The 132,274-nt window shown below is 45.8% G+C and overlaps 4 protein-coding genes across 6 annotated transcripts; 2 read left to right on the forward strand and 2 right to left on the reverse strand.

The window, feature by feature from the left end:
• Positions 1-17,449: 17,449 nt before the first annotated feature.
• GNPDA1 (glucosamine-6-phosphate deaminase 1) lies at positions 17,450-28,466 on the forward strand. Its single transcript, XM_082836267.1, has 7 exons — positions 17,450-17,485; positions 18,346-18,475; positions 21,465-21,566; positions 22,737-22,919; positions 23,961-24,145; positions 25,957-26,131; positions 27,047-28,466. Exons 2-7 carry the CDS (start codon positions 18,352-18,354, stop codon positions 27,145-27,147), a joined length of 870 nt encoding a protein of 289 aa, XP_082692393.1. The 5' UTR covers positions 17,450-17,485; positions 18,346-18,351; the 3' UTR covers positions 27,148-28,466.
• A 9,158-nt stretch (positions 28,467-37,624) lies between these two features.
• On the reverse strand, positions 37,625-64,719 carry RNF14 (ring finger protein 14). Of its 3 annotated transcripts, none has more exons than XM_082836963.1 (8): positions 64,613-64,719; positions 60,682-60,851; positions 59,470-59,621; positions 55,556-56,083; positions 54,384-54,612; positions 42,719-42,891; positions 41,620-41,750; positions 37,625-39,671 (listed from the first exon to the last, which is right to left on the reverse strand). In XM_082836963.1, exons 2-8 carry the CDS (start codon positions 60,833-60,835, stop codon positions 39,614-39,616), a joined length of 1,425 nt encoding a protein of 474 aa, XP_082693089.1. In that variant the 5' UTR covers positions 60,836-60,851; positions 64,613-64,719; the 3' UTR covers positions 37,625-39,613. The 3 variants fall into 3 exon arrangements, with proteins under 3 accessions (XP_082693089.1, XP_082693090.1, XP_082693091.1); XM_082836964.1 differs by lacking the exon at positions 64,613-64,719 and adding an exon at positions 64,282-64,534; XM_082836965.1 differs by lacking the exons at positions 59,470-59,621; positions 64,613-64,719 and having other exon boundaries at positions 60,682-60,788.
• A 10,246-nt stretch (positions 64,720-74,965) lies between these two features.
• Positions 74,966-87,546, forward strand: PCDH12 (protocadherin 12; the record flags this gene model as incomplete). Its single annotated transcript, XM_082834872.1, has 4 exons — positions 74,966-77,845; positions 81,254-81,351; positions 83,279-83,430; positions 86,772-87,546. 4 exons carry the CDS (start codon positions 74,966-74,968, stop codon positions 87,239-87,241), a joined length of 3,600 nt encoding a protein of 1,199 aa, XP_082690998.1. The 3' UTR covers positions 87,242-87,546.
• Positions 87,547-92,802: 5,256 nt separating this feature from the next.
• DELE1 (DAP3 binding cell death enhancer 1) lies at positions 92,803-106,207 on the reverse strand. The gene is made up of 13 exons (XM_082835998.1): positions 106,097-106,207; positions 105,274-105,388; positions 105,055-105,172; positions 102,872-103,019; positions 101,756-101,917; positions 101,425-101,513; positions 101,226-101,322; positions 98,227-98,369; positions 97,241-97,399; positions 97,055-97,147; positions 94,779-94,938; positions 93,789-94,028; positions 92,803-92,898 (listed from the first exon to the last, which is right to left on the reverse strand). Exons 1-12 carry the CDS (start codon positions 106,125-106,127, stop codon positions 93,790-93,792), a joined length of 1,554 nt encoding a protein of 517 aa, XP_082692124.1. The 5' UTR covers positions 106,128-106,207; the 3' UTR covers positions 92,803-92,898; position 93,789.
• Between the last annotated feature and the right edge of the window lie 26,067 nt (positions 106,208-132,274).

Raw genomic sequence — 132,274 nt, forward strand, 5'->3', positions numbered from 1 at the left:
ATACACAGAGGCTGTATTTACAGATGGCTGCAAGTCAGTCAAGCAGTATAGCCTTCTGTTTTAGCACTTGAGTTCTAGACAGCCTCAGGTTCCAGTCCTGGCTCTGACCTTCATTAACTGTGTGACCTTAGCAAGAAGGATATCCAGACCTCAGTGTGCTCATCTGAGAAATAAGGCAGCACGTACCTCACAGGACTGTTCATCTGATTAAAGGAGATGATACATGCAAAGCTCTTAGCACAGTCCCCGGCATGTGGTAGAACAGCTTATGAGTGTTTCTAATGGTTGTTATTATCATTGTTGCTGCCAGAGTAGAGTTAGAGTCCCCCATCCTAAAGCAGGGCAAGAGTTGGGTCTAAAGCCACTTCTGACTTCACACACTCCCACCAAGATACAGAGGAAATCCAGGGGATGCTTTCAGGCTAGTGCAGTTGCCGAGGTGGTACCAGAGCCAGAAACAACCTGCCACCAGCATTCATGCTGGATAACTCCTCCTGCACACACAGTATGTCCTAGAAACTGCAGAGATCTGTAAGACAGATGGGAGGCCACTCTAAGAATTAAATGAGGTAGTAGAGAGCCTAGCGCACAGCAGATATTCCATCATTATTAGGCATTGTTATTATCTATCATTTTGTAAGATATCTGCTAGAGTGTCTCTAAAAACATGACTTCATTAATAATAATTCACATGAATTGAGTACTACTCCAAGAGCCATCTCTTGGGTCTGCATGCTCAATGCCTTCACCTTTTCCTGATGACAGCATCTCATTTACCTCTGGGGACCTTCCTCCCTCCATCACAGTCCTCTATTCCTGACAGTCAGTAATAAATCGTTCCAGCCTAACCAGCCAGAGGTGACCAAGAACAAGCCTGTGGTCTGCTGGAATCAGATTTCTTGGCTCCAAGCAGTGAGGTGGGGCACTCCGGAGGACCCACAGAAGGATGGCAGCTCTTTTGTAAGTTTTGGGTTCCAGCTCAAGGATTCCAAGGAGGGTCAAAGGGAAGTGGGAATCAGTTCTGGACTGGTTGCTGTTTTGGACTCAGGATTGAGAAAAGCAGAGATTAACTAGGGATGGAGTGCTGTCATGAGGTGAGGCCACAGAGCAGTTGGTTATCTGCAGTAAGAGATGAGAATAGCAAACCAGGCTTTTGCTTTTGTCTTTTGTCAAAAGTCAGAAAGCAGCAGTCACCCAAAGAGAGGTCCTTGTGGCATTTCACAGCTGCTGCCTGACTGTGGGAGAAACACAAAGCTGTGGCTTTGCAGCTGGCTTTATCTCCTCTGTCCTCCCAGCCGGCTTTTTTTCTTTTTCAGTCCAAGCTGATTTTCAGCGCCAACTGTGACTTTGTACAAAGACACCCTTCCTCAAGACACTTGACTGTCATTTGCTAGAAAATTGTCCTAATGAGAATTCAATCCTCTGACGACTGTGACATGAAGGAACCCCCTGGAGTGTGCAAAGCCCAAACTGCAGTGATAGGCAGAACCCTGCCACATCAGCAGAGGTTGGAGCTGGGTCATCCAAGACAGAGCCCCAGGGGAGGCCGAGCTACAAGCCTCTGGTGCTGAGATGCCCATCACTTCCTGGCCTCTTTCCAGCCTCCCAGAGGACTGATTGTTTAGCTATTCTTTCCATTCTGGGAGCTATCCCAATCTTTATCCAGTAATCCTTGTTAAACCAAGCCACTGAGTTTCTATTGCTTGCCACTCCAGAATCCTAAATGACCTATCTCTGTAAGCCCTGTGTTGGCTGCTGGGGATAGAGGAATAAGATGCAGGCCCACCTGGATGTGCTCACTGACTACTTGTGACTAAAGGGAGTGATTATTCTCATGACAAAAAGATTCTTCCTTTTGTAAAACAATTCACTCCTGGGTCCTCCCTTCCTCCTCCCACCCCTCATTTTGTAAACTTCACGATGGCTTACTCTATCCCCAGTGCCAGACCTGCAACAAGCCCTCAGCGGATTCATTGAATGAATGAATGAATGGATGCTGTGATCATCTCCATTTCTGCTGATAACTTATTAGCAGATGCTTTCGATAAGTGGTAGAGCAGAGATTCAAAACCAGGTCAGCTTGTGGCTTCCCTGCACTACACCACACTGTGTTTCTCTTATTCACCTGAAAAATGAGCTCTCCTTTTCTTGGATAGGAGAAAGCCAAGGTACCAAGGAGAGATTCTAATATCAAAACATCACATTCTGACTTGGCAGATCCTCTAAAAGTTAAACAGAATTCCCACATGACCCAGCAATCCATTCCTAGGTATACACCCAAAAAACTGAGAACAGGTACTCAAACAAGCACACACACACAAGTGTTCACAGCTGTACTACAGCCACAAGGTGGAAACAGCCCCAAAGCCCATCAATGAATGGATGGATAAACAAATTGTGGCAGATGCACACAATGGAACGTTATTCAGCCATAACAAGAAACGAAGCACTGATGCATGTTATAATGTAGAAAAACCTCAAACACACATGCTATGGGAAAGAAGCCACACACAAAAGGTCACATATAGTATGATTCGATTTATATGAAATATCCAGAATACATAAATCCACAGAGACGGAACACATATTTGGTGGTTATCAGAGGTTGGGGGGAGGGGGAAATGGAGAGAAACTGCTTAACGGGTAGAGGGTTTCCTTTTGGGGTGATGAAAATGTTTTGGAACTAAATAGAGGTGACGATTATAAAACACTGTGAGTGCACTAAATGACACTGAATTGTTCACTTTAACATGGTTAATTTTATGTTAGGTGAATTTCACCTCAAATTTTTTTTTTTTTTTTGCTGCACTATATGGCATGCGGGATCTCAGTTCCCCGACCAGGGATTGAACCCATGCCCCCTACAGTGGAAGCGTGGAGTCTTAACCACTGGATGGCCAGGGAAGTCCCTCACCTCAATTTTTAAAAAACCACATTCCAGGAGCTGTGCTGGCACTCAGGAACACCAAATGTTTCCCATGGCACTTATGCTTAATGCTGTTAATTGGTTTTTAGGTTGTGCCAGAGAAGCCCTCTTTTGGAGACAGTATGGTCAAATGGCTGGAGTACAGACAGCCTTGGTTCAAACCCCAGATCAACTACATATGTGACCTTGGGTGAATTTCTAAACCTCTGGTTACCAGTTTTCTCATCAGTGAAACTGGAATAAGGGTATCTACCTCATAGGGTTGTTTTAAGGACTAAGTGAGAGTATAATGCATGCAAAGCACTTGGAACAGTCCCTAGGACACGATAAATGCTCATTTAATATTAGCTGCTATAATTATGATGATGATCCCCTATAGTGGGTTCACTGTTTCCAACTCCTCCATTTTCAAAAGTTTTTGTCATACTCTCTCTGTTATACATTTTATGCTGCAGAGATCTGTTTCTGCCAGGAAAGGAGCTGTTCTCCTCAAAGCAGACTGACTCCCCAATGAGGAGACCTCCAGCGATGAAATTCCAAGGATGTTCGGAGGGACCCTTCCTGGTTTTTATCTCCATCAGCAGTGGAGAGCTCCCAGGAAGTGAACTCGACACAGGATCATTACAGCGATCCCTGTTCCCTTTGGCTGCCTGTGCAATTTAGTGCACTTATTGTGAGCTCTGTTTCTTGGTCATTTGCTACGTGGGATGGCATTGTTCCCCTCCCAGCCCCAGGCTAGTTCCTGTGCTCTGTGGTGTGGAGACTTGGAGATGTGGGAAACATCCCACACAGCTGGTTAGCCAGCCTCAGAGGTCCACCCTTGTGCAGATGGGTCACTAGGCTCAAAAAACATCCTGTCCACACCCTTAGCCTATCAAACCTGTGCCTCTCACCCATGCCCAGGTCACACATTTGATTTTTTAAAAATCATTGTTTTAAAAATAATTAAGTGTTCCATTTGCAAAAGGATATGCCCTGAAAAGGAAGCCTCTTCTGCTCCCTGCCCTTCAGCCTCCCAGCCTTTCAGTTCCCCTTCCCCAAGATCATCATGACTGTTTCTTGAATATCCTTCCACAGACAGTCGACACATATAGGAACATATATTTTATTCCTCTCTCCATGACCCCCACACATATTCTAGCACAAATGATACCATACATGGAATTTGCATCTTGTTTTTTTTAAATTAACTATCTATCATGGTAGTATTCATATTAGTTCACAGAACTCCATCTCATTTTTAATGGATGCACTGTATTCCATTTTACAGGTACCCAAAGCTTTATCCAACCAGTTCCCAACTGACGGACATTTAGGTTGTTTCCAGTATTTGCCTTTAACAAGCAGGCTACAATGAATGCCCTTCTGGAAGGAAATGAGAATTCAATTTCCTTCTGTTGAGGTGAGGCTTCCTTCTCTTCCCTTAGCACTTTGCTCATAGAATTGCCTGTACATACAGGACATGTCCTATATTTTGTCCTGCGTCCTGTATTGACTGTCAGGACACCATGAATGTCTTGCATTCAGCTTTTTTCAATAAATTACTAAAATGCGTCAGAGCTATTTTTCCTCCACAGTAACTGGTGCTTAAATCACTTAAATGGCAACACCAGCTGAAAAGCGTATCTCCACAAATAAAAATTCAACCTCTTATGATCTCCTGCAGGTTTAGCTGAGGGAAATAAAAGGGGAGACTGAGAATCAAAGGTACTTATTTTCATATTCAGGAAAGGAGAACACTGTTCTTTGGCCAAAGTCCCAAGCTGTGACCAGTAACTGCGATGATGAGAAATCACTTACGATTTTTGTTCTGAAAATCAGCCAATCAGCGATACTCTCACTTCAGTAACTATGCTTCTGGATGTGAACAAATCCACCACCAAGCCTCTGAAAGCCAGCCAGTCAGTGACAGTCCCCACGCTCCTAGACGACAGCCAATCAGCAAGCGTCTCACTCCCAGGACCGTGCTCGAAAGCCAGCCAGTCAAAGACAACCTTGCTCCAGGGAGCAGCTGAAAGTCCTTACATCCTTAAAGCCTTTCTCTTCTGAAAGTCCACCAGCCCCTGCGCCCAGGCTTCCCAAAACCTTCCATAAAATCAGCTCTGGCTTTGCTGGGGAGACTTTGCCTTAAAAGTGCAGTCTCACTTTCAGGCAAACAGGAAGTTCACCTTTTTTTTTTTTTTTTAATCAGATGTTAAACTCAATTTATGTTAGCTTGCAGTTGTGCAGCCCTTTCAAACTGGGTCAAGTTGGACCCAGTTTATAGTAAGTCAAGAGTTTGAACCTGTAAATGACAAATGCACTCTCACAGCTGTGAGATTATCAAATTCAATCTCTTTGATTCTTGAAGTGGTTTCTATTACTTTTTTTTAAACCTTCCTGCAATATTTTTTTTTTTTTATTGAGGTGTAACAGACATAACACTGTATTAGTTTCAGGTGAACAAAATATTTGATATTTGTAAATATTGCAAAATGATCACCACAATAAGCCTAGGTTTCTATTACTTTTTTTAAACCTTCCTGCAATTTTTTTTATTGAGGTGTAACAGACACAACACTGTATTAGTTTCAGGTGAACAAAATATTTGATATTTGTAAATATTGCAAAATGATCACCACAATAAGCCTAGGTTTCTATTACTTTTTTTAAACCTTCCTGCAATTTTTTTTATTGAGGTGTAACAGACACAACACTGTATTAGTTTCAGGTGAACAAAATATTTGATATTTGTAAATATTGCAAAATGATCACCACAATAAGCCTAGTTAACATGTCACCATACAGTTACAAAAATATTTTTTTTTGTGATGAGGACTTTTCAGATCTACTCCCTTAGCAGCTTTAAAATCTGCAGTAAAGTTGAACTGTAGTCACCATTACATTATCTGCAGTAAAGTTGAACTGTAGTCACCATTACATTATACCATTACATTACAGTCACATTACATCCCCATGATTTATTTACTTTATTGCTGGAAGCTTGTACCTTTTGGTCCTTTTCACCAATTTCTCCCACTCCTCACCCCCTCACCTGTGGCAACCACCAGTCTGTTTTCTGTATCTGTGAGCTTGGTTTTTTGATGTTGTTTTAAATTTCACATATAAGTGTAATCACAGGCTATTCTGTCTTTGTCTTATTTTGCTTAGCATAATGCCCTCGAGGCCCATCCATTTTGTTGCCAATGGCAAGATCTCATTCTTTTTGATGGCTGAATAGTATTCCATTGTGTAATATATACTGCATCTTCTTTTTAAAAAAATATTTATTTATTTATTTTCTTACTTGGCTGCACCTCATCTTAGTTGTGGTAGGCGGACTCCTTAGTTGTGGCATGCAAACTCTTAGTTGTGGCATGCATGTGGGATCTAGTTCCCTGATCAGGGATCGAACTGGGGCCCCCTGCATTGGGAACATGGGGTCCTATCCACTGTGCCACCAGGGAAGTCCCTATACTGCATCTTCTTTATCTATTCATCCATTGATGGACACATGGGTTGTTTCCATATCTTGGCTGTTGTAAGTAATGCTGCAGTGAACACAGCATTGCATATATCTTTTTAAAAAAATTTTTTTATTTGGCTGCTCCAGGTCTTAGTTGCTGCACGTGGGATCTTCGTTGTGGCATGTGGGAATCTTTTAGTTGCAGCATGTGAACTCTTAGTTGCAGCATGCATGTGGGATCTAGTTCCCTGACCAGGGATCGAACCCGGGGCCCCTGCTTTGGGAGCTCAGAGTCCTAGCCACTGGACCACCAGGGAAGTCCTAACATATATCTTTACGAATTAGTGTTTTCATTTTCTTCAGATAAATACCTAGGAGTGGAATTGCTGGATCGTACGGTAGTTCTGTTTTTAATTTTTTAGGAACTTCCATACTGTTTTCCATAGTGGCTGCACCAATTTACATTCCCACCAACAGTGCACGAGGGTTCCCTTTTCTCCACATTCTCGCCCACACTTGTTATTTGTTGTCTTTTTGGTAATAGCCATCCTGACCAGTATGAGATGATACCTCATTGTGGTTTTGATTTGCATTTCCTCATGATTAGTGATGTCGAGTATCTTTTCATGTACCTATTGGCCATCTGTATATCTTCCTTGGAAAATGTCTATTCAGATCCTCTACCTATTTTTAATTGGGATTGTTTGTTTGTTTGTTGCTATTCAGTTGTATGAGTTCCTTATATATTTTGGATATTAACACTTTATCAGAAATCTATTTTTCTGTATATATGAACCCCCAAATATAAAAGAGCAAGCATAACTTGTGCTGAACTTTCTGAGCAGTGAACATTTATTAAACAAGACAGAAATCCCTTTTGAAAGTTTCTGCAGTATGCAGTTGTTCATTTAATAAAAGATGAAAAATCAGACATAAGCCAGCATATATTAACAACTAACCATAAGAGATGTATGATTTCCTTAACTAACACTAAGGAAAGTGATAAACAATTTTTTTTTTAGGAAAAATTCAGATTAAGCAGATAATACAATCACAGCAGAAATGTAATGGACTTCCACACCAGTATATCATCATCAGTCTTTCAGCTCAAGTAAGTGTTTGGATGTACTACCACCAGAAGTGTTTTCAGGTTCCAAAATTGCAAACGAATTTTCAAATGCTAGGATGAAATCTGCTGCCATAATAATATAATAGTTCCATTTATCACTACAGAGATTATCAAAGATCTAAATGTCTCACCCTTTTATGGCATTGCCAAAATGCAAATAATCACAGTGCAGAAACAAATTTTCCTTTGTGCAATATTTTTCTTGTGAAAAAGGCTTGCATATAAGGCTATTGCAAGTAGAATGCCTTTCAGATGAGACTTCAGAAACAGTAAAAATTTTTGCAGACAGTCTCTTATTGAGTTAAGAGTTAATCACACACACACACACACACACACACACACACACACACACGAAAACCAAAAACAAAGGGACACGGGAAAGTTTTGGTGATGGATAAATCTATCACCTTGATTATGGTGATTGTTCCCCAGGGAATGCATATGCCCATACTCATCAAATTATACACATTAAATATATGTAGTATTTTGTATATATTTTAAAAAGTTAGTAGTGCAAATCAAAACCACAATGAGGGACTTCCCTGGTGGTCCAGTGGTTAAGAATCCACCTTCCAATGCAGGGGACACAGGTTCAATCCCTGATCAGGGAACTAAGATCCCACAAGCCATGGGGCAACTAAGCCCGTGCGCCACAACTACTGAGCCCGCACACTCTGGAGCCTGCACTGCAACTGGAGAGAAGACCACACGCCACAACAAAGAGCCCGAGTGCCGCTACGAAAGATCCCGTGTGCCGCAACTAAGACCCAACACAGCCAAATAAATTAATTAATTAAACCTCCCCCACCACAATGAGATATCACTTCACACCTGTCAGAATGGCTATTACCAAAAAGACAACAAATAACAAGTGGTGGTGAGAATGTGGAGAAAAGGGAACCCTTGTGCACTGTTGGTGGGAATGTAAATTGGTGCAGCCACTATGGAAAATAGTGGCTCAAAAAATTAAAAACAGAACTACCATATGATCCAGCAATTCCACTCCTAGGTAGTTATCTGAAGAAAAGAAAAATACTAATTCAAAAAGATGTACCCCGGGCTTCCCTGGTGGTGCAGTGGTTAAGAATCCACCTGCCAATGCAGGGGACACGGGTTCGAGGACTGGTCCGGGAAGATCCCACATGCCGTGGAGCAACTAAGTCCGTGCACCACAACTACTGAGCCTGCACGCCTAGAGCCCATGCTCCACAACAAGAGAAGCCACCGCAGTGAGAAGCCCGTGCACCGCAACGAAGAGTGGCCCCCGCTCGCTGCAACTAGAGAAAGCCCGCACACAGCAACGAAGACCCAACACAGCCAAAACAAAAACAAAAATAAATAAATAATAAAAAATAAGATGCACCCCTATGTTCATTGCAGCATTATTTCCAAGATATGAAGGAACCTAAGTGCCCACTGATAGATGAATGGATAAAGAAGATGTGGTACATATAATGGAATATTATTCAGCCGTAAGGAAAGAATGAAATCTTGCCATTGGTGACAACATGGATGGACCTGGAGGGCATTATGCTAAGTCAGATGGACAGAGACAAATACTGTATGATTTCACTTATATGTGGAATCTAAAAGCAAAACAAATGAACAAACATAACAAAACAAACACCGAGAACAACAGGTAGTTGCCAGAGGGGAGAGGAGTGTGGGAATGAAAGAAATAGGCGAGGGAGATTAAGAGGTATAAACTTCCAGTTACAAAATAAGAGTCATGGGTATGAAATGTATAGTGTGAGGAATATAGTCAATAATAATGTAATATTTTTATATGGTGGCAGACGGTAACTAGATTTATTGTGGTGATCATTTCGTAACGTATAGAAATATCGAATCACTATGTTGTATACCAGGAGCTAACACAGTGCTGTAGGTCAATTATACTTCAAAACCAAACAAACTCAACATATACACACTACTATGTATAAAATAGATAATCAACAAGGACCTACTGTATAGCACAGGGAACTCTACTCAATATTCTGTAATAACCTACATGGGAAAAGAATCTGAAAAAGAATAAATATATGTAGGGACTTCCCTGGCAGGCCAGTGGTTAAGACCCACACTTCTACTGCAGGGGTGTGGGTTCGGTCCCTAGTCAGGGAACTAAGATCCCACATGCAGTGCAGCCAAAAAATAAATAAATAGAATAAAAATTAAATTAAAAAAATTTTTTTAAATACAAAATATCTTCCCTCCTAAAAAAAAAAAGAAATTACATGTGCATCACAACCAATTCTAAGGTCATTGCTAATATCCTAATATGGTAAAAACATTTTTATCATGAAGCTGTGATTCACCAAAATATATATTTGTATTGAGACCACAGAAACAATTTTATCTTGAATGCTGGGTATTTTAACTAAATTTATAATTGTGTTTACATTAATTTTGGATGTTTTACCTTTGGCAGAATGAACTTCTTAAAGCTTTATTTTGATTCCATGAATTGGTTGAATAAAAATCAAATCCCCATTGGAGTTAACTGATATACTTAAAACACTGGATGACATTGATATCAAACTGGCATTATTTAGCTGTTTGTAAGGTTGTTCTTTTGCCCATGGAGCCCACACATTAACAGTTATCACTTCTCTTTGGATATGTACAAGGAAACTTGGAATAAAAAATGAACAAGATTAAAACAAACTCACAGAAAAAGAGATGAGATTTGCAGTTACCAGAGGCAGGGGGTGGAGGGAGGGGGAGTTGGCTGAAGGTGGTCAAGAGGTACAAACTTCCTTTTAAAAGATAAATAAGTACTAGGGATGTAGTGTACAACATGATTAATATAATTAACACTGCTGTACGTTATGAATGAAAGATGTTGAGTAAATCCTAAGAGTGCTTATCATAGGTAAAAACATTTTTTTCTTTTATTTTGTATCTATGAGATGAAGGATGTTCACTAAACTTATTGTGGTAATCATTTCATGATGAATGTAAGTCAGATCATTATGCTGTACACCTTAAACTTATACAGTGCTGTATGCCAATTATATCTTAATCAAACTGGAAGGAAAAATCTTTCCCAAATAAGTGCACCAAATACACATTTTGGCTGAATAACAATGTTTATATCAGTATTTGACCAAAGTCAAGGTCAAAACGCAATACTACAATCACAGAATGAACTTCTTGGATATCAGAATAAAGTCGAAATTTTATTTTCAAAATAAAGAGTTAATGAGAAATTTTTACTATTTTTGTTGGAGATAATACAAATATAACTTTTGGTGGATGTTTCCATAAAGGTACAAACAACGTTTATTCAAAGTTGAAGCAAAGCATGAATAATTCTATGGAAGGCGTTGGTGGTCCTGCCTGTGCTCTGCATAATGTGCTCAAGAGTACCTGATGTTGGGACTTCCCTGGTGGGCCAATGGTTAAGACTCTGTGCTCCTAATGCAGGGAGCCTGGGTTTGATCCCTGGTCAGGGAACTAGATCCCGCATGCCGCAACAAAGATCCTGCAGTCCGCAACGAAAATCCCGCGTGCTGCAAATAAGACCCGGTGCAGTCAAATAAATAAATAAATAATGTATTTATTTATTAAAAAAAAAAAAAAGAGTACCTGATGTCTTTTCTTTTGAGATTGAAGTAACTGTCATGCAATGTTCTCCTACTTCAGCATTTACACTATTCTAACTAAGCGATTTAAAGTTTTTTGTGATTTTTTTTTTGGCATTCAGTATTCTTTACTTCTCCACATTCAAAAACCACCGGCTCTCTAACAACTGCAGTTGAGAGAATCCTCCATTTATTTGAAGCACTAACATTATGCTTCAATTCTGAAGAAAAGGACCCCAAAATTCTTGTTGGCTTTTTAAATAATGCACTGAATGAAGTTTGTTCCTAGTTTTCAGTATCAATTTAGCGATAGGATTATGCAAACTGAAAGAAGAACCAACAGTGTTGCTGCAGTACTCCATTGCTTAAAGGAACTTGTTGAATGTGTTAAAGAAGAATTGATGGAAAATGTATCCCTTTTATTACCAAAGCTGTTTTTAAAAGGGACAACATTATGTAAGCAGGAAAATAAATTTCAGCCCAAAGTGGATAATTATTGCAGCACTTGTTATGATTATTTTTTAAATTGATTTCATCCATTGACAAATTCAATTCTTTTACATGGATGTTACTAAATAGGCGTTTAGTGTGGAAACAGGTGGAATCATCAGGTGCAGTGTTGAAGAAAAAAAGAATAAACACTGACGACAATGCTCCTTTTTGTTTGTGCACATTTTAAAAAGTTGTTGATCAAAAGGTACAATGTAATCCTGAAGAGTGGAAAAGCAAGTTATGCTGTGAAAGACTTTATTATGGGCTTCAACCAATGAAATCTGAAGAGTAATTCTCAGAGTTGTTAACTTTATGACAAGTTGTTAACTTTATGACCAGCCAGTTCGATATACTGGCTCATAATGCTAACGCTGAGCACGATTTCTCATTAGTGAATTTTCAACGGCCAAGAACACAGGAAGTTACACGTGACCACTAAAGAAATCGTATCAAAATGTAAATGAAACACAGACTGTAACTTTGAGGAATTTTATAAGCAAATCCTGCAAAACAAAGATTAAGAGCTTCAGTAGTTGTGGCACGCAGGCTCTTTAGTGGCTCGCGGGCTCTAGGGCACAGGCTCAGTAGTTGTGGCGCATGGGCTTAGTTGCTCTGCGGCATGTGGGATCTTCTTGGACCAGGGATCGAATCCATGTCCCCTACACTGGCAGGCAGATTCTTAACCACTGCACCACCAGGTAATTCCCCAAAATTTGTTTTTAGAATAAGTATGTCATGCGATATTTTTCTTTTATCTCAAAGTACATATGCACAGGCAAGTAGCCATAATTCAAATTTAACTGGATATCCTGTGTTTTTGTTTCTTAACTCTGGAAACAGTACTCCCCCAGCCTCAGTCCATTCCTGCCTCTGATCATCCCTGTCTGTAATGCCACCCTCCTCCTCTCCAGCGACCAAACCCTGATTCTCTTTCAAGGACCATCTCAAAACCCTAGTAATAATAATGATCCCTTAGTGACAGCTAACTCAGTGCCAGGCACTGTTCTAAGTGCCTTACATGTATTAAATCATTTATTCCTCCCCTGAGGTAACTACTCTTAGCAATAATAGTCCATACAATAAGGTAGGTGTTATTTTTCCTATTTCATGGACGAAGCAATTAGTCAGAGAGAAATTGACTTCCCAGAAGTTAACCAATCGGTAAGTGGTAGAGCTGGAATTCAAAGCCAGTGTGGCTCTGGCATCCATTCCTGGACATGCCACCCAAGTCTGTCCGGCTCTGACCGATGTGGCTCTCTTGGGGCCGTGACCTGCTTCCCCATTTAACATTTGAACAACACAATCATGCACTTTATTACATTGTCTTCCCCTTGTGAAGGAGCCTGAAATTACTAAATTTGTTCATATTTCCCCATTTAAAAGGAATTCTGCAATAGCCAAGAGGTAGAAGCAACCTTAGTATCCATGGACAGATGAATGGATAAAATAATATAGTATGTACGTATGTATGTGTGTGTTGTATCTATGTATGTATGTGAGAACACTGTGCTAACTGAAGTAAGTCAGTTGCAAAAGTCAAATACCACATGATTCCACATATATGAGGGAACTAGAGTAATCGAATTCATAGAGACAGAAAGTAGAACAGTGGCTGCAGGGACTCGGGGCAGGAGGAAATGGGGAAGTTGTTGTCTAATGGGTTTAGAGTTTCAGTTTGCCAAGAGGAAAGAGTCGTGGAGATTGGTTGTACAACATGAATGTACTTAACACTATTGAGCTGGATGCTTAAAAATGGTGAAGATGGTAAACTTTGTATGTTTTTACCATAATTAAAATTTTTTAAAAGAAAGAAGGAATTTCACCTTTGCCTTCTCAGCCTCTCCCCTCTCTTCTGCTCTCTAGGAAGCCAGTTTTGGGCAGTATCATGTCTAGGTTTTTGCAATGAGAGAGAGGAAAAGAGAGACACCTGGGAAGCCAAACCCAGGTGTCTGCATCAAAAAAGAGAAATTTACTGTGAGGAAAAGAATGGAGGTAAGTTGAAGGATGGGCAAGGTAGTCACCTACTTTGGCTGGTTATGTGGGATGGGGTGTTGGGGCAGAGATTTTTTTAGTTAGGAGTTTAGAATGAGCAGTGGAAAAGGTTTCCTGGTAACAGTAAAAAGAATGAGGCAAGGAGAATTTTAAGAGGTGCTCCGAGTTCTGATTTGGATTGTCTTTAACATTCTTCTAGAGACATTACCAACAATTGTGTTTTGGGTTGCCGGACTGTTTCTTTGAATATAACTCTGGTGAAAGGATAGAAATAATAATATGAGATTAAACTATGTGAAATTGCCAATATTTAGTTTTTTGACCCAGAAAAATGACAATTTTTGTATGATTCAATCTAATAAGTGATATTTATGGCGCAGCTGCCACGTGTCAGGCATAGTTTCAAATGCTTTCCACATGACAAGGTTATTTTAATGCTCAAAACAACCCCAGGAAGTAGCTACCATTACTCTCCCTATTTTACAGTTGAGGAAACTGAGGCACAGAGATTAAGAAAGTACCCCAGCTAATAAGTGGTTGATCTAGCATCTGAACCCAATGGGCTCCAGAGCCAATGCTCTGAAACATGTGGGGCTTTGGCTTTTATGTGCAAGGTAGTGAGCTAGGTGGTATGGGAAATGCAAAGATCAGTGAGAAACAGCTACAGGGAATGAAGGTAAGACATGGCCTCAGATAATTAGAAAACAGCAAGTAACAGGAAGACAGGCTCAGCAGAAGCCTTGGCAGGGGACTCCACAAACATGGCGGAGGGCAGCACAACGTGGGAATGTGTGGTCTGAGGAATGGAGTCTCTGGTGGGTCAGATGACACACCTCCATGCACAGGGGAGAGAAACAGGGGTTGAATCCCCTACTTAACACCTACCCCACCTATGGAATTTTCCTGAGTGTGTTATCTATTGCAGCATAACAAATGACTTTATAATTTAGCAGCTTAAAACAACAAATGTTTATTATCTCACAGCTTCTGGGGGTCAGGAATTCAGGACTGACTTAGCTGAGTGATTCTGGGTCAGGGTCTCTCATGAGATTTCACTCAATATACTGATCAGAGTGGCACACTTGTTGCAAGTGACAAACCTATACATTATAATCACCCAAAGTCCATAGTTTACATCAGAGTTCACTCTTGTACATTCCAGGGTTCAGACAAAAGTATAACCACATGTATCCACCATTACAGTGTCACACAGGATAGTTTCACTACCCTATAACATCTGTGCTCTACCTATTCATCCCACCCTCCCTGCTAACTCCTGGCAACCATCTTTTTATTGTCTCCATAGTTTTGCCTTTTCCAGAATGTCATAGGGTTGGAATATTACAATATGTAGCCTTTTCAGTAACACACATTTATGTTTCCTCCAGGTGTTTTCATGGCTTGACAGCGCATTTCTTTTTAGCCCTTATTGTAATTATTGCTTTCAGCCATTAAGTTTTGGGGTAATCTGTTATGCAGCAATAGATAACTCAATATTCTCCCAGAGTTTCCCCTAACTAGCCTCAGGGAAGAAAAGATATTATTTTTATACTCCCTCATTCATTCACCCAACTTAAACCCAACAGAGTATATTTGGCTTTGGACATGGCTAGATCTAGGCAGCTCAAATGATGTCACAGGGCTTTGTATCTCTTTTCTATTGTTTCTACTTTCCTCACTGGCAGCTCTAAGCTTTCCTGGATTTCACAGCTCAAAATTCCTGTAGAAGAAAGGTATCTCCCCACAATACCAACATAAACCCCAAGGAAGACCTGAGTCATCTGCTGTAACAGTGAGTCATGTTTTTAATCTCAAGACACAGAAAACTCTACCAGCAGTGGCTTAAATAAATACCACACAGATATTTGTTATTTCCTTAGAGGAAGTCCAGAAGTAGAGGTCTAGCACTTGTCAAACATCAAGGACTTAAGTTCCTTCTATCCTCCACTCTACCTTCATGCTTATTGCCTCATAGTTATAATATGGCTTCCCCAGCTCCAGGCATCACATCTGCCTTCACCACAGGAAGGAAGGAAAAGGAACAGAGACTGCATAGATGAACTCACAAGCAAAAAACCTGGGGTGGGGAGGGACTCACAGTTCTTTTAGTTAGCCAACTTTAGTTCCAAAACAAGAGGATGGAAGGGTGGGTATGGGTAACAGTTTAAACCCAGGCATGGAGTGGGAGGAGCCTGAGGAGGGCAGAAGGTTAGGGTAGAGAGTATTTCAGGGTTAGAGAGAGAGAGCTGTAAGGAGGGTAGGAGGAAATAAGGGGTATTGGTAACATGGCTAGCCATGCTATGATATGCTAACACAGTCAGCCATCAGTTTCCCCAGGAAATTGGTTCCAGGACTCCCACAAATACCAAAATCCATGCATGCTCAAATCTCTTACATAAAATGACACAGTATTTGCATATAATCTACATACATCTTCCCATATACTTTAAATCACCTCTAGACTACTTATAACACCTAATGCTATGTAAACATAATACAACGTAAATGCTAATACAACGTAAATGCTATGTAAACAGTTGCCAGGCACAGAGCAAATTCAAGTTTTGCTTTTTGAGAACTTTCAGGAATTATTTTTTGAATATTTTCCATCTGAGGTTGGTTGAATCTGTGCATTTGGAACCACAGATATGGAGGGCCCACGGTTTTCATTTAATGCTTACAACAGCTACATGAGGTCACTATTACGTAATTTCCACTCAATTCCCAAGTTCCAGATAAGAAAATGAAGAGCTGGAGAAGCTGAGTCATTGGCTTGAGTCACTCATTCAAGAAATGGATATTGGCAAGACCAGAATTTAAACCCAGGCCTTCCTGATTAGTCCGCATGCAAAATCAAGAGCCTCCAGGCTTAACAGACACCTGCATTGGTTCCCTACAGAAAGGGTAACTCTGGGGAAACAGACCCAATTAGGTCCCATGAAGTCACTTCCTGTACCATCTGAGGGCAAGTGCTGCAGACCTGGAGGTATCATCTGAAGTGTTTGGAGATTGGGATGGGAACCTCACTGTGAAACATCTGCAATCCTCAGGCTAAGATGAGATTTCAAACTTAATTTTAAAAAACAAAAGACACCTACACCAACACTGAGGCCAAAGAACAAGTCCCTCTAACTGTGTTAGCTCCACCGCCCGGGCTCATCAGGGCCTCACCATTAGAAGCCCACTCTCTCAAGCTGCTCCGGAGTCGCAGCGAGGCCCAAGGAAGAGGCGAACCAAGTCACGGGAACTGCAGGATGTGGTCGCCCAGCTGACTGTGGACCACACGTGTGGTGTGTTCTCATTTCTGTAAAATACAATGTAAGGATATTCACGAAAAATCACTGAGGATGTAGTCTAACCTGTTAGCAATGATTACCTTAGGGTGGGAAGTAGAGGAGACCAGGAACCTACATTTTTCTCTAGTTCATACTGCTGCAAAGATGGATTTTTTTTTTAAGGTAGAAAAAATCCAATTATATTTAAAACAAAAAAGCAGCAATAACTAGGTAAATAAATGATATCTAAAAAAATAAACTGAAGGCAGAGCCAAGCCCAGCCCTAGAGGAAGCGAGTCTGCTCTTCCTCCCGCGCCCCACCCCCAGCACTGAAAACCCTGCCTCAGCCCCCGGCCTTGGGGACTGCATCCCTGGGAGCGACCTGGGACCCCCCAAGTCTCCCTCCTCCACCAAACCAGTCTCCAAGCCCCGCCCCCCACGGCTTTTCCGGGGCCTATACAGCCCCTGTGCTAAGAAAATGGGAGCCCCTGGCCCGCCGGGCAGAGCCCTCCCTGGAGCCGCAGCCCCTAGAAGTCAGCCCCGCGGGCAGAGCGCGGCACCGCGTGACCTGCAGCCACATGACCCACGCGGGGCGGGGCCGCCAGCGCAGTCGCTGCATCAGCCGCGGGAAGCGTCCGCGTAAGTGGGGAGCGGGGTCCGCGGGGACCCTCCTCGCGGGCGGGGGTCCGGGCGCTAACCAGCCTCCGGCAACCTGGGGCCGGGACCCCCAGCGATCCGTTCGGGTCCCTCCCCGGGAGGGGCGATGGGATCGCCATTGGGGTGGGGGAAAAACTCCTGTACCCCACGGACCGCGGATCCGGCCACCTCAGCCTTGGCCTTCCCACTCTGATTTGACCGCAGTGCGGCGGGGAGGACTAAACGCCCTCCTTCCAGAGCGATTACCTTTGCCGCGTGTTCTTTGGGGGAAACAGGATCTGCAAAGCAAGGCAGGCCGCTGGGAGCGCCCCTCTCTGGTACTGAAAGAACACACCTCTCCAGGCCTCCACCTGCTCTAGTGAGCCAAGATGATCCCATGACCTCTCTATTTATTGAGGAAGAGTTCAACAGTAGAGTATCTAGCCAGGTGGCGGTTGTCGAGGGGTGGGGAAGGGGGGCCTGGGTCGAGCTGCAAGAGGATAGCCAACATGTTTTATTGAATACTATGTGGTTTACATGCATCTTCTCATTTCACATTCACCATCATGAAATTTGTCAGGTAGGTGCTGTTGTCCCCATTTTCCCCTAAGAGAAAACAAGCTCAAAGAACTTGGGTCCTTAACCAAGGTCCTGCAGTTGATCAATGGAGGAACCGAAATTGGAACCCAGGTCTGTCCCACAGCAGCGCCTCCCGGTGGGTAGTGGAGGCACTTGGCCCAGCCTGTCAATGCTCTGTGAACTTCCCCTTCTGGGCTCAGACAGCATGGAGAGAAGGGCTTCTCCCCTCCACCCCTTTCTCCTCACCCCTTACCACTGATTCCTTTTGTCACCTACCCCTGCAGGACAAGATGAAGCTCATCATCCTGGACCACTATTCTCAGGCCAGTGAGTGGGCAGCCAAATACATCAGGAACCGCATCATCCAGTTTAACCCAGGGCCAGACAAGTACTTCACCCTGGGGCTCCCTACTGGTGCGTTGTGGGATGGGGAGGGTGGGCGAGGGCATTATGGGCTTATAAGGGGCCAGGTAGGTAGGCCCATTCAGCCAAGGGACTGCAAGGAGGGCTCTGAGGTACTGGCCCTATGAGTGAACGACTCCCCTGACCCCAGACATACGAAAGGGAGGACCCAGCTTCCTCCGGGCTGGTTTGTTGCTGCCTGCCCCTGAAGAGTCCTGGAGTAGAAGGGATCTTGGTTAGGCAGGAAAAACTTTGATTTTTAGGCTATATCCTAAGCCAGCCCTGTCAGTCAAGTCTCCTTAACAGAATTAAGTCCTAATACCTTAAGGCATACGTTTTATGTAATGAATTAATTTCTCTTCTCTGCATCTAGAGTGCTACTAACTAAGCGCCATCCTTGGGAGAATTGAGAAGATAGTCACTCAACGCATTTTCTGTAAGGCTTAGTTAAACACAGGACCTAAGTGAAAAACAGTCCTAGTTTCTTTGGGGGAAAAAATCAGAATGTTGCCTTTATGGGAGGATATTTTAAACTCAGTTTTTCAAGGCAAATGTTCTGATTATTTCTTTCAGAAGTGGGGTGGATTTGCCTCAGTGACCAATCCACTATTGCAGGAGTCTTCAAGCTTTTTCTGTATACGGCCAAATAATAAATATTTTACACTTCACTGGCCATACACTTTCTGTTGCAGCTACTTAACTCTGCCCTTGTAGCTCAAAAGGAGCCATAGACAATCCAGAAATGAGCATGGATGTCCGCCAGCACTGACATTTGAGTTTATATAATTTTCATATATCATAATATTCTTTTGGTTTTTAAAAATTTTTAAAGTGTAAAAACTACTCTTAATGTATGAGATCTACAAAAACAGGCAGCAGGCCAGATCTGGCCTGTGGGCTGACGTTTTCCGACCTCTGCTCTAGCGGTTTGTGGGAACAGTATATTCAGGTAGGTATCTTGTGAAACCACCAGCATCTCAGGCTGTGTCGGGGCTGTGCTAACATCCTGTTTTCTAACTGTGGAGCCACCCTGGGTCAGAGTCTGGGCTTCTGCTGAAACCCCTCCCCATTTCCCCATCATCTGCAAAATTAGATCCAAGCCCCTCAGAGTGGTGTTCAGGGTCCTCCAAGACCTGGCCCCTTCCTGACTATCACACTTGAACCAGCACAGCATTTCCATATGGGTTCCTTGGAACATTCCTACTGTTAGTTGAAGCACCCTCAGGGTTCTGGGTGGAAGCCACAGAAGCCGACTCTGGCTAACTTAAGCAGAAAAGGAATTTATTGGCTAGATAGTGGAAGCTCACAGAATTGATGGGAAGGCTACAAGTTTGGAAAATGGACATGATGAAGCTCAGGGGGAGGACAGGGAAGCTCTGTGGCTCAGCCATGGCTAAGACCATGTCACAGGGATAGGCTGATTATTTTGTGTGGATGGGGCTGCCACTGTCATTCATTCAGCAGATACTTATTGAATACCTGCTGTATGCCAAGCTGTTCTAGGTGCCAGGGATACAGCAGTGAATAAAAAGAACACAAATTCCTGCCTTCCTAAAGCTTGAATTATGGTGGGAGAGACAGGTAATAAACAAGTGAATTAGCAAAATATAGAGTATGTTAGATGGTGATAAGAGGGAAGGAGAAAAATGAAGCAGGGAAAGGGGCTAGAGAGTGTTTAGGCAGAGGTGGGAGTTACAGTGTTGGATATGGGGGCAGGGAAGTTCTCTCTGAGAAAGTGACATTTGAGTAAAGGCCTAAAGAGGTGAGTTAGCTATGCAGATACCTGAAGGAGAGCATTGCTGGCAAAGGGAACAAACACCATGTGCAAAGGCCCTGAGGTAGAATTGCTTGAAGCAGGATTCCTAGCTGGGGAGAGAATTAGCCAGGGGCCAGGTTATATAGAGCCTTTGTTAGGACTGATTATAACTCAGAGTGAAATGAAAAGCCATTAGTGGGTTATGAAAACAATGATCTGATTTGGGTGGGGCTTTTTTCTTTCCATCTTTTTATTTTTAAAAGTTTCATGCATTCAGAAAAGCTGAAAGAATAGTACAGTACCATCTACCTAGATTCACCAATTGTTAACCTTTTGCCACATTTGCTTTCATCTCTTGTGGCTCATGTTCTGTCTGTACACACACACATACACGCACACATTTCTTATAAGCCACTGGAAAGCAAGGTCCAGAGATCCTGACACTTTACATCTAAATCCTTTAGTACATATCTCCTCAGAATAAGGACATTCTTATATAACCACAATACTATTATAATACCTACGAAAATTAAAAATCATTTCATAATATCATCTAATATATAGACTATATTAAATTTTTTCCCCTAATTGTCCACATTTATTTTTTAGAGTTTTTAAAAAAAATTAATCCCAGTGTCCAGTCAGGCTTCATGCATATTTAGTTTCTTAATCGACAGCAGTCCTCTTGCCTTTTTACGGGTTTTATGACTGACTTTTTAATGAGACTCAGCTCGGGTTTGCTGCTCCGAGGGGAAGTCTTCCCCAAACCCACAGGCTAGCCTGTACCACAGCCGACATTACTGCTTCATGACCCCACTCCTAAACAGTGAGCTCTTCCAGGGTGGCTGCTGTGTCTCTCACTTCTCTGCATCCCCATCACGTACCTCTCACGTACTGGTTGCTCAGGGAATGTCATGTCAGTAATTAAGTCTGACATTCAGTGAGGTGCTAATCACAGTCATTTCAATCATCAGTGTGCTGAATGCTAGGGATTCAGCCATGAACAAGACAAGACACAGCCCTTTCCCTCCTGGAGCTTACAGTCTAGGGGGGAAATAGGCATTAAACCAGCACCTAACGGATGGCAGTTGGGATTGAGCATTGGGCAGGACTTCAGATCTGATTTGTTTCTGTCAGGTCTGACAGGTTCTCCTGGTGGAGCATCCCTGATTCATTCCCGGGCACCCTCTGGGCTTCCAGGAGCTGGGGGCTGAAGGGGGTTCATGGCTGTGGCCTCTCTTGCAGGGAGCACCCCACTTGGCTGCTACAAGAAGCTGATTGAATACTACAAGAATGGAGACCTGTCCTTCAAATATGTGAAGACTTTCAACATGGACGAGTATGTGGGTGAGTCTTGGGAGAATCGTACTCCTCCCCTCACAGGATCGGCCCAGGAGAGGACGGGGGAGGTCTCAGGGAACCAGTGGCATTTGGGGGTAGGCTCAATTGGTGATACTGTATCTTCCAGGCCTTGGTTCACTCAGCTATGACATGAGGCTAATAAAGCTGACCTCATGGGCTGAAAGCATTAAGTGATATAACAGGTGTGGAAGCTTCTTGATCAGAGCAAGCACTTAATGAATTCCAGCATATCTCCTCCCCTGCCTCCTCCCCAACTCCATGCCATTTCTTTCTGGAACAAATGGCTGCAAAGGGGATCTGGGGTCCCATGGCTGGGGTGTGTGCCCCCCCTCACACCAGTGTCTGTGTCTGGACTTTCTCTCTACTGTTCATCTTCCAGTCCCCTTCCTGCCAAGTATACTGGGAAGGGAGCTGAGACGTGTCCTTTCCACCGATGAAAAGTGGCATCTTGGGCTTCTGTCACCCTCTCCACCTCCACCATCATTTTGTAATGGTTTTAATTGTGGTAAACTACACGTAACATAGAATTTACATTTTAACCATTTTTCTGTGTACAGTTCAGTGTTAAGTAGATTCACACTGTTGTGCAACCAATCTCCAGAACCCTTTTCATCTTGCAAAACTGAAACTATCCATTAAAAATCAACTGCCCATTTCTGCGCTCCTCAGGCCCCTGAAACATGCACTTTAAACACTGTTTTTCTTCTTAACTGAAAAAAATCTTTTTTTGGAAGCTCTGAGATAATTCTCTCCAACCACTTGGTGTTCCACTTGGGGTTCAGGCTGAGCAGGGTGTAATGGGGGGGTGAATGGTGAGGTGGGAGGCACAGGGTAAGGGGTGTTCCTGCTTCCTTTCCTGATGGGCCCAGCCCTCCCCCGCAGAGGCTAGCCCACCTCCAGAGGTCCAGACTGATCCTGGCCTCCAGCCATTCTCTTGTGAAAAGGAGATCAGAATGAGGGCCCAGGCCCATGGTCATGGGCACAAGGACACCAGCTCAGCTTACTCCGAGTGGCTGGGGGTGAGAGGGCTACTGCCCAAGGCTCCCCGATGGGCTCTTCCCTGAAAGTGTCTCTGGGGTCTGGGAGTATCCTGCCATCCTTGGGAGGGTGCCCTTGCTCAGCCTGGCATGACTGAGTGCAGCCATGGCCCCACAGGCCTTCGTCGAGACCACCCAGAGAGCTACCATTCCTTCATGTGGAACAACTTCTTCAAGCACATTGACATCCACCCAGAAAACACCCACATTCTGGATGGGAATGCAGCTGACCTGCAGGCTGAGTGTGATGCCTTTGAGGAGAAGATCAAGGCTGCGGGTGGGATTGAGCTGTTTGTCGGAGGTGAGCTCGACACCGCAGCAGATGTCCAGGGCAAACCCAGGGTGGCTGGAACATATGAGAAGGGGACAAGACCCATGCCTATCTGCAAACAGCTCCCTCTCTCTGCACCAGTGACAGTGGGGTCACTCATTAGCCTGAGGCAGCAGGGAAGGCACAGAGTGGGAGCCCTGGTGCCCTGCCCTGCCTCTGCCGCTCAGAAACTTTGTGATCTGGGGCATCTCCTCTTTCTGCAATTTGATGCCCTGTCTGTAAATTGATGTATTTGGATTTGGACTCCAAGATTCTCTCTATTCCTCAGACAAGGTTTTATGGATCAGTCATGGGACTTAGTTAAACATAATCACAGACTCCTGTAGTTCCAGAAGATTCCACCATCAGCCCCTGCATGCTAAAAATAGCAATTGAACCCCAGAGAAGTTTTGTGACTTGCCCAGGGTCAGCCAGCCAGAGCAGTGGAGAGAGGGTGGGGACCTAGGGTATCCTGCTCTCAGGTTTATGCCTGTCCCTGCCCTGAGTTGCCCTCTTACACTTCCATCTGTCAAGGCCTCTGGAGTCCCCCATGGGGGGGTGGGGGTGGGAGGCTGAAGTTGAACAGTCTTTGACTGCTCCAGATTTAACCCTTCTTTACTTCGAGGTGGGGAGGAAATGGCTAGGAGTGCTCATGTTCTGAGATCTTATAAACTTGGCAGCCCCTTTCCAGGCCCTGTGTATGTCTTCTTTGGTGTGACTCCATCCCAGCAGGGATAGAGAAGTGGCAGGAGAGAGAGAAGTTACACTTGGATGATCTGGGGGGCAGAAGCTTTGGGGATTGCTCCCTACTTAGCTTTCTGAGGGTGGCAGCAAGTTAACAATGTCTGTGTGTGCCTCAGCTAGAAACGAGAGGGGAAGATCATATGCTTAAAGTGTACCTTTAAATGAATGAGGTGAGAGACATGGTTTTCAAGGATTTTTTTCAGACCCCAGGTGGGGAAGGAGAGATTGTCCGTTCTTGAAATCTTGGATCCCTGGGACTGACAGGGCTGCCCTGTCTCTTCTGGGCAGGCATTGGCCCTGACGGACACATCGCCTTCAACGAGCCGGGATCCAGTCTGGTGTCCAGGACCCGTGTGAAGACACTGGCCATGGACACCATCCTGGCCAATGCTAGGTTCTTTGATGGAGATCTCGCCAAGGTGCCCACCATGGCCCTGACGGTGGGTGTGGGCACTGTCATGGATGCTAGAGAGGTAAGGGCACAAGGGGGGCTGGACTTGGCTTTTTGCTGTTAATTTCAACTATACAGGTACCACCTGAATCCATTTTATTAAAAATGAAGACATTGTAAATAAGGCTAAAATCCCAACTGACCCTATCACTGCCGTCCTTCCTTCTCTGGAAGTAACCATTCTTCCCAGTGTGAGGTGAAACCTTTTCAGCACTGACTGCCCAGGAGGCCACAGGCTCCTGGTCTCTGCCTACCCAGCACCACTAATATCAGAATATGAATTTGTACCTGTCCAGGTACTGAGAGGGGCCCTCTGGTTCCCTGCAGTTGGTGGAGGCCACTGCTTGAAGGGAGCTCCCCCTGCAGCCGCAGGATGCTTGTGGTTATAGCCCTGTGCTCAGGGATTCATAAATGTGGAGAAGTGTGATTGAAATAGTGTCTTGAACTGAATTGAGTCTTTCTATAGAAATTTGGGTATCATTTGAATTTTTTGTAGTTCCAATTTCCTTACTTTCATTAGAAGCATTTTCTCTTCCTTTCTGATATATTCAGCGGGAAGCAGCTACAGACATTTTAGCTTTAGGTTTCTTTGCCCAAGTCTGTAAACAAACATGTAAATCATTGAAAAAGTTTCCCTGTCTAAAGTGATTTTTTGTGAAATGAGCGATGGCAGCAGGTTTCTGTTGGGTAACCTTGAATCAGTACCTAGGGAGGTCATTCTGCTGGTTTTGGCCTTGCAGCTTATAAACACTACAGTTTGAGGGCTCTTCCTGTGGTGTGCAGAAAGGACCTGGGGATGGAAATCTGGAAATTCTTTTTTTTGAAAGGAGTTCTGGGGTCCTGAACAAAGAGTCACATTCTTTCTATGCCTCTGTTTTCTCATTTCAAGAAAGGAACAGTAACTCCTGCTCACAACTCCATGGCAGAAGTGCATTACAATGAAAGGATATCTGGAATGCTGAGTTCTTCATAATCACTTTCTGGCACTTAACATTCTTTTTTTTTTTTAATTAAAAATTTATTTTATTTAATTTATTTATTTTTGGCTGTGCCTCACGGCTTGCGGGATCTTAGTACCCTGACCAGGGATTGAACCCGGGCCCTCGGCAGTGAAAGCAAGGAGTCCTAACCACTAGACTGCCAGGGAATTCCCACACTTAACATTCTCGATATTTTAAGTGTTGAGGGGAGTCTGTGCCTGTTTTACTTAAACAAAAAGCATTACTCCAAGTCACATGAGCAGGTCTAATACTCTGAACTGAAAGTGACCAGATTAAGGGGCAGCTTTATTGGGATTCAACCTTAGCAGCCACACAGATAACTCTCACCATTGCTTCCAAGGCCTCCCTGGAGGCGCAAATCAGGACCCGTCTTTTTCCAGTTTGCCACTGTGGAAACTCACCCAACCTAGCGGCCCCGGGACCCAGTGTCAGAACCGTTGGGATAAGGCGTGGGCCTCTGTATGTACGGCACATCTGCTCGCAGGGCACTTTCACGGTCATCATCAAAGGTGCCAGGAGGCACTATCGTGTGGTGGTCAAGAGCAGGGACTCTGGGTTAGAAATGACCTGGGGCAAGTTACTGAAACCCCCATCACAGAGTCCACTCCCTTATCCTAGAATGTAGGGATAACAATGCTCCCCATCTCAGGCTACTTGTGCTCTATCGAGCACACAGAGCGTGGAGCAGCGTGCCACGTGCTAACGACTTACAATGACACATAACAACAACAGTCCTTACGATTGTCCTGGGTGGCCACTAGGATTCAGGCGTCTAGACTCCCCGTTCCGCTGCTCCTTCTCCTCCATCACAGGCTTGTTTTCTGATCCCCAGGTGATGATCCTCATCACGGGTGCTCACAAGGCGTTTGCTCTATACAAGGCCATCGAGGAGGGAGTGAACCACATGTGGACCGTGTCTGCCTTCCAGCAGCATCCCCGCACGGTGTTTGTGTGCGACGAGGATGCCACCCTGGAGTTGAAAGTGAAGACCGTCAAGTATTTCAAAGGTGAGGGTGGGGTGGGTCAGGGAGTAGGTTGCCAAGTTCAGGTCTGCCATGGGTGAGGAGTGGATCTAGCTTGCATGCTCTGGCCAGTTTGACAACTATGATTTTAATAAAATCAAACCCTCCTCTCAGAATACAGTTTTCTCTTCCATCCATGAGTATTTAAGGGTCCATTTCTAGAGACCTGTTTGCTCTGAGGAGGAGGAAAGAGAATGAAATGAAAGTGGTAGTTCAACGGCAGCTTGGTAATCTCCTTGCAGCGATATCGAGCCTCAGGTTTTTTATCTTTCCAGATCTTGTACAGGGCTTTTCCTTGTAGTCAAGGCACTGAACTGTCATGCACATCTTTTTTTCTTCTACTAAAGCGGACACTCACTGCTTTAAATAAACTTATGGGAAAATCCTCATTTACTGAGCAGGCAAATTAGGAATTTGTTCTTTGATGAAAAGTTTTTTTTTGTTTTTTGTTTTTTTTTTTTGCGGTACGCGGGCCTCTCACTGTTGTGGCCTCTCCCGTTGCGGAGCACAGGCTCCGGACGCACAGGCTCAGGGGCCATGGCTCACGGGCCCAGCCACTCCATGGTATGTGGGATCCTCCCGGACCAGGGCACAAACCCGTGTCCCCTGCATTGGCAAGCGGACTCTCAACCACTGCGCCACCAGGGAAGCCCAAGATTAACCTTATAATGGCCAACTCTCCTAGAGACTGAATTTATTATAGTCCCATGGATTCTAGCATTCATTAGGAATAACAAATTCTTTTCCTATTCTTAGGGTGTTTATCGTTTGGGCCCACAGACGAAAGATGATGAGTATCAGTTCTAGGACAAAATTTGAGAGGTCCTGGATGTTACTGTTGATAATCATGGAACTCTGCCTCTACCTGCATTAATGACTTTTGTTTTTAATTTTTTGTAGGTTTAATGCTTGTTCATAACAAGTTGGTGGATCCCTTGTACAGTATCAAAGAGAAAGAAACAGAGAAAAGCCAGTCTTCTAAGAAACCATACAGTGATTAGCCTGTGCTAATCCTAGTGTCAAGTACCTCATTGGGACAGGCAGGTCTTTCTGGAAATTGTCTTTAGGAGGACAGAATTGTATTTCTTTAATCTAGTACGGTTACTCCAGATAAGTGGGTGAACTTATTATTCTTGGCTATGCAGCGTGGAGTCTAGTCATGGAGTTTAGCTACTTGGTTGTAACTTACTGTTAATCAGAAAAAAAAAAAAATCACTCCATAATTTTGATGTTGGCCCGACTAGGGGTTTTTAACTTTTTGCTCTGTCTCTGACACTGTTCACGTGTACAATACACTCCTGCTAGTAAGTTCTATCATTATGTGCACTGATTCTCAATTGGGAGGGAGTTAGGGGCTTATGTATATGGGACAAAACCTCTTTGGAGAGTCCTGAGAGCCCCTCTTGAGCAGGCCTGCCCCTTATTTGGGAATCACTGTTTTAGATTAAGGAACAAACACTCTCAATGTCTAGAATCAGTATAAGGAAGCGGTCCCTCTGGTCAGTAACAAGTGCCATGGGAAGGAAACTATCCCTTACTTTCTTTCCCCAGTTTTTACTGCTCTTTCAGTTGGCCTTTCTGTGAACTCAGAGGACTCCTTGAGGGAGGATTTGGGTGGGTAGGACTAAGAAGAAGGCTTTTGCTGATAAACTCAGAGCCTCAAGGGGCCCAGCCACGTCAAACTCCCCTCCATCAGGGACCTTCCAGCACCAGGAGGAAGGCGGAAACGCTTTTCCCACCAGAGCCCTGTGTTTTGTTCCAAGGTCTCACTGTGGCACCTCTCATACGTGCTCTTTCATAAGTCCACAGGGCCAGCAGATACTGTCAAGTTCAGCATTGTGTTCAGTCAAGGTGATGGAGCCAGGGCAAGCAGCTTAGTTGAGTTAGAAACAACACACGAGTGACATGTTCTACATCCCTAAGAGCTGAGTGCCAAGAAACATACCAACTGTTTCTAAAGTTGCCTAATGTCCTTTCCCCACTGAAAATACCCTGCCCTTCTAACCCTCCCAGGTTCGTGTGGCATGGTCTGATGTTCCCAGAACATCAGGAAATACAGTGCTTTTGCTCCTTTATCCTTCACCCCTTGTTCATAAGCTGTCCACTGCTCTGCTTTCTTTTACTCCTCTGCCTTGATGGTTTGGATGCTGCCTCCTCCTCCCTATCTCTGTGCCCATTTGAAGCTGCTGCTGCCTCTATTTCTGGGAAAGACCTTTCGGAGCCTGGCTCAGGCCTCTCTTTAAGTGCTGTGTTTGGTACCAGCATTTCACCTTTAGCTTTTATACGTGATTGTGCTGTCATTCTGTCTTAAGCTAATGGATCAATGGACTTGTTTACAATATATTCTATTAAATCCAGTATTTTCAAGTAAGATGTGTTGTTTGTGGACTTCCACCCCCAAAGGTCAGAAGCTGGTTTGGGTTGATATTTATGTATTTTGAGAATAGCTAGCGAGCAAAGCTTCATACTCACTCCTCACAGCAGCTTGGCAGGAAGTCACAATCATAGCAACTGTTGATCTTCTTCAATCACCCGAGGGGAAAATAATCAAAATATTTCATAAAAATGAAGTGCCTGTGTGAAAAAATGGTAGGAATGAACAGACGAGCAATAAAGTATCCGATTCTGGCTCTACTTGGCATCCAAATGAAGATATGACTGTTAACTAGAATAAGGCAGATTTGTGACCAGGAGGGATGTATCAACTGCAAGGTATGGAAGACAGGTTTAAGGTTTTTTTTTTAGTTAAAAAAGTCAATATAATGGAACATCTTGGGTCAACGTAACCAACTGAGGTATAAGTAGTTGAAAGAAGGGTTTACTTTTTTAAGAACTGTATTAAGATAACTTACATTCCCATAGAATTCACCTGTTTTAAATATACATTCAATGATTTTTATTAAGTTTATGGAGTTGTACAATTCCTCACCACAGTCCCTCTCTATCATCCCCAAAGCTCCCTACTCCTACCCCAGCCCAGGTGACCACTCATCTACTTTGTCCCTATAGATTTACCTTTGCTGGACATTTCATATATAAATGGAATCATACAGCAGACATCTTTTGGATCTTCTTTGGCTTCTTTCACTGAGCATAATGTTTTTGAGGCTTACCCATATGACATGTAGCAAGCATCCATTCCTTCTTATTGCTGAAGAATATTCCATTGTATGGATATACCACATTTTGTTTATCCGGTAAAGAAGGGATTACATTTTAAGTACATATGTTAATAGGAAAAAAATCATATTAGAACGAAATGAGAAAGGATTTAGTGATGACAGCTAAGCTGGAGATGTCTGTATGAACTCAGGACCTTAAAAAGATCTGTCATGGGAAAAGAATCTTAAAAAGAGTGGATATATGTATATAACGGATTCACTTCACTGTACAGCAGAAAGTAACAACATTAAATCACCTATACGCCAATAAAAATTAGAATAATAATAATGATTAAAAAAAAAAAAGATCTGTCTTTCCCAGGCCAGTTTCCCTGGTGGCCCAACAGCCGTGTGGTCCTGCTACAACCAGCTCTTATGCAGATCAAGTGGGATGTATACTCCTGGGCCAGACTGGGCCTCTGATACCACTCAGGCCTTCTTGGAGAGGAGAAATTATATGTTTTGGGGGCAGGGATCACAGTGGGCCTGGAATATCTTGTTCCCAGAAAACAAGGATGCTTTCAAAAATGTCCGAGGCAGTACTGAGAGGACAAAGCAGCCTGTTTAATGAGACTCCTATTGGCCAGGTTGTGACAGTTTGATCAATAAAGAAATATTAACTACAGCTAAATGAAAGAAGACATACAGATGGCCAAAAAGCACATGTAAAGATGCTCACCACCACTAATTATCAGAGAAATGCAAATCAAAACTACAATATCACCTCACACCAGTCAGAATGGTCATCATCAAAAAGTCTACGAACAGGACTTCCCTGGTGGCGCAGTGGTTAAGAATCTGCCTGCCAATGCAGGGGGCACGGGTTCGAGCTCTGGTCTGGGAAGATCCCACATGCCGTGGAGCAACTAAGCCCGTGCACCGCAACTACTGAGCCTGAGGTCTAGAGCCTGTGAGCCACAACTACTGAGCCCACAAGCCACAACTACTGAAGCCCGCGACCCTAGAGGCCGTGCTCCGCAACAAGAGAAGCCACCGCAATGAGAAGCCCGCACACCACACGAAGAGTAGCCCCTTCTCACTGCAACTAGAGAAAGCCCACGCACAGCAACAAAGACCCAACGCAGCCAAAAATAAATAAAACTAATTTTTTAAAAAAAGTACAAACAATAAATGCTGGAGATGGTGTGGAGAAAAGAGAACCCTCCTACACTGTTGGTGGGAATGTCAATTGGTACAACCACTATAAAGAACAGTATGGAGGTTCCTTAAACTAAAAATAGAACTACCATATGATCCAGCAGTCCCACTCCTGGGCATAATATCTGGAGAAAACCATAATTCGAAAAGATACATGCTCCCCAGTGTTCATTGCAGCACTATTTACAATGGCCAAGACATGGAAGCAACCTAAATGTCCATCGACAGGAATGGATAAAGAAGATGTGTTACATATATACAGTGGAATATTACTCAGCCATAAAAGAAGAACAAAATAATGCCATTTTGCAGCAACATGGATGGACCTAGAGATTATCATACCAAGTGAAGTAAGTCAGACAGAGAAAGACAAATACCAAGATATCACTCATATGTGGAATCTAATTTTTTAAAATGATATAAATGAACTTATTTACAAAACAGAAACAGACTCACAGATTTCAAAACCAAACATTATTATCAAAGGAGAAATGTTGGGGGGAGGGATAAATTAGGAGCTTGGGATTAACATACACACAGTACTATATATAAAATAGATAACTAACAAGGACCTACTACATAGCACAGGGAACTCTACTCAATATTCTATAATAACCTATATGGGAAAAGCATCTGAAGAAGAACGAATATATGTATATGTATTGATAAAACTGAATCACTTCGCTACACACCTGAAACTAACACAACATTGTAAATAAATCAACTATACTCCAACAAAATTTTAAAAAAATAAATAAATACAGCTAAGTGGAACAAATTGAATCTATCTGTAAAATCCCAAGTGTGACACTCAAAAAGGAAATGGTAACATTAAGTATACATGGAGTTGTATTTCAGGAAGGGTGGATGGAATGTGCTTAAATTTTCATTACATTTAATAAAAACAAGCAGCATGTTGACATAAATGGGTGTCACCTCTCCTATTAAATACGTCTGTTTATAAAGAACAGATGGATACAAGAGTCTAGCCCACTATCTACCCGTCCCTATCTATGGCTTACTCCCTTCCTTCCTCAGGTCTTTGCTCAAATGTAATTTATCAGAGAGATCTTCCCTGACCCTCCAATATAAAGTAGCAATACTGATTCTCTATCCCTCTCTGGGATAGTTTCTGATGCCCCCTTCCTGGGAACTAAAATCCCTACTGTGATGAGATGCTAGTGAAGCATGCATAAGTTTCCAGTAAGACATATTGTGATAAAATCCTGGGTTATGAAATAATGGGTAAAGAAAACAACATAGTAATTTGGATCTCAAGGGTGCCCTTAACACCAACTATTTTCCCCTAGTCCATTCGGTCTACTTAGAGAGACCTAATTCATCATGTCTCAAGACTCTAATCCCTTTTCCTCCAGTTCTTCTCTGAGCTGATGACCTTGAAAATAGAAGCAATCGGAAAGAACTTCCACAAGTTCCCACCATCACATACACCCGCCTGCCAGCCCTGCCCTCATTGTTTGCCCTTTTCTTGTCACCCTCTGTGCACTAGATCCCATCTTCTCTTGCCTCCTTGAGGGCATTGCTCCAGCAAGACTCTCCTCTCGCACCTACAGCATCAAACTCCTTCTTTCCTGGATCACCCCTACCAGAATACAAAGCAAGCTTTAAAAACAAAACTCTTTACCCTGTTTGTCCCCTCCTGTAATAGCTTCATTCTCTGATACCCTTTTCAATAAGCAAAATTTCTGGAATTACCTATACTCCGGCTCCAATCTCTCTCCCCTAGTTCTCTCTTTATTCTGGTATTCCCATTATGCACGTTACACACCTTTTGCAATTCTCACAGTTCTTAGATATTCTGTACCTATTTTTCTTTCATTCCTTTTTCTCTTTAAATTTCAGTTTGGGACATTTCAAGATATTGACATATCTTCAAGTGCAAGATTCTTTTCTCAGCTGTGTTCAGTCTACTGATGAGCCCATCAAAAGCATTCATTTCTGTTACAATGTTTTTATTTCTAGCATTTCTTTCAATTCTTAGAGTTTCTTTTGCTTACTCATCTGTTCTTGCATGTTGTCCACTTTTTCTGAGACCTTATCATATTAATCTGGGTTATTTTAAATTCCCATTATGATAACTCGAAAATCTCTGCCACGTCTGAGTTTGGTTCTGATGCTTGCCTTATCTCCTCAGATTATTTTTTTCTGCCTCTTAGCATCCTTGTAATTTTTTATTGAAAGTCGGACACGAGGTACTGGGTAATAGAAACTGAGATAAATGGGCCATTAATGTGAGGTTTTATGTTTATCTGGCTAGCAGCTAGGCTGTGTTTTAATGTCTCCTGTAGGTGTCAGATGCTTCAATTTTCTTCAGTGTCTTTTGTTTTTGTCTCCCCTGTTGTCTTTGGGTTTCCCTAGAAACTCCTTAAAATAGAGGCTGTGTCTTGCAACTCTTTCAAGAGCTGTAATCCACTGTTATAACACTGGAGCCCTGTAGATGATATAGTACTAGGGAGAAGCATTCTATAATCTTATGGTTAAATCTGCTTTATTTTACTGGGCTAGAATCTCTGGGCTGAGACCTACAGAAGTTCCTTAGCCTTTTTTTCCTCCCCACTTACGTGAGCAAGGAAGGCTAGAGAGGGCTCACACCATCCAAATGCCCTTCCCCTAGATCACAGAAGACTCCAGCAAAGTAATTTTCCTTGAGGGCAGGCTTCTGCCGTGGAAGCAAAGCTCTGAGTGTATTTCCAAATGGTTACTCCTCCCACCCCACCCCCACCTCCCGGGGCCGCCCGTTCCCCCAACAAGAGGGAATTCCTCTGCCATCTTCACAGTGGGAACATGATCCAGCTCCTGGAGGTAAAACCCACAGCAGCGTGGGGGCCCCCTAAGGAAAACTCCCAGGAGTTGTCTTGTTCCTGTTTTAAGTTGTAATAATTTGATACTTGTTACAAATTGCTCCCCAGAGTTTTAAACTCTCAAATGAATCCACACTCAGCGCCCTAGCAATTCACTTAAATCCTAATTATTGCCTCAAGCAACTTCGACTTTGGGTGAGCTGATCTGTATTTTCTGCATTTTCCTGTCTTTCTAGTTTTTGTGGAAGTTTGCCCTGTGACCTCAGTTCTCTGATGGATCGAAGAAAAGCTGATTTTCAGTTTGTTCAGCTTTTTTTATTGTGAAGATACCCCATTCTTTCTCAAACACACTCCAGATTTTCACCTCCCCTCCAGTGAAACAGCACTCGTCAAGGCCACCAATGACCTCTACACTGATTGCCAAGTCAGTGCTCAGAGCTCATATTATTTGATCCATTTGCAGTACCTGACAAAGCCGACCCCTCCTTCCTTCAAATTTGACATGGCTTCCAGGACATCACACTGTGCTGGTTTTCTTACCTTACTGGCCACTCTCAGTCTCCTTTGCTGGTTCCTCCTCATCACCCTGAATTCTTAGCATTTGCAGTGTCCCAGGGCTCAGTCTTTGGACCTCTTCTCTCTTAAAACTCACTCTCTTGGTACTTTCATCCAGTCTCATGGCTTTAAATACAATCTATACATTGACTCCCATATTTATATCTCCAGCCCGAATCTCTCCCTTGAACCCTGGACTAGAATATCCAACTGCCTACCGAACATCTCCACTGAAATAACTATCAGACATCTCAAACTCATCTGTCCATGACTCAACTCCTGATCTTCACCGGCAAACCTCTGCTACCTATAGGTTTCTCCATCTCAACTATTCAAAAAGACCTAGAAATCAACTCTGATGCCTCACCTTCTCACATTGTATATCCAATCTATCAGCAAATCCTATTAGTTTTACCTTCAAGGAAGTACAGAATCTGAACATTTGTCAAGACTCCAAGTGCTGGTACACTTGTCCAAGCCATCTGTACTTCTCACCTGAGTCACTGCAGTAGTCTCCTAATTGGTCTGTTTCTGTCCCTGCTCACCCTGCTCCCCTGAAACGTTAAGTCAGACCTTATCACACTTTGCTCAAAGTCCTCCAAAGGCTCCCATCGCAGAGTAGAAGCCAAAGTTCACCCAAGGCCCTATGCAGTATGTAGCACCACCCACTCCCATCCCACCTCTTAAAATTCTCCCTTCCTCAGCCTGCTTAAGTCCTTACTGGCTACCACACGGTGCCTGGAGCCCTCTAACATGCTCCTATCCCAAGGGCCTTTGCCCCTGCTGTTCCCTCTGCCTCGACTCTCTTCTCACAGGTGTCCACAAGGTTCACTCCCACACTGCCAAGCCTTTGTTCAAGTGCTATGTTGATGAACTCCTCTCCACTCTTTAAGATTCCAACATCACTCTGCTTCCCCTAACACCTTATTCCTTCTCCCAACTTCTCTCTGTGGTGCTTATTTTCTGATAAACCATATGATTTGCTTAGCGTCTGTCTCCTTCCACCAGAATTTAAGTTCTACAAGGGCAGGGAGATTTATACCTGCTTTAATCACTGTTACATTCTCAGCACCTAGAAAAATAGTAAGGCCCATTGTGAGGTGTTCAATAAATATTCGTTAAATGAGTAAATGAATACTAGGAAACACAGTAGGTTACAAGAAGTGGAACGGGATCGAAAATAAGATACACAATCACCTTTTAAGTTTATATGCATTTAGGTTATATTAATATTAGTTTAGTTTGTTGATTCAATGAAAAAAATAAAAAAGAGCCAAGGAAAAGCAATAACTGTGCTGACTTTATACTTACCAACTGTGGCATCAGAATCTCACTAAATTTTCAATGTGCACAATATTCTCCAAAGCAACCCTGGCTCTGAGAAATACAGGACTACCTGGAGTGGTAAATCTTTGGGCTGCCTGAATAATTGTGCAAAGAACAGACTATAGGTGCTGAAAGTTGACAGTACCATAAACAGCTTTCTGACCACAAACTCTCAACCTGGCCTGCAGGCCGATGTTTTTTTTTAATGAGCCAAAGTTCAGGGAACAGACTATTTGGCTACTCTTACCAGTATGAGAGGGCACCACAGTGTTACAATTCCTTGTCTTACTTAGCAGCTTCAGCTATAACTTAATTTCTTTACTTCAGTGGTTGCAGGCAAGTGCTACTATCAGCAGTGACACTTTAATGTCATGTCACAATTGGATGCCAACTATGGTTCAAATAGTTTTAAGTGGCCTTACAGTTTTTGGTAATACTGCTATTCCTGCCTTGCTTGTCTAATTTGATGCTATTCTACCTACCAAGGTGTGTAACAGACTATAATGACACACAATGAGGAAAATTAAAATCCCAGAAATAAACCTGCTTCTATAACAAAGTACACTCCTGTCATAACCAGTTATTGCATTTATAACGTGGGAACTGTTGCCACCTGCTGGTGGTGCTTATGATAAAATTAATACTTGGTGGGCTCTCCAAAATTCCAGTCAAAATTTTAAAATTCCCTTCTAAAGCAGGCAACCACATGAATGCCTTTATGATTATCATATTTGATTAACTCCAATTTTTTTCTCTGAACAAAAAAGCAGTAAGTATAATAATGAAATTCTAATGTAAACGAGAACCCTCTACTACTAAAAAATGACTTTGCTGACAATGCTATAGGTCTGGGAGTACGGCTGCCAAGTGTTTTCTCCCTTACCCATCTCCTCAACAGGAAGGGATGTAGCCACTAGATGCTCACTTGTTGGATTCAGTATTTAGCTGAGGTGGCAGGCTAATCCTCTCACACTAGTGCAGAGCCTCCGTGAGTCCAGATGACCCACAAGTCTGATCAACTTGTCCAGTGTTTAATGATTTCCTCATGAAGCTGAGCAGAAAAATGACCATAACAGGCACACAGCCTAAAACTCCAGAGACAGCCAGTGTTCTCAAAAAAACCTGATTCAAAGCTACAAAAAGACCTCAATCAAAAAAGAATTTCAGGGACTTCCCTGGTGGCACAGTGGTTAAGAATCCAACTGCCAATGCAGGGGACACGGGTTTGAGCCCTGGTGCAGGAAGATCTCACATGCCGCATAACAGCTAAGCCCGTGCGCCACAACTACTAAGCCTGCACTCTAGAGCCCACAAGTCACAAGTACTGAGCCTACGCGCCACAACTACCGAAGCCCGCGTGCCTAGAGCCTGTGCTCTGCAACAAGAGAAGTCACTGCAATGAGAAGCCCACAAACCGCAACGAAGAGTAGCCCCCGCTCGCCACAACTAGAGAAAGCCCACGTGCAGCAATGAAGACCCAACGCAGCCAAAAATAAATAAATAAATAACTTAAAAAAAATTCAAAGGAAATTAACAGCAATTCATAGAATGAAATTTCAAATTTCCAAAAATTATACTCATTAGTAATTAATGTGTGCAAAAAATTTAATTGTGTGCCATTTTGCCCTATCAGATTGGCAAAAATAAGTTAATTTTAAAATAAAACAATAATTTTAAATGCTGGGGGGAAAAAAAGGCCTTCATGAAATGAAGCTAGATACACAAAACTCTTCGTTCTCTCATATACTTTCTTGATAATACCAACATTCCACAAACCTATTTATTTCACAGGTCATATAAGAGGTTACCTCAATCTTCCATTTTACTCAGAGACAGAAGTACTCTACCCAAAACTATACCATCTTAAAATTAGCTCGTAACTCATACCTCAAAAATAAGCCCTATTGTCTTTGTGAAAATTAAGGGGTGAAGATTTTGTACCTAAGGAAGAAACACTCAGTTGAACAAACAAATCTTTAAGACTAACGACCTGTTGTGTTATTTATTTATTTATTTTATTTATTTATTTTTGGCTGCGTTGGGTCTTCGTTGCTGCGCGCAATCTTTCTCTAGTTACGGCGAGCGGGGGGCTACTCTTCATTGCGGTGCGCGGGCTTCCCATTGAGGTGGCTTCTCTTGTTGCAGAGCATGGACTCTAGGTGCACAGGCTTCAGTAGTTGTGGTGAGTGGGCTCAGTAGTTGTGGCTCGCGGGCTCTAGGCTGCAGGCTCAGTAGTTGTGGCTCATGGGCTTAGTTGCTCCGTGGCATGTGGGATCTTCCCGGACCAAGGCTCAAACCCATGTCCCCTGCATTGGCAGGCGGATTCTTAACCACTGTGCCACCAGCGAAGCCCACGTGTTTTTTAAAATCATGGAGAAAAACCATGCCATTTGTTTCACGAAACTAAGGCTTCTTTCCTACTTCCAATACATCATCAACATGATGTACAACAGCCTAAAATAAAATAATCTCTAGCAACGTCAACTAGCCCATGAACTAATAAAGAGCTTCTGAGTGGCTAGTAGTGAAAGATGAACTGAACTCCTATCCAGTCACTGAAAAGAAGCACTCTTCTCAAGTACGTACTGTATAATTAGTTGTTTTAATTTCCATTTCTTATCTTCAACTTATTCTTTAAGTTAACTTTCGTTCTTATATTAAATGTGCTGAATCGAAGTCCATGTAGTTCAAACAAAATATGGGTTCTAAAATCTAAGTTCAGTCACAAGCGGAGGCGCTATACTATGACTTTCTTCTGCTCATTTTAAGAATATGTGTTATATACCATATCGTTTTTAAATGTGAACAGTTGCCTTGGTGACAGAACACAGAGCAGCAACTCTGCTTTAATTATAAGACAATTTTTAAATAATTTTTATTTTTAAGATTAAGCATCCTCATTGACAATCCAGAAACAGTCCGTGCTCTTTGGATACACACACTTAAAATGGTTAAAAGTGATTCACCAATTTTCAATGACAAGGTATGAAAAAAGAACATGTTCACAGCTGCAGAAGAATTCCTCTGTCCTTTTTTTCCAAAAATCTTATTTTGCTACCAAGCCACTCACCAAACCACAAGGAAAGACAATTTTTCAAAAAGCCAGCAAAACCCAGAAACAAGGATCTAGGTATCAAGCCAAAATTATCCCCTGAAACAGCGCTGTTGCCAAAAAAAAAAAAAAAAAAGGATAGGAAGACAAATTTCCATAGCTCATTAGAGAAGCCCTTTAAAAAGAATTCAGAAAGTTAGGACTGGAACTATGGTGGTACAGTGTTCAAAACGCAGATAATTAAAGTTCAGCTTGTGGGCTTCCCTGGTGGCGCAGTGGTTGAGAGTCCGCCTGTCGATGCAGGGGACACGGGTTTGCGCCCCGGTCTGGGAAGATCCCACATGCCGCGGAGCGGCTGGGCCCGTGAGCCATGGCTCCTGAGCCTGCGCTTCCAGAGCCTGTGCTCCGCAACGGGAGAGGCCACAACAGTCAGAGGACCGTGTATCGCAAAAAAAAAAAAAAGTTCAGCTTGTTCGTCTTGGGAACGTATTAGGCTTTCTCCTATCCCAGCAGAGGAAACAGAAATATGAGCTGCTGGAGCTAATATTAAAATTGTCCTTACCAATGAAAAGCAGGGCAAGAGTCAACAGAAAGAATGCTGAACAGAAGACAAGTTGTTCTGAATCTAGGCTCTACGGCCTAGAAGAAACTGGAAAGTTGAATAGGGCTGAAATTCTTCTGAGCCAGTATCAATAAATTCTAGACTTGGCTCAAAACCAGTGGACTATAGACCACTAATAAATATATCAGGTGACCCACAGTGTTTGTGGTATCAAAAAATATTTTTAAAATTATCTATACATTTCTATTCTGAAAATCAGATCAAAATGACACTGGGCCAGCCAATCAGTTATAGAGTAAAGGGCTTCCTCCAAAGAAAATTTAGCAGTAATTCAGGTTGGAAAGAATGTAACATGAAGTAAATAACATCAGGCTCTCGGTACAATTTTAATAAGGCTTCTACCCACCCCAGTTGTAAGCAGTACTACTGAGGGAGCTCCCACAGAATGTCTTAGAGGGATGTTTCTCAGAGATAAAAAGGACTATAAGCTTAACTCTTGACCCCTCTCTCCTTACCTAAAGCTTGGAGAAGAAAATAAATATTTAATTTTTAACTACTCAAAGCTTTGGGCACATTGTAATACTAGTATTTTCTAGTTTTCATTTTCGGAACCTTTGGCTTAATATTTCCTCAATCATGTTGCAATGAAAAATGTCTGAATGTGCCTTAATCAGTAGTACCACATGAAAATATCAAACTTGTTCTTCCATATCTTCTACACAGGAAGAGGGAATCAATGGTACCCTAAATATCCTGCGAAGTTACTCTGTATACTTGACAAAAGATTAGGGCAAACCATTCCACTTCCATATCTTGAGCAGCAGAAGTTAACTAGTCTTCAAACTCATCTTCCCAAATAACTCCATTAACATCCACAGCATGGAACAACCTGGAAGCATAAAATAAGGTACATTTTAATACACCTGATAGAAACTGAATATAATTTCTTTCCTTTTCTCAAATATACTTTCTGTACTCTTCTGATAATATCTTTTCCTCTCCTTTAATCATTCCACTGGCGAGGACTGAAATATGGGTCCCTTAAAGTTTATAGGAACAGGCCTTTTAAGGATCCAGACAACTCTCTAGGACCAAGCATAAACAATAATGGGAGATGGGTATCACAAAACTGATACTAAATGTGTACAATATGTGGAATAAGCCAAGACTGGAAAATTCAGGTAGTCTAGAAGCTGAACTCATTAAAAACACTATAACTTTATTACACGCTAATCACTCCATCCTCTCCATCTTCACTGTCCTTGCACTCTCCATCTATAGAATATTTTTCAGTTGCCAATTTCTTTTCCTCCCCTTATGTTACTTAAAATTTATGCAATTTTCAACACTATATTTCCAATGGTTCATGGGAAGAGCCTGTTTCTTCAACTTATCTTATAGTTTCATAACACCAATGATTGATTGTAGGTATTCCACAAATGTCTATTAACAAAGATTATCAGCTGATGCTGAAATTGGAGCTGGTGGAGAACAAGATATTCACATTGTGCCAAGGAATCACCCCACAGATCACTTACTAATAACAAAAAGAGAAACCTTACCTTTACAGTGGAACAAATGATAGAACTGAGCATCATACTAACAGTGAGACAGCCTGACTTTATGGATCTGATGTGGTACAACATGAAGTACATCACCCCTTATTAAGTATTCTTGTCAAAAATGTTACTCTAAATCTAGTCAAACTCCAGTCTAGAGCTAACTTCCACTTTACAGGAAATAGAGAGGATAGAGAAACAAACTCAAAGGTACCATGGAGAAACAAAACTCCAGAAGGTAAGAAGTTATACAGGACGACAGCCTGGACTCCTCAAAAAGTCAATGCTCCCCTCAACATAAACAAACAAACAAAAAGAAGGTGGGCAAAACTTTTCTCCATAAAGAAACGAAAGAGACAGAACCAAATAAAGTGACTGAACTTGATTAGATCCTGGTATAATAAAACAGCTTCAAGAGATATTTTTAGGGATAGTTGATAAGTCTTAAATATTTTATTATATGATAGTATACCATTGTTGTTAAATTTTTTGCAGTATTGTCGTTATATAGAAGACTTTTCTTATCTTAGGAAAGACATGTGAAAGCATGTAGAGGGACTTCCCTGGTGGCACAGTGGTTAAGAATCCACCTGCCGATGCAGGGGACACAGGTTTGAGCCTTGGTCCAGGAAGATCCCACATGCCGCGGAGCAACTAAGTCTGTGTGCCACATCTACTGGGCCTGAGCTCTAGAGCCCGTGAGCCACAACTACTGAGCCCACGCGCCACAACTACTGAAGCATATGTGCCTAGAGCCTGTACTCCGCAACAAGAGAAGCCACCGCAATGAGAAGCCCGCGCACTGCAACCAAGAGTAGTCCCCGCTCACTGCAACTACAGAAAGCCTGCGCGCAGAAATGAAGACCCAACGCAGCCAAAGATAAATAAATTAATTAATTAAAGAAAAAAAAGCATATAGACATGAAGCATCATATTTCCAACTTAGGGTCAAGTAGTTCAGCAATAAATTTAGAAAACAAATATGGCAAAATATTACCAATTGTTCATTTTGGTGGAAGGTATCCTATTAATCATAGTCCTATCTTTTCTGTATGTTTGAAAATTTTCACTAAAAAAGTTGAGGAGGATAATAAATAAAAGAAAATCCCCAGATAGTGTATTTTCATCATAAAACTCATTTTCAAGAAAATTCATACATGGGGGAAAATATATGAGAATTCTCTAAATAAGCAAAGTACTGAAGTAAAACTTTCTGGGCTTATGGTCCGCAAACCAAGTACCCAAAACTGCTGAGACTAGGAGTCTGTGTGTACGTACCGGTTAAAACATGGGGAAACAGGATCAGTGAAATGTTTATAAGGGTTTGCTCTGGAGAGAGAACCCATGCAAATCCAGCAGAAATACTGCATACAGCTGGTACATGTCATCTTGTTACATCCATCTAATTTCTGGTGGGAAAGACAGAGAAAAATATCAAGGCTACAAAAGCAAAAGAGAAATGCACATGACAAAATGATTTGGTACAACATTCTCCTTGTCTTCTCCCTTTTCTAATGCAGGGTGGAGATATACAGGTAACACACAATGATAACTATGAATGCCTAACTCGTTTGCATTACACGTAAAATACAGAAAACACTTAGCAGGTGTTCCTACAATTAGATACTTAGCAAAACCTCTTCTGATAAACAGTAAATACAAACCAAACATGTATAAGTGAAACACATAGTTAGATTAATATTAAAATGTTTGGATTTAATATGTGGGATTTAAACTTTTTACGTAAATCTAAGTAAACATTTGGTACCAAGTCCCCCATTCTATAAGAGCTGAGGCATGTCAGAAGTGGTTAAATAGAAGGCCAGTTTCCTTAATGGAGTAACTGGGGCATCACCACAACGGCCAGCTCAGATATGATGGACTGGAACAACAGAATCAAATGCAAAGACATATTTCAATTTTGAAACATATTAAGATTTTGTCAAGAAGCAGTAGATGTATCTATCTATCTTGACTCAGATGTCTCCATTTCATAAGCAGGCACTTGTAAAACAGCTATTAAATTCCAGGGTATATAGTTCGGAGGAGAAGTCAGGCTTGATTCTTTTTTAGTCAGGTAGATGAGTTAAGAGTTGACTGTAGCTCGAGTATGGCCTCTTTATAACCCACTCAATTTTGAGGTGGATATAATGTGAGAACAACTGTCACCGTATGAAAGCACTTTGAAATGGGAAGCCTACATACATTTTAGGTCAATAACAATATTTAGTAGTAAATTTACATCTTCCAAGTTAGGAAAGTTTAATAAATACCAAAATGTGTTTTCTTAATTAGGCACAAAATTAAAAGGCTTCTTGAGGAAATCGTAACATGCTTGCAATTAGGTTTGCCTCCATGTCTGTCCCCAAACCTTTACCTCAATGGGAGTCCCACAACATGGGCAGCTCTTTGAGTTCTTTTCTAGCCACTCCTTACTTTCCATCTCTTCCAGTGCCTTCTGAATCACCCTCTTACCATACCTCTGTTCCAAAAACCTTTTATTGGCCTCATCTGCTTGCAGGTACTCATTTCGTAAGTCCATTAATTTCTCTAGAAAGTGAAATGGAAAATTAACTTTTATGCAACTTGTAATGCTGACTAAAAACCATTAAAATTGGTCATAACCTTTGACTACTCAATAATGCTATTCCTGGGATTTCATCATAAGGAATTAATCCAAAGTAAAGTTACATATAAAAATGGCAAACGAATTAAATGTCCAAGGGAATAATTATGTGTGGAGCCACTTAAGATATAATATTTAGTTATTAAAACTTATAATTAGGATGGCTACAACTCAGTTAAAATACTCATTATGGAATTCAGAAAAAAGCGTATTTAGGTTGTAACTAGGTAAAAATTACACATGCATGAAAGACAAAGAACAGACAGGAATCCTCCAAGTAGAAAAGCTGGACTTGTTAAAGGTGACAGAATAACAGCTTATCTTTTTCCTTTGCTTTTAACTTATTAATGTTGATATTTTTGTGCAACTAGTACAACTAGTAGTACAGTTTAAGACTGACTTATCTAAATGACACAAAGGTTGAAACAGATGCTGATTTTCTACTATATCAGCATCATTCACCATTTGATAACAACAGGCCTACCAAATTAAACAAGAGCACCAGGGCAAAGACCAGCTATTCAATTCTGTATATAAAAAGAAGCCAGTGGGGCTTCCCTGGTGGCGCAGTGGTTGAGAGTCCGCCTGCCGATGCAGGAGACATGGGTTCGTGCCCCGGTCCGGGAAGATCCCACGTGCCGCAGAGCGGCTGGGCTTGTGAGCCATGGCCGCTGACCCTGCGCGTCCGGAGCCTGTGCTCCGCAACGGGAGAGGCCACAGCAGGGAGAGGCCCGCATACCGCAAAAAAAAAAAAAAAAAAAAAAAAAAAAGAAGCCAGTGAATAAAGTTTACCACCCACAGGAAACGAAAAGTCCCTCCTGTCAACTTTTCCCCTTAATACTCTTCAGTCTGGTTTCTACTGCTTTATCACTTAACTCAGATGGAATGGGCAGCCATTCCCAAAGGCTTTAGTTGTAGACAAGGCTTTTGCTCACAATTCTATTACCTTAATTTTTCAACACAATTAATTAAAGACCTCTCTCAACAATGTTCTAGCTATGTTATTAATTTACTTTCCTCACATTATTTAGAGGTGGACATCTTCCCTCTAAATGCAGTGGACATCTTCAGGGGCAGAATTCTATCTGCACTTTTGCTTCACTTGTGAATCCTTTCTCTGTGTTGTTCATTCCCATGACTCCATCACTTCTACTTAGATGTAGCAGACATGTATTTTTTTATCCTGTCACTTTTATCTCCTCTACTAATTCAAAACGTTTTTGTGTTCCTAGACATCTTAAGGACAAAGGTTACTGCTCTAATGTTCTCAAAATAATAAAATGATTAGTATATCATATATTTTGTATGGTAATATCAAATATATAGATATAGAGACTGAGAAAGAGATTCCTAATTTTGCTGAAGCCCCCAAGCCTATCTTTGATTTCTTCCCCAAACACTGTGAAACACCCGAAATGTACTTCAGCCTCTCAATGATAAGGATACAGAAGTCTAAAGTAAAGGCTAACATTATATTCTGGTGAGTTCTCCATCCAATCTGCCTATAACCACTACAAAACTCTGCAACAGGCAACTGGAGGTACTGTATTTACTCATTCTCCGCTCAGAGTCCCTTCTTAGAGATAATGACACTGCTAACAATTAATAACTATAGAAATACTGGCATTACTAGTTACCATTTTGTGGTTTAAGACTTAAATATAAGACATAACACCATAAAACCTCTAGAAGAGAACACAGGCAAAACATTTCCTGACCAAGGCAATAGAAATAAAAGCAAAAATAAACAAATGTGACCTAATCTAACTTACAAGCTTCTGTACAGCAAAGGAAACCGTAAACAAAATGAAAAGACAACCTATAGGCTGGGAGAAAACATTTGCAAATGATGTAACCGACAAGGTCTAAATTTCCAAAATATACAAACAGCTCATACAACTCAACAAAAAACAAACAAACAAGTCAATGGAAAAATGGGCAAAACAACTAAATAGACATTTCTTCAAAGAAGACATCCAGATAACCGAAAGACATATAAAAAGAGGCTCATCACTGCTAACTATTAGAGAAATGCAAATCAAAACTACGATGAGGTACCACCTCACACCAGTCAGAATGGCCATCCCTAAAAAGTCTACAGGGGAGGACTTCCCTGGTGGCACAGTGGTTAAGAATCCGCCTGCCGGGGACTTCCGGGAAGATGGCGGAAGAGTAAGACGCGGAGATCACCTTCCTCTCCACAGATACACCAGAAATACATCTACGCGTGGAACAACTCCTACGGAGCACCTACTGAACGCTGGCAGAAGACCTCAGACCTCCCAAAAGGCAAGGAACCCCCCACGTACCTGGTTAGGGCAAAAGAAAAAACTAAACAGAGACAAAAGGATAGGGACGGGTCCTGCACCAGCGGGAGAGAGCTGTGAAGGAGGAAAGGTGTCCACACACTAGGAAGCCCCTTCGCGGGTGGAGACTTCGGGAGGCGGACTGGGGGAGCTTGGGAGCCGCGGAGGAGAGCACAGCAACAGGGGTGTGGAGGGCAAAGCGGACAGATTCCAGCGCAGAGGATCGGGCCGACCGGCACTCACCAGCCGAGAGGCTTGTCTGCTCGCCCGCCGGGGCGGGCGGGACTGGGAGCTGAGGCTCCAGCTTTTGTCGGAGCGCCGGGAGAGGACTGAGGTTGGCGGCGTGAACACAGCCTGCGGGGCGTTGGTGCGCCGCGGCTGGCCGGGAGAGAGTCCGGGGAGGGGTCTGGACCTAACGAAGAGGCAAGCGACTTTTACGTCCCTCTTTGTTTCCTGGTGCACGAGGAGGGGGGATTGGGAACGCTGCTTGGGAGAGCTCCGGAGACAGGCGCGAGCCGCGGCTAAGAGTGCGGAGCCCAGGGACGGACATGGGACGCTGGGGCCGCTGCTCCCGCCGCCAGGAGGCCTGTGTGCGAGCACAGGTCACTAGCCACGCGCCCTTCCGGGGAGCCTGTGCGGCCCGCCACTGCCAGGGTCCCGGGATCCAGGGACGGCTCCCCCGGGAGAGCGCACGGCGCGCCTCAGGCTGCAGCGTCACGCCGGCCTCTGCCGCTGCAGGCCCGCCCCGCACTCCGTGACCCTCCCTACCCCCCCCCCCCCCCCCCCGGCCTGGGTGAGCCAGAGCCTCCGAATCAGCGGCTCCTTTAACCCTGTCCTGTCTGAGCAAAGAACAGACGCCCTCCGGCGACCTACACGCACAGGCGGGGCCAAATCCAAAGCTGAGCCCCTGGGAACTGTGAGAACAAAGAAGAGAAAGGGAAATCTCTCCCAGCAGCCTCAGAAGCAGCGGATTAAAGCTCCACAATCAACTTGATATACCCTGCATCTGTGGAATACCTGAATAGACAAGAAATCATCCCAAATTAAGGAGCCCTGTGGATGAAAGGCTCTTGGTGCTGCAGCCAGGAGTCAGTGCTGTGCCTCTGAGGTGGGAGAGCCAACTTCAGGACACCGGTCCACAAGAGGCCTCCCAGCTGCACATAATATCAAACAGCAAAAATCTCCGAGAGATCTCCATCTCAACGCCAGCACCCAGCTTCACTCAACACTAGCAAGCTACAGTGCTGGACATCCTATGCCAAACAACTAGCAAGACAGGAACACAACCCCACCCATTAGCAGAGAGGCTGCCCAAAATCATAATAAGTCTACAGACGCCCCAAAACACACCACCAGACGTGGACCTGCCCACCAGAAAGACAAGATCCAGCCTCATCCACCAGAACACAGGCACTAGTACCCTCCACCAGGAAGCCTACACAACCCACTGAACCAACCTTAGCCACTGGGGACAGACACAAAAAACAACAGGAACTACGAACCTTCAGCCTGCAAAAAAGGAGACCCCAAACACAGTAAGATAAGCAAAATGAAAAGACAGAAAAACACACAGCAGATGAAGGAGCAAGATAAAAACCCAGCAGACCTAACAAATGAAGAGGAAATAGGCAGTCTACCTGAAAAAGAATTCAGAATAATGATAGTAAGGTTGATCCGAAATCTTGGAGATAGAATGGACAATAGAATGGACAAACTGCAAGAATCAGTTAACAAGGACCTAGAAGAACTAAAGATGAAACAAGCAACGATGAACAACACAATAAATGAAATTAAAAGTACTCTAGATGGGATCAATAGCAGAATAACTGAGGCAGAAGAACGGATAAGTGACCTGGAAGATAAAATAGTGGAAATAACTACTGCAGAGCAGAATAAAGAAAAAAGAATGAAAAGAACTGAGGACAGTCTCAGAGACCTCTGGGACAACATTAAACGCACCAACATTCGAATTATAGGGGTTCCAGAAGAAGAAGAGAAAAAGAAAGGGACTGAGAAAATATTTGAAGAGATTATAGTTGAAAACTTCCCTAATATGGGAAAGGAAATAGTTAATCAAGTCCAGGAAGCACAGAGAGTCCCATACAGGATAAATCCAAGGAGAAATACGCCAAGACACATATTAATCAAACTGTCAAAAATTAAATACAAAGAAAACATATTAAAAGCAGCAAGGGAAAAACAACAAATAACACACAAGGGAATCCCCATAAGGTTAACAGCTGATCTTTCAGCAGAAACTCTGCAAGCCAGAAGGGAGTGGCAGGACATATTGAAAGTGTTGAAGGAGAAAAACCTGCAACCAAGATTACTCTACCCAGCAAGGATCTCATTCAGATTTGATGGAGAAATTAAAACCTTTACAGACAAGCAAAAGCTGAGAGAGTTCAGCACCACCAAACCAGCTCTACAACAACTGCTAAAGGAACTTCTCTAGTCAAGAAACACAAAAGAAGGAAAGGACCTACAATAACGAACCCAAGACAATTAAGAAAATGGGAATAGGAACACACATATCGATAATTACCTTAAATGTAAATGGACTAAATACTCCCACCAAAAGACACAGATTGGCTGAATGGATACAAAAACAAGACCCATATATTTGCTGTCTACAAGAGACCCACTTCAGACCTAGAGACACATACAGACTGAAAGTAAGGGGATGGAAAAAGGTATTTCATGCAAATGGAAACCAAAAGAAAGCTGGAGTAGCAATTCTCATATCAGACAAAATAGACTTTAAAACAAAGACTATTAGAAGAGACAAAGAAGGACACTACATAATGATCAAGGGATCGATCCAAGAGGAAGATATAACAATTGTAAATATTTATGCACCCAACATAGGTGCACCTCAATACATAAGGCAAATACTGACAACCATAAAAGGGGAAATCGACAGTAACACATTCATAGTAGGGGACTTTAACACCCCACTTTCACCAATGGACAGATCATCCAAAATGAAAATAAATAAGGAAACACAAGCTTTAAATGATACATTAAACAAGATGGACTTAATTGATATTTATAGGACATTCCATCCAAAAACAACAGAATACACATTTTTCTCAAGTGCTCATGGAACATTCTCCAGGATATATCATATCTTGGGTCACAAATCAAGCCTTGGTAAATTTAAGAAAATTGAAATTGTATCAAGTATCTTTTCTGACCACAACGCCATGAGACTAGATATCAATTACAGGAAAAGATCTGTAAAAAATACAAACACATGGAGGCTAAACAATACACTACTTAATAATGAAGTGATCACTGAAGAAATCAAAGAGGAAATCAAAAAATACCTAGAAACAAATGACAATGGAGACACAACGACCCAAAACCTGTGGGATGCAGCAAAAGCAGTTCTAAGGGGGAAGTTTATAGCAATACAAGCCCACCTTAAGAAGCAGGAAACATCTCGAATAAACAACCTAACCTTGCACCTCAAGCAATTAGAGAAAGAAGAACAAAAAAACCCCAAAGCTAGCAGAAGGAAAGAAATCATAAAAATCAGATCAGAAATAAATGAAAAAGAAATGAAGGAAACAATAGCAAAGATCAATAAAACTAAAAGCTGGTTCTTTGAGAAGATAAACAAAATAGATAAACCACTAGCCAGACTCATCAAGAAAAAAAGGGAGAAGACTCAAATCAATAGAATTAGAAATGAAAAAGGAGAGGTAACAACTGACACTGCAGAAATAAAAGAGATCATGAGAGATTACTACAAGCAACTCTATGCCAATAAAATGGACAATCTGGAAGAAATGGACAAATTCTTAGAAATGCACAACCTGCCAAGACTGAATCAGGAAGAAATAGAAAATATGAACAGACCAATCACAAGCACTGAAATTGAAAATGTGATTAAAAATCTTCCAACAAAGAAAAGCCCAGGACCAGATGGCTTCACAGGCGAATTCTATCAAACATTTAGAGAAGAGCTAACACCTATCCTTCTCAAACTCTTCCAAAATATAGCAGAGGGAGGAACACTCCCAAACTCCTTCTACGAGGCCACCATCACCTTGATACCAAAACCAGACAAGGATGTCACAAAGAAAGAAAACTACAGGCCAATATCACTGATGAACATAGATGCAAAAATCCTCAACAAAATACTAGCAAACAGAATCCAGCAGCACATTAAAAGGATCATACACCATGATCAAGTGGGGTTTATTCCAGGAATGCAAGGATTCTTCAATATACGCAAATCTATCAATGTGATAAACCATATTAACAAACTGAAGGAGAAAAACCATATGATCATCTCAATAGATGCAGAGAAAGCTTTTGACAAAATTCAACACCCATTTATGATAAAAACCCTGCAGAAAGTAGGCATAGAGGGAACTTTCCTCAACATAATAAAGGCCATATATGACAAGCCCACAGCAAACATCATCCTCAATGGTGAAAAACTGAAAGCATTTCCACTAAGATCAGGAACAAGACAAGGTTGCCCACTCTCACCACTCTTATTCAACATAGTTTTGGAAGTTTTAGCCACAGCAATCAGAGAAGAAAAGGAAATAAAAGGAATCCAAATCAGAAAAGAAGAAGTAAAGCTGTCACTGTTTGCAGATGACATGATCCTATACATAGAGAACCCTAAAGATGCTACCAGAAAACTACTAGAGCTAATCCATGAATTTGGTAAAGTGGCAGGATACAAAATTAATGCACAGAAATCTCTGGCATTCCTATATACTAATGATGAAAAATCTGAAAGTGAAATCAAGAAAACACTCCCATTCACCATTGCAACAAAAAGAATAAAATATCTAGGAATAAACCTACCTAAGGAGACAAAAGATCTGTATGCAGAAAATTATAAGACACTGATGAAAGAAATTAAAGATGATACAAATAGATGGAGAGATATACCATGTTCTTGGATTGGAAGAATCAACATTGTGAAAATGACCCTACTACCCAAAGCAATCTATAGATTCAATGCAATCCCTATCAAACTACCACTGGCATTTTTCACAGAACTAGAACAAAAAATTTTGCAATTTGTATGGAAACACAAAAGACCCCGAATAGCCAAAGCAATCTTGAGAACGAAAGAAGGAACTGGAGGAATCAGGCTCCCTGACTTCAGACTATACTACAAAGCTACAGTTATCAAGACGGTATGGTACTGGCACAAAAACAGAAAGATAGATCAATGGAACAGGATAGAAAGCCCAGAGATAAACCCATGCACATATGGTCACCTTATCTTTGACAAAGGAGGCAGAAATGTACAGTGGAGAAAGGACAGCCTATTCAATAAGTGGTGCTGGGAAAACTGGACAGCTACATGTAAAAGTATGAGATTAGATCACTCCCTAACACCATACACAAAAATAAGCTCAAAATGGATTAAAGACCTAAATGTAAGGCCAGAAACTATCAAACTCTTAGAGGAAAACATAGGCAGAACACTCTATGACATAAATCACAGCAAGGTCCTTTTTGACCCACCTCCTAGAGAAATGGAAATAAAAACAAAAGTAAACAAATGGGACCTAATGAAACTTAAAAGCTTTTGCGCAGCAAAGGAAACCATAAACAAGACCAAAAGACAACCCTCAGAATGGGAGAAAATATTTGCAAATGAAGCAACAGACAAAAGATTAATCTCCAAAATTTATAAGCAGCTCATGCAGCTTAATAACAAAAAAACAAACAACCCAATCCAAAAATGGGCAGAAGACCTAAATAGACATTTCTCCAAAGAAGATATACAGAGTGCCAACAAACACATGAAAGAATGCTCAATATCACTAATCATTAGAGAAATGCAAATCAAAACTACAATGAGATATCATCTCACACCAGTCAGAATGGCCATCATCAAAAAATCTAGAAACAATAAATGCTGGAGAGGGTGTGGAGAAAAGGGAACCCTCTTACACTGTTGGTGGGAATGCAAATTGATACAGCCACTGTGGAGAACAGTATGGAGGTTCCTTAAAAAGCTACAAATAGAACTACCATATGACCCAGCAATCCCACTACTGGGCATATACCCTGAGAAAACCATAATTCAAAAAGAGTCATGTACCAAAATGTTCATTGCAGCTCTATTTACAATAGCCCAGAGATGGAAACAACCTAAGTGTCCATCATCGGATGAATGGATAAAGAAGATGTGCCACATGTATACAATGGAATATTACTCAGCCATAAAAAGAGACGAAATTGACCTATTTGTAATGAGGTGGATAGACCTAGAGTCTGTCATACAGAGTGAAGTAAGTCAGAAAGAGAGAGACAAATACCGTATGCTAACACATATATATGGAATTTAAAAAAAAAAAATGACATGAAAAACCTAGGGGTGAAACAGGAATAAAGACACAGACTTACTAGAGAATGGACTTGAGGCTATGGGGAGGGGGAAGGGTAAACGGTGACAAAGCGATAAAGAGGCATGGACATATATACACTACCAAACGTAAGGTAGATAGCTAGTGGGAAGCAGCCGCATAGCACAGGGAGATCAGCTCGGTGCTTTGTGACCGCCTGGAGGGGTGGGATAGGGAGGGTGGGAGGGAGGGAGACGCAAGCGGGAAGAGATATGGGAATATATGTATATATATAACTGATTCATTTTGTTGTGAAGCTGAAACTAACATACCATTGTAAAGCAATTATACTCCAATAAAGATGTTAAAAAAAAAAAAAAAAAGAATCCGCCTGCCAATGCAGGGGACACGGGTTCAAGCCCTGGTCTGGGAAGATCCCACATGACGCAGAGCAACTAAGCCCACGTGCCACAACTACTGAGCCTTCACTCTAGAGCCCGCAAGCCACAACTACTGAAGCCCGCGCACCCTAGAGCCCGTGCTCTGCAGCAAGAGAAGCCACCGCAATGAGAAGCCCGTGTACTGCGACAAAGAGTAGCCCCCGCTCGCCACAACTAGAGAAAGTCCACGTGCAGCAACAAAGACCCAACACAGCCAAAAATAAATAATAAATAAATAAATTTATAAAAATAAATAAATAAATAAAAATAAAAACTAAACTTTAAAAGAAAAAAAGAGTCTACAGGGGAGTTCCCTGGCAGTCCAGTGGTTAAGGTTCCATGCTCCCAATGCAGGGGGCACGGGATCAATCCCTGGCCAGGGAACCAAGATCCCACATGCCACACATCAAGGCCAAAAAACCCCCAACAAAATAACAAACAAGTCTACAAATAACAAATGCTGGAGGGGGTGTGGAGAAAAGGGAACCTTCCTACATTGTTGGTGGGAATGTAAATTGGTGTAGCCACTATGGAAAACTGTATGGAGGTTCCTCAAAAAACTAAAAATAGAACTACCATATGACCCAGCAATCCCACTACTGGGCATATACCCAGAGAAAGCCATAATTCAAAAAGACACATGCACCCCAATGTTCATTGCAGCACTATTTACAATAGCCAAGACATGGAAACAACCTAAATGTCCATCGCCAGAGAAATGGATAAAGAAGATGTGGTATGTATATAGATACAACAGAATATTACTCAGCCATAAAAAAGAATGAAATAAGGCCATTTGCAGCAACATGGATGGACTTAGAGATTATCATACTAAGTGAACTAAGTCATAAAGAGAAATACCATATAATATCACTTACATGTGGAATCTAAAATATGACACAAATGAACCTATCTACAAAACAAAAACAGACTCACAGACATACAAAACAGACTTGTGGTTGCCAAGGGGGAGGGGGCCTTGGGGAGAGATGGATTGGGAGATTGGGGTTACCAGATGCAAACTATTATATTTATATAGAATGGATAAATGACAAGGTCCTACTGTATAGCACAGGGAACTATATTCAATATCCTGTGATAAACCATAATGGAAAAGAATATAAAAAAGAATGTATACATATGTATAACTTAATCACTTTGCTGTGCAGCAGAAATTAACACATTTTAAATCAACTATATTTCAATAATTTAAATAAATAAATAAATACACAAACTAAACAAAAAATAGTTACCATTTTGTATTTTCCATACATTAGCCCATTCTCAAACTATGGTTAAGTACCAGTTTTTTTCCCTAACTCTGTCAAGGACCAGTACTTTTGAAAAATATAATCAAATGAATTTTTAGAAAAATGAGGGTAAAAAGACAAAAAATATAAGCCTAAATTTTTATTAGATTTGACTGCCATAAAATTTAGTCAGTGAATAGCGATAGCAAAATCATTATTAAAGTTTCAAACACTGACTCTCAATTTCTGTATTTACCTTGTCACAGACCAGTATAACAACTTTAAGTAGCACTACAATAGGTCATTTCAAACTTACAATAACCTTATGAAGTAGCTATTATCATCAGCCCTTTTAGTTTGAGAAAGACTAAGTCACCAAAGTCTAGTCAAATTGATGTCCAGGGCCCGATTCCTCAAACCTTAATCTAGATCAGAAATGGTTAACAGGTTTTACCTCCTGTGACTACCTCAATAGAGGGTGGCCTTCTGAAGCACTGTGTTGAGGAAGATTCTGAGGCCTCCCTGGGCTCACTGAGAAAAGCACTTGATGACTGTTCAAACATGTGTACAGTGGAAACAAGAGTGATGGCTTAGGTGCTCTGCATCTGCCGACCAGGATCCACATTATTCCATATTCATAGACAGAAACTACCCTGTCATTCCTGCCCTGGAATGCTCCCCCTGATATCTGTGTGGCTTGTTTCCTTACTTCCTTCAAGTCTTTACTCAAACCACTTTGCCAGCGAGGCCTCCCCTGGTTTTTCTAAATAAAATCCAAAGCCCCTTCCCCTTCAAAACACTTCATAGCCTGTCCCTGCTTAATTTTTTTTTCCCTCTTCAGCATTTACCACCATCGAATATTCTTATTTATTTTGTTTGCCTATCTCCCCCATTAGAATGTAAGTTCCATGAGGGCATTTGGTCACTGCTGTATCCCCAGAACCTAGGACAGTAACTGACTCAAAAGTATGTGTTGAACAAACACAATTCTTCCAAACTGAAGAATTGAAGTGATGTCTCTTTTTATTTCCGGTGAGTGGGGGGAGGCGGGTGGAGCGCTGGGAGACTGAGTTCACACAGTTACAACCTACCTGCAGTCACCTTACATGGAGAAACCCCATGGTAGGTCAATCTGCATAAAGTACAGAAGGCAAAATTGCAGCTGGAACAGATGCCCATTGTGCAGCCAGGCTCCTGCATCACAGGCAGCTGGCAGGATGGGCGGGGGCAGTACACCACATCTGCCATCAGGTCCAAGGTAGACTGGAGGAGAAGGCGGTCATAACGGGCAAATAACTCTGCTTCCACTAGCTCTTTGACCTGGAGGGAAATATAAAACATCATAGGTTTGATGATTTCCCAACCAGTTCTGATCCTGAGGAGATCCTTAGGAAGCTAGTGTAAACCAGAGGCACATAAACTAAAACTCTACCTTCAAAATCAAACCAAGTTATGGGAAGTCTACATCTTGACTGAGATGGTGGTTACATGGGTCTACACATGTGTAAAAACTAAGCAGACAGGGGGAAGGGTGAGCTGTGACAGGGCGAGAGAGAGTCATGGACATATACACACTAACAACGTAAGGTAGATAGCTAGTGGGAAGCAGCCGCATGGCACAGGGATATCAGCTCGGTGCTTTGTGACCTCCTGGAGGGGTGGGATAGGGAGGGTGGGAGGGAGGGAGACGCAAGAGGGAAGAGATATGGGAACATATGTATATGTATAACTGATTCACTTTGGTATAAAGTAGAAACTAACACACCATTGTAAAGCAATTATACCCCAATAAAGATGTTAAAAAAAAAAAAAAACTAAGCAGACAGTACACTTTAAATGAGTACATTTATGCCTTAATGGAGTTGACTGGAAAAAAAAAGAAACCAAGCAGGCTGTCTTTAAAAGTCTGTAAAACATTTGGTTAACTATTCTAAGAGATAACCCCTCCAGATCCCAACGTCACATAAAGACAGGGTCGTACTTCCCCCACCTAGCAGATATACAGAGTAAATCACCAGAATTACTTTACTTTTTTAACTGCTCATCCCTGCGGAGGACCACACATTCCAAAGCCAGCAAAGGAAGCATTTACATTTGCTTAAACTAAGATCACGGCATTCTTGATGGATACAATGAAACGACTTGTGGGCTGGCTCCCAGGCCTCAGACCGCCCTGAGGAGCCCTGTCAAGAAGCTCCTGAGGAAATGTCTCCCTTTGTGAGAGAGAATTAGGGGGCAGCTGTCAGCAGAGTAAAAGAGTTACCTGACCAGGAGTGGCCACTGAAGGGCACTTGGGTTCTGGGCAGTTGAGGCACTGAACTTGGCCATCTCTGATCTGGATTTCAAAGTAGTCCTTGAGACAGGCTTTGCAGTACACATGCCTGCACTCCAAGAAGTACATGCACTCACTACCCAGCTTCTCACAGAAGCAGATATTGCACAGGAACAATTTACTATTAAAGCATTTTATCTGTTGAGCCTGATCGAAGTCCAAGATTTCCTGGATCAGACTGGACAACGATTCCACATCCTGCACGGCTCTCTCGTCCACAACTTCCGCTTGGTCTACATCAGATCCAGCAGCTCCTCCAAAATCTAGCTCTGTGTTGGAAGAAGCTTGAGCCATCCTCCTCTGAACTTTTTTCTGAGAACCCATCTTGAGTTCAAAAGGAGAGACAATATTCAGATACGCTAAGGTCTCTTCTTTAAGAAACTGCATCCAGGCAAACAGGACCACGCTGCCGCGGTGTTCTTCCCACAGGTTGTCTAAGTGCTTGCAGAGAGCAGACAGCTAGGGGAAAACACATGAGGATGCTGGTAAGTTTGGAAAGATGACGATGCTGTCAACTCCTGATTTCCCTTGAAATCTTTTTAGGTCAGGGTTTTCTACCTCCTAACATGATTTTTCACTTCTGTGATAAACTGTGCTGCACAACAGCATCAGTGTTCTTATCGAAGCACTTCTTAAACTATTCAGCAACACGAGCCACAGTAGAACACAAGGTCAGAAGCTAAAAGAAGTATCATTAAAACAAGAGAAACAGCAAGACTCTACCAAATGCAGAACTAGGTTTACATACAAGCCACTGCAATGGGGGACATTTTCTGTTCTTTATTTTTCTTCACGTTAGTATTGCTACCTCGTGTAGGAGAAGAGATCTAGTTCTAAAATGAACTATTTCTATTCCTTGGAGTCCTAGCCCTGTAGGTACCCTACAATAATGATTAGGAAAAGAACAGTTTAAAAATACCATCCAAACCTTAAAATTAATTCTTTCAGTCGTATCAAGAAGCCACCTCGTGTGAAAGAATCACTAACAGACTCTAACCTCAGAGTCCTTGGTATTCAGATTTACAAGCTGATTTTAACTAAGCAATCTGGGCTTACACCAGATCCTGGCTAATAGAGGGAGGCAGGCTGAATTGAATTGAATCCAGACATGATTATAAGCCCTTAACATGGTTTGGCTGCCATAGGCAAAGCTCACATTTCCTAACCTAAGCAACCAAAGTTTAAACTATTTTGACTTTTCCTCCTGAAAACTGGTCTGTTCATGGGCTTCCCTGATGGCGCAATGGTTGAGTCTGCCTGCCGATGCAGGGGACACAGGTTCATGCCCCGGTCTGGGAAGATCCCACATGCCGCGGAGCGGCTAGGCCTGTGAGCCATGGCCGCTGAGCCTGCGTGTCCGGAGCCTGTGCTCTGCAATGGGAGAGGCCACAACAGTGAGAGGCCCACGTACCGCAAAACAAAAAAAACCCAAAAAGCTGGTCTGTTCAATTTGAAAGGCAAATATAATTAGATTTTCCATTAGAAATGTAAAATATTTTAAAGTAGAGCTCAGGAATCATAAGCAGCTTTTCTTTTTAAGGTAAACATCAAAAAATAAGCCTTCCAGGGCTTCCCTGGTGGCGCAGTGGTTGAGAGTCCGTCTGCCGATGCAGGGGACACGGGTTCGTGCCCCGGTCTGGGAAGATCCCACATGCCGCGGAGCGGCTAGGCCCGTGAGCCATGGCCGCTGAGCCTGTGCGTCCGGAGCCTGTACTCCACAACGGGAAAGGCCACAACAGTGAGAGGCCCGCGTACCGCAAAAAAAAAAAAAATAAGCCTTCCAGATGTAAATAAATTCTGTAAATTTGAATACCAAGTGAAAAAGGACCACATTCTCTCTTCCTTACGCTGCGTAGTGCTATTCACTAAACCCTATACAGGCACAAAATTAAACACTTACTGACTACTTCAAGATTGGACAACTAATGCTTTTATACATTTGCATGAATATGCTTATATGATCAACCAGAAACCTGATGAAATCTTTAAAACGTAATAAATACTAAAAGGGAAGCCTTGTTCGTGAGTATTGTTTGAGCTACCAAGTCCAGTGGAGAAGCCATTCTCCTCCATCCTCTTTTCTTCTCTAGTCCCTTCTCAAAAGAGGCATCTGGGATGTACATAAATGTGAGGAATAAGGGAGGAAGAAAGAGAAGAGCATGAGAGAGACTGTGTATATATATTGGAAGAGGAATAATGGAAAATACTAGAAAACTAAACCCACTTCTACCTACCAACCAAATTCAGTGAGGGACAGGTCCATGAATCAACTTCACTATCAACAGGTGAAATTCATGATGCCAAGGAATCAGGGCCCAGTAACAAACAAGAATTGAAGGAAGGACAAAAATTTGATAGAGAACCCTACTGTAATTTTAGCTGTGTAACATAAAATAATGAATAACCCTCTTCTCCCCACACCCTAAAAGCCAGCATTAAGTAGATGCTATTTGGCTGGAATCTGAAACTGTATATGTGCAAACATGCATGGACATAAAGTATCAAGAGCTCTCTAGAGAAATGGGACTATAAATATCTAGATAATTCAGTCAACTCTCAGTGATCTAAATGTCAAACGTCTTTGATATTCTTGGGCAAATCATCCACTGTCTTGCATGTGTTGCCTCTGACACAGATATTAAAATGTAAGGTAAAATTCCTTTTTATTCTACATGTATTATTCTTTCTTAAAGTTTAATTTTGTTTTTAAACTGTAAATTCAATTTTACAAAAGCACTCTCATCTAAAGATTAGACTGGTGATGAGCAGGGGTGGGAATGAAAATTACATGATCAAAAAGGAAAAACTGACAGCTGTTGCTTGAGGTCAAGTAACTCTGACAGCTTTTGTCTTAATACATCAGCCTATCAATCTTCATCATGACTTCTAGAACAGTAACTGCTACTGATCCATTATCTACCCCAGAATACATTATATTAGCTTCAAGCCATATTTATGTCTCAATCAAGAGGTGAGGTTGTTACTAGAAAAAGATATACAACCCAGAGGAAATGAAGATCATAATATAAGATCTCAAGCCTTAATGAGATATCTACAGGAATCATACACATTTCTATTCGTGTGCATTCACACCTATGTGAGAGTAGTCAACAACTCTGTTATTAATATACAGACTTTTAAAAATAAAAGCACTCTTACGTTTTCTTAGGAAATATTTATTATAACTACATTAGCTCAATTTTAGTCCTCCTAACTACAATTAAATCTTTCATTTAAGGAATGGATAAGAAACTAAAAAAAAAATAAAAAGCAATACCAGGGCTTCCCTGGTGGCGCAGTGGTTGAGAGTCCGCCTGCCAATGCAGGGGACACGGGTTCATGCCCCGGTCCGGGAAGATCCCACATGCTGCGGAGCGGCTGGGCCCGTGAGCCATGGCTGCTGAGCCTGCGCGTCCGGAGCCTGTGCTCCACAACGGGAGAGGCCACAACAGTGAGAGCCCCGCGTACAGCAAAAAAAACCCCAAAAAACAAAAAAAAGCAATACCAACATCTAAGGAAAATGAGGAGGACCTTATAGTATCCATTACAATACAGATTAAATAGGAAAATAACAAGACAAAGAGAGAAACAATTTACTTGATTAAAAATTACTCCTACTGCAATTCAAAATGATTAATCGTTCTAAATACACCATTCTTTTCTAAAACACCAAACATTTTCAATTTATTAACATTACAATTCATGAAGGCAAGGGAAAAAAAATTACAAAATCAAACCCATTTGTTCTTCATGCACTGAATTCAAGATCATCAAGGTAGTGTTCAATTAAAGATGATTTTTAAGTTTCTAAAGATGGATAGGAGAAATTAAGTTTCGGGTCTAACCTGAGTTGGTGACAGCCATTTGCCACTAAGTGTGAATGAAGGTGGGGCGGAGGATGGATAATCTGGTGGCAGTTCAAAGTTCAGCACAAGTGGAGGCAGAAAGCAAATGGTGTATTCAAAGCCACTATTCTGGAGACACTCATTTGAATTGCCTGAACCAAAAACAAAGATTAGAAAGGATCAGTTGGTCAACACTTGAGTGTCCGTTACTGCTGAGCAGTGCTCAAGAAAAACGTAATGCTTTGGTTGAGGGGATAAAAACCCTCCCCCAAAGCACCTTCTATTCCCTAATGTTACTTCGTAGCCGCCACCTTAAAAAAAAAAATCTTGTAAGCCCTTAAAAAAATCTACTAAGCATCATGAAATTTAAAATGAAGATACACAACTTATTCTTGTATACACTTTTGAGTATAATTCCTAACACTAATGACAAGTAATAACACAATGTTTTCTTTTGTTGTTGTTTTACAGTAGATGATTAAAGACACAATCTAGAGAAAAGGACGTTTATTTCTATCAAAGAGCCATGACCTACTTAGACCAGCATGTGCCAACTACCCATGAATCATAGTTGGGAGAATTTGTGCCAGTACAAGGATCTCTTGAGGGCAAGACACAACACACAACACTCTCACAATCAAAGTTTCATTTTTCAGTTATCACACTTAATTTGTTTACTCAAAGCCTTTATAGTAGAAACATTTTAAGAAAGTGTTCACAGATGACATCTGGTACATTGGTATCAAAAGTACCAGTTTTCAACTTTTTTCTGAAGCAGAAGGTCACAGAGTAGCAGCAAGTGTCATGTGTTTATGGTGGTTGAAAAGATTCTGGAAACCAAATAGTATTAACAACCGCCATGGTACTTTAAGTCTTTCCAAGTGTTTTCACATATATTATTTCATTTTCTCTTTTATTATCCCTATTTAACAGCCAATGACTCATGGCTAATGAACTGCTAGTTAAGACGATTAGGATGCATGAAATATGCAGGATAATATCCTAATTCAGTGATCAAAAAGGCAGAATCAAATTGAAAATTGTTCACCCCCAGCTCAATTTTCAATTAAAAGAGAAACAGGCATTAAATCTGTAATACTACCATATATCACTAATGCCTATAAATACAAGATGATAAATAATTTAGGGTACACTAAGAAACTGAGAATAACCTTTATTTAGAAAAATCTGTTTAAGAGAATATTAACTAACCGCTCACAAATATCTTGAAATTTTGTGGTAAGTCCAAATAGATCCTGGTTTCTCCACCTTGGACAGACTCTGCTTTTCTAAATTCATCTCCATCATAAATACTCGCCAGGGCCAGCAATTCATCCTCCTGAGCTTCTCGGTCTTCTGACGACATTTAATTTTCTGAGGAGCTGAAGACAATCATTCAAGTCAGTTAAGAACAGAAAAGGCACAGAGTTTGGAAGAGTCTAGCGGCACTGTCCACGGCCCCCCCCCCCGCACACCCCCCAAAAAGAAAGTTCCTCAAAAACAACTGCAAAGAATTAATCAATATTCTCACTTTTCTGTCAAACTAAAAATGACAGGCATATCTAATATTCCAGTAGCTCTGCAACAGTAACAGCCTTTTCCAAAAAGGAGAGTTGTGGTTCTTTTCATTGCTGACTTTATCAGTTAGGTATGATTTAAGAAAAAAAGCACAATCAAAAAAATCACAAATTAGTTTGACTTGCCCACTGAACTTCGGAAAATGCCTTGCTCATAAAAGTAGTCAAAGTATACTTGATATGCTTAAAAATAAATGAATTTTTTAAATCCACAGCAATCTCTAGGACAGGTTTTCTCAACCTCCGCGCTACTGACATTTTGGAACAAACAATTGTTGTAGGAGGTTATCCCGTGCATTAGAGGATGTATATCAGCATCCCTGGCTTCAACCTACTAGATACCAATAGCATCCCTTTCCCTCAAGAGTTGTGACAGTCACAAATATCGCCAGACACAGCCAAATATCCCCCCCTTGCACAGGGAAGGCGGAAGAAAATTGCTCCCAGTTGAGACCACCCTACTCTAGAGAATGTTACAGGGACAGATACTATGTAAGACAGATAACTGAGGAAGTAGCAAAATAACATTAAAATTTTGAAACAATAATGAATTTTGTCAAATCAATTGTAACATTTATCATTTTTTAAGGTAACACCAACAGTGAAAATATGCTACAATTAAACTGTACAATGCTTTTTAATCACAGCAACTGAAAGATGCACCACACTATCAGATAATTTAAATGTGCAAAAAACATGTAGTGAGAATCTACGAAAATTACTTTAATAAAACCACCACCAAAAATTACCATTCTATCAATTAAAATACTGGACTATAACTGCATTTGCAAATATGCTCCCTCTTGGATGAAATATTTTTCTAAACTGAAATGCACAGAATTGAAAAGTTAGGACATGGTTTTTCACATTATAAAAGGTGATACTACAAAACTTAGACAAATTCATTTAAAATGATTCCATTTTCAAAAAGTACGTTTTTCCAGCAGATGATAACAGTTCTGCTTGAGCTGTGTCTCTAAGACACAGTGACATATTCTATTCGAGGTCAGTTAGTACCTGTTAATAACAACCAGAAGAATAGGATATTAGCATTGCAGTCCGTATTTCAGCTCAGTTTGGAACTCACGCAAATCTCATTTATTCTCCAGATGATGGAGATGAGACTGCTGAAGCTGGATAAGAGGCCAAGATGTGGAACTCATACTAGGTATACTACAGAAATCCTGCCAATTGCAGAAAAAAAAATACAAAAGATGGTGTTAGGACCCTCTCTAAATTTAAATTCTGAATTTCCGTTACCATCACTTAAATCAAACACATCCTAACACACAGTCAATCCTAATCTACAGCTGCATATTACTCTCCTAGGTCAGCCTAACTGAGGCACGTGGTTGAACGGACATGTGCATGTCCCCAGTAATAAGAGCGCCCTTCTTATCTGACTGCCTTCAGCCCCAGGAGGAGCTGAGGAGAAACACCGAGGTCATATGAGAGGACAGTACAGCATGCTCCCATAACAAACGACTTCCTGCGGTTTTCTTGATTTTGTTTTTCCTTTCCTCTTCTGCTTCCTCTATTCCTTCACTTCCTATCCCCCTCCAGTTTGTCCTCTTGCCTGCTAATGAATTAATCCTTCCAGGGACACTCAACATTAGGTTAATTTAAGCAAGACAGCAGGATATTTAAAAACAAAACAATAAAAGCGCGCACGCACGCACGCACGCACACACACACACACTTTTAAGTCCTATTCTAAATGCTTTACCAGGCTTCTTAACTGGGAATGAAGTAGAAGGGGAGAGTGGTCCATAGATGGGTTTTAGAGAACCCTATGAACATCCTAATATTATATGCAAAAAATAGGATATAAAACCATAATTTTAAAACCAAATTCTCAGATGTGTGACTCCCAAATAAGCTAAGAATGAAATTCAGGATTAATTTACATTTACTGAGTAGTATTACTATGTACTATACCGTCTTTTCACATTACTTAATTGTAAACAATTTTACCAGGTGTAGTACATGGTGATAATGTAATTAAGCTTTTTGTTTCTTCCTGTTCAAACATTATAAATGGGGTGAGATGAATTTATAGTTTCTGGTTTTAGATTAGTGTTCTCTACCTTGTCTGCATGGTAGAATCACCTGAGAAGCTACTTTTAAAATCCCAATACCCAGGCGATACCCCAGAGCAATTCAATCAGGCATCAGTAGCTATCCAAGCTCTCCACGTGATTCTAATGAGCAGCCAGGCTTAAGCTCTACTCCAAGCTGTTTGAAATCGGCAGCTCCTCATGACCTACCCCACCAGACCCCAGCTTCTGAAGCTGCCACTGGGTCCCAGTCCCTTAATTCAGATCGCTGACCTAGATTTCCTTCTGATTCTATCCATTCAGCTTTCAAGACCCATATCCAAAGCCCCTATTCCACGTAAAAATTTCCAATTAGATATCATGTCTTTCTTTAAAAATCCAGCAAACTCTTCTACTGTAACTTTCCTATGATATTGTCACAACCCACCTTGCATTACAGTTCTTCCTCTGAACTTGCACTTCCTCTCCTACCAGACCGCATTAGCTCCTTAAGGTTGAGGATCAAGTCTTTCGCATCTGCGTATATTGTTCTCAGCATCTAGCAGTGCCTTACATTAGACACTGGAAAAAGTGAGAACTGAACTGGGGTGAGATGCAGTGTGCTCTTGTGGGGGACTAGAATCAAGGTTCAGTGACAGCGTTGCCACATCCCACTAGGAGCAGGTTGGGTCGGTCGTCACAATAACCGTAAGAACAGTCACTTAGGGAGCTCTTACCGTGTGTCAGGCATTGTGCTAAGCCCTTTAAATGCATTAGCTCGTTACATTCCCACAGCCCCATGGAGCAAGTCCTGGCCCTACTTCCATTATACAGAGAAAAATGACATTTTAAGTCCTTGCTGGCCCAAAGTCACACAGCTAATACATAACTAAACCTGGATTCGGACCACCCTGTTTCCTCAGCCGTAACACGGGAAGGAGAATAAACCCCGGTGCCACGACACAAGAGAGAATTCAAGTTTAATATTACTTTTGGCAAACCGGAAACCGCTGCATCAGTGAGGGAAGGCCCCTCCTCCTCCGGGTTTCCCTTGGGCCTGGGAAAATCCTACTCATACTCCCAGGCCACACCGTGCGGGCTCCAGCGCTGGGGTCTGCCCTGGCTCCGGGCTCAGCACGCCGCTGCCGGTGTCTCCACCGCTCACCGCGGGGTGTGGAGTCCTTGTTTGTGAGACTCACCTACAACCTGGGGGCAGGCCCGAGCCCTGCTACCTGCCCCGGCGCTTGGACACGGAGGGCGCTGCACGGGTGTGGGCCGGCCCGGGGCGTCCCAAAGGAGCAGGGCCTGGTCCTTCCCCTTCCTCCTCTAAGCGCACCGTGGGTCTTAGCCGGGCCGGGCTGTGGGCGCCCAGTCCCGGGTCTGGGGAGCTGAAGCCCGCTGAGCAGTCCCGGCCCGGCCGCCCTTCTCTGCCTCGCGCGCCCGGAGCGCAGTCCCCACCGTACCTTCCGGCTGCCCCGCCGTGCCGGGCCCGACAGTTCCGCCCTCCACCCTAGCTCCGGATCCCCTCACCTCCACTCGCCGGCTCCGCCTGGAGACGCCCGGCTCAACCAGCGTACCGCCTCTTCAGTCTTCGGAGCTGTCAGCTGAGCGGCGCGGATCTGGCTGGGAGTCCCCCGCGTGAGAAGGGCTCTGCGCAGCCGCCTTGACCGCCCCGGCCCCTCGGCCGCCCCCCGCAGGTCAAAGGCGGCGCTGCAGGAGCGACCATCGTCACCCGTACCGCAGCCCTGCACACTTAAAAAGCATGCCTCTGGAGAAGCTGACACAAATGTAGATTCTGGGGCCCCCTACCCAGGGGGGTCCTTTCAGTACTTCTGTGACAGTGTCCGGAAATTAGAATTTTTACCAATCTCTACAGGTGATCATGAGGCAGCGATCTACCGGGGGCAGACGTTCCTATAACAATCCCAGACCTGCTCCCCCAGATAGACTACGCAATCCTCTTCTCCCTCCTCGGATCCCGGCCTCAGAAATGCTGCCCATCTTTCTGGCACCTCCACTATGAAGGCATTCACTCATTGTTCATAACAGTAATAACTACCATGTTTATTAAGCATAGGATGCTTCAGGCCCTGTGCTACGTGCTTTATGTAAATTTTCTCTTTATCTTCACTATAACCTTATGATTTCGGTACCATCTGTTATTCCCACTTTACGAGTGAGAAAACTGAAACTTAGGTTCAAGAATTTACCAAAGGGCACACGATTATTAACAGGCTGAGTGGGAGTTAAAATTACATGTCCCCTACCTCATGCCATATGCAAAAATTAACTCAAAATGGATCAAACACTTAAATGTAAAAGGTAAAACTAAAAAACTCTTAAAAGAAAATGTTGGAATAAATCACGAACTTGGATTATGCAGTAGGTTCTTAGATATGAAAAAAAGCACAAGAAACGAAAGAAAAAGTAGATAAAATGGGTTCATCAAAATTAAAAACTTTTTTGGCTTCCCTGGTGGCGCAGTGGTTGAGAATCTGCCTGCCAATGCAGGGGACAAGGGTTCGAGCCCTGGACTGGGAAGATCCCACATGCCACGGGGCAACTGGGCCCGTGAGCCACAACTACTGAGCCTGCGTGTCTGGAGCCTGTGCTCCGCAACAAGAAAGGCCACGACAGTGAGAGGCCCGCACACCGCAATGAAGAGTGGCCCCCGCTCGCCGCAACTAGAGAAAGCCCTCGCACAGAAATGAAGACCCAACACAGCTAAAAATATTAATTAATTAATTAATTATTTTTTAAAATGAACAGTTTAAAAAGAAATTAAAAAGTTTTGTGCTTCAAAGGACATTATCAAGAAAGTGAAAAGACAACCCACAGAATAGGAGAACATATCTGAAAATCATATATCTGATAAAGGTTTAATAACCAGAACATATAAAGAACTCCTACAACTTGACAATAGAAAGACCAATAACTCAATTTAAAAATGGACAAAGGATCTGAATAGACATTTCTCGAAAGAAGATATACAAGTGGTCAGCAAGCATGTGAAAAATACTCAACATCATTAGTCACCAGGGAAATCAAAACCCTAATGAGAAGCTACTTCATGCTCACTAGGACTGCTATAATAAAAAGAAAAAAAAGAAAAAAAACAAGCCCATAGATACAGAGAACCATTTGGTGGTTGCCAGAGGTAGGGGGTGGGCAAATTGGGTGAAGATACAGCTTCCAATTATAAAATAAATAGGTCATTGGGATGTTATGTGCACCATGGTGACTATAGTACATAATACTGTATCGTACACAGTATTTGAAAGCTGCGAAGAGAATAAATCTTAAAAGTTTTCCTCACAAGAAAAAAATCTGTATGTATGGTGACGGATGTTAACTAGACTTATTGTGGAAATCATTTCTCAATACATACACATATTGAATCACTGTGATATACCTGAAACTAACATAACGTTTTATGTAAATTACACCTCAATAACAATTTTTAAAAAGAAGACAGATAATAACAAGTGTTGGTGGGAATGTGGAGAAATTGGAACCCTCATATGTTGCTTTTGGGAATGTAAAATGGTGTAGCCACTCTGGAAGACAGAGGGTCTGCATTTTCATTTTGTGCTGGGCTTCACAAATTACGATGCTGGTCCTGCACCCAGGAGAAAGGAAAAGCCAAGTGGGAAAAAAAATCGGGCACTGGAAGGGCTTACCTGACTGCCACAGAAGAGACATTTTTGAAATGCAAATAATCAGCCCTAATTTTCTGTACTGTAAATCTTGACCATTACAGAACAGAAACCTAACTACCCCTGTAATGGACACCAAAACCAGAAATATACTCCTTAAAAACGTAAAGGAAGGAAGAAGACTCTCTGAAGCCATTCACTAATATCACTGTTCATGTTTAGCCAAAGGAAATAAAACCAAGAGAGAAATGCATGGCAACCGTACCGCAGAGTGCTTGGAGGTGAGACCACAAACACAGACAGAGACCTCCCAGATGCAAAAAGTGAGGGAGCCGAAGAACCAGGTCGGGAAATTCTCACAAAGTCGGAGTAGGAGGTGAATTGTGACATCACATCATGACTTCATGTCAGAGGTCACAGGATGGAGGGAATAGAAGGGAGGATTTCAAAGCAGTGTTAATAATTTGGATGAATGTTTAAAGTGGACTAAGCATTCAGAGTCCAGTTTGGAGGTCAGGATTGGATAAAGAGAGTTTTCTACTTAATTTTCTTTTTAGACTCCATAAAAATAACATTTTTGTATCTTTGGTTTTATGTGACTGGCGTTATGTCGTTTGGTTTTAAATTGAGCTATCCGCACGTGCCCAGCCCTTCACTGTGCTAAGCATTTTACACGCATTGTCCCATTTAAACACCCAGGACCCCATGACCAAGGTAATTTTATCTCCCCATTTCACAAATCAGGAACTTGAGGCACTAAGGGGTGAAGTGATTTTACCGGTGTCATTCAGTGGTGACATATAGTATCAGGACCAATTCTGCATCAGTCTGACCCTCTCTTAGAGCCTGTGAAAGAACTAGGGTTTGTTGAAACAGAAATACAGAATAAAATCATTCTGGCTTTAAGAATTAAAAGGGGAGGCCCTAGGAAAGTCAGGATTACAGTTTATGACATCATGATAGGTGAGAATGAAGATACAAAGAGAGAGAGAAAGAGACCCAACTCCATCCCCTGTCCCCAGGGACACTAGATGATGATGGAGTCTAGGGCTAGGAGAGGATGGGGTGTGTGACCTAGGCCAGAGGTCAAGACCCAGGCCATTGGGTAGAGATGCAGGAGTAAGTCACAAAATATGTCTGGTCTTGTAGGGACCAGCAGGGCTTCCATCAGGAACTGCACTGCTTCCCGTCCATCACTGGCATCCAAATGGTGTCCAGAGAATTTGCTGAGCTCATCCCACCTGCCCAGAGGGGACAGCCTCCTTTTCAATGGCCACCACTCACAAGCACCCCTGAAACAAGCCTTGACGTATAGAGGGGCAGCAGTGTGGAAGGGAAAGCCCTGCCCCAACTCTGGGACAGGACTGGACAGTGGGGAGCCCCACCTCATTACAGAAGTATCACTGCTGGTCTCCTGTCGTTATGTATTTGCTCACTCTGTAGATCTCAAAAAATTTACCATTATCACCTGGGAATCCGAAAAATTGGTGTTTCTTTAAAACGGGGGCTTCATCCTCAAAAAAAAAAATTGAGAGCTACTACACTAAAAGCAATTATAAATAATTAACAACTAGAGCGCTACTCATGTCCCATGACCCACTCTAAATGTTCTGTATTGACTAACCTAAACCTGACAGTAACCCTGTAACATATTACCATCATCGTCATCCCTATTTTAAGGCTAAAGAGACTGATCACAGAGAAGTTAAGTGGCTTGCCACTGTCACACAGATAGGAAATTACAAAGCCAGGCTTTGAACCCAGGCAATTGGAGTCCTGAGCCCACATTACTAACCCTAATGCTATGCTTAGATCAAGTTTACACTTTGCTCATGCAAAGTGTTCAGGTCTGTAAGGAGAAATAGCCAGACTACCTGTGTGGCCAGCTTCCCTGGTCAGCGTAACTCAAACAATACCTCAGGTCATCCCAGGGTTATATAAAAACCGACTCGTAGAGAGGCTTGCGGTGGCTAACAGTATAAAAATGTTTTCTGTGCTTCTGATGCAAAAGGTAAAATTTGATTTACAATAATAGGCAAAGAATGATCATGTTTATACTTGCAAACTGGGACTTCATTATTATTCCCCCGAATAACAGTGAAAAGAGTTTTGTAACCCCAAGGTAACATGGCGCTGTAAGAAAGAAAGAGGGGTGAGATTCAGCAGCGGCGGCCATCATAAATCAGTGTATGGCTGTTTCTCTCGGAGCTCCAGGCTCAACTCCTGGCTGTCATAAACTTATAAAGGGGAGCCCCATGAGAATTTATGTAACGATGGCAGGACTCATTTTCCTTCCTGCAAGAATCTTTCTGAAGCAAGGTGAGAATTAGGCTGATTAGATTCTATGTGAAGAAAGAAAACCAAACCAATGGAAAGGGGAAAATGTGGGTCAGCTTTAGCTATTTACCACCTACCTTCCCAAAAAAACCCTGACCTTGTAAATGGAGAAGAACATGCTGAATTCCACCAAATCAATGAGTGGCTGGGGGCTTCCCTGGTGGGGCAGTGGTTGAGAGTCCGCCTGCCGACGCAGGGGACACGGGTTCGTGCCCCGGTCCGGGAAGATCCCACATGCCGCGGAGCGGCTGGGCCCGTAAACCATGGCCGCTGAGCCTGCGCGTCCGGAGCCTGTGCTCCGCAACGGGAGAGGCCACAACGGTGAGAGGCCCGCGTACTGCAAAAAAAAAAAAAAAAAAAAAAAAAAATGAGTGGCTGGATGACCGAATAAATTAATGAATGAGTGTGATCCAGGCTTTCTCTGGGGTGGTTCTTCCAGTGTGAGAACGGTTCCATCCTAGAGTCACCGAGAAATGCTGAATACATAACAAGGCCAATCAACAGAGTCAGCCTCTGAATATTCATGCACAGATGATGCTCCCAGTCAATATGTTTGATTTTTGTGTTTACTGATAGATTTTCAAATTCACTGTGTAAACCAAAGTTCTAAAAATAAAAAGACGAGGAAAAATGAAAACAGAAAAGAACTTGTGGTAAGATCATACATTACTTCTGGATAGGATTGCCAGATAAAAATACTAAAAATTTTTCATTGTTTATCTGAAATTCAAATTTAACAGGGCACAGTATATTTTTATTTGTTAAATCTGGCAAACTATTTCTGGGCTAATAACCCTATGTAGAAGAGAGGGCTGAAGAGAGTTATCTGGTGGACATGCCCATACCTGGGAGTCAGAAGGAAGGCAAACCAAAGGAGGATTCAGAGAAGCAGATAGAAGAGCCTGCAGAAATACGGAAGAAGAACCAGCTGTGTGCAGAGCTTCTGCTGAGCATTGACACAAGCACGGGGGGGAGGTGGGGACCAGGAGGATGCTCAGTGAGAAAGGCCTGATGGCTGTAGAGTTTGGCCCTTACAAGGTTGTTGGTGCTTCTAAGAAGTTCTATGTCAGTGGTTCTCAGTGAGGGTGGGGTGGAGAAGGGGTGTGTGGCAGAATGACCTACAGTATATCAGAACCGAAATCTACATGCTGGAAGTAGCCCTCTCCCCCTCTGAGGATTGGGGAGAGAGACATAAGTGTTACCCTTATCAACTCAGAATTCATGTGGTCTGTTCACGGGGGCCGTGTTGTGGTTACTAAAGCACAAAATAAATTATAAATCTTTTCTTGCATTTATCTTGAAAACCACGAAGGTGATCCACAGTTTACAACTATCTGTTGGAAAGTCCTTATCTTCAATCTACTTCCTTCACAGCCTCTGCCCGTTCTGTAGGGTACCTCCCTCCACAATATCCTCAAGCTTCAGCAATCCCCCACCCCCTCATCTATTTTTCCTTTTATTATGTAGATCAATTAGGCCTCTCTTGCCAGCAAAAAAGGTCCAATCAACTTTCTCAATCCGGTCCCAAATGATCTGAAAGATGAAGCATTTTCAGAGAGGGGGTAATAGAGCTGGCAATTATAAAATTCTCTTTGGCAGGCTGCGAAAGAGAAAAGTATGAATTTTCTTGCCCTGTTCCTGGTATTTTGAAAAGCTTTTCAAGTGATCGTGATACGTGGACGCTTCTGAGAGATACCGCTCTTAATCAAGACACAAAGCCTTTTCATTTCTTGAAAAGGCTTATTTCTTGGCAAATTTCTCCCTGCAAAGTGCATTCTTCTCTCTGCTCTTTGCCCAGAAAGAGGTGCCCTTGTGTGGGAATGGACATCTGTGGTCTGTCCCAACAGAGATCACAGAGTGCGGGCCAGGACCAGGTGACTCAGAACAGCCACTTGAGTCTCCCAGTCAATGGCCCTGGCTACACTGCCTCCAATTTCAACAAGGTCTTGCTGAAAAAAAAGAGGCAGACCTTAGGTGGTCCAGTCACCTCCCCAACCAGAATGATCCTGAGGATGAAGCTTCCCAGTTTCATCAACACTGCCTTGGTGGGTGGTGATGACTATGGCCAGCGACCGGGCAGATTCACAGGGAGCCCCGGGGGTGAGCAGCCAACCCCGAAGGACATTCATAGGTGGGGCATGATCTTAGCCTTCCTCCAGCTGGTCCCCCAAGGGTCAGAGTCCCACCCTGCTGGTCTGACCCCTCAAGGTTCCTCGGGACACCAGGGATCCTCTGACCTCCCCACCCTTCTCACTTCACTCCCCAACCCCTCCCAAACAACGGACCCAAGTGTGAACAACCCCAAGGCTGGTGGTGAACAAGGCGTCCAAGCACCAAGCCCAAGCCTGCCCTCTTTTCAAAAAGAGAGAGGCTGTCCTCAGCTATTTCGGACCTATTTCAGAGGACTTCTGCTCCTGCAAACCTATTTTCAAAACTCAGGATGACGAAGGCTCTCCTGATAAACTCCAGTTTCACCCCCTGATATGTGGCGGCTAAAGATCAACTGACCCAGTAGCCAGAAAGGAGGAGGAAATATTACTAAAAGGGGACCTCGTTCCCAGACGTAATAGCCTTTAAAAGGTCTGGTTTGCTGACTTTGGACTCTTAAGGGGTTGTCTTAGCTTCCTGCCCCCAGCGTGAGTAAAACAGAGAACAAGAAAAAAACCACCTATGAAATTCAAAATTTTTCTTGGCCTGTGAGTCCATTTTTTACATCCCTGAATCCCAGTCAAGGCAGCACGCACACACACACACACACACAAAATCAATGCCCTTTCCAGAATATAAATGTTAACACATGTAAAATCATGAATTCCATAATTCCTCCTGCGGGCGTTGGGTCACATTAGGTTTCCCACTAAGTGAAATGATTGTCACCTGGGTATAGCTCCTTCCATTGTGTTGTACGCAGCACAGGAACACGGGTCTGGAGCTGTGGACATTTGAGAACTCCAGCCACCCACCTCCCTGCCTCTGTGGCTTTCCTGCCTTTGGCCACCAGATGGCACTCTAGAAACGTTCTCAGCACCAGAGTCTCCTGCACCAAAGCTCCCCTGCATTGCTCCCAGCTGGCCGCCTTCTTCCCTCTTCTCTGTTCCCTTTCAATCGACGTCCAGAGTACAGTTGAAGGGGCTTTGTGGAGGGCAAATGTGCGTGATCTTGGGCAAGCTACCCAACCCTCCATGCTCAGCTTCTTCACCCCTATGGCCTGGTTGTGAGGGTGGCATGGGACGATGCAGGTAAAACACTCGGGACAAGGCTTGGCAGGTAGCTGCTATTCTCATCAGTCTGCTCAGACCCCTTCCAAAGCTCTGCATGGCCTTCAGGACAAGGTCCAAATCCTGAGCACGGGGTCCCAGGCCTTCCGTCATCTGGCGGCCCCTGCTGACACCCCCAGCCCACCGTCCTCCTCCCCACTCGCACAGGCCCTCGTGTGGGACTGCGAGAAGCAAGGTCGCCCACCTCCAGCCTCTTCCATTCTGCTCCCTCCACCTGCTCGCACCTGCCCCCCCCACTCTTCCCCATCCTTCAGGGTGTGTCGGAGGGTCCTCCAGGAGGAGCCTCCCCTGATCCCTAAGCCTGACTCTGGAGCCACCCACTGGACCCACTTCTTTCATTTTCCCCACCCTGGCTTGAGACTACAAGCCCCTTGGGGGTCACTTTGTCTTGCTCACTGCCTTGCACATAGTAGGATGAGTGAGGGCCAGACAGTGAGGCCGCCATGCAGGCTGACTGTCACCAGAGGGCCTGGGGCCCACGCTGGTTCCCCTTGCAGGGCAGGTAGCACTGGGCCCTCGCCCGAGATGAAGAAGCCCTGGGAAATGAGCCTTCCTGGCCAAGAAGGCGGAGGAAAAAACGTGAAGGGACAAATGCAAGACCATTTTTACCATTTGCATTCGAGGTATAAAGCCTGGCAAATAGTACAAGGTAAACTAGTCCCATGTAATGAGTGCTTTCTCTGTACCAGGCATTGCACCAAGCCTTCACTTGCATTATCTCATCAAATCCTTACCACAAACTCGGGAGATGGGTGACAGCCACGCTTTACAGAGAAGGAAACTGAGGCCCAAAGAGGTTATGTGACTTGTGCCACGTCTCCGAGCTATTGAGTGTTCTGTCTTCAGAGCCAGACTGTAGGAAACACCCCATTGGATTCAGGCCCCTTGCTATTGGGAAACCTCCAGGGGTAGAATATGAAAGGATAGGGTGTGGGAAAGAGAATACAGAGGGGAAGGGGGGTACAAGGTGAGGCTTAGGCCAGGGAGGTCCTCAGTCGCCCCATCCTAATGGCCACAAGCCCCCTGGCCAATGGGCCTGATTGGAGTCACTTGTGTCCCAACAGGCACCTCCAGCCCCAAGGACTGAGCTGCCAACACCCATTGAGGGGAAGCTGGCCCTTAACTCCCATCACTTCAAAAGGTTTACAAACCTCTGGACTCAACCTCAAGGTAAAGTGCGAGACTGGACAATGGTGGGGGCAGTGGATGGAGGAGGAAATGAGAAGCAGCAAGTCACCTCAAGGCCACCCAAGCCAACTGCCCACTCGCCCCCTTCCTGGCCTCACCTCTGTGACGGGACTCTTGGACATGAACAGCAGTGGGAAGAGAAGAATTGGAGGAAGGGAGGGAAAGGGAGAGGAAGGTGTGGGAGAGGGAAAGGTATAAAAACCTCCAAGACCAAGGAGCAGGAGCTGGGGGATTCCCCCGGACAGGGGCTCAGGCTGGACCAGATGTGGAGAACAATGGGCCAGGAGGCTAGGGAGCCGGAAGGGAAGGGGGAGGGAGGCCACACCGTCGGGTCAGAAAGGTCATTGTACTTCAGGAGCCAAGGACACGGGCACCTTTGGCTCCTGAAGTATGTGGGCAGGGACTGACCCAGGGCCAGTGCAAGAGCCAGAGGCAGCCACAAGGTAGGCCAAGCTGGCAGATCACGCCACCCACCGCTAATGACAACGTCATTGCCTACGACTCCGGGCCAACGTTTCATTTCATCCCCACGATTTCCTGCTGAGAGGGCTACTGTTGTTATTCCCATCTGCACTCTTAAGATGAGGCCCAGAGAGGTTGAGTGACTTGTCCTACATGACCCAGCTGGGAAGTTGTGGAGTCAGGATTGGAACCCAGGCATTTTGGCTCTTATAGCCACTCTTTTAATCAGCGCTGCTTCCCATGAGACAAAAACGGGTGATGAGGGCGAAGTCAAGACTGAGAGGTAGACAAGTGTGGGAAAGAGGGGAATGGGAGAAGAATGACGGGAGATGACGGAAACAAAGAGAGACAAGGAAGGGAAGAGAGGCCAGGGTGTGACTTGCCTGGGAGGGGCTCAGGCTCTCTGCTCACTTGGCCACAGCAGGGGCTCCCCTCCCCTCAGTGGCTGCCTTGCCACATGGACGGCACCTTCCCATCCGGCCTGTCCCCAGCCGCATCCTCCTCAGCGGCGGGCCACTCAGCTTCATGGAAACTCTCTTTCTCTAATTGGCATAGAAACTCATAGCCCTCCCTTTTCCTGTAGGTGGGGTTTCCATAGGAAAAAGCTGCTTCTCTGTTTCCCCAGCCTAGCAACTGTTTGGAAGTCAGATCCCCACATCCTGCTCTACTGGGTCAAGTCCCTCCTGGACCGGCTCTTGTGCATCATTTGCTAACGGGGACCAACAGTGCCCCTGAACAATTTTCCCTCATTGGTCCTTGGACCCCTCAAATCTCTTCTGATGAAGATGGCCTTGCCTGGGAACTCTGCTGGCTCCATCAACTAATTATGGGACGAGGCTGTGCCAGCAGGTCTGGGGGCAGGAGAACAGGGCTAATCAAGCCCCCCAGGGAACACTGGAGGACTTGCCCAGCCTTCGAAGAACTCTAGCGGTTTCTGGATCTAGCCCACTCTGGCGGTAAGCATGATGCGACTTCTGCCACTTCTGTTGGGACTTTGGGGGCCAGGTGGCTACTTGTTCCTTTCAGGGGATTGTCAGGAGGTCGCCACTCTCACTGTGAAATATCAAGTGTCAGAGGAAGTACCGTCCGGCACAGTGATAGGGAAGCTGTCTCAGGAACTGGGCCGGGAGGAGAGGTCTGGGCGAGCAGGGGCTGCCTTCCAGGTCTTGCAGCTGCCTCAGGCACTCCCCATCCAGGTGGACTCCAAGGACGGCCTGCTCAGCACGGGGAGGCGGCTGGACCGGGAGCAGCTTTGCCGGCAGCAGGACCCCTGCCTGGTTTCCTTTGATGTGCTTGCCACAGGGGATTTGGCTCTCATCCACGTGGAGATCCAGGTGCTGGACATCAACGACCACCAGCCTCAGTTTCCCAAAGGTGAGCAGGAGCTGGAAATCTCTGAGAGCGCCTCCCTGCGCACCCGGATCCCCCTGGACAGAGCTCTGGACCCAGACACTGGCCCCAACACTCTGCACTCCTACACCCTGTCTCCCAGCGAGCATTTTGCCCTGGATGTCATTGTGGGGCCCGATGAGACCAAACACGCGGAACTCGTGGTGGTGAAGGAGCTGGACCGGGAAATCCACTCATTTTTTGATCTGGTGTTAACTGCCTATGACAGTGGGAACCCCCCCAAGTCAGGCACCAGCTTGGTCAAGGTCAATGTCCTGGACTCCAATGACAATAGCCCTGTGTTTGCTGAGAGCTCGCTGGCACTGGAAATCCAAGAAGACGCTGCCCCTGGTACTCTCCTCATAAACTTGACTGCCACAGACCCTGATCAAGGCCCCAACGGGGAGGTGGAATACTTCCTCAGTAAGCACGTGCCTCCAGAGGTGCTGGACACCTTCAGTATTGATGCCAAGACAGGCCAGGTGATTCTGCGTCAACCCCTAGACTATGAGAAGAATCCTGCCTACGAGGTGGATGTCCAGGCAAGGGACCTGGGTCCCAATCCCATCCCGGCCCACTGCAAAATTCTCATCAAGGTTCTGGATGTCAATGACAACACCCCAAACATCCACATCACGTGGGCCTCCCAACCATCCCTGGTGTCCGAAGCTCTTCCCAAGGACAGTTTCATTGCTCTCATCATGGCAAATGACCTAGACTCAGGAAACAACGGCCTGGTCCACTGTTGGCTGAGCCAAGAGCTGGGCCACTTCAGGCTGAAGAGGACCAATGGCAACACATACATGCTGCTAACCAATGCCACGCTGGACAGGGAGCAGTGGCCGCAATACACCCTCACTCTTTTGGCCCAAGACCAAGGACCCCAGCCCTTATCAGTCAAGAAACAGCTCAGCATTCAGATCGGTGATGCCAACGACAACGCACCTGTGTTTGAGAAAAGCAGGTACCAGGTCTCCACTCGGGAAAACAACCTACCCTCTCTTCACCTCATTACCATCAAGGCCCATGATGCAGATCTGGGCGTTAATGGGAAAATCTCATACCACATCCAGGACTCCCCAGTTTCTCACTTGGTAGCTATTGACTCAGACACAGGCGAGGTCACCGCTCAGAGGTCACTGGACTATGAACAGATGGCCGGCTTCGAGTTCCTGGTGATCGCAGAGGACAGGGGGCAGCCCCAGCTTGCATCCAGTGTCTCTGTGTGGGTCAGCCTGCTGGATGCCAATGATAATGCCCCAGAGGTGATTCACCCCATGCTCAGCGATGGGAAAGCCAGTCTCTCGGTGCTTGTAAATGCCTCCACAGGTCACCTGCTGGTGCCCATTGAAACCCCCAATGGCATGGGTCCAGCAGGCACTGACATGCCACCACAGGCCACCCCCAGCTCCCGGCCATTCCTTTTGGTGACGATTGTAGCAAGAGATGCAGACTCGGGGGCAAATGGAGAGCTCCTCTACAGCATTCAGAGTGGGAACGAAGCCGGTCTCTTTGTCCTCAGCCCCCACCTGGGGCAGCTGTTCATCAACATCACCAATGCCAGCAGCCTCACTGGGAGTGAGTGGGAGCTGGAGATCGTGGTGGAAGACCGGGGCAGCCCCTCCTTACAGACCCGGGCCCTGTTGAGGGTCTTCTTCGTCACCAGTGTGGACCACTTGAGGGACTCAGCCCGTGAGCCTGGGGCTCTGAGCACATCGGTGCTCACGGTGATTTGCCTGGTCGTACTGCTGGCCATCTCCGGGTTGATCTTGGCTCTGATTATGTCCATTTGCCGGACGGAGAAGAAGGACAACAGGGCCTACAACTGTCGGGAGGCCGAGTCCACCTACCGTCACCAGCCCAAGAGGCCCCAGAAACACATCCAGAAGGCGGACATCCACCTCGTGCCTGTGCTCAGGGGCCAGGTGGATGAGCCTGGCGAAGCTGGGCAGCCCCCCAAGCACGTGGGCAAGGAAGCGATGATGGAAGCAGGCTGGGACCCCTGCCTGCAGGCCCCCTTTCATCTCACACCGACCCTGTACAGGACTCTGCGTAACCAAGGTAACCAGGGAACGCTGGCCGAGAGCCGAGAGGTGCTGCAGGACACTGTCAACCTCCTTTTCAACCATCCCAGGCAGAGGAATGCCTCCCGGGAGAACCTGAACCTTCCCGAGCCCCAACCTGCGACGGGCCAGCCCCGCTCAAGGCCCCTGAAGGTTGCGGGCAGCCCCACAGGGAGGGTGCCTGGGGACCAGGGCAGTAAGGAGGCCCCGCTGAGCCCGCCGGCCTCCTCTGCAACCCTGAGGCGGCAGCGGAATCTCCATGGCAAAGTAGCCCCTGAGAAAGAGTCAGGCCCCCGTCAGATCCTGCGGAGCCTGGTCCGGCTGTCTGTGGCTGCCTTTGCGGAGCGGAACCCCGTAGAGGAGCTCACTGTGGATTCGCCTCCTGTTCAGGTACCTCGGTGTGGGCAGCTCCCTCTCTTGTCAGCCCCCCTCACCCCCCCACAACAGCATCAGACCCCATTACCCTCACATTCTTCACATTCATTCCTCAGGCTCACCACGTACTTTAGGATGCATTGGGTGCAGTGGTTCAGGGCACAGCTCTGGGGTCAACAGAATTTAGCTGTGTGATCCTGGACAAATAACTTACTGTCTCTGAGCCTTAGTTTCCTTATCTATAAAATAGGGATGACAGTAAGAGCATCTGCCTTGCAGAATAGTCCTAAGGATTTGGTCAGTTAATTCCTATATGAGCACTCACTTAGAGTGCCTTGTGCAAGTAGACACATAGCAAAGGTAGTGATTGAGAGTACAAGCTTTGGAGCAAGGCTGCCCAGGTTCAAATTCTGGCTCCACCTCTTCCAAGCTGTGAACCACAGGGAAGTCACTCAGCTTCTCTGTTGAAGTTGCCCAAGTTAACAGCACCCATCTCCCAAGTTTGCTTGAAGGTAATAAAGTGAACGTGCTTAAAGCCTCTAGAATAGCGTCTGGCGCGTAGTCAGCACTCAGAAAATGATTATGATGATTTCTGCAAAGCTCTTCTCCATTTCACCTGCCCTCATCTCACCTGGGCAACCTCCGGGTGAAGCAAGCCGGCATAGGCATCGTTGCCCCCAGGCTCAGGGGCTGCATTTGACCTGCCTGAGACCCCAGAGCTTGCCAGCTAGGCCTATGGGATAGGACAGTGGAAACAACCTTGGAACTTGGGAGTTAGGCAGATCTAGGTTCCAGTTTCAGCACAGCCACTTTAGGAGCTGGGCAACATTAACATCTGAGGCTTATTTTCTTCATCTATAAAACGGGGATTGTGATGCCAAACTTAGCTGGGTCTACCTCCCAGGGGGTTGAGAATTAAATGGGATGATGAATGGCTGTGTCCAGTGACCTAGGATTTACTGGACACACCTGGGAAAGCTTTTTCCGGGACGGTGTCTGATCTCACACCCGTATCAACTCCTCTGAACCCCAGATCATTTTCCCTGTGCCAGGCTGCCCGCCCAAGGCACACTTCTGTCATGAGCCAGGCTATCAGCTCATGTTTCCTGCGGAGCAAGGACACAGCTTCCTTCCCCCACCCCTTCCCCAGGAAGCCACCTCGAGAGGGCCCAGCTGCTCTCTCAGGAGTCCTGCCCTGGGCTCTGTGCAGCCCCAGAAGTTGCCCAGAGCCATGCATTCATTCATTTGTTCATTCATTCATTCACCCATTCATTCATCAAATGCTTATTGAATGAGCTCTTTGTGCCAAACACTGTGCTGGTGGTTGGCAAACAGAGAGAGCAGATAGCAAGCCCTGTGGGTGACCCCACTGGGGTGAAAGAGAGGAGGGTACCAAGTTGGGATCAAGTTGAGGGTAAGAGGCAGCTTGCCTAATGCTTGTCTTTCCGGTAGCACAGTGCCACAGTGGAGTCAGACCCCAGTTCAAAGTCCAACCCTGCCTCTAATTGCTGTGTAGCCCCTGTGAGCCTCAGGTGCCACATCTGTAAAGTGGATATAATGGTATCTCTTTCCTTGGGTTACTGAAGAATGACATGAGATTATATACCACTGGACAGTTATTAAGTGCTTATCATAAGATCTATTCCTAAGTAATTTATAGACTTTCACTCATTTAATCCTCATAGCCACAACCAGCACATGACCTGAGTCTCATTTTTATTCCCCTTTTTTTTTTTTTTTTTTACTGCTGAGGAAACTGAGGGTCAGAATGCTTAAGTAATTCCTCAAGGCCACACAGATGGGAAGCGGAACAGGGGCAGATTTAGGACTTGAACCCAAGTCTGACTCCAGAGTCTGGACTCTAACTGTGAAATGACAGCCTGAATGACAGCATACAACTTAGGGTTTGGCACTCAGGGAGTTTCCCTGAAGTAGCAGCTGTCACTCGAAAACAGGGTGGCAGGTGCTTGTAGGAGGGTTTCTGGGCCTGAGCCAGGAGGTGGGAACTGCCCTGAGGCAGGCAATGGGACCCTGGCCCTCCCACATCACAGTGAAACCCCAGTCCTGGCCACCTCCCCTTCCAACTCTCCTCTGAGGTTGGCATTTTCTGTCTTGAGCTGCCCAGAGGGCAGAGGGACCCTCTCAGGGAAGAGGGGGGCTGGGCCCAGTTGGGAGGCAGAGGCAGCATTTCTAGGAGGAACAACCCAAACCCCTTGACTCTGCAGAGCATTTCAAACTTTCAAACCACCTAATTAATCCTGACAACCCTGTAAAGAAGTCTGGGTGGTATTTTTAGATCCACCTTAGAGATGAGGAAACTGAGGTCTGAGTATGTCTAAAAACCTGCCTGACATCACACAGCAAGCTAGAAACGCCCTTGACTTGGTCTGTTGCCTTCTCCCTCACTAGGGCCTGTGGGGCCTCACCCTGACGTCTCACCCACCCCTGCCCCATTCACCAGCCTTTCTGAAACGCCACCGTCTCCTCTGGCCTTTCAGCTTGAGCATCTTCTGACCGAAACTCCCTTCCTCCCTCACCCTGGCCCTCACCCTCTCTCCACTTGCCAAGCCCCTGTGGAACCTCCGGGTCTCAGCAGAGGCGCCTGGCATGTAGTATGAACTCAGAAAACATATGTTGAAATAAGTGAATTACTTCCCCCTGTATCCACAGCCCCACCCCGTAACTCCCTCCTTGCTGCAAGCTGGGTGAGGGGCCTTCCTCTGCTCCACTTGACCTCCATCGTTTCTCACCCCTGGTGCAACCCCCCATAGCAGCTGCTGTGTCCTGTCTCCCCTGACTGTCCTCCCTGGCAGACTGGGAACTCCCTGAGGGCAGAGACTGGGCCTTGTTCTCATTCTTACCCCGCCAGCAAGCACTCGGCGTGGCACAAACAAGCTCTCATTAAATACTTGTCGAGCGAATGAAAGGATGAATAAACGAATGATTCAAAGACACCCTTCTGCCTTCTGTACAACATAGTCTTACATCTGGCCCGCCAACAATGGCTCAGTCTTTGAACATCACTGAAGCGGGGGAAATAACACTTTACAATAATCCTTATCGAGGTTATAATACATTTATAGTCAGGACATGCCCTTTTCACCCCCGTCCCACAGCTTCCAACGGGAGCAGGTCTCCTGGGGGAATGAGAGTTGGGGGACAGGCCCAGAGGGTTCTCATTCTCTCTCTCAGACTCCCAGGTCCCGGGAATTTGTAGTTGACACATGGCCAAGCAGGGAACCTGTCTGCACACATCCCTGCCTCCGTCACCATCACCGTTCACCATCCCCCATCCGATCCACGAACATCTGAAGCTGGAGGAAAGACTATAAAAAGAAAGCGCCGGCATTGAGGGAAACATCCGGTGAGGAAGTGTGCTGGGTCGGAATTGTGTGGAGTCAACAGATTTTTCCTGTCTTGTAGCAAATCTCCCAGCTGCTGTCCTTGCTGCATCAGGGCCAATTCCAGCCCAAACCAAACCACCGGGGAAATAAGTACTTGGCCAAGCCCGGCGGCAGCAGGTAAGCTGCACGTAGCCCCCACTGGCTTCTCAAGCCCCCCACCAGCCTGCCCTCACCCTTGCAGCCTCTGTGCCTTGAGGAAGGGTGAGCACATCCCAGACGCTGCTCCCCTGGGAGACTGCAGCGAACAGCATCCATTCCCCCACCCAGGCATCCTGGTCCTGGAGCAACTGTATTAATAGTATTTACAGGACCCGAGTCCCTAAGGAAGTGACTTCATCCCTGAGGCCCTGATTATCTATCTGTTCCCTGATTACAGAGGTGCTGGGCTATGAACTTTAAATCTGTAACGTTTAGCTCTTTCTCTTGACCCTTAAACATAATATGAAGGCTCCTGGCTAAGGATGTGGGTGTGTGGGTGTGTTCCTTTGGGCCGTCCTAGAATTAAAGAGACCTCAAGAGGACATCTAATTTAACTCCCTCTTGCTACAGATGGAGAAACTGAGGCTCTAAGTAGTTTGATCCAACCCAGCTATGTAAACTTGAGCAAATCAAGCCTCAGGGATGCAGTTTCTCATCCATGAAACAGAGGTCACCACACTTCCTTGTAGTGATGGGGTAAGGATTTAATGATCACACGCATTCTAAGCCCATGGCCCAGTGCCTGGCACATGGGAGGTACACAAACAATGCTAAGTCCTTTCCCCTTAAAGTGACTTTGCTCAAGGTCCAATAGCCAGTGAGTGGCAAAGCTGGGACCAGCTCTCAGGACACTGACTTCCGGTTCAGTGCTCTTGCTGTGACAACTTACAGTCTTTTTTTTGTTGTTTTTTTTTTGCAAAGATAGCTAGAAATAGTGTAGAGTAGCGGTGAGCACACACATTCCAGAGTCATATCAGCCCGGATTTGAATTCTTACTTAATTTGTGGGGACCTTGGGCAAGCTACCTAATCTTTACAAATCTTGGTTTTCTCATTTGTAAAATGAGGACAACAAGAGAACACCTTACAGACGTGAAAGGTTTGATGAGAAGGTAAATATACCTTGCAAAGCATATGTCTGACTCAGAGTAATTGCTCAATAAACATTAGTTGTTGCCATTACTTGCAAACTTGCTACCCCTGCCTAGGAGCAGAAATGGCCACAGAAAAAAAGCAGCAAGGACCCCCAGGCCTTAAAGGGAGCTTTTCCAGATGCTGGGATGAGGCGCCAGGCCTGTCCCCACCATGCTAAGGTAGTCCCAGGAACTGGCCTCCCCCAGGTGATAGAGAGGGTCTTTGGGAGGGAGGGGTCAGGGAGACAGCAAGAGACACCATAGTAGATTCTGAGTAGCTTTCGGATGCCTCACCTCTGCTGCATCCTCTATTGACCTGCTCTTCTGGTCTGGGATTTAGCCTCAAATAGGGAGGAAGGAACATTCAGTCACTCAGTCCACAAAGTATTTATTAAGCACCTACTATGTGCCAAGTCCTATTCTGAGCACTGGTGAGAGAGCAGGGGATGAGACAGACAAATATCCCTGCCCTCACTGGAGCTCATACTCAGATAGAGGGATGGAGGGGTGGAAGGATGACTGCATTAGATCACCCAAAGTTTACTAAACTCCTATTCCATGCCAGGTAATGAGAAGCAATGGAGGGACAATGGTGAGTAATATCGGGGCATTCATAGTCACTTCTGTTTGCTGACTGCTTACAACACTGTGCTAAGCTCTTTACATGCAACACCTCATTTTACCCCCATAACGCCCATGAGGTGGGTGTTATTTATTACTCCCATTTTACAGATGAGGAAGCAGACTCAGAGTAGGCAGGAGGGCTGGGATCAAGTAACCCAGATTGGTCTGACTCTGAAGGCTGGGCTGTGGACCCACTTCCCTCTGTGGATGAATGAATGCTGGCATGAATAGAAGACTATTCATGAGCAGGAATGAATGAAACTATGTGTGAATTTCCTCACTCGCGGACTGTGTTGGCTCCCTTTGCAGGAGTGCAATCCCAGACACAGATGGCCCAGGTGCCAGGGCCGGTGGCCAGGCAGAACCAGATCAGGAGGAAGGGCCCTTGGACCCTGAGGAGGACCTCTCTGTGAAGCAGCTGCTAGAAGAAGAGCTGTCGAACCTGCTGGACCCCTACACAGGTAGGGACTCCCCAGGGTCACCCCGACCCCGCTTCTGCCCCCATGGTACCCTCCTGTGCCCAGGCTTCAGAGTTCTGCTCCAATCCACTGCAGGAGTCAGCCATTCTATTTCTGGAGACTATCAGCAAAATTTTTTCACTTCCCCTGGAGCTTCAGATCTTCATTTGTTTAAAGATCAGATTCTACTCTGATCATTCATTTAAAAAAATCATCATAAGAATAGTGAACAGTTACTGAGCTCTTGGTGTGTGCCAGGTACCAAGGAAGCATCTTATATACATTATCTCAGTTAAGCTTCCAAACAGTCTTTTCAGGTAGATATTATGAGCTCCAATTTAGAGATCAGCAAACTGAGGCTCAGAGAAGTAATACAGCCTGCCCTGAGTCACTTCAATGATTGAAGGGAAGCCATCCTGAGCCCACCTACCATCAGGGGACCTCTCTCTACCTCCTAAACCACTCATCTGCATTTCTTTGATGTCTTTAAATACCCTTTTACCCTGAGAATTCAAGAATCTGCCAGCTCCCTCCGCCCCCGCATCAGTCAGCCCCCTTCAGGTAACACACAGTAAGTCCAACCTACGCTGATTTTCTGTTTCTGTAGTTAATAATCTGCTCTTCATCTGGACATATTCTGTGCGCTGAAGGCATGACAGGGACTTCCCTTTCCTTGGTTAAAAAAATAGATAGCTAACTTTTATTGAGTGCTTTCTATGTGCTAGTCCCTGTTCTAATTGCCTCATGAGAAAATCTTCTGAGATAGGGACTATTCGTTATCCCCATTTCATAAAGGAAAAAAACTGAGGGGCCAGGGTGTTCAGTAATTTTCCCAAGGTTGTGCAGCCAATGGTTATTAACCCAGGCAGTGTGGCTCTAAATTAAAATTAAGTAAAAGGAAATCTAATTAAAATCAAGTAAAATGAAAAATTCAGTTCCTCAGTCATATCAGCCACATTTCCGGAGCTCAGTAGCTACGTGTGGCTAACGGATATTGCTTGGGACAGCACAAATCTACAGAGTTTTACAGGACAGCACTGTCTAGAATGCAGAGCTGTGAGGTCCAATAGAGTAGCCACTGGCCACATGTGAAAATGGCTAGTACCAATTGAGATGTGATAGAAGTATAAAACACACTCCAGATTTTGAAGACTTAGTATGAAAAAGAATGTAAAATATCTCATTAATAATTTTAAAAATATTGATTATGTGATAAAATGATATTAAATATAAAAAAACTTTTACAAATTAATTTCACCTTCTCTTTCTACTTTTTAAATGTGGCTACTAGAAAATTTCAGACGACCTCAGTGCCTTGCATTATATGTGTGCACCAGCTCTGCGCTGGAACCTGTGGGCTCAGTTCCCATGTGGTCCTGCTTCCCCACAGCACAGAGGGCAAAGAACACAGGGAGATGGTAACAAGTGGTGTGACGAAGAGCGCAGCAGGGGTAGAAGTGCCTGCGCTGCTCACAGGGCTGGACTGTGATGAGGCTACTGGGGAATGTGCCTGACACTGGGGTCTTGGCTGCATCAGATAAAAGCCCCACCTGAGGATGTGATGATGACCATATTTTACCGTTGCGTGAGCTCACTGAATGCTTACAGCCACCTGACAAGATAAGTGCTACTATTTCACCACTTTGTGAGCGAAAAAGGAGGCTCAGAGAGGTTAAGCAAGTTTTTCAAGGTCACAATGCTCATAAGCTGCAAAGTTAGGAAATCAAATCCAGGTCTGCCCAGTGCCCACCTGCCGCGGAGTGAATTCATCATCACATTTCAGCCATTCTCCTACACTCCACTGATTTTCTCATTCCAAGCTTCATTCCTTCCAAAGCTCTCTGACCCTTGTGCAAGGAAAAGCCTGATTCTGTAACACCAAAAGAGTTCTAAACTTATTACCCCAGAGTCTCAGGGAACTTAGGTTTACATTCCCCAAATGTCCAGGGTTAATATTTATGTCCATTCAATCATTCAATAAACGTTCACTAAGCCCCAGGCGTGGGCTGGACCAGTCGGGAAGGGGCGTGACCCTGCCTCACAGCCTGCACAGCCCCACACTGTGAAGGCAAGACCGAGACTCATTTATCAATAGAAACAGCATTTACTGTATTTTGCAATAACTTTTCAAAATCACAAAAGTAATATTTGGTTAATATAGACAAACGTAGATAAACAAAAAGAGAATAAATCATTTCTGCCCAGGGGTAATTTCAGTTAACACTATGACGCGCCCCTTTCAGTCTTTCATTCTACGCACAGATTTTAAAGCAGGGTACCTTAAGCAAATATTAAATACATGTTAAAGCAGATGTTGTGCTTTTTTTTTTTTTTTAAAGACACACATTCTTAACCACAAGGCCTATAATTTCTTCCCTCTGGCTTGGCCTCTATCATTGGGCCTGGAACTAGTTTTCTGAGACAGGATTTTCTGTTGAAGAGATGGGAAAAGGAGAAGTGTGATGGTGGGATTTGGGGCCTGGGGGACACTTTTTCACCGCCCGGGCCCTTCCCTGGGACAGCTCTTAGGCAGCCAGCCCCTTCACACGGTTTCCTGCAGCTTGAGAGGGGAAGGTTGAGGAGTTGAGAGCATGGGGCCAGGAGGCAACAGTACAGACCTTAGTAGGCCTGGGAAACCAGAGCCACCTAGCATCCAGGGGGAGGAAGGGCCAGCTCTTCAGAGAGTGGGTGCAGTGGTGTAGTGACAGGAGGCTTCCAAGTCATCAGACCTGGGGGTCAAATCTGGGCTTGGTTGCCTAGTAGCTGTGTGACAACTTCTTGGAACTTCAGTTTCCTCATCCATAAAATACTCTTGACTTCAAAGGTTTGTGTGGAGGTTAAATGAGATAATTATGTAAATTGCCTAGCACAGAAGTACTTAATAAGTGGTCGCTATTATTACGAATAGGAACCGAAGGCAGCGCCAAGCCAGGAACTCCAGCAATGGCTAAAAACGGGGATTCCCCCACCCCCACCCCCGGCATCCTCAGCTAGTGGTGTCCTGAGGGAGTGAACATCCTGGCTGTACAGGGCTGGATGAAGGACACCTAAACCTGAAACAGCCCCACGGACCGGGAGATGCTTTAGAAACGGGCCATTTCTAATTCTAGGCCTTCCTCCTCCCCCTGCCGCGTCCTCACTCAGCTCACGCGCGGACATCAGTCGCTGCCTTCCTGCCCGGAGCGCTTCCCTGTCAGGGCCTCTTCCTTCCCGCCCACCTCCGGCCGCCCCATCGGTCCCCTCCATTTCCCTTTCCTCCTTTGTCCGGCGCCCCGCCCTGCCCACGACCCCACCCCCGCCCGCCATGGGCTCCGCCCTCACCGCGTCCCTTCCGCCCCTTGCAGGCCTGGCCCTGGACCGGCTGAGCGTCCCCGATCCGGCCTGGATGGCAAGACTCTCTCTGCCCCTCGCCACCAACTACCGTGACAACGTGTTCTCCCCGGACGCTGCGACCTCGGAGGAGCCCAGGACCTTCCAGACGTTCGGCAAGGCGCCGGGGCCCGAGCTGAGCCCGACGGGCACGCGGCTGGCCAGCACCTTCCTGTCGGAGATGAGCTCACTGTTGGAGATGCTGCTGGAGCAGCGCCCCGCCGTGCCGGTGGAGGCCGCCTCCGAGGTGCTGCGGCGGCTCTCAGTCTGCGGAAGGACCCTGAGTCTAGACCTAGCCACCAGCGGGGCCTCGGGCTCGGAAGGCCCTGGGGGCCGATCTGGAAAGAAGGGGGCCGAGGGCAGGACCAGCAGCGGCGGCAGCAGCAGGGACCTGTGGATCCAGGAACCAGGGGCCCCGGGAGATGTTAGGAAGCCCAGGCCCTGAGGACTCTGGGACAGGAGGTGGTTTCTCTAATCTTTGAACTCACTGACCAGAGGTGGCCTGAGAACTTAAGGTGACCAGTGCTGCCCCACAGAGGAGGCAGGAGCCCCAGGACAAACAGCGGGCTGACCAAAGCAACCCCTTGTTAGGGGCTGGCTCTGCCTGTGGATTTTTTGGAGGAGGAAGACAGTTGGCCGCTGAGATAAGTGTTTGCTGGCAAAACACATGTAAGAGCACAGAGGGTTCATCCTCCTGCAGAGCGGATGCCAAGGAGTGTCACAAGCAGGAAAGGATGGCCTGGGTGCACACTGGAGGGTGTGGGGGGCTGGATCCTGGGGCACCAGGCAAAGCTCTCTGACCTACTAATAAAGGAAAAGCAGTGGCTCGTTATCCTGTTTGCACCTGTCGAGAGGGAGGATGGAAGAATAGAGTGAAGGTTCTTTGTCATCCAGTCCCTGGCCAGAGGGTCATGCGGGGCCTGGACAGGAGGGTGCATAGTGTTAGGCAGGCAATGATGGACATGGGTACTCTTGACCCCTGCTCCTCTGCTGCTGCTACATTATCAAATAATCCGATTCTCAGCTGGAAAATTAAGGCTAAGAAAAGCATGACTATAGAGCATTAACACAAGCCAGACACAAGTCTTTACAATAGGATTTCATTTCATTTCTCCACAGCCCTAGGAGGGCAGGTGTTATTATCCCCATTTCACAGACAAAGCCATGAGACTTGGAGAGGCTGAGGGTCTTGCCCAAGATCAAGCAGAGAGAGGAGGCAGAACCAGGAATTGGAACTAGGCTTGTCCAACACCAAAACCCATGCCCTCGACCTTGACACTAGACTGCCAGCCAAGGAAAGGAAAGGAAGAGCCCCCATAGGTGAGCTTTTGCCAGTAGCAGACTTGCCTGAGATCCCCTCAAGAAACACAGTTGAAAAGAACATTTCCAAAGCCACTCAGGCCTTCACATCTCTGCTCTTCCAAGCACATAGTGAGAGGGACTTGGAACTGACCTGATGCAGGGTGGGTGTCTGCAGACTCCTGTCCTTTCCCAGCAAGCAGCCCTTCAGGTACAGAAGTCATCTTTCCAGACCCACCAATCGTGAGTAAATCTTCCTCTGTCACAGCAGTGAATACAGGCCCTAGAGGACAGTGTGTGAACCGGGTCTGTGAAATTGACACTGACAGCAGCAAACCTTCCAGGAGAGGAAGGAGTGAAAAAAATAGCAAATATTTTCCCAAGGCTCAGCCTTATAATTTCCCTGGAAATTTCCAAGCAGTCTATTCAGCTTCTCAGTAATGTGCGGCTTTCTTGGATACTAAAGGGAAAAATTCCTTTCTGTGCCTCTCCTTTTGCCCTTTTTCTGGAGCTCAGTACGCATGTTCACTGTCCACAGAAATGGGCCAATCATACTCCCAACTAGGGATAATGAAAACCATCCACACTTGGAATGCAACGAGGTATCATTATTCCATTATCCCATTTTACAGATGAGGAAAATGAGGCCCTCATAGTGCTTCAGGAGCTTCAGGAATGCTTCTGGAGCAGGGTCTCTAGGTCTCTGATCATCACTCCGAGGCAGAGTAAACTCTTTACAAGGTCTGTGATTTGCAAGCTGCTGGGCTCCCCAAGTCAATGAAAGAGGCTGGGGGACACCAAGCAGGTAGGGTCTCCAACCTGACCAGCCAGGTACCTGGCACAAGGCAACACTTGATGAATACTTGTTGAATGGAAGAATAAACGAATAAATGGGTAAATAGATGCTACAGGAGTCCCTTTTCTCTATATTGGAGCTCCAGGTAAGACTTCCTTAGAAAAGAGAAAAAAAAAATGTTCCATTATGTGAAGACAAAGTCGGAAAACCACAGCACTGGAGTAGGCAGTGCTGACCCCCAATTACTAGTGGATTTTCAGTGCAGAGCTGATGTTGGGAGGTGGAGAGAAGAGATGGGGAGAGGAGGTGACCTAGGGAAACTGGAACCAGGGCTCGCAACTGGGTCACTGCCTCACTCTAGTTCAAAAGTCCTAAATCTTGGACCCCCTGAATGCCAGGCGAGACTTTGCGTACAGGTGTTTTTCTAGGCAGAAGATACGGAGTTAATCAGATTTTCAAAGGAACATGTGACCTATAAAAAGATAAGCAGCACTGCTCTCAGTCACTATCTAAACCTCCACAGACGTGGGCAATTTTAGTCACAAGGAGTCTGAACATTTTATAGCCAAGGAAATGGCAAGACAGAAAATGCTGACTGGCCCAGAGCCACACGGCTGGCTTGTGACAGGGCTAGCATCTGCATCTGAGGTTCAGGATGATGTTCTTTCTAATACATCAAGGGTTCTTAACCTGGGGTTCTTGGTTGGGCTTCAGGATCTAAGAACCTGCTGAACTGCATGCAAAATTGGGAAGATGTGCATTTTTCTATGGGAAGGAGTCAGTGCTTTCATCTGATTCTCCAAGGGGTCTGTGACCTAAATAAGATTAAGGCCCACTGTGATCCTCTATTCCCCGCCGAACCTGGAGAACTCATGGGTAGAGCTGTTCCTGTTCTGAGGCAACCGACCTTTGATCAGGGCGGGGTTGTAGGTGCGTGAGGGTTAAGTGCTCTCACCCGAACGTTGCAACCCCTCCAAGTAGGCTGATGCCAGACCTTATACCCAATAGCCGACTGAGAATGAGACAGTGTGCATGCTGACAGAACTGAGTCTGCTGAACAGAAAGGTTACAGAAACTTCTTGACATAAGCCGAGATGTCAGAGCTGAGACCTTGGACGCGCTCAAAACCGTTTCCACCAAGATGGGCTCTGTCCCCCGGGAGACTGAAGGAGCTGGCGAGCCAGCGAGCACTCAGTTAAATGTCGTCTTAATTTGGAAAGCGCAGAGGGACGTTTTTTATCAATAGTCAGCCGTCCTCCAGCACCAGGAGGGCAATGCAGTGCTCACTCGGAGCCTGGGGGCCGTCCTGAGATTGACAGGAAGCCTCCTTGTCTGTTACCCAACTTCAGCTTGGCAGTTCACTGATCCCTACCTCTCCGCTGACTGAAATGAGTGAGATGGCAACTACCACCCTTGGGACTCTGGAGAGAACCAAATCTCCAACACGAGAAGAGAGGACAGGGGAGGGGAGGGAGGAGTTTTAGCACAGGCTCAGCCTGGCACATAGTGTGTACCTAGAAAATAGATCAGTGTTTTCCAGTCCCTACTGAGTACTGGGCACAATATAATGGGTCTGGGGTGGGGGGCACGATCAGAAACGCTCATTCAACAAACATTTTATATTTGCTGAGCAATTACTACAGGTCAGAAGTAGCACTAGGAATGGCAGTCAGGGGAGGGGTATACAGAATCATTCATTCAACAGCTATTTTAAAGCACCTCCTATGTTGCTGGGTAGGTTTGGTGCTGGTGTCCGGTGGAGGAAAGACAACGCATAGAATCCCTCATTCACTGAATGAATATTTACTGAACATTTACTAAGTGCCCTGCCCTGTATTAGCACTGAAGATATAATGAACCAAACAGCCTCATTCCCTCCACAGTGTCAGGGCTCCCTGAAAACAGCATCTCCGGATGAGGAAACTGAGGCAGCAGAGCCTTGCGCAAAGGGCTCGTTGCTGAGGGCATCAGGGCTCGAACCTCGGGTCGTCCTGACCCAGGCTGGCCCTGCTAACAAAGGCCACCTCCCTAGCCTCCCCTCACATTTCCTTTCAGGGCACTAACAATGAGTCATTAATAACGGAATTTTAATGGCAAAAGCACAGCAGTTCCAGGGTCTGCGAGGAAGCCCATCCCCTGGGCAGTACAGAGACCGTAGGGACTGAACAGAGAGGATTCTTGGCCCCTTGATAGCATTTCTCTCACGACTCTTCCATCCTTCCTGCTCCACAAGGAGAGCTTAAAAATATCCTCCCTCCACATTTGGTACCCTAAATTGGATAAGCACTTAACTTATAACGACGGAGAGGGAGGGAGAACCCTATTTGGCCATCAACACAGAAGGCCCTGGGTCCCCGGACTGTGCGAACTGCCCCCCTGCCCCAGGCATGGCCAGAGGAGCCCATAATCGGAGAACCCCAAGTGACAACAGGAGGGGAAGAGGCTGGCAAGTGGAGTTCCACGGGAAGGTAGGAAGTGACACTTTACTTTACACAGAGGGTGCCCCCAGGAAGTTTCATCGGCGATCTGCAGGGAGCCGGGCTCTGCGCCTGACTCTATGAGGGAAGCACTGGGTTAACCAAGTTCTTTACTGCAGGACTTCTTGGAACCTTGAATATGCTGACGTGCATCGTGCATCTATAAAAAGGGGACGTCTAGTACACTGTTTCCCAAACTTATTTGACCACAGAAATCTTTTTTTTTTTTGCAGAGAGATTAGTGCGCTGCACAGCTTAAAAACCGGAGCTTTAACCAATGTGTGTATTGAGCCCTTACCTGCACGACGGGACCTTGTGCTAAGTGCTGAGGATACTGGAATCCAAAGACAAAGTCCCTGCTTCCAAGGAGCCATCTGTGGAAGAAAGCCACATGAGGGGACCCGTGGGGGTGAGGCCAGTGTGCAGGGCAACCCTGGAAAGGGAGCAGAGGGCAGGAGAGGCGCTCGAGCTGGAGGAAGCTTAGGGCTCCAGCAGTGAGAGGAAGTTGCTGGGAAAAGTGTGATGAGACCACTAGAGGCTGGGGAGGGGGCCGGGCAGCAGACAGGGAAATGTGGACAACTCCCCTCCTCAAATCCTCCCCGCTTTGAGCTGGCCATGCTGGGTGGTTTTTCGCCTTTGGACAGTTCCTAGGGGGTTTGGGCCTCAGTCCCTCCCACCCCCTGTTCTCAACCACATCTCTGCTATTGAACTTGGGCTAACATCCAGAAGCCGGGGAACAGCTATGCACAGATTCAGTAATTGGAATCATTAGCGTTGACTCAGAAATCATTTCTTGCTATGTCTCTCTCTCGGAGAAGCTTTTAAGACCCTTTAAATTGGTTAATGGAGAGTTTAGAGATGAGGATGGAGCCTCGGCTTTCTGCTTCCCCTGCCCGTCTCCCTGGCTTTCCCCAACATACTCAAGGGCAAGAGTGATGAGACAATCCAATACCAGTTTTATTAAACTCCCATCCATTTCTGGCACAAACCTTTCACAAAAGAGGAGCTCAAAATCTATACTCTCCTGCTCCAAGACTCCAAGGGCCCAATTGCCATTTACCCCCTCGTATCGGCAGGATGATAGTAACGCTTTCACCTAAAATTACAGTGAGAACTGTGCAAAAAAAGAGCCCTGGGCCAGGAGTTGGGAGGCTGGGGTCCTTGTCCTGGGCTGGTGACTCATAAAGCCAGGTAACCATGGGCATCACTCTGCCTCCTCAGGCCTAAGTGAGCACCAACATCCTTTCCGCAGTGCAATGCCCTACACAGCCCTGGAGGGTAGGAGGGCAGACACCGCTGCCCTTGGGCTACAATTGAGGAAACAACACAGCAAGTCAGGCCACTGCTTCAAGGTGACGTGGCCAGAACCTGGATCTTTACACACTTTCTTCTTCTGTACTGTGCTGGGCAGGTACTTAAGGTTCTTTGGGAAGGCGGGTGAACATCTGGCCTCTTCTCTGGGATTCAAGTTGTGGTATCTCTCTGAGAACTCGCAGGCTCCATCTCTAGGGCTGAGTGAAGTGCGAAGGTCTGAAAAAGTCAAGCAGCTACATCAGGCATTTAGACACTAAACTCCTTCCCTCCACATCAAAGGTGAAATGGAGACAGTCGGGAATCCATTGGGGATGAACAAAAGCGGACGTCATTCAGCGTTTCCTGAGTTTCAGGCATTCGTGAAACCACCCCATGACTTCTGGATCTGTGCTCCCCTTTACGCAATGTCACAACGTTTTTTCTCTACTTGATTCATTATTTTTAATATCTGTGACACTATGACATGCTAATCGCATTTTTATAATATATTTTAATATACAAACACTAAAATTTTAAAATATTAGTTTGAATACTACCTAAAATCCTCTGGTGAAGCACTGGAGGCACACACATCAGACGCTGGCAAAAAATGATGTGGTCTAAGCCTGAGGAAATCGAAGACTGGCAAGGGGGACGGGAAGGGATTTGCTCCAAGGCAAAGGCTAAGGCGAGGACCAGGGTCCCTGGACCCTTCAGCAAAGTTTTTCACAGGTCACTGAACGAATCTTTTTTATGCACAGAACAGAAATGACTGTGAATGGGGAATTCCCTGGCAGTCCAGTGGTTAGGGCTCGGCGCTTTCACTACTGAGGCCGCGGGTTCAATCCCTGATTGGGGAACTAAGATCCTCACAAGCCGTGTGGCATGGCCAAAAAATGAATGTGTCCACTGCCCATTTGTGAGGCTGAGGCTACCAGCTAGGGGAAATGGTCAAAGTCATTTATTAGCCATGCACTTGAAATTGCTTGGGAACCTGAGCCCCCATGGAATTTCTACCCTGTAAAGGGATACTGACACCCTGTTTTTTTTGCTGCATCCCATCTCCTCCCTGCCCGCCCCTCCCCCCAGCACCAGTGAGAGGTACCGGTGGCTGCATTTTATCTCACCTTAGCCAAAACCCAGTCTGACGAGACTCCTTTCCAAGGGGTAGGGGTGTGGGAGAACAGCCCTGCTGGGGGATCCGGGGCTGGTTCTGAGACGAGCGTTTCTATAGAGGAGGCCAAGGTTCCCTGTGCTGGAGGCATGTGGCAGGCGCGAGGCTCCTGCCAGCAAGGTGTTCAGGCTGCAGAGGGAGGGGCTGGAAAACGACTTCAATCCTCTCACTGCCAGGTCGCTGGGCCCCGGGGCTGCGAGGAGAGGCGAGAGCAACTCTTACTCAGGCTGTGTTCTTAGACTCCTACTTTGGAGCAGGGGCTTCTTAAAGGACTTGGTTCCCCTGGCACTACTAACCCAGGTCAGCCCGAATGAGTCAGGAGTGAGCAGGGCTCCCAGAGCCCTAGATGGTAAGTCAGGGCACGGAGGCAGCCTTGGGATGGTGTCTCTCCTGACAAGTCATTGGAATGACTACCATTTATTCAACACCTACTGTGTGCCAGGCTGTGCTAAGCCCTTTGCTGTCATCTCATTTAATCTCAGTGCGGTGGCTTCTCTTGTTGTGGAGCACGGGCTCTAGGCACGTGGGCTCAGTAGTTGTGGCTCACGGGCTCTAGAGCGCAGGCTCGGTAGTTGTGGCGCACGGGCTTTGTTGCTCCGCGGCATGTGGGATCTTCCCGCACCAGGGCTCAAACCCGTGTCCCCTGCATTGGCAGGCAGATGCTTAACCACTGCGCCACCACTGAAGTCCCATCTCATTTAATCTTTACAATCTAATGAGTTTTCAGAGGTGAAGAAACAGAGGTGCAAAGACATACAGGCCAAGTTCAGGAATGGAGCAGGGTTTTAAAACTCAGGTTTGATTTGTCTGACTCAAAAAGCTGTGCTCGTTCCCACCAATGGAGCAGAAGTAACAAAGAGACCAAAGGCTACTGCCACCCCCTTCTCCGTCACAGGGTACTGAGCTCGGGGAGGCACCTGCTGGCTTTGACTCTCATCTGTACCTGCTGCCTCCATGGAAGAGAGGGTCCGCAGCCTCTCCTGGGCAGGCGCATTCCCCAGAGCTGCTGACTGCTGGTAGCATCTCACAGCCTCTCCCAGATTCCTCTGCACACCAAGGCCCTTCTCATAGCAAATTCCCAAGTGGTACCTGCTCTGTGAATCCTAAAGGAGAAGACGGACAGACACACAAATGCCCACGTATGCAGGACTGAAGAACTGAAACGCTGGGGCAGGAGGAAGGTGCAGCAGTCAGCAGGCCGGTGCTTCACCCCTGCAGGGTCAGGCCCAGCTGCAACCCTCCCTGGACCAAGGGATCTCAACTGTGAAGAGCCAGAGGCCCAGAACAGAGGACACGGGATCCCTCCACCCAGGGAGCTTCCGGCCAGAGCAGCGTGGAGGCTTCTCGTGCTGAGGATGGTGCTGAAAGTGTGCAGAAGTGAAGGCTGCGGGAAGCACTTGGCCCTGCTCTGGGAGCCCAGGGAGTCGGGCTCCTATGTTATCCTGAAAGAGCCAGGAGCAAGGGTGGAGGCTGGGCTTCCGAAGGCCCTGAATGCCTTCCTGATCTCTACCCAGAGAGCTACAAAGCATACATTACAGAGAACATGTTTAATCTCTTTGTCCCTGGCTCTGGATCCTCTCTCCCCTCTCACTGAGAATTAGGCTCCTGGGAGAGGCAGTATCAGGTAGGGAATAGGAGCCCAGTCTCTACAGCCAGACGCCTGGGTTCCAATCTTGGCTCCACCACTTACCAGCTGTGTAACCTCGGGCATCATACTCTGTGTCTCTGTGCCTCAGTTTCCTCATCTGTAAAGCAGGCATAATAAGAGCACCTACCTTATTACCCTGTCGTGAGGATTAAATGTGTCAATATGTGGAAAGTGCTTAGATTAGTGTTATTATTTTCACAACTTTAGTTGCCCACATCATTCATCTCTCCCTCTCTGTAATGAATATTTTCATTATATTCAATCTCCCAACCATGGTTCTATTTCTCTTCTACCCTCTAAAGAGTTTCTGTAACATGTAGGTCAAAGTCTATGTAATAAATATGGTGGACTCATGGCTACAGGCCAGCTTAGGACAGTCAGGCCAAAACACCCATGCTGTTATGTGTGTGTTACACAACATCCCTTTGTGCACTTCTCCTGGCGTGCTGGGTGACTAATGCCAGCCAGGGTGCCCCCAGGCTTGTCCCACACATGGTCACACAACCCACTGAGCCCAAGGAAGACTCTGGGGCTCTTTCATAGAAAGACAGGCACAGAGGCAGGTACTGTTTGATGACATTGGTCCCCTTTTGATGGCTACTGCAGATACTTTGGACAACACAGAGTGAAAAAGGAGAAGTATTCTGATGCCCAAGAGTTCAATCACGCTATCACTGTGTTGGCCAGGAAGTAAAGAGAAGCAGCAGCCCCTATGCTGGGAAATTCTAGTGCATGGCCACTGCTGGCTTTAACCCAGGGCTCCTGGTCCTTTAAGATACAACTCAAAAAATATACTGGTCAAAGACACTTGAGGATACAGCAAACCCACAGATGCCTTTTCAGTAATTCACAGTGACGTAAAGCTCTGAGATTTCCTGCATTAAAGATACCTGTTTAACAAAGTATTTCCCAAACCCATCTGACCATTTTTCCCTCGTATGATTTATAAACGTTCCATGGAACTAATGCTCTGTGGAACAAACTCCATGCTGCCTGGATGCCAACCCCTAGGTGACAGACAACCAGACATCCTCTACCCCGCCAAACTGCTCAATGTCTTCACCTCACGCGTCTTCTGACTTCCCTGGACTAAGCCACTTGTGACGATGCACCTTCCATGTGTACACTTTACAAAGCACTTTCACACTTATTATCTCAGATTTTGATCCTCACGACAACCCTGTGAAGTGGTAGACAGGTCAGGCAGGCATTAGTATCCCAATCTTAGAGATGAGGAAGACAAGAAGTGACCAGCCCAGTAGTATGCTAGTAAATGTTTAACAACCAGCTCTCCAGGGGAAAAAGCCCTGTTTTGTAGCATTTGGCAATTCTAATGCTAATGCTCTCCCCGTAGCTGATTTCAAGCTAAGAACAATTCTCGCAGGCTGGTACAAGCCAGTGCCAGCACACCACTGGACCTGTCCAAGGGGCACACAGTAAGTCAGCAAGAGTTAAGGCTTGAAGCCAGCCCAATGCTCTTATCAACCGTCTCCTAGGCACGGTACCAGTTCCAAAATCCCTTCCTTTATCAGACTTGATCCCCGTCATGCCTGGATATGGACACCTCATACCCCACTGTTGGCTGCAAGCCAAAGATATTTCACGGCTCTCTGCTCGTCCAGGTATGCCTCCTTGGTGAAGAGCACCCCGAGAAAAGCTTGGGCCTGTGGTCAAGGAGGAAGGAAAAAGGTATCTTAGTCACTGCCAGGCCCCACCTGCCCCAAGTGCCCAGGAGTGACCCCACCAATGGCACTCACCTCTCTCAAGCCTGAGTCTGCAGCATGCTTCAGCATGGACACTGCCCTCTGCTGCTCAGGGTCCCACGAGGAGGCTGGATCCTGCAGCAGGCACCTGGCATAGCGGTACTGAGCCAGGTTGTGGCCCTGGCTGGCAGCCAGCTGGTAGTAAGAGGCTGCCTGGGGCAAAGGGAAAAACATCCAGTCAACTGATAACTCTGTACGCTGCCTTTTTATGGAGTGAAGTGTTTAATTAAATAACACATAATCACTATAGATTAGTCAGAAAATACAGAGAAGCCAAAAATAGAAACAAAATTCCAAGAAATCCTGCCTCCTAAAGATCATTCTCTGTTAACATTTTAGTGTACAATCTTGCAAATTTCTTACCCCCCCGGTACTGTATGTATTAACATATATACACAAATATGTTAATATACACTCACACACATATATAAATGTGTGTGTGTATGTCTGTGTGTGTAGGAAGAAAGGGAGAGAGAAAACTACACTCACTATTTTTTGTAACCTATTCTTTTTCATTTAACAATACACCATGAATATCTTTCCCTGCAAATAAATATAGATCTAGCATATCGTTTTTAAGGCCCACATAGATGTTATTAACCAATTCTCTGTTGAAGGAACTTCAAGTTTCTTCCCATTTTTTGGCCATCGTATACAATTCTAAGAAACTGTTATATATAAATTCTTATATATAACATCTATGCATACTTATCCTACTTTTTAGAATTAATTGATCCATTCATCAAGGTAATGTTCTAGGTCGTGAGGATACAGCTGCAAAGAAGAAAGACAAGGTCCCCGACCTTCCTGTGTTTTGAGTCTAAATTCCTAGAAGCTGGAGACTTCTTTCTTAGTTTTCCCTCCGGGCTGGAAGAGAGAAGCTGGACTTTCCCAAGCCCTGCCCACTGCTCATTTCTGGAGGTCACTCTGGGCGGTGCAGCACAGGCCATGGGCCTGGGGGCAGGGAGGAAGTGTAGTACCTTGCCGAGGTCCCTGGGGGTGCCTCTGCCGTGCTCGTGACACAAGCCCACATTGTACTGCGCTTTGCTGTAGCCACGGTCTGCTGCTTTCTGGAAGTAAGAAAAGGCTGCCATGTAGTCTCCATCCCTCATGTTCTCTGTCCCTGTAAGAAAGCACTAGGCGTAAACACAGCTTCCTCTGTGAACTTCCCCACATTCTTAGTCAGATACCCACATGCTCCTTCCTTTCTTTTCCTTTTTTTTTTAGACACTTCGTATGCACTTCCATCCTCTGAATATTTCACTGGTTTGCCATAGGTATCAGTGGGTTCTGCCCTCCTGTACACCATCCTCCTCTTGGTAACAACATCCTAATTTCCCTTTGGGAACAGCCTTCCGGGCAGTGCTGTCAATCAATGTGCCTGCCCTCTTCCCAACCAATGAGACCCTCTCTCAGGAATCTGAATCTTGATCTGGCTGCAACAGGAAAGAAAACAGCTTCCGCAGGTTTATTCTGATGGCAGCACTCTGAAGACGCTGTTTCTCAGTTACTGCCGCATGCATCCCTGGAGCCTCTCTGATTCCTGTCCTTTCTGAGGCTTGGCAAGTCGACAGATCCCAATAGATTCCTTTTGTGCTTAGGTTAGCCAAAGTGGCTTTAGGCTGCTTGTAACCAACATAACATAACTGATTCAGCTGACACTGTCAATCTTGCTTTATGAGGACACTGTGAGAGAATATAAGAAAGAGAGCCCAGCTCCAAAGCCCATGTTCTCTTTATCATCCAAACGAAAAGGAAAACAGGGAAGGGGCTGAGCACAGCCTACTCTCAACTCTAAGCCTTTGCTCAACCTGTTTCTCCTGCCTGGGATACCTTTTTCTGCCTCTATCATCAGACCTTCCCAACCTGTTTCTGCTCTAGAATCTTCAGACCACACTCAGGCTTTAAACACTCTTTCGGCACTTACTTCACACACAAGCCTTTTTCTAGGAACTGAACTGTTTCAAGAGTACAAGCCCTGTCTCCTCAATTAGACTGTAAAATCCTGGAGGCAGAAGCAGAAAAAGAATGTAGAAGAAATAACTTTGCATAGGGTGAAAGCTCTATACAAATGCAAAATATGATTATGGCTTATGCTCCCTTTGTGTTCTGCCACAGTGCTTAGCACTTGCTGAATAAATGAATATGCATATGAAGGAAGGAATGGGCAAGAAAATTCGCGGAAGACTGTCTGCCCATGAAAAATCACAAAAAGCCAATGAGGCAGAAGCCGGGCTCCATTCGGCCAGCAGTGAATGAGTCACCTCCTGGCTGCCTGAAAACTCACTGTCAAGGGCTCACAGAGCCCTCTGTTCTTGAGGAGAAGACTCGAGAGGGCACAGGATCCCACCCTGTCCCCATCCCCCACACCGGATCCTCTGCCTCTAACCTAAACCAAGTCACCATCATGTTTTGCTTAGCCATCAGTAACAGTTCCAATCTAGTCTCCTGTTTCCCCTCTGGCATTCCTATGACCTGCGTCTGTCTACACAGCAGGCAGAGAGATCTTTGGAAAAGTAAATCAGATCACATGACTACCCCCACTTCCTGCTCCAGCGTAAAACACTCCAATGGCTTCCTGGCTCGCTCAGAAGCACCATACGCCACCACGGCTCAGAAGGCCTGATCTGATCTGGCCCCTGCCTGCTTCTCTGACTTCATCTCTTTCTACTTTCCTGGTGATCGCTAAACTACAACCACGCTCACCCTTTTCTTTGTTCCTTTAACAAACAAAACTCAATCTTGCCTCAGGACCTTTGCATTTGCGGTTCCCTTTACTTGGAAAGCTTTTTCCAGATGGAAACAAGACTGGCTTGTTTTTGTCAGTCTGGTCAAGGATCTTTCCATCCGCGAGGCCTTCCAAATCAGAGCTGCTCCTTGCCCAAGTCACTAATGCATTCCCCTGTTTAATTTTCTCCATAACATTTATCACTATCTGAAATACTCTTTGTTTTGGGGGGGTTTTTTTGCGGTATGCGAGCCTCTCACTGTTGTGGCCTCTCCCGTTGCAGAGCACAGGCTCCGGACGTGCAGGCTCAGCGGCCATGGCTCCGCGGCATGTGGGATCTTCCCGGACCAGGGCACGAACCCCTGTCCCCTGCATCAGCAGGCGGACTCTCAACCACTGCGCCATCAGGGAAGCCCTGAAATTCCCTTTTTTATTTGTTTACCGGTTTGCCGTTTTTCTCTCCCTCAACTCACATGGAAGCTCCATGAGAGCAAGGACTTTGTCTTGTGAATCACTGTACCCCCAACACCTAAACTAAGGCCTAACCAAAGGTGAATGCTTAATACATTTGTACTGAATGAATCCTAGCCTCTCACTCACTTGCCCACTAGAGTCCAGGAGATGCTGCTGGCAGTCTGGGTCTCCACATGAGAAGGCCTGAAAGAAGCCAAGTCACTGCAGAGAATAGGACAAATGGTGGAGAGGAATCTGGAGTCTCCAGATGTGGGTAAGGAAGGGCACTTGAGGGCCTGCTCCAAATCTCAGGAGCCTGTTCTTGCCTAAGTGCGGCAGAAAATTCAAGGTGTCATTCGAGATTTATTTTCTCCTTCTGACACAGTAACCGAATTTTCAGGTAAGCACATGGTCATTCAGCTAAGGACTCTATTTTCCAGGCTCCTCTGTGACTAGGTAAGGCCGTGAGCCTTCATTCTGGACAATGATTTGTGTAACTTTTAGGTTGGGGAGGAGTGGTCCTTTAGTTTTCCCACCTTTCCCTTCTAGCTAGCTAGAATTTGGATATGAGGCAAACTGAACCTTGAGATGGGAGCCCATTTTAAGAAGGGCAGAACCATCTGACTGAGAATAGGTCCCTGACACCACTGTGCCACCAGGCCAGATTTGGTCGACCTACCTGGGAGAAAACAAACTCTCTCTTATGTAAACCACTCCCTGCCCTGACTCTACTTGACCTACCGCATACCCTTTCCATTTTCCCATCCACCCTCCTTGAGACAGGGTCCACCCAGTTACCCAGGAAGTTGAAAGCGATGGAAACACTGAGCTGGAAGAGCTGCTGAATGGAAGTCATGGCCTCCTCAAGGGAAAGACTTTTTGATTTATCTTGTTCCTGGGGAAGAAATATAAAGACTCATCATGGGACAGTTCACTGGGATTGCCACCTGTCTAGGGGAATGTTACGGGGATCCAGGTGGCCAAATCTGGACAATACCTGCTTTTCGCCAGTGGGCTGAGGCTGGGCTGGCTTTGCCTTGGACTTGAAGCTACTGCTGGCATGCAGGAAGCCGGCGTCACTGGGATCTGCAAGGGAAAAGGCAAAGGAGGAAGGTGTTAGTTCTCCTTTTCTCTCACTCCCCCAGTCCACAGAGCCCTCCATCCAGCACCACTGCCAGGAACCAAAATCATTCCAAATTGCCCCAAAAAGCATGGGGGCTCACAGGAATGACAATTCCCCAGTGTGGCATATGCAGCAACAAATGTCCATCTGCCCAACTCCCCACCCCACCACCGCCTTCTGCTGATTTTAGGAGGTGGGACCATACCTTCCTCAGAGGCACCCTGAAGACCAGTTGTTCTCAAGGAGCTGGGTGAAGAGATGCTCTCAGGCCGAGTGGAGGGTTCTTCCTGGCCCAGCCTGAGTTCCCTGAGGCCAGTGTGCCTGGGAGCCGGGCTATCAGGGCTGGGCAGAATGTGTCTCCGCAGTGCTGGAAAGAGCCAATGAGAGCAGTCACATCAGAAGGGGAGAGGTTCAGCCTGCTGGGGCTGACTGAGCCCTCCCTGAGGCTTCGTGGACCAAAGGAAGAATCTAGAAACTCCTGAGACATGTCCTTCACATGCCTCCTCCTCCATTTCCTTGGCTGGCTTCCCTCCGCAGGGGTGGAGAGGGGCCCGCATTTATGCTGATCCCCACACCCCAAGCATAAATCGCTCCTTGGCTTGAATTCTTCCGGTCGCAGGGAGGGATCTACTTTATTCACTGTTCTAGCCCCAGCACTTAGCACTTAGTTTGATGGTTAATACTGATTATGATTATAATCATAATACTAAGGGCAAGAACTTAAACCGCTACTTACTGAGCACATACTACATGCCAGGCACTGTTCTAAGTCCTCGACATGTATTAACTCATTTAGTCCTTCCAAGAAACCTGTGGGGGTGGGTTTTATTATTTCCCCATTCTATAGGTGAAGAAACTGAGGCACAGGGAAGTTAAAAGTGACTCATCCAGGGACATCAAACTAGTATCAGCAGTTCTGGGCTTGAACCGTGACAGTGTGACTCCAGAGCCTTAATCACTATGCTGCATTGCCTCTGTACCATGGCACATGATAGCCATTCATTACTGATGAATGACTGACCAGAGAATGACCTAACTGGCTGAGGAGTGGGCAGGAAGCCACTCCTAGGATCTAAAATGACCTGGACCCCTGCGGGGCTCTGTCAATGGAAGGGGAGGGGAGGACATGGGAGGGGCCTGGAGGACAGGCGTGGCCCACACGCCGGGTGAACAGACCTTCCTCCCATTCCTCTTCCTCTGACTGCAGATAGGAGAGGCAAGGAGCTGCTGACGGCTCTTTTCCTGAGGTGTGTCCAGAGATGCTTCCTGGCCCAGAGAAACTCCCAGCCCAGCTCTCCTGTCCCCGGGACTGAGAACTCACAGGAGCGCGGGTGCCTCAAGGGAGATGAGAGGAAACGGTCCAGAGGACTGCGCCAAAAGCAGCGCTCCGCTCGCCGAGGTCCTGCTGGCAGGGACGCCTGGAAGTGGATCTGCCTTGCCAGCTGCAGGGCCAGCACGGCCAGGGTGCCCTGAGGAAGACAGCACTTCAGGGGACACAGTTCTCCACCAGTCAGCTCCTTCAGTCTCCGCCTACATCTCCAACATCACTTCCTCGAGAAGTCCTTCCTGACTCCTGGCTGTAGCCGCTCCCCCACTGCGCACTCTCGTAAGCACCCGAACTTCCCCCATGGAGCCCTGATCACACTGGTACTTAAACAGCCATCTCTACAATTACTCATCAAGGTCTGTCTCTCCTGTTAGTCTCTAAGCACCACGAGGGAGGAACCATGTCTGTTTTGCTCACCTATGTATCCCCAGCGCCTAGCAGAGCACTAAGATACAGCACTAATAAATGCATGCTGAATAAACGCCTGAGCGAGTGACTGAATAAACAAAATCTAAGCAGGCAAAAAGATAACACGGCAAGTTTGGGCTTGGGCACACGTGCAGCCAAACGCAGACGGGTCAGAGTTCCCCATCAGGCTCCCTCCTTCTCTAGCCTGGCACAACTCCTCCCCCACCCCAAAGCCACCCCACCACACACATTCACAGCTACAGGCTTGTCGTGGGTGTCTCTTCTCCAACAGGTCTGCAGAAGACCTAAGCTAGCTCCTAGCCCAGTGATTGCTTGGTTTCCCCTGTCCCTTCCTGTGTTACGTACGAGAAAAGACACCCAAATACTTATTTGTTGCAACAGGCACTGTATACAATGGCAAACAAGACAGACCCAGTCTCTGCCCTCATGGAGTTCATACCTTCACTGAGGGAGAAAGACGACATCCAAGTACACAGAGAAATAATATAATAACTACAAATTATGCCAAATGCCGCTAAGGAAACAAATCAAGAGTTTACACAGGGCATAAGAGGGACTCCTGACAAGACAGGAGTAGAGGAAAGCCTGTCTGTAGAAGTGATGTGTGTGCTGAGACCTGAAGGAAGAGAAGGTCCCAGCAATGTCAATAACAGGGACACGTATCCATATCACTGGAGATAAGCTTGTGCTCAGGCCCTTTCACATAGGTAGTAGTGACAGAGCTGAGGGATGGCATCAGGACCCCTGAGATGCAGACCCAGTTTTAGAAGGACTCACTATAGGATTGCCCTAGGGTTCATATCTTCGACAAAATGGGAGAACACATCCCTCCCCAGGGTGTGTTATGCCCCTAGGCCATAGCTCCCCAGAGAGAAGTGTCCCTGGCATGGACACATTCCAGTCTCAGCTCTGCTGATGACACCAAGTTACAGATGAGACAACTGAGGCTCAGAGAGGTCAAGCCACTTGCCCAAAGTATGCAGCATGAAAGTGAGAGGGATGAGAAGTGATGGAGACAAGTGTGACGTGAGTGCCAACTTCATTTAGAATATCTTATAAGCAGAACCTAAGAGGCAAAGATTCTGCCTTGTTAGACCTCGTGTTACTGAGCCTCTGCCTTTATAGATCAGATTTAACAAATATTTACTGAGCAACGATCATGGGTCAGGATATGTACTATGTGCTTTTACAAGCCATACTAGGTATAGCAACCAAGCTGTAGAGCATAGTAGCTAAGAGCACGAGCTCCAGAGTAAAATCTGGTTCCTCTACTGAATAGCTGTGTGACCTTAAGAGTGTTACCTAAAGTTTCAGAGCCTGAGTTTTCTCATCTATAAAATAAAGATTATATTTCCTCTGCAAGATTTTGTAAGGATTAAATAAGATGACATATATAGATACATTAATAAATTAAAAGTTAGCTATTTAGTATTATTTAATTATAAGATTCAGGAAGGCAAGAGTCATATCTACCTTGTTCTCTGCTATGTCCCTAGTACTTAGCAAAAAATGCCTGGCTCAAAGAAAGTGTTAAATAAATGTTTACTGAATGAAAGGAGGAATATATACATGGGCAGCAGGGGGAAAGGGAGTAGCAATATCTCCCCAAATATGCTCCAATGCCATGAGTTACTCAAATTTTGAGTATGGCCACAATGATGTCCTAGCTCTTGTTTCTAGGCTATACTTCCATACAGGATCATTCTCATCCACACTGAAGGACAAGGACAGGATTGGGGAAAACTTACCCATGATATGGCATCCCACAATGTGTTCCGGGAGTCACGGGCAGACATCCACTGGAAGGCAGCCTTCCATCCATGGGACCTTGGGCCCTTGCTTGTGCCTGGGCCATGGTGGCCAGACCTAGAAGATGTAAGATGTAACAGAGGCTATCAAGTTCTGTCCTAAGTGGGAGTAGAGGGGGGCTAGGGGAGCACATGGGTGACGGAATGGCAGTCTTTCACCTGTCGAAACTGGGCACAGGGACCAGCAGGTTGGAGGAGGTAGCCTGAGGCCCATCTGGGCTGGTGGACTTGGAGGTCACCCCACGGAGGCCAGGTCCCAGGAGACGGGGAAGAGCTGTGCAGAGCAAGGATCAGTCACTTTGATATGAGCGGGACTGAGGCAACAGTGGCCCCACCAGTCTTCCCTCTGACCCTTGACAGAGCCCCACGCCAGGAACCCAGGAAACACTGGCACCTGCTTCTGCAGAGGTTCTTAAACAAGGATACATACACGTGGGGATCTTTTGCTTAGTACAGATTCCAGCGTGCCACCCCAGAGCCAAATAAACTAGGATCATTCAGGGTTGAGCATCAATATTTTGAAAAAGCTCCCCGGGTGATTCTGACGCCCTCCTAGGGCTGACAACCACCGTTCTAAAATGACCAGACATTCATACACAAACTCTCGCTCAAGGTTTGTAGCTCTTTGTCTCTAAATCGCGCCTCTTTTCATTGGCTCCGCCTACCCCATTGGCCCCGCCTACTGCACTGGCCTCTACTCCTCTTTCATGAACTCCGCCCACCAACTCCGGGTACTTGGCTCCTCCCCCTTCCAATGGCTCCACCCATCTCCTTGGCTCTAAGTTCCACCCTCTTCCTACTAGCCACGCCCACACCTCAAATTCGAACGGCCCCTTGACTCAGAGTGCAGCGCGGCCCCTAACGACCCCGCCTCTCTTCCGCTCTAACACCGCCCACTATTGCTTTGGCTCAGTCCTCCGGCCCGCCCCCTCCTCAGTTCCAAGTCTCAGCTGCCGCAAGACCCGCGGCCGAAGGCCCTTACCTCGGCCCAGGAGTCCCGGGAGCCGCCACATGTCATCGCCAACACCATAGAGCTCGCAGCCGAAAGAGCGCGGCCAAACTCCGGGACGGCGGCTAGAGTGGCCTGTGTGGCGCCCTCGGAGTGGCCGAGTCCCCAAGGAAGCTCACTGCCAGCCAATTAGAAGGGGGCCCAGCCGGAAGGACGGCGCTCAGCGAAAGGAAGTGGGAGGTGTAGGCGTACTGGGGCTAGCTGGGAGGTGAACTTGAACAAGGGCACGGGGATGTGGGCCCGGCCTCCGGTGGAAGAGGTGTCTTTTGCTGCCGGCATAAGAATGGGGGGGGTGTTGTGCAGAGGAGGAGGGTCGCAGGGGGCGAAGCTGAACCGCCTCAGAAGAAGGACCATTGAGAAGCGGGACGAGAGCGGCCTCGGTGGTGCCAGACGACCTTGCAGACACCGTGGAGACTCGAGGGGGAACAATCTTCCCCAGGCCCCGATGCTAGAGGAGGTGGGAGACACCAGGCCCAGTGGGTGGAGGAGAGGAACCTTAGGGTCCGACGGAGGAAACCAGTAGTACGAGCTTTCCGCCCAAGGCCATCTGCTTGGAGCTGCCCGACTGGGTAGGCGATGAAAACTGCGAGTGGGGTTCCGATTCGGGGGGATCCAGCTCTGGCTCCAGCTTTGTCTCGCCATGTAGCCTCGGGCCGAGCCCTTCCCTTGTCTGGGCCTCCGTCTGCCCAGTAATAGGGTCAGATGGAGTGAGCTCGACTGGTCCTTCCTGATTTGACAAGAACAACTTGAATTGCTGCTTTCAAAATACCAAAGAGGATACTGGCCCCTTCCCTGCCCCCACGCCTGTTAATCAGAGCTCTCATCTTCAGACCCAGCCAGAGTTATCTGTGTATTCTTTTGTTGGGCAAAGACTCGGTCCTCTTTCCCCACACCTGAATCCGTGAAATAAAGGACCTCAAAATCAAATATAAGTTGCTTACACTTTCTCCCTCCTCCTTTCTCCCAGGTAGTGACTTCTGGTTTGATGGAAGTCTCTATCTGGGGTAAAAGAGTACTGGAGGTACCTACTTTTAGACCCAGGCATGTGTATGACAATGGTATTAATTTGTTCAGCAATTTTTGAGCCATATGTCAGCCAGCATCCTAGAATCTGAGAAGACCGAGGAGTAAAGAGCATTTGTAGCCTCCAGGAAGACATGATCCAGTGTTTTAAGAGTGGCCTCTGGAGTCCCACAAACGGTTTGAATCCCAGCATTTGCAGCCTCCAGGAAGACATGGTCCAGTGTTTTAAGAGTGGCCTCTGGAGTCCCACAAATGGTTTGAATGGATTCTTACTTCCTGTTATGTATTTTTGGTCAGTTTACTTAACCACTTTAAGCCTCAGGTTCTTGACCTATAAAATAGGAAAACGGATACGTCATGCAATTGTTGTGAGGCTTAAACAACACATTTAAACTGTTTAGCATAGTTCCCGGCACATAGTAAGAGCCTAACGAATGTAAGTTGCTATTAATGGCAGTGGTAGAGGAGGTGAGTACGCAAAAGGCATAGATATGTTCCAGTAGAAGCAAGATCACTGGGTTATGGGATACCATGGAAGGGTTCAGAAAAGTAGTTGCATTTGAGTTGGACCTTTAAATTTGAGTAAGAATTTACCAGGTGGAGAAGGGAGGAAGGTATTGCAAGCAGAAGAAGCAATAAACAAAGGCCCAGAAATGTGAACATTGGGAAACTTCAGAAATACCCTTGGCTTTGGGATTTGGGGCAGCCACCTTTCACATTCCTTGTGTTATTGTGTCAAAATAAAATAACAAGCATGCTGGTTCAGCTCTCTTCCACCTCCCAGCATTTCCCAACTGTTTGAGCCCTCACTGCTCTCCACGTTTCCCAATTCCTGTAGCACTTAATTTCTTACCACACAATTTAGCAGTAATTATATGTTGTCCTGTTATTTAATTATCTCATTTGTGTAAGTCTAGTCTCCCCAGTTCTCTCCCTCAGGGCAGAGATGGCATTTTCCCATTTTGCATCCCACGTAAGGCTTGACACAGAAGATACTCAAACAATACACGTTGACTTGACTGGACACTTTGTGCTGATGATTATTACAGACAAGACCACCAGACCTCAATCCTGGGATTTACCGATTTGAGCAGAAATGTATTCATTCCGCATACATTGAAGGCCCTGCATGTTTAAAGCGAGTTAAAAATTTTTGACGATGATGTCTGTTCCTATGTGTAAAATGGCATTTTGATGTCTCTTGTCCCTAGAAGCCTGTGAATGCTAACAGACCATTTGAGTGAGGGGTACTTGGCTAGAGCAGCTGGAGTCCTCACTGACTGACACACCAGATCACTTGTTCAGTGCTGCCCAGAGGAGCACCATCGGGGATAACAACTTTGTTCCCTTGCCTTTAGCTTCTGAACTTGCAGGCCCGAACCATTAGCCATTCTCTTCTGCTCCCAACGTTGTTCTGTGTTGTTGGCTTGCGGCCCAAAGTCAATCTGACTCAGTCCCTCTACAAAGGTAAGCTGTCTTACATCGGGAACTTACTGCCCAGATGTCCAGTTAATCACCTTTTGTTGATGCCATTGTATACGCAACACAGTCAGTCGTCTAGACATTTGTTGTTGGCTTCGCCTTGTAGACATTCTTAATTTGCATTCATCAAATATATGAGAGCTTATTCTGTGCTGGCGAATGTCCTGAGTGTATAACAATTTTTAAGAATGGAATGGTCCCTGCCTTCATGGAGAAAATAGTCTAGCAGGACAAACATTCAGTAGACGATTGAAACCCAGAATGGTCCTTTAGTTATGTATTGCAGCATAGCAAACTCTCCAAAATTTAGTGGCTTAATACAATCATTTTATTATCTCTTGCAGTTCTGTGAACTGACTGGGCTCAGCTGGGCAATTCTGCTGGTCTCACTTGGGGTCTGTCATGAGGTGGCAGTCAGATGGCAGCTGGGGCTGGAGTCATATGAAGGCTCAACTAGGCCTCTTTCTTTCTCCGTGTAGTCCCAGGGCCTCTCCATCTGGGTAGCTGAACTTTTAAATAGTGGCTCAGAGCTTCTAAAAGTACAAAAGCTGAAACTGCCAGGCTTCTTCAGCCTTAGGCCTGGAACCTGCTCAGGGCCACTTCTCCCACACTCTTGGTTAAAGCACTTCACAGGGCCATCCCAGCATCAGTGTGGGAGGGGAAGACACACAGGCACGAATACAGGGGAATGTGGTTTTTTTGTGGGGAAGGAACAGGGTGCTATTGGAACACCCAGGGGAAGCTCATAACCTAGGTATGGAAGTCAGGAAGACTTCCTGGAGGCAGTGACTTCTAAACCGATGAACCTGAATGAGGAGGCCTGGGAACTAGCCAGATGAGGAAGGGAAGGGAAAAACAATTCAGGCAGGGGAAACAGCTGGTACAAAGTCCCAGGGAGGCAAAGAGCACAATTTAAGATCAGTGCAACTGTAGCTAGGGTAGGGGATGGTGGAGGGGGTGGTATAGGATAGCAATAGCCCTTTAGTCTGGAGAGGTAAATGGGGCCAGATCATAAAGTCTTTTTTTTTTAACTTTTTATTTTGGAGTATAGTTGATTAATAATGTGATAGTTTCAGGTGTGCAGCAAAGTGATTCAGTTTTATATATATATATATATATATATATATATATAAAAATGTATCTATTCTTTTTCCAACTCTTTTCCCACTTAGGTTGTTACGTATTATTGAGTAGAGTTCCCTGTGCTCTACAGTAGGTCCTTGTTGGTTCATAGTCTTATATAGCGCCCACCGCCCACCCCCCCACTCCCACCCCATGTCTGGACTCTGTCCTGAGGGCGTGAAACATCAAAGAAGGAAGGAGGCGCATGATCAGGCCCAAGGGATGCTAAAAGGCTCTTGGCTGCTGTGTGAGGGATGGTTTGGAGAGGGTCACACCCTCATTTTCACCCTGTCCCTTCTAGCCAGTGACCTCACCTTCATCTGCTGAGAAGGCTGAGTCATTATCACAGCACTGATACCAGTTCCTTTTGCTTTTTGTTAGTGGGAATTTGTATCATTAAAAAATGCAGACTCCTTTGTGCAAGTTTTTGATTTTTTTTTGTTTTGTATTAGAGAAAAAACCCAAAAACATGTCATAGAAAGCCTGCTATTTCTGGTAGCATCTAGACATGAGGCTGGCCAGGTGGTCAAACAGTTTATACTTAAGTGTGAACCGTGTTAAGGAAGAGCCTGCCTGCAAAAAGCAGGGATCGTGCCAGGCTCAGTGGATTCTACCTCTCACTTAAAAAATGGGCTGCCTGCCGGGACTTCCCTGGTGGCGCAGTGGTTAAGAATCCGCCTGCCAATGCAGGGGACACGGGTTCGATCCCTAGTCCGGGAAGATCCCACATGCCGCGGAGCAGCTAAGCCCGTGAGCCACAACTACTGAGCCCACGAACCACAACTACTGAGCCTATGTGCCACAACTACTGAAGCCCATGTGCCCAGAGCCCGTGCTCTGCAACAAGAGAAGCCACCGCACTGAGAAGCCCGCACACAGCAACGAAGACCCAACACAGCCAAAAATAAATAAGTAAAAAAAATAAAAATAAAAAAAGGTCTGTTAAAGGAGAGCCTACTCTAGTAAAAACGTCACTAAACGGCTTATAACAAAGCCCAGCAGACCCCACACACAGCTCTCTACCCTCTAGTCCTACTCCCTAGAGGCAACAATTTTCAACTCTAAAATTTCTAGAAGCAGCACAGAAGAGCGCTGGAATGGGACTATTTGGCATCCAACCCAGCTCTCCCACTTACTGGCTGGGTGACCTTGGTCAAGTGAATTATCTTTTACCTTGGTTTCCACATCTGTAAGATGGGAATGATAATTGTACACATCTCATGAGATAACACGTAATTGCCTGGCACGTGGTCAACAAACAGTAATGTGAAGAAGGATCTAACTTGAAAGCAGCTGTGAGCACAGCTGTGGATGTTTAGCTGCACACTGTACAAATAAATGAAAGCCATGAATGTGAGTTGGAGGAAATGACAAGAACACAGAAGAGGTCTGTCTCTTTCCTTTGTTCTAAGGCCAAACTCGGTATTAGCTCCTAGTCCCATTCTCTTCCTGTCTCTTCTAGAACCTTGTCTCTATAATTATCCTGACCCTCAAGACAAGCATACATCTATTAGTTTTTTTCTTTCTATGAAATATACACAGGCCTTTCCTTTCTTGGGGGGGGAAATCCTTTATTTCATCCTCCTGCCCTTTACAGCTACCATTCTGTTTCGTTCTCCCTACTGCTGGATTTCTTAAGTAACACACACACTGCCTCCCATTCCTTCATGACTCCCTCACTTTTCCGCCGGCTCCCAGCCTCCATTGCTACTCTTCTGACACAGCTGTCACCAGGGTCATCAAAGACCTCCTCATTAACCACCAGTGGGCCTTCGCTCAATCAGTCTTGACCCAGAGCCCTTGACTCAGTTGACCGTCCACTCCTTAACTCTCACATACCAAACCACCTCGTCACCCAACCCTTCCTTACGGCCGTCAATTGTATCATTTCCCCAGACCATTCAGGAATAAACCTTAAACCCAGGGTTGGCTCAACTCCTTTCTCTGCCCACCCCCATATTACTTTTGACTCTTACTGCAAATGTGAGAAACTCATTGAAGATAGCTTTTTAGAAGAGTTTTTATCAGGATATGGAGGAGTGGGGGACAGCTAATGGACCCCAAAGGTAGAATGCATCTGGAACCCAGGAAAGCCCAGTACTGCAGACTCAAGGCCAATGATGTGAGTCCTCTCTCTCTAGCTTGCCTCCTGGATTTCTCATGATCGGCACCCCAAAGGTGTCAGACACTCCCACACCCAGCTAGTCACCAGGTCCTGTAAAAATCACCATCTTTTGTGTCAGCCCCTTGAATCTGTCTCCTCTCCAGCTTCCCTTGTACTGCCTCTCCCATGTCTGTTTACCTCCTGATCACTGTTTCTGCCATTGCCTCTTCCTCCTGATGCTGAGTACAGCATTGCCCACATTTCAGTTCTCTGTCCATCACTCTTTTCTTGACCTTCCTTCTGGGCGGCTGACTCCTAAACAGAGTAGAGTGGTTAAGAGCTTGAATTCTGGAGTCCTAATGGCCTGGGTTTGAATCCCCCACCACTTTGTTTTTGGCCGCGCCGTGCAGCATATGGGATCTTAGTTCCCTGACCAGGGATCGAACCCTTGCCCCCTGCAGTGGGAGCACGGAGTCTTAACCACTGGACTTCCAGGGAAGTCCCTACCACCACTTTCTAGCTGAGTGAACTTGGGCAAGTTACCTGAATTTTTTGAGCCTCAATTCCTCATCTGTGAAATGGGGATAATACTGGTCCCTTCCTGACAGGGTTGATGTGAGCATTCACTGGGCAACCACACATGAGGTGCTTAGCACAGCTCCCTGCACACAGAAAGGACTCGATAAATGGCAGCACTTAACAGCCTTACCCTCGTTCTCTTTCCTGAGTTCTAACATCACCTGCTAGTCTCTTCCATTAGATGTCCTGCTGTGACCTCAGATCCACCTGTCGGAATACTCCAGCCACTGCTGGAAGATGCAGCTTTCTGAGAACTGGAGGGGGGTGGGTGCTGAAAAAGAGGGGTGGTCTCATCAAATCCTCGAAGGAACCCTGACCTAACCTCAGCCACGCCCCAGCAGAGAAGACTCTGAAGAGCAGTTCCCCTGTCAGCCTCCAAAAGCTTTGCTGGCTGTTTCTTGGAATCCGGGAGAGCAGGCAGGGCCGCTGTTAAGAGAGCAAATGAAGGATGTGAATCCAACCTTTTACAAAAAAGCCCCGGGGGTGTGGTAGCAGGATCAATGGAGCTAAGAGGTGGGTGTGAAAGGTGAGAGCAACACGCTCAGGGTGCCGAGCCGGCTTAGGCTGGGGCCTCCCTCCAGTGCTGGGGTTTGGCAGCACAGAAGCCAGAGGTGCTCTTGTTTTCAGCTGAGCTGTTGCAGGTCCCCCTTGCCGCCCTGTGAACATTCCTCATTAAGCTCTTGTGCGGAGCAGGGCGTAGGGCTTTCACCTGCCCCTCAGCCCTGCGCGCCCACCTCCCTCTCTGCCGCTGGGTGGCAGGATTTCTACTGGCAAGAACATGGTGAGGGGCAGTGCCCCACTCTCAGTGCAGAACCAGAACTGGGGTCGTGGGCAGGGAGGGTAACCTCACTGAGAGCCCTTTGCTCTGAGGCAGAGTGGCCAAGTAGTTGAGAGCTCTGGCTTTGAAGTAGAATGTGCCCTCTTTGAATGCCACTTCTGCCATGGCTGTCTTTGTGATCCTAGGCAAGTTGTTTAACCTCTATGCTTCAACTATACAATGGGGATAGTAATAGGCCTATCTGACAGTTGTGAGTTTTAGTAAGATAATGCAGGAAAAGCACGAAGCTTAGTCCACTTAGACCACCCCCCACACACCCTGTGCTGTCTCCACCCCATCTGTGTGTTGTGTTGTCCTCTATTTACATGCCTGTCTCTGCCATCGGACTATGAGCTCCAGTAGGTCAGCGATAGAATTATACGGTTCTGTGTCCTTGGTGCCCAGCTTAATAAATACATTTATTGTTGGAAGGAACTGGTAAAACAATATAGAAGATTCAAGATTCCCTCTGGCCTCAGAGTCCCACCATTTCACCACAAATAGTGGGCCTAGGTCGGTCACTGTCCTGGGGGCGGGGGATACCACAGTGAATGCAATAGGATGGGATCCTGGCCTCAAGAAGTGAACTGTCTAGGGAGTGATGGACATCAAACATATAACAAAACTGAAGATACATTACAACTGGGAGCATTGCTAGTAAGAAGCCAAGGCTGCTATGAAAGTATAGAGCAGAGACTATGTTTGGGGGAGGGGAGAATCAGGAAATTTCCTGGAGGCAAGTAAACCGAGGCCCCAAGAACGGGCAGCCTGGAGCGAAGTGGAAGGTGTAAAATAGCCTTCCAAGCAGAGGAAACAGCATGTGCAAAGGTCCTGAGGTGGAAGGGAGCTAGGCTGCTGGGTGGAAGACAAGGTTAATGACTGGAGCCTAGTGATGGAGGGGGTCAGTGGCTTCTCCAAGGCCACAGAGCTGGAAGCACAGGTTATGCAGAGCCTTGTAGGTTATGATGAGAATCTGAGCCTTTAACCTGATGACAATAGCTAACATTTATTCAATTTCATGTATATTTGTACTGAGCTGAGTACTTTATGTGTGTTTTCTCATTCTCTTTGCACAATCCCCCAGGAGGCTGGTGCTATTATTCCCATTTTACAGATGATGAAACCCTGGCTCAGGGAGGTTAACGTGTTCAAGGTCACCCAGTTGGCTGTGGCAGATCTGGGATTTGAACCCCGACATCAGGATCCCAACGCCTGCCCTCTTAACACCAGCGTGGCCCAGCCTACGAACTAAGTGCGATCTTTGATCCGTGCTGCATCATCCTCAAAGCCTGCGTTCTAATTTCACCATACGTCCCCGATCCTTCCCCTCGGAACTGGGGGAACCCACGCAGAGGCCCGCCCTGATGAGATGAGCTCCCTGGCGGCCGGCCGTACTGCGGGTGGTGGCGAGCACCGAACCTCCTCAACGCAGGCCTCCAGCCACGTGACGGGTCTGGGCGCCGGCGCTGGGAGCGCAGAACGCGGCCGCAGTGCGGTGGGCGCTGGGGTAACGCGCTCGCGCTGCCGCGGCAGCTGTGAAATCTGGAGTACCGGACCCCAGAGAGCCGTGGGGGTGTGGGGAACGAGGGGTGCCGCTCCGCGTCCGGCAGGGGGCTCTCTCTCCCGGAGATCTCGGGGCCCCGGCAGCCCGGATCAAGTTCCCTCCAGCCTTGAGGGGGAAAACAGCGTTCGTTTCTGATTTAAAAAATGACTGTTTTTTTAAATAGGCTTCATTCTTTCTCTCTGGCCTCTCCCAGGGCCAGAAAGAGGCAGAAAGCGACACGGAGAATCCATTCCAAACGAGCAGCCAAGAGGAGACACGGCAGCTCCCAGATGTTGATGTTTTGTTTTTTGACATAAATCTTTGCACTCATATGGGAGTCTTTTCATTGATTCATGTTTCCATCTGCTGAATTTCCTTTTATTTATTTAATACGGCTTTTGGGGTAAATCTTGCTCCGAAGCTCTGGAGGAGCATAAACGGTGGCAACCGCTGTACCCCTCCCCGCTCCTCCAAACCTTGGCTGCTGGGGGAAGGGAGTGAGTGGCACCCTGCGGATAAGGCTGCTGCATGTCCTCCGCTTGGGGAGCAGGTGCCCTAGGCCCCCGTTAACGTTGCTGTTCCCCTGCTTGGTGCCTGCCAGAGGCTGTAAACCCGACAAAGAAATGGCAGGAGTCACATGGAGTCTCCTTCCAGCCCACCCACAGTACCACGCTGCCTTCACGCCAAAACACTCTACGTCTGACAGTGGATGTCCGCATCAAATGTATTAAAGAGTATCTCTTCCTTCCCCGGCTCCTCTGCCCACCCCAGGAGTGATTCTTAGTAATTAATAAGAGCTTCACCTCTAGAGTCAGACAGCCTGAGTCTGAATCCTGACTCTACTCTGTATAGTGAATTCCTGAACACCTTAAAGTCTCTGAACCTCAGATTCCTCATCTGTAAAATGGGGATGATTATTCTTTCTTTCTCAGATACAGTTACACTTTACAAATGAGACACTGAGGCTGAAGGTAGTTTAGAGATTTTCCCAACTAGGACAGAGCCAGGACATACTCCTATGTCTTTCTGATCCTCACCCTATTTATTCACCCCCAATCTTGCCCAGCTGCTCCTCCAGCTTTCCCAGAATAGGCCATCTGTGACAGAAAGGGGGTACCCTCTTTTCCATGAGGCAGAAGAAAAAACTAGAAGTTATGGTTCAGGAAGTCTGACACCTTAGAACAATATCCATCTAACCTTAGAACATAGGCCCAGATTTGGGAAGGACCTACAGGTCATCTCATCGGGTCTCCTACCTAATCCATGCAGATTTCCCCGACAGGTACAGAAAACTCACGTCCTTACAGCCCCTCCTATCTGAGGGTGCCTCTAGGTATCAGGAGACCCACAGACCCTTGAATGGGACCATTTGAATGTAAGAAACATGATTTCCACAGACCAAGCCCCTTAAGACCCCTTGTTGCTAAGGCCCAAGGCTGTATCTTCAGTCCTGAGTAGAGGGGAGGGATTACTCAAAGTGTGAGATTATTCCATAGTACATCCTTTGTGAAGCACATTCCTTCCTTACGTATATCCCACCCAGTCCAAGCTCCTCTGCATGTGCTACGTGGGGCTCTCCCTGCAGGGCAGGACATGGCTACATATCTGGGACTCTATGATTTGGTCCTAAGCTCACTCTGTAGGAGCACATGTCCTTAACTCTTCATCCACACATGCTGTTTTCTGGAACTCCCATATATGGTAAACCGACATTTATGATGCCTCTGTATGTGCTCAGTGCCTTACAGGAAGGAAGCCTCAAAATATGATTATTAAAGAGAATCGGGGGCTTCCCTGGTGGTGCGGTGGTTAAGAATCTGCCTGCCAATGCATGGGACACGGGTTCGAGTCCTGGTCTGGGAAGATCCCACATGCCGCGGAGCAACTAAGCCCATGAGCCACAACTACTGAGCCTGTGCTCTAGAGCCCGTGAGCCACAACTACCGAGCCTGCGTGCCACAACTACTGAAGCCTGAGCTCCTGGAGCCCGTGCTCTGCAACAAGAGAAGCCACCGCAATGAGAAGCCTGCGCACTGCAACGAAGAGTAGCCCCTGCTCGCTGCAACTAGAGAAAGCTCACGCACAGCAACGAAGACCCAGTGCAGCCAAAAATAAAATAAATTAAATTAAAAAAAGAAAGAAAAGTTTGTGAGGTCCAAAAAGGAGAAACAACCCCAATACCCAGCTATAATGAATGGAAATATAAATTGCTGTATTTCATACAGTGGAATATACAGCAATGAATATCAATTAACTTCAGATACATGAAACAACATAAATGAATTCCACATAGATTCATGATAAGAAAAAACCTCAAAAGAATATATATTGTGTTATTCCATTCATATATAGTTTAAAAATAAACAAAACTATACGATTTAGGAATGCATACATGGGTAATAAAACTATAAAGAAAAACAAGGGGATGTTTATCACAGATATATGTAATAATAACACATAATCTATTGATATTATAATATTAATTATAAGTATGTTAATATAGGGGACCAGTATGGGTTAAATGGTTCATATACATGTTTTAGACATCTTCTGTATATGTTGTATTCACAATTAAATTTCTAAAGCATCACATACCTACTAGGGTCCTGTGAGAATTGAATGAGGTAATACATGATGAAAGCGTTAAGTTCCATTGCCTGGTGCGTGGTATGTGCTCAACGGAAGTGACTTTTTTCATGTTGAGGGAAATATTGGGGGCCCTGGAGAAATGCCATATAATTAGCCAATAATAAGAATTCTAAAAGGCCCTGGTTTTCCTTTGAGACACACTGTCTTCCTATTTTGGTGGTATCTGGTATGTAAGCATAAGTCTGTGGGGGCGGGGAGGCGGTGGCTGATGATGTAGGGTTAATTGACCGTCGTAAGCTTAGTGCGGAGCTGGAAAACTTCACTCTCCTCCTCAGAGAAGACACAGAGGCGAGGGTGCCTCTAGGGAGCCTGGACGGGAGGAGTAACAGCAGTGAGGAGAAAACTGCATTTTGCAAGCCTCATATGAGAGGTCCAGCCAGTCCCAGGGATGTCTCACCTACACCCTCTCGACTGCATTGTGCTTCCTGCAGTGTGGTTGAGGCCTCAGAAATCCGCACGGGCGACAGTAGGATGGCTCAGGCCCAGCTCAGCGACAGTGAGGGAAGCCATTCTGCTGACTGTGTTCTCTAAGGCAAGGTGCAAGCAGCCAAGGCAAGAGCCGTCGCCCAGCCAAAAGGTGCTGGGATCAGCCAGGATGCTGGGAAAACCTGGCAGAGTCTTCCAGCCAGGAGATGCCAACAGCGGTGTACACCTCTAGATGCCACGTCTGAGGGTCCAAGAATGGAAACTGCTGTGCCCAGGCTTGGCCAGGAGCTCCCTAGCTGTGCCTCCCCATGGGGAGCCCAGTCTGGGATCCTAGAGAAGGCCTTTCCCAGCCAGAGTGTGCTGATTTCCACACCAGGGATGGATACACTGCATCGTGTGGTGGAACTCATGGAGAGAAGTGAGGTTAAACCTTGGATGCATTACATAGACTGTGGCTTCTTGAGCTAGAGACTCCTTAGGATTTCCCCCTTTTATTCTGACCCCTTCTAGTTAATCCAGTTCAGTAATTCCATTCACCTGATATCAATTAAGCACATGTAATGTCCAGGTGATTTTTCTAAATGCTGGGAGTATTATGATAAATAAGGAAGACATGGGTTCTGCCCTCAGGGAGTTTGCAGACTCGCTGGGTGGGGGCGGGGGGCGGTGCAGGAAGAGCTGCGGGAAAAGTAATTCCAGTTATGAGGTGTATTACGAAAGGAGAAGCTCGGGTCCTATGGGAGAGGATCAACAGGAGGTTTAAGACAGTTTAGTGATATTTCTCAAAATCGGTACCTGTACCTGCCTCAGGTATCTAAGGTACTTGCAGAAAATTCAGATTCCTGGGCCTCACGGCAGATGCACTGAGTCTAAGGCTCTGAAGGTGGGGCCAGGAATCTGCTTTTCTTTTTTAATGGAAGTAAAATTTACATAACATACAAATAGCCTTAAAAGCATACATTTCAGTGACATTTAGTGCATTCACAATGTTGTGCAATCACAACCTCTATCTAGTTCTAAAATATTTTCATCACCCATCAAGCAGTCACTTCCCATGTTCCCCTCCCCCATCTCTTTGCAACCACTAACCCACTTTCAATGGATTTACCTATCTTGCATATTTTAAATGAATGAAATGATACTCTATATGACATTTTGTGTCTGATTTCTTTCACTTGTCATAATGTTTCTGAGGTTCATCCATGTTACATCATATGTCAGTACTTCATTTCCTCTTATTGCTGAATAACATTCCATTACATGAATATGCCATATTTTGTTTATCCATTCATCCATCGATGGACATTTTCGTTGTTTCCACCTTTTGGCTATTGTGAATGTTGCTGCTATGAACATTCATGTCTAAGTATTTGTCTGAGTACCTGTTTTCAATTTTCTTGGGTATATACCTAGGAGTGACATTGCTGGGTTACATGCTAGTTCTATGTTTAGCTTTTTTTTTTTTTTTTTTTGCGGTACGCAGGCCTCTCACTGTTGTGGCCTCTCCCGTTGCGGAGCACAGGCTCCGGACGTGCAGGCTCAGCGGCCATGGCTCATGGGTCTAGCCCTCCGCGGCATGTGGGATATTCCCGGACCGGGGCACAAACCTGTGTCCCCTGCATCAGCAGGCGGACACTTAACCACTGCGCCACCAGGGAAGCCTTATGTTTAGCTTTTTAAGGAACCACCAAACCATTTTCCACAGTGGCTGCACCATTTTACGTGCCCACCAGAAATGTACAAGGGCTCCAAAGTCCTCAGATCCTTGCCAACACTTGCTTTTGTTTAGGCGTTTTATTTTTTGTTTTGTTTTGTTTTACTATAGCCATCCTAGTGGACATGAAGCCGTATCTCATTGTGGTTTTGATTTCCATTTCCCCAATGACTAATGATGTTGAGCATCTTTTCATGTACTTATTGGCCACTTGTATAATCTTCTTTGGAGAAACGTCTGTTCAAGCCCTTTACTCATTTTTACATTGGGTTATTTGTCTTTTTTTCATTGAGTTGTAATGAGTTCCTTATATATTCTGGATACCAGAACCTTACTGGATATATAACTTGCAAAATGTGTTTTCACTTTCTTGATGGTGTCCTTTGATGCACAAAAGTTTTTTATTTAATGATGTGCAATATATCCATTTTTTCTTTTGTTACTTGTGTTTTTGGTGTCCTGTTTAAGACCATTGCCAAATCCAGGTCATGAAGATTTACCGTTATATTTTCTTCTAAGAGTGTAATAGTTTTAGCTCTTATATTTAGCCTTTTGAACCATATTGAGTTAAATTTTGTGTATAGTGTAAGGTAGGGATCCAACTTCTCTTCCTCCTCCTCCTCCTCCTCGTCCTCCTCCTTCTTTTTGCATGTGGATATCCAGTTGTCCCTGCACCAACTGTTGAAGAGACTATTCTTTCACCGTTGAATTGTCTTGGCACCCTTGCTGAAAATCAACTGACCATAGATATATGAGTTTATTTCTGAACTCCCAGTCCTATTCTGTCAATCTATATGTCTATCCTATGCCAGTACCACACGATTTTAATTACTGTAGCTTTGTAGTAAGTTTTGAAATCAGGAAATGTGAATCCTCCAACTTTGTTCTTCTTTTTCAAGATTGTTTTGGCTATTCGAGGTCCCTCCATATGAATTTTACAATCAGCTTTTCCATTTCTTCACTGAGTCAAAGGCTCTGAAGGTGGGGCCCGGGAATCTGCTATTTGAATTTTTGAAAATTGTGGTAAAATATACATAACATAAAATTTATCATCTTAACCATTTTTTTAAGTGTACAGTTCGATAGTGTTGAGTATACTCACATTGTTGTGCAACCAATTTCCAAAATTTTTTCATCTTGCAAAACAAACTCTATACACATTTAAAAAAACAAACAAAAAACCTCCACTGTTTCCTCTCCTCCCAGCCCCTAGAAACCCTATAATATTTTCCATCTGTATAAATCTGACTGTTCTAAATACCTCATATAAGTGGAATCATACAGTATTGTTTTGTCACTGACTTATTTCACTTAACATAACGTCCCCGAGTTTCATCCATGTTGTAGCATGTGTCAAAATTTCCTTCCTTTTTAAGGCTGAATAATATTCCATAGTATGTATATACCACATTTTGTTTAGTCATTCATCCATCAACGAACATTTGGCTTGCTTCCACCTTTTGGCTATTGTGAATAGTGCTGCTGTGAACATGGGTGTATAAATACCTCTTTGAGACCCTGTTTTGAATTCTTTTGGGATTATACCCAGAAGTACAATTGGTGGAACATGGTAATTCTATTTTTAAGTTTTTGAGGAACTGTCATACTATTTTCCAAAGTGGCTGTACCAGTTTACATTCCTACCAACAGTGCACAAGTGTTCCAATTTCTCCACAACCTAGCCAACATTTGTTATTCTCTCTCTCTCTCTCTTGTTTTTTTTTTAATAGTATGAGGTGATATCTCATTGTGGTTGATGACTTGCATACGAGTCTGCTTTTTAAAAAAATAAACTTTCTATTTTGGAATAATCTTAGATTTACAGAAAAGTTGCAGATAGCAGAGCTCCTGTATATCTCCCATTCAGTTTCAGTTTCCCGTAATGTTTCATCTTATGTTACCATGGTACTTTGTCAAAACTGGGAATCTGCTTTGTAATAAGCACACACTGACACACACACACACACACACACAGTGACTCTTACATGCACTAAAGTTTGAGAGCCATAGATCTAGGGGTCAGGAAAGTCCTTCCAGGGAAATACATTTCAGCTGTTACTTGACAGATGAGTATAAGTGAGTAAAGAGAATGGGGTGTGATCCAGGCAGAGGCAAAAAATTGTGCCAAAGCCTGGAGGTAATAAATAACTTGGAGCATTTGAGGATAATCATAATAGCAACAGTAGTAATTTATTGACACTTACCATATGCCAAGCACTGGTAAGCACTTTAGAACATTATTTTACTTAATTTTTCACAACAATCCTATAAAGTGGGAAACGTTATCATCTCCATTTTATAGATGAGGTGAGAAAGAGATAAGTAGATTAAGACTTGAAAGAGATAAGTCGCTTGCCCAAGGCCACCCAACTATAAAGTGGCAAAGACAGAAGTTGAACTCAGACCTTTCTCTTCCAGTTCCTTCTCTCCCACCAGGCCCCAGGAAAGCTTAATCATCTGCTTGCGGTAAGAAGCAAGGCATTGAACACATGCTTTTCCCTCCCCTGGTTTACTCTTCCCACTCTCTTCCCTAGGCTACTCATCCTTCAGGGCTCAAAGAGACCCTTCTGTTCCAAAGCTGTTCCTTACTATTATTCTCCCTCATTGTATTGGTGTTTGAATGAGTGAATGAATAGAAATAAGTAGCACTAGCAACAATTTGCACTTACATACTTATTCGTGTGTTTAAGGCTTCTCTCTCCTGCTATCCTATTGACCCATGAAAGCAAGGATCCAGACTCTTTGGTTCACCTAGTACCTGTAGGTGCTTATTAAGCATTTATTGACTAAATGAAGAAAGATAGGAACTCAACAGACATTTTTTGGAGGTTGAATGAGTGACTTTTATTTTTGAGAAAGAAGAAAATCAGATGGGTTGTCGGATGTCATTTAAGACATTAACCATGTTAAGGATTCCCTCTCTCTCCAGCAAAAACCTCAACCTCACTCCTCCAAAACCCATCACACCCTACAGAAAGTGCCAGTGGTTTTGATTCCTCAGAAAGAGATACAGAAGAGACCTTGGTCTGACCTAAGAAACATCTCCGTCACTGTTGGGAAGTTCAAGTCCTGAGACGGGGGTGGGAAGTCTCTATACAAGAATATTATCAAGAAGAAAATAGAACATCATCTTAGCAGCCTCAGAAAGTCAACTGCCTGCAAGGAGGGAAAGGGACAAGCGACTTCCCCAACCTTTTTCCCACTGTGGGATTCTGCTTTCCAACGTAGCATCAGAGAGCTAGCAGAGTGACCATGCTGCAGGTGAGGGCATAATTGCTCCTTACCTCCCCTGGCTCCCACAGTGTTAAATTAGGTTTGTGTCAATACAACACCCGCAGCTGGGATGAATTACTGAAGCTCATTCACTGCAACGGGCCCAGGTTCCACTTGCTTTATGGGATGGAGGTGAACGTGAGCATATTATTTCTGTTTGCCTTGCGGTCAGTACATTTTTGGTCCATTGTTAATACGGAGGGACTCAGCCCTGACCAGCAGATAATCCCAGCCTCTGCGTCTCATGAGATCAGTGGAGACAGGCGTAGTAGGAGGGGAGGAGCACACAAACAGGTCTGCTGGCCCCAAACTCACAGGGGCTCTTAGTTATCACAACTGACACTGTAGTCCCCAAACACCTATTTATATACACATAAGCACGTACAGTCAGCATTCACACACATATAGATGCATACAGACATTCAAACTCTCAATAAAGGTATACTCACTCACCAGGGGCCTAGGAACAAAAATATGGAGGATGCCAACGTTTTAAATAATGATTTTCTAGAAGATTGTGCAAATTTTAAAGGCTCTTCTCCTCCCCCACCTTCAACACCAATGCTTCGCTAGCAGGGCTGCCTAGTTTGCCCCGATACCTAGCAGAGATGGATGATCTGGGATGTCCAAGGTCAAGGGTGGGGGATCTAACTGCTGGGGGCTCCCATGTGCATGCACGTGAACAGTTTTGCTTCTCTGTTCTCCTGCAACTCCCCCATGGGTTGGTGTATACCTGGATTTAAAGATATGTTTCTGTTGCTTGGCCCATATGTCAAAGTTATTAGCTACAGCTCTGCATTTATTCATAGACACCTGCACCTACATTCACGGTCACAAACATGCATTTACATTCCTACACACACACACACACACACACACACACACACACACACACACACACACACACACAATGCATACCCAGAGATAGGCCTCCTGGCCACACGGTTTGGTTAGAATGCTGCTGATGAGAAGGCCTCCTGACCCTATCAGCTGGTCACATGTCTCTCAAAAATCCCGCCATTAAATATTTATCCCTTTAGGAGTCCCTAGTTAAGAATCAAATACCTCTGGTCAAGGCAACACATCATAAGGTTATCATCTAACATCTTGGCAGGAATTCACTTTGCCCAGGGCACTTCCCCATCCTTGGGTGGCTAACTCTTATTCATTCTGCAGGTCTGATCTGGCCTTTCCTGCCCACTCCCTCTTCCCCCAGACTAACAAGGGAGGTTAAGTTCCTCCATTATCCACTCTCATTACTCTCTGTCATTTTCCTTAGATGCATCCACTATAACTGTAATTAAATGAATATTTTTTGTCATTATAGCTGTACAGTTTGTGGCCACAGTGAACTGAGAGCTCCAGTTGGTTAGGGGCTGCCTTTCTCTCTGTTCTTCACTGTACCCCCATGTACCTAATATGGTGCCTGTGCTTGGTACATAGTAGATGTTCAATAAAATTTAAATGAAGTTGGAGGCTTTGAGGAAAGGAGAGGAAAGGAGAAAAGGGGGCACAAAAGGTCAGAGCAGATGGTTCCAAACTTTTTTGATCTTGGGCCTGTGAATATCACTAGCCTTTCCTTTCCTCACCTGCCAGAGTGACATCACGGCCCCTTCCCTGGGTGACGTTAAGATGTCCACACAGGGACAGCACTAGGATTCAAGGGGACAGAGACTTCTCAGCCGGAAGAAACAGTCTTGAGGGGCATCCTGAGCTGGTCTGGCTCTCCACTTTTCCAAATTGTGACTAAGCGCTCATACTTCCAGAGCAAGCCTTGTGTGAGGAACCCCCTCTTCTAAATGTTTCCAGGTAATTAAGATGGAAGATGTTTGCTGCTGAGAAAGTACGGTATCAATAATAATAACAAAAATACTAACAGCTGCCATTTACTGAAAGCTTACTATGTGCCAAGAACTGAACCAAGCACTTTGTCCATGGTTATCCATAATCATTTCAATTAGTTCTCCAACCTTCTTGGGAGGCAAGTATGTATTATTCCCCTTTTACGGATTGGGAACAAGCTCAGAGAGATTATGGCATTGGCCCAAGGTCACACTAGGGCCAAACTAGGAAGGAGTTGAGTCAGGACAGGACTCTGGAAGCCAAGATTTTACCCACCGGGATATACTACCTTCCATTTTAAGCCCATGAGGAGATGCCAGCCCACCTCTTATCCCTACACTTTCATACTCGCTCAGCAGATATAAACTGACACCATTTATAAGCGGGATTTATTGGGGATCTTGGAAGCTGCTACTATTTCCTTGTCCGAGAAGCACCTAGACTCAGCTCCTGATTCCTAGAGTCAGAGAAGAGAAGAGATGCCAAAACATCTGGAATTTCAGGAGGAAGCAGAGATAGACAGCTGGAAGGTGCCAGTTTCTGGATATTCCCCATCCAAACACCCCTGGGTTCTCCCGCTTGAGAGATGGGCCCACTTTAGCCTTCCCTCGGCACTCCTCTTCTCCCAGTGGTGATCCTGAGGGCTCATTCTAGAATGATGGTCTGAGGCAGGTGACAGGTGAGCCACATAGGGCCACATAAGCCAAAACCAGTCAGTGTGAGGGAGGATCTGCTACCGCGTGTGGGCCCTGTTTTCTTGGGACCTCACTCGGGGTCCTGGATTATTGCGTACAGCCCCTTCCAGGAAGTGGGAACTATTGTGGACGTTGGGTCATGGTCTCTTCCTTCCCCGCCTCTCCCTCGTGCACTGACGTCAGCTTTAGTCCTCCAGTGATTCGCAGAGCCTGAGCTCCATAGCTACAAATTAGGTCTGGACTCACTTTAAGACCACTAAGGTCCCAGGCCTCCTGGGGCTGAAATTTGGTCTGTCGCAGATACTTTCTGGCTCACCCTTTTAACCTGCATTGATCCTGGTGTTTTCTCCTCTAGTCTGTGAACTCCTAAAGGGCAAGGTCCAAATTAGTGTTGAATATGGTCAGTTGGCATGCATCCTCTATTGCTACTTTCTTCTACTGTGTTACAGAGACTAGAAAGCTACAATCCAGTTCCTCTGGCTCCCTTACAATTAAGTGCACTTGTGTGACTGACAGGCAGAAAAGCGGAAGAGGCCTTCTTTCTGCTATTTTGGGCTTTCTGCCGGCAAGCAGGATCCTGGAGATGTGGGGTTCTCCTGTAACGGTTATTCCAGCTTCCTGGTCTCTCCTTCCTAATTCCTAGGTGGCAAAGCTTTGGCAGTGTGTTCTTTAATTCAATAGTTCCAGTGGTGGCCTTTTGAGTCCCCATCTTTCTGATCATGGCATATGTATTAGCTCTCTTGGTACAGCTTCTAGGAGTCCTTTCCACAAGTCTTTTTAATATTTTTATAAGCATTCAATTCCCATATTCAATTCCCTTCAGTTTAAAATACCTAGAGTAGTTTCTGTTTCCTGCACTGAATCAAGCCCTCAAAGAGTTGTGAAATGACTTCTTGGAAAAGTTGGTCAGTATGGTGAAGGGTAGGAAGCCAGCTGAGAAGAAACAAAAAGACACTATCATAAATCAGCTTCTGTTATTGACAACCAGTAGACTTTCCCATTTAGAGTAGAGTATAACAAAGATGGAGGTAGGGACAGAGTAGGTAGGTAGGTAGGCAAAGAAACAGACATATTTCAAGGGTTGTAAGGCTTATTATATATAGGGGATAGAAGGCAAACAAGTATACCGTTCAAATGTGTGAGTTCAGAAGTCTGTTACAGATCCACCATTGAATTCAGACTAATGTGTGTGACCCTTAGATACACACACACACACACACACACACACACACACACACACACACGGCATGACTCAGGATTCTCTCTCCTAGTTTGAAAACTCAACCCCTTTATTCACTATGATGACCCCAAATGGGATGGAGAATGATGTAGAAGGTAAAAGACGTGTGTGCGTTAGGAGGATAAGAATCAAGGTGAAGTGATAAGACTGCAGAGAAAGAAGGAAGAATGAAGTAGGAAGAATGAAGGAAGAGCTGGAAGTAGGTGGGAGGGTAAAATGGGAGTGAACTTAAATTGAAAGGAGGAAAGGAGGCAAATGAAGGAGTGTTTAAGGGCGGATAAGCAAGAAAACCAACTTCCTCACTCCTGAATAACTTAATTTCTACTGCACAGTGCCTGGAAAAATAGCAGGCATTAGATGTATATTTACTGAACTGAAGAACAAAGTTAGGAAGGATGGGGGAGGCAGGATCACACAGGATGGGGTACGTGTGTACTAATAACCACTAACATTGACCAGGTTTTACCGTGAGCCAGGCACTCCGCTAAGCACTTTACATGCATTATCATTTTAAATCCACAAAGCTCTCTATGAGGCCATTGTTAAATTATCCCCATTTTACAGATGAAGAAACTGAGGCTCAGACAGTTTAAGTAACTCATCCAAGGTCACACAGATAGTAAGTGGCAGAGTTAGGATTTGAATTCTGACGTGTCTGACTTCAAAACCAGTGTTTCTCACCACACATTATGTGTATTCCTGCTTGAGTCAAAGGTGGGTCCACCCCCCCACACCCCCCCCCACACACACCCCGCATAAGTTTAAAGGGGACACCAAGGGACATGTTCCCAGACCTGGCCTATCAGAGAGGAGAGGTCCAGCAGAGGAGGGATGCGGCAAGCAGCTGGGGCCAGGCCAGGCTCCCTATCTGGGGAGGGACCATATTAAAGCCTCATCTTCAACAACACACAGAAAAACAATTTGAAACTTAATCATCTCCCAGAATTACGATCCCTCCCTGCAGCAGGGAGCACATTAGCAGAGCTGGGAAGTGATAATTCAGCAGCCCCCAACCCAGCAGGGAGGGAAAGAGAAGAGGAGGGTGGAGAGAGCTAGGAAAACAGAAACAGAGGCACGGCAGAGACGGTGGGGGAGGGAGAGGCAGGGCCTGACCTCTCCTGTTTTTTTCTGTAACTCTGTCAGAGACTGAATTCCAGGGGAGTGGCCTGGTGGCACTTGACCCTTCAATTCTCCTCAGATAGGGCAGGGGTCAAGTTGTTCCCCAGGTCAGTTCTCAGCACCCATGGATCCCCATGTCCAGAGCTGCACCCATGCCCACCCAGGTCAGGTGTGGTTTGCAGTGTTAACCTGGGTGGAGGAGAGCTCCCGAGCCCCCGGCCAGCTTAGGCTGGCCCTGAGCCCCCTCTTGTCCGATGGCACCGAGGCGCATCATTGGTCCGTCAGGACCCGAGGTGCTGGACAGCTCCCAGCCCCAGAAAGGGTTCTGCCGAGAGAGCCAGAGGGTTGGGGCGGGGCTTCTCCCCCAAACCACGGCAGTCCCCACCCTCAAGAGAAGCATGAAGGCTGCTGGGAGCTAGTGGGGGAAAGGGCTTGGGGTCATGTAGCGGTCCTGATGGAGAGCTGGTGGGGACCTGGAGACTGGAGCCCTTCGGGCAACTTCTCCAGACACATTCCTTCCTTCTGAGTCGAGACCCCCCCCACTGCCCCCACCACCCCCCGCCAGGGACAATGGTGCCTTCAGCCCCCGGAGATGAATGGGGCCTTTGAGAGCCGCACGCCACGGGGTCAGCAGTGGTCACTGGGTCCCGGGGCGGCCCAGCCTCCAGAGCACAGAGCCACTGGTCTGGGGTGAGTGCATAGCTCTTGGGGGAGGGAAGGTATCCTATGGCCCCTGTCTTAGACCAGGACTGCTGGCTCCTGGGAAAGAGATTCACCCCAGATCAGGCAGTTCCTGGTAAAGAAGGATCTTAGGGGCGTGGGGAGAGAGGAACCCCCCTCTCTGCGCCAGGGGAAGAGACAGTCCTGGGTCTCCTCAGGAGGCAGCAGAATAAGCTGTGGTGCAGGGGCGGGGAGGGGGGTGGTGAATAGAACCTACCAAGCTTTGGTGACCTCCTCTCTCCCCTCCCCAGATCAAGGTCCCACCCTCCCTTTGGATGGGGCAGCTTCCTCCTTCTCTCATTGCCCAGGTCCCTGCTTCTGGGGTTGCCCCTGAGGTCTGGTCCCTCCTCCCTGCTCCTGTCTCCCCTCCCCTTCTCACACTGCACAGACTATCTGGTTTCTATGGAAACAGGCCCAGGAAGGCTCTGCCAGGAGGCCAAGGCCACTACTGCTCTTGGTGGGGAGGGGGTCATAGGAACTGAATGTAAGGGGCAGGAGGTGAGTCCTAGCTCCCAGAAAGGGACGAAGACCTGTTGGGAGTGAGATTTTTCCCTGCTGGAGGGGCACCGAGAAGAGGAGCCAGAGATATAATTTTGTGATGTGACCGAAGCAGAGTTCCTCCGGTTCTTAGCGCTCCAGAAATCTAGACGAGCCCCCTCAGGGGGGAAATTAGTGGGTAAAGAAGGGAGACAGGTAGTACCAAGAGCTTTGCCCCTTCCTATTTCATATGAGGCTCTATTGTTTTGCCCCTCCTGGGGATATGCCCACTTGAGAGAAGGAGGTCCCCAGGAAACTAGAATGCTACTGGGGGGAAAGTGAGTGTCAAGTGCTACTGGGGGTGTGAGCGTTCAGGGCTGTTCAGGAATCTCCCGTAGGCAGCTGGAGCTAGAGGTGGCCAGAGGCCCAGGAGTGTCAGGTGCTTTTGTGGCATCTCTCCTAGCACCTCCACTGAAGAGTTGTGGGAGAGACTGCAGCTTCCTCCCCGCCATCCATCCTGTCAGGATGCTGGGGTATGAAAAGAAGAGAGTGGAGGTGGCCACGTAGGGGTTGGGAGCAGAGAAAGTGGAAGAAGCCTGAGGAAGGAGGGGTAGGGAGAGGGGTGGGTGGGGTGATGCAGATGTGTATGGTGAGGGCAGGTAGGGAGCTTCTCAGAGGCTTGACTGTCAGCTCCTGGGAAGTGAACCCCAGCCTTCACACCCTCCCAATGCTCCCACCTCAGGCAAAACGGCCTCTCGGGCAGGGACCATTGGAAATCTCAGAGTCCTGGGAGATCTGTGTGTGTGTGTGTGTGTGTGTGTGTGTGTGTGTGTGTGTGTGTGTGTGTGTGTGTGTGTGGTGGTGGGGTTCCCTTGGGAAGGGGCCTCCCAGGTTATCAGAAGGTTCAGCAAAGCTTCCCTGGGGAAGAAAAAGGGGTCTCTTGGGAGCCTAGAGTTTCCTGGGCTTGCGCCATCGGCTCTCCCTCGGCCAGAGCCCCCAGCACAGTCGTTTCGGTGTTTGCTTATTTTGGTTATTTTTTGATCAGATATTTTGGCGCTGTGCACACTGCCTCCTGTTGCCATGGCAGCCGTGACAGGGGCTGAGGCACCGTGAGAAAAATACCAAAATTAATCAGTGAGCGAAAGTGCAGCCGAGAGAAAAACAAGGTTAAAAAAAGAGTTAAAACAGTAATGAAAACAGGCTTCCCAGCTCCACAGCAGAGCAACTGCTGAAGCCTCCCCAGAGCAGCAGCCCCCGCCCAGCCTTGGGCTCCTGGCATCTCCCAGACCTCAAGGCAGAACTCACTCGCCTTCCCCCACCCAGCCAGCCACAGACGCAGCAATGGCCACTCGGGAATCCTCCCAAGTACAACAGTAGATCAGCTCCAACAGCAGATCAGCTCCCATCTTAGGTAGCATCCTGCCTTCCAGAACAGCTTCCCAGGGAACAACTTCTCATCTCCTAGGAAACAGAGTGTGGCCTCCGTCCCCCACACAACAGTGGTCCCGCTATATTACCAGGAAATGGCCTCTCAGCTCCACTTGAGCTTCAGAGCTATGGCTGCAGGCATAACAGCATCCCAGCTAGAGTCCTGCACACAGTAACAGCCCAGCCACAAGCCTGGGCAACAGCACCTTAGCTGTAGCCAATCCCCAGTATGCTGTCATCACAGCTATAGCTTCAGGACCAATAGCAACCCAGCTACAGTCCTATACACAACAGTAGCTCTGCTCTTATCCCAGGTAACAGCCTTCCTCTCAGGTACAGGCTCCTAGCAACAGCCTCTCATCTCCTAGTACCTAAGCAGTAGATCCAGCTACAGTTCTACCTACATCATATTAACAGAGAACAGCTTCTCAGCTATAGCCAGTCTCAGGTATGCCAACCTCACACTTTTAGCTTCAAGCCTTACAGCATTTCAGTTACAGCCCTCCTCTCAACATGCACACACACACACACACACACACACACACACATACACACACAGCTTGGCAAAAGCCTCTCTGATTGTTCTGGCTATACCCTAGGCACACCAGCATCATAGCATCACAACAGTGTCCCAGCTGCCATCAGAGACAACAATTTTTTCTGTTACAGTGCAAGGCTCTACAGCATCCTAACTCTCTATTAGCCACGGCCCATCCCAGGCACATACATATCACAGCAAGAGCCTTAGGCCACAAGCAACGCAACCACTCCCACACCTAGCATCCCCCAATCCCTGGCCACAGGCTCAGCTGGAATCTCAGGCATCATCAGTTTAGAAGACCCCGATTCCCTACTTGCCAACCAGGTCCTCCTCCCAGTTTGGTATGGGGCCAGGAGCCTGGCTTCTCTCCTCTTCAGATGCAACCTTCCAGTCTCAGCCCTTTGACTGCCCTTCTGCTTGGGGAAGACAGCCCCATCCTCATTTCTACCTTGTCCCAGGCTCAGGGCCCCACAGAGCCCAGCCTGGCAGCTGGGGTAGGAGGGGATGGGGAGTAGGGAGAAGAGTAGACACACCCTGGTGTTGCGCTGGCCCAGTTCTGCTCCTATCACTTGAGGTGCAGGATTTGGGTTTGACGGTGGTGGAGCAGGGAGGACGGAGGAGAACATCTGGGAGATTAGCATTTCCTGCCCAGCTCTGCGGCTGCCTCTTGCTCAGCCCTGAGCAAGGGAGGAGAACAGAGGAGCCTTTGAATGGCTCCCAGCAAGCAGACTGGGGAGGGTTTGCTGCAGTGGGCAGCGGGCACAGGCTGGGGGCAGGGAAGCTGGGGCAGCTCCTCTGTGGAAGATTTCTTGTCTCTGGGCCACTGATTCCTCCCTTGGAGTTGTGCTCAGTGATGCGGAGCATATGAGTTTTGCAGGGGACCGGGAGAAACCACCTATAGGACAGATCCTCCTTTCACTAGCTCACCCCATCTCGCATCCAGAGCACCACATCTTGGATTCCGGGGCTGAGGTCTGAGAGTGCAGACTAGAGCAGGGCCCAGGCCAGAAAGGGAGTTCAAGGGGGGCTGCTCTCGGAGAGATCTTGGGCAGCCGTCAGCTGGCCCGAGAGCCCACCCTTACCCTGAAGAGTGTTCCACAGAGAATACAGGTATCAGAAGGGGAGGAAGCAGAGGAAAGAGACAAGGGATAGAGGAGTGGTAGGGATGGGAAAATGCCTGTGGATAGGGAGTAGTCAGAGGCTATGGCAAATAGAGGCCCAGCCATCAGTCATCCCATATTAGGCCTCTGCACACCCAGTTCCAGGCCTTACCAGGGACAGTCTTTCTCACTCTTCTGGCCTGGAAGCCACTGCGTTGGCTTATAAGTGGCAAAAGCTGGAGGTCGCATTAGACTGG

This window comes from Leucopleurus acutus (assembly GCF_964270905.1).
Source record: "Leucopleurus acutus genome assembly, chromosome: 3".
NCBI classification, from domain to species: Eukaryota; Metazoa; Chordata; class Mammalia; order Artiodactyla; family Delphinidae; genus Leucopleurus; species Leucopleurus acutus.

Bases quoted from the DNA above. Each gene is read 5' to 3' on its own strand.
- RNF14 (XM_082836963.1), bottom strand. From the start codon at position 60,835: ATGTCGTCAGAAGACCGAGAAGCTCAGGAGGATGAATTGCTGGCCCTG. The intron at 42,892-54,383 runs GTAGGTTGTAAC...TTCACTTTCTAG, and splicing joins TCCATGTAAGGTGACTGCAG to AGAAATTAATGGACTTACGA. The intron at 41,751-42,718 runs GTAAAGGTTTGG...CTTTCCCACCAG, and splicing joins GTTGTGGGACTCCCATTGAG to AAATTAGATGGATGTAACAA.
- GNPDA1 (XM_082836267.1), top strand. From the start codon at position 18,352: ATGAAGCTCATCATCCTGGACCACTATTCTCAGGCCAGTGAGTGGGCA. The intron at 18,476-21,464 runs GTGCGTTGTGGG...CCTCTCTTGCAG, and splicing joins CACCCTGGGGCTCCCTACTG to GGAGCACCCCACTTGGCTGC. The intron at 26,132-27,046 runs GTGAGGGTGGGG...AATTTTTTGTAG, and splicing joins GACCGTCAAGTATTTCAAAG to GTTTAATGCTTGTTCATAAC.
- DELE1 (XM_082835998.1), bottom strand. From the start codon at position 106,127: ATGTGGCGGCTCCCGGGACTCCTGGGCCGAG. The intron at 97,400-98,226 runs GTACTACACTTC...CCTTTGCCCCAG, and splicing joins CCCCCAGGGACCTCGGCAAG to GCAGCCTCTTACTACCAGCT. The intron at 94,939-97,054 runs GTATGAGGTGTC...CTTCTCCTTTAG, and splicing joins GGCTTGCAGCCAACAGTGGG to GATTCACAGAGCAGGTACCA.